The sequence below is a fragment of the Lygodium microphyllum genome, chromosome 21 (assembly GCF_053477565.2).
Source record: "Lygodium microphyllum isolate KBCC chromosome 21, Lygodium_microphyllum_v1.1.10, whole genome shotgun sequence".
Classification (NCBI taxonomy): domain Eukaryota; kingdom Viridiplantae; phylum Streptophyta; class Polypodiopsida; order Schizaeales; family Lygodiaceae; genus Lygodium; species Lygodium microphyllum.
The window spans coordinates 133269016-133413194 of NC_141155.1; the positions used below are offsets into that span (position 1 = coordinate 133269016).

Genomic DNA, 144179 nt, shown 5'->3' on the forward strand with positions numbered 1-144179 from the left:
AGCTTCGATCCTTCTCACCTTTCAACTGGTATCAGAGCTTGGCATTCTCTTGCTCGAGCTCGACTCGGTGCTTCCCGACCTTCGCATCGACTCGCTTCACGCATTGGGTCTCCATCCCGGCAGCCATAGCCGACCTCTTGAGCTCCCGACTCTCCCCGGCTTCCCGAGCTCCATCCTGGCCTTCTTGAGCTTCATCAGGGCCTTGCCCTTGAGGTATTGCTTCAACATTTGCAGGCATTTGAGTGTATTCTCAGATTGAAACAGGGCAGGAACAAAGGGCAGCCACTCTTCTTGAGCTCCATAGCTCATATCTTCCCTCCCCTTTGCATTGGGCCTTCATGGCTTGGTATGTGCCTACCTTGGGCCATCATTGAGCCCCCCATTACCCCCTTTTCAGCCCATGTGGAGCAACATCAAGTTCAGCACCAACAGGGCAGATTGCATCATTTTTTCCAGGCTGTGAGCACTCATCTACTTCAGCTTCACACTTGGCCATTGCTTCTTGCTCTCTACCTTGATCAAGAGGGCTATAGACTTCATGTTTGATGTCATTCAAGCTTTGGGTATTGGTCTTGATCTTTCGGGGCTGATTTCTTCAGATTTGGGACTGTCATAAACTGTCATAACAGGCTGAAAACAGGGCAGCACCATTGGCATTAGCATTTGTTGCTTATACTCCATTCCGGTTGTGCTATTTGATGCCCGTATGCGGTCTACATGATGCCTAGTGCCTTGGGAATGTATGCACATGATTATGCCATGATTTTGGCTTGAAATATTGGCTGATTTGGGACTGTTATTTACTGTTATACAGTGCTGGAAACAGGGCAGCCACACTTGGCATTGGCATTTAATGCTTATACTCTACTCCGGTTACCTTGTTTGATGCCCGTATGCGGTCTACTTCCTACCCGGATGTATTGGGGATGTATGCATTTGGTTTGACCATGATTTTGGCTTGAATTTGGGGCTGAAATCTACTGTTTAGAACAGTAAATACATGCTGGAATAACAGTGGGCTGAAGGTACTTTACATGCTTTGGCACTTACCTACCGATACCGGATGTATGCTTTGAGCTTTGGCATGATATCTCTACCATTTGGGGACGACTTGGAGCATATGTATGAGATTATGGGATGCTTTTGAGCTTCGCATTAGCTCCGTCTTCACTGGCATTTGGACCGACTCGGCATGCTCGTGGACCGCCTATGCCTCATGTCTCTGCTTGACAGTTAGGCTTTTGCATTACATGCTTTGGTTCGTGACATATGCTATTTGGTTCGTGTATGCCATACCGACATTTGGAGCTTGGATTTGGATGTATTTGAGCATTCCCGGCTTACTTAATCACTGATCTTGGTTGCTATTTGGATGTCATTGAGTTGACCGAGAGCTTATTTGGGCTTATGTATTGCTTCATGGTTAATACGACCGGTGCTTCATGTATGTCATGCTCTCTCGGATGCGCTTGATGCATTGACAGGGTCACTTATCACTGGTGCTTTCTCTTGGGTTGTTTGAGCTTCTGAGCTCGCTTTGTACGCCTTTTGTGCCAGTGGGAGCATTTTACATGCTTTCTTGACCTTTGACAGTTGCATGCTATTGGAGCACTTACATGTATTTGGAGCAGTTTATGTCTTGAGCAGCTACATACACATTGAGACTTTGGGATCATACTCCGATCTTTATGGATATGCATTGATGTACTCTTGGTTCACAGGATGCTTATGAGCTGAGTCTCATATTTGGATCTTTCTCTTTGAGCAGATACCTATTTGTGTCAGGTTTTGGCAGTTACAGGAACACTTTGCCTAGAGTGTCTGGGGGTGTGCCTTTCACTGGCAGATGTTATTTTGACATGCTTGGTGTTGAGCTCATGTTCTTTTCACTGTCATTGGCCTTGCTTATGTCCATTTCATGCCGGCTTTGGACCTAGCATTGTTTGCTTGACATTGGATCCTATTTTGGGACAGTTTGCTCTCTAGACTGCATACCTGCAATTTATTACAGCAAGCAGTTATTGGTGGACTGAGGTGTACTTTTCATGCTGAAATATCCTGATTTGGTGTACCGCACCTAGTACTAAGTGGGCAGCAACTTTTGGCACACTTTGCTCACCCTTTGGATCCCGTTTTGGTCATTTTTGGGCAGTTTCTGCAGTAAAACAGCAAGCAGTTTTGGACTGTTTGGGCATTTCCAGCCTGCATAATGGCGTCATCTTCGCATGATAGTGCCATCTTTAACATTACAAAGTTGGATGGTACCAACTACTCTTACTGGAAGAGTCAAATATGGCAGGTTTTGGTGCAGAAATCTCAGATTAAGCCACTTCGGTTGAGTGGGGAGCAGCCTGAAACTATGGACATTGACGACTGGCTTGAACTTGATGAGCTATGCAAGTCCAGGATTGTATTGTCTCTCACTGAACAGGTACATTATAATGTATTTGAGGAAGCACAGAGTGCATGGGATCTATGGAATAAGATCAAGAATCTTTATGATAAGAAAAGTCCGGCGAGTCAGATGTACTGGTTGAAGCAGCTTATGGATCTGCGCATGAAGGATAATGCGACTATGTCTGCTCACTTGAGCCAGTTCCATGCTATACTGAAGAACCTGACTTCGCAGGATATCACCTTTGGAGAGGAAGTAACTCCTCTTTTCTTGCTTGGAACTCTGAATGAGTCATGGGATGTATTCCGCACTGCTCTTTGTGCCTCTAGTGCTACTCTAAAATTGGCAGATGTTGAGAGTGCTCTTCTTCAGGAAGAGGTGAATCGCAAAAACTTGGATGCCTCTCGTGGTAGTCATGCTTTGACAGTTAGAGGCAGGAATGACAGGTATGACCGTGGTAATGGCCGAGGCCGTGACTCGCAGAAGGGTCGGTCTAAATCTCGTGGTGGCAAGTCGCGTAGTAAGTCGCGTGGACGCAATGCAAATGTCACTTGTCATCATTGTGGGAAAAAGGGCCATATTAGACCACAGTGTCATGAGTTGCGCAATGAGAAGCGCAAGGATAAGGGGAAAGATAAAGTGCAGGAGAAGTCCTCTGATCGCAGCATAGTACCTGCGAAGTCCAACGTCAAGATTGAGGAAATTAATGTCACGCAGACTGAAGAGTCCGATGGTGGTGATGAGTTTATACTTGCAGCTAGTTCTTCTGATGCTTCACACTTGACTGAGACACCTAGTATGTATGCACAGTGCTAGTTATTGGATTCAGGTGCGTCCTTCCATGTGACGCCTTACCGTGAGTGGTTTCACTCTTACCATACTGTATCTGGATCAGTCAAACTTGGAGATGACAGGTCTCTTGATATTGTGGGCTGTGGAGATATTCAGTTGCAGTTTTCCACTGGCAGTTCCTTTTTGCTCAGGGATGTACGTCATGTACCTGCGCTTACGCGTAGTCTTATGTCTGCAGGACAGTTGGATGATGCAGGATTTCATGTCTGTTTTGGGGATTCTACCTGGAAGATTACCAAAGGCAGACTTGTGCTTGCTAGAGGCGCCAAGGCTGGCAGCCTCTATCCTCTTGTTGTATCTGGGTCTTCTATAGACCATGTTTTGGCAGTGGGCTCTATCCCACATGTATCACTTTGGCATGCCCGTTTGGGGCATATGTCTTTGAAAGGAATGAAAATGTTATCTGGTTTGCAGTATCTTCCGCCTTTGGATTATGCATGTTTTGACTCGTGTGATCATTGTCTTTATGGTAAGCAGAATAGGTCTACGCATAAGAAATCGGGTAGGCCACGCATGAGTGAGCCCTTGGCATTGGTGCATTCCGATGTTTGTGGGCCTATGCCTTGCATGTCTATGGGTGGCGCGAAGTACTTCGTTACCTTCATTGATGATTTTTCTAGGAAAGTGTGGGCTTATCCCATAAAGCAGAAGTCCGATGTCTTGGCAGTTTTTCAGAGATGGCTTGCTCTTGTTGAGAACCAGACTGGGTATAGGCTGAAATGCCTTAGGACAGATAATGGGGGAGAATATGTCTCGCATGCTTTTGAGCAGTTTTGTGATGACAGGGGTATTAAGCGTCAGTTGACCGCCCCTTACACCCCACCCCAGAATGGTTTGGCTGAGCGCATGAACAGGACTATTCAGGAGCGTGTGCGCTCTATGCTTAGCCATGCAGGCCTACCCCCGAGTTTTTGGGCTGAGGCAGTTAGTACGTCAGTGCATGTCATAAACCGATCGCCTTCCAGTGGATTGGATTTCCAGGTTGCAGAGGAAGTTTGGGCTGGTAAGCCACCCTCTTATGCGCATCTCTGTGTCTTTGGATGTGAGGCATTCTGCCATGTGCCCAAGGACAAGAGGAGTAAATTGGATCCAAAGAGCATTAAATGCATATTCCTTGGCTATGGTGAGTCAGGAGAGATGGGCTATCGCCTATGGGATCCGCAGGCGCGGAAAATAGTACGCAGCCATGATGTCGTCTTCCATGAAGACAAGATGCACAGGCAGCCTGAGAAGGTGGTTGAGATCCGCAGAGTGATCTTTCAGGAGGAGCCTAAAGCTCCAGCACAGCCAGTAGTACAGCCTGCAGCAGTTCCTCCACAGGGCCAGGATGTTGGACAGGTAGTTAGACAGGCAGCAGAGCCTGCGGTGAGACGGTCTGCTAGAGATAGACGTCCACCCGACAGATTTCAGCCCTCTATGCATTATGTTTTGGTTACAGATGCAGGAGAGCCTTTCACTTATGATGAGGCTATGCGCAGGGGTGACAGTCACTCCTGGGAGAGGGCTATGCAGTCTGAGATAGACTCCCTGCATAAGAATGAGACTTGGGATTTGGTTGCCTTGCCTAAGGGCAAGAAGGCTTTGCCATGCAAGTGGGTGTACAAGCTGAAAAGTACCCCTGGACACCCCAAGCCGGCATACAAGGCTAGATTGGTAGCAAAGGGTTTTAAGCAGGAACATGGTGTGGACTTTGATGAGGTCTTCTCTCCTGTGGTTAAGATGACCACCCTGCGCTTAGTCTTGGCTTTGGTTGCACAGCTTGACTTAGATCTATATCAGATGGATGTCAAGACGGCTTTTCTACATGGGGACTTGCATGATGAGATCTATATGGATCAGCCTAAGGGCTTTGCAGAACCTGACAGGGAGCACCTAGTGTGCAAGTTGAAGAAGAGCTTGTATGGCTTGAAGCAGGCACCTAGGGAATGGTATCATAAGTTTGATGCCTTTATGCAGTCACAGGGCTACAGCAGGAGTGCTATGGATCCGTGTCTTTACACGAAGAAAGCCCGTGATGGCAGTTTGCTTATCTTGGTACTCTATGTTGATGATATGCTGATAGTAGGGAAAGCTCATGATGAGCTAGATGCTCTTAAATCTCAGCTAAAGAAGAGCTTTGAGATGAAGGATTTGGGACAGGGCTCACATATACTTGGGATGCGCATTAAGCGCGATAGGCATCAGGGACTTTTGTATCTCTCACAGCGGGAGTACATTCATAAAGTCCTTGAGCGCTTCCGCATGCAGGACGTAAAGCCTATTGGCTGTCCATTATCTTCTTATGTGAAGGTATCACAGGCCGATTGTCCGCAGACAGATGAGCAGAGGGCCGAGATGGCCAAGATCCCTTATGCCTCAGCCGTGGGCAGTTTGATGTATGCCATGATAGCCACTCGTCCAGATATTGCACATGCAGTTGATGTTGTGGCACGCTATATGGCTACACCTGGCAGCAGACATTGGGATGCCGTGAAGGGTATCATGAGGTACCTGAAGGGCACAACAGATATGTGTATTTGCTATGGCAGCCAGGATACAGGGGTCGTGGGGTACACTGACTCCGATTATGCAGGACATGCAGATAGTAGGAAGTCCACTTCTGGCTATGTATTCACCTATGCTGGAGGGGCTATCTCTTGGATGTCCAGGGTTCAGAAGTGTACGGCTTTGTCTACCACTGAGGCCGAGTATGTTGCAGCCACTGAGGCTTGCAAGGAGGCCATATGGTTAGGCCGTCTAGTTGCTGACCTTGGGATTGATGCTACACCTACACTGCATTCGGATTCTATGAGTGCCATTCAGTTGGCTAAGAATCCGGTCTTCCATGCGAAGACGAAACACTGCAGATTTGCTCACGAAGAGCCTCACTACTGAGCGCTTTGCCTTCCTCAGGAGGTTGATGGGCGTTGGATGAGATGTCACCTTTCCTCACCTATGTACATTTGTACTGTCTTTTCTTTTTCTTTTCTCTCTCACTAGGGCAGATTCGCCTTTAAGTGGGAGGTTGTTGGGGGTAAAGGCGCCTCCGCCGTGCCGCCCCGTGTATTACTACACTGACAGTACCCGCCACTGCACACTGCAGGTGGCGGGCGCCCGTCACGTCACTTTATTCTTTATTCTTTTAGTGACAGTTTGAATAAAGGAAGGCCCGGTCACACATTGTGACTGTTGGAGTTCCCATTTCTTGTCTCTCTCTTTCTTGCTCTTGCTCTCCCGCCATAGCTCGCGTGCAAGCTTCGATCCTTCTCACCTTTCATTGCTAATGAATATACGTTGGAAAAGAAAAAAACAAAATAGTAAGAACCACTTAATTTAATTGTTCTATTAAGAAGCTTGCTAATTTGAGAGAAAGTCATATGTCAAAGTCATAAATACATTATTACAATGATATGCTAATCCATATGCATACTCTATAGAACATGACAATTAGTACAAGAGCAAGAAAGCATAAGTGTGAAAAGAAGCTCCATAACCATCTTATACATTTAAATATTTGAGGGTTTGATACACAACTTATATTATGGACACTAATGAACAATTGTAATGGATAGTATTCAACCAGCTTTAAAAAAGCCATCAAGATCATGGTTTAAGAAGCAAGCATGTCTCCATTGAGGTGGGTCACATTAGAGTTCCACTAATTGCCATTTAATAGTGGAAAAACACAATGATCCGTTAGTAAGTGCCATGAGCCTGTGTTGGTACACTCTTATTGACCAAATTATAATGGTCCTTGGGTGGAGAGTCCATTTTGCTAAGTGGAGGAAAAGTGAGACGCATTTAGCATAGAAAATTCACCATCGGGTCCATCATAAGGATATCTATGCAAAGATTGTGGCAATACATGTGCATGTTTAACAAATGCACATCTTTCATGATGTTTACGCATTAGAGCAACAATTTGGTGGCATGGCTTCTTTGGTGTGCCTCCCATGAGAGAATTGTGAATGGAGGTTTGCACTTGCAACGATATGCATGCCCAAGATGCATCTCAATCACATTGGCTTGAATGCTTTGATTACTCCCCTTCATGAGCATATCAATTTATGTAGGTGAAATCAAACGACTCATGGTATTGCTATATTTATTGAGCTAGCACAAGCACATCTTTGCCATTGCCTTGTTAAGCAATGAAAATTTATGCTACGTGACAACATGTGCCTTGGCGACCAAGGGTACTCTTACTCAACAAGTTGGACTCATTCAAGATCTCTATAGAGAGAGTATATTGTACTTTGAAGGATATGCTCTCTTTGTGCCAAATATTGGCTTGGTCTCTGCTAACTCATGGACACTAAAATGCCTTGAATTATTTAATGAAAATTACTTTATCAAAGTAAGGTCCATATTTGGTTTGGATAAAAAATATGAATTCTAATGTAAATAACATTGATATCAGATTATTGTTTGAGGAGCTTCAATGTACTTCCTTTCATTCGAGTTCCAAATTGAATGTCTTTATTGAGGCAATTGCAATATATTTAAGATAGAATCATTGATTTGTCAACTCAGCAATGCATATGTTATGTACTTAGAGAGTCTCTCTACTAGATTGCTTGTATCCATATTACCATAATGTAAAAGATGACCACACTTGGGCCAACATCTTTTCCAAATGCAAGCTTCATAATATCCATTTGTGATGTATCTTTAGACATTTGGATTTTAGGAGTACTTGGAAACATGGCATCTAGTATTACATTTGTCCTTAGTGAGTGTATTGAGCTTGACACGAATGAATAGATAACATCATGAGACTATGCTAATGCATTTGTATTTGTGCAAAATTGAAAAAACTCATTTTGCTACCTCTTAAATGCTCAAGCAGCTTGCTCGATTAGCCTAAAGTATACACAGCAAAAGTTTCTCAATCCACATCTTTCTATGAAATCAATAGAATAAAGTGTGATATGCAACATAATATTGTACCAAGTGATAGTCTCAGAAACCTTTTTGAAGGATCATGTGTAGAGCCACTCTCTTAATCAAAGCCAAAATCACTTATATACATCATGAACCATAATTACTTCGAAAAAAAGCAAACCATAATGGGATATTGACCCCTAAGTGACTATAGGTATCCTTACTGTATAAGTGGAAGCATGTATATATTGGTTTTAAAAGGTGCTCTCTATGGTCATGCATCATTTGACAAGCACATTATACTCTCCTACATTCTCATATGGGATAATCAAGACAAATAATGGGATAATTAAGACAAATAGTCTCCGTCTCATTTTTGTTGTAGATTTGTGAGGTTGAAAATAGAAAATCATTGTTAAACAAGCGTGACTTCATAAATATTAAAATCCAACCATTGTCAAATGGTCACCTCGTGGATAAGATATATTAGATGTTGAGTATTTAATGCTTAAAAAGAAGAAAGATACATGTAACCAAGAAGAATACTTTGATTTGATACTTCGGATGACATCAATCGAATCTTATTAAAAATTATGAAGAACTTGAAAGGCACACAATCGAATCATAATGGTCAACTCAAATGAAATTTCTATTTTGAGATGTTCATTTTTCCAATGTGATGATATGTGCCCACGTCAAACAAATTATCCATGCAACATTGAATCATACTTGAGTGAATCAAGAGGTGATATGGTACGCTCTTCTACCATGATAATATCCATTATGAGCAATATGCATGTTCACATAGACAACTTTAGCTAAAAAATGAAAACCACATTTCTTTGAAGTCCTTTCACTTTGAATCTTTTTACCTTTAATGAGTACTTGGCCATTTTGATAATACAAATCCTCAACAATTGACTCTAATCATCCTAATATATGTTTAGGGGATTTCTTACACACAAGTCATGCCTTATGTTTTATCGTGATGTGTTCCATTGACTTCTGTCCAATTGGTGGGATAGACTTTGATTGCCTTGACTTTTTTGTCATTGTTCTTACCAAGAATTGGTTCAATAAGTATGGGTGATGCTTTGTTCAATCCTTTAAATCTACAAGCATCACCAAAGAAATTCCATAATCTAATGTCAAAACACCATCGCAATTTCAAGAATCGAATTGTTGCATTTGACATGCAATGAACTTTTCTTTCAACAACAATATGGCATGACTCCACAATATTCTTACAAACATGCAATCTCAAAGTTCCCTCTTGGTTGCATGTACATGTCTGATGGCCCATTTGGCCAATTGAATTACACATAATTCCTTTGTCCTTCACTTTTAAAGTCAAGACACCTAGTGCTAAAACTTTGAGCTATATAGCATAACAATTATGAACCCAATAAAACCTAACTTCATGAGAGAGCGAAATGCAAAGTAGTGCTCCAAGACATGTATGAAGGGTTGGTGTATGACATGGTGGTGTCTCACCTTATCAATTTTCTTAAACTTAAATGTTATGTCCTCACCAATGATGGAAACATCACTAGACTATGATTTATCATCACCATTAACCAAAGCACGTGTCTATGAAGTTGCAAGAACAACAAATACCGACAAGCTCCAAACCATATATAGAGCACTTGGCTTTGTAGCACTCTTGAGTTGATCAATTGGGAAGATTATTAATGGTGAAGGGCTATCCCTATTGCAATGGTCAATAGGCCAATGATTGCACCGATTGTGCCTTATTAGTATCACACTCTCCCTCATGCTAGTCTAGTTTACGACAGAGAATGTGGCTCTAGGCACACCGACTTCAAAGATATATAATGCCTTGCTATTCCTGGCCAGTTTGCTAGAGCACCATATGCAATCAACAATGACATCATAAGCTAGGTGTTGCGCTGTTTCGACTTCAATTACAAGGAAACGATGAGAGTTGAAGAGGAGAAGATATGATGCTATGAAAAAAAGAAACATGCAAAACATTACTCTCACCCTGCCATTAATGGGCTTGGCCTTGTAATATTTATTCAAGTCAAGCACGAGTCTCTGACATTCCATGGTGCTCCTTAGCAAATCCTGAACAATGGCAATTTGGCAAACTTGGTTTTGACTGGATTCATTCAGAGTCATGGTACAAGCAATAAATGTGCTAGATTGACAACCCACGGTACAATCTTGTCTGGGTTGCTACTACTTGAGCACCCCCCCTCAGTCGCTGATCCCCAAGTGAAGAGCTTGTATCAAAGTCCTCCTCCAGTACGGGACTGCTTAACATGTTAAGTTGTTTTCTTTGTACAGCTTTCTTCAAAATGAGACCACTGAGGCCCTGTTGCTGCATGATGATGACTGCCTCAGCAAGATGCGAGAGAAGTGGAGAAGCGTTCTGAAATCTCGATAATAGGCAAAGATGACAGGAGAAATGAAGCTCGAGATGACAGCACGAGGGCAGGAGAGTACTTTGCAACTTTTCACAAGACGGAAGCCTGGGAACGTTGATGAGACCAGAGCTTGTCAAAGACATGTCAACGTACTCCTACGGTTTTAAAAAAACACGCTCAAGTTTGAAGAGCAGGTTCAGCAAGTCGTGCAAGAAAGCTTGATAAAGGAGAATCTGCTTTGGAAAAGCAGTGCCCACAATCAGTGCAAGTCAGAGCACGAAAGCAGGCAGAACTATGCTGCATGAGCTTGATCCCCATCCCACATTAGTATAACCGCATCAATCTCACGTCATTGCTTATTCAGTGACTAAACAGCAAGAAAAAGCCAAAGATCAAAACTGAGACGGCTAGTTTGTCGCATGAAAGACAAAAGAGGGCGCAAAATAAAACATGCTGCCCTTACATCTCATGAACTGTTTCATCCTCATGAAAGATGAGAAGCTACTGCTGAATGGAAGACATGATGAAGAACATCTGAATTTCTGTATGGAAAATGTTAGGACTTACAAGCTCTTTTTCCCATTGTCCTTTATGGAGCCAAGTTACAATCAGTTCTAAGAAGTAGATTTAGGCCATTGGGAAGTTGTACTGCTATAGGTACCCAAGGGTAGTGGCCATAAAGCTCAGAATTGCTAGTGCAATGGTCATTGCCAGCTCTTATTGCCAGATACAGCATATACTGCATGGATCCTTTTAATCCAGGAATCACGTGCATGCAAGGATTGGATATAATTCTACTCTTAGGTAGTACTTGAGCTATAACTTGAAGTACTTATCCATCCTTTCTGCTTCAAACTGTTTATTTACATCGGTGAATCCATACCAGCTTAAGTTGAAATCATGCCCAAATAATCAGACCCTTTTCTTCCCCTTTTGACAGCTGAGACACCTCTGGTCCTTGCAGAAAATAAGTCACTAAAGACAATTTGTCAAGAGGGGAGGGTTTTACCATGTATTCAGCAGCAAACCTTGAACCATTTTACAAAAACATCAGCTTTGGAAGCAATTATGAGAGTACACATTCCATTAGGAATCAGAAGGCTTGCTATTAATGAACACAAGTCTATCACATAACTCAAAATAAAATGTTGATTCACAAATGAAGAACACACAGCATACTTGTGCATGGGCACTATGATTTCTTGGCAGTAAACTTTATCGGACAAATAGAAAAGGCCATTCGACGAGCTGCAAAAGCAAGAGTGAATCGCTCATCTTCTGTCAATGCCCGCTCGATCACTTTAACGCTAGTAACAGTCTGCAAAGAAAAGATCATAATCATAATGATGCATTAAAAATTATGCCATTTACACAAATAGATCTTCATAAATTTTCTGCCTTAAATAGTTTCCTTCGGTGAAAAGTTTACTCAGTTCCTGGTGTAACTTCATCCAAAAAGAGTTTTTTATTGGTAAACCAGGCTCTACAACATGAAGAAGAAAGTTATTTACAACCTTAAATACAGGTTCAGCAGCTTCACTAGACTTTTAAGGAAGAGCACATCCATGCCACAAAAATGTTAAAATTTATCCCCTTTTTGGATCCGTAATAAAGTAAATGTATACAATGTATACAAGGCAGCGTTGCCAATTGTACATGCTACATAACTTAGACATAGATGACCTGTGATTACAAAATTGTGTAGTTCTCAACACAAGTTACATAGATACAATTTTCTTGCTTAGATTGCAAGATAATAGCACCTTAATACCAATCCTTTAAAAGGTGCTCAACTTCCCTGTACAAAAGCTGGTTCTACATGCTGAGAGTTTCTTGTCGTTAGCATCATCACCCAAAGGGGGTGGCTTTCATCAACCCGATTGCAACTTGTAATGGTTTGTCTGCTATGTAGAATATCTTGGATACTGACAAAACTTATCTATCTCTGTTGTAACATCAATGTCTAGTATTGATATATTGACCAGTTTTCAAAAACATTTCACAGTTTCTTTTGCCACAATTGGCTCAAATGCTTGGTACAGTGGTCTGTCACCTTGTACATGGGTATAGCTATTTAACACCAGGAAAAGTTGGGACTAACACACAAAGGCAAGAAGTACAAAATCCAAGCAAAAGTAAACCCAGAAATCATACCAACAGGAAGCCATCTACTTAGAGAAACTAAGATTGTGTTCAATGTTGTTTGCTTTACGTAACTTATATGAAAGATATCATGAATGACAAAAACCAAGAATGATTTATACCCTTGGAAAAGTACAAATATTATTATCAAAAGGTTTTCCTTAAACCCCTTGAAAGGTCAGAAGACAATAAGTTAGATATCATTCCTCACAGCTCTGCTCCAAATATTGCACTGCACCGTGTGAACCGTCCTTAGCAAGAACTAAAGACAGCAAGTAGAAGACCTACATACTTGTGAGCTAATCAGGCTAAATTTCTCACCTTTTTGTTCCTGGGTGCTGATTGCGAAAAAGGATGGAACATTCAGGAGAGCATTGATTATTGGGCCCTCAAGAAAATTATAGTGAAGAAACATCATGCATTTCAGAGTTCAACAATGTTTTGGATAGTCTAGGAGGCTTAAAGATCTTCAACCAGTATTGATTTTGGATAGTCATTGACCAGGGTAAACAGAATTTTTGCACTTCATTTGGAAAGCCTATTGATTTACATTGGACAATCAATGTACCAACCGGTTTTGACTACATGATGTCAGTGCATCTTTAGAGATCACTGTCAATATACTGGCACCTTCTCTGATGATACTTTCATCTTTAACAACAACGAAGAGGAGAATCATCACCCTTTACAGATGATTCTAGCACTGTAAAAATTACATGGCACAGTGCACATAAACAAAAGGCATCCTTAAGGAAACTCAAAATATCCCGAACTTCTAGACTTACCATTAAGATTCCAGATTGGAAAGAACCAACAGTAGGAGTAGATATTTGTCTTTTAAATTGCTAAATCAGGCCAAACATAATGCTAATCAATGACAAATTAATTGCGAAATTTATTCCTTTGAAACCAACCAAAGGCCAAAGTTAATGAACTGTGGAAAGTTTTTGTTGGACAATTATACACTTGCTTGACTCTTTGAAAGGCAGCTAAGGGGGGAGCCATTCTTCATCCCACATTATTGATTTTCAGTGCCATTGTCATTCCCATTGCCCTACCTGCCATCTCCATACCCAGTCTTGTTGTCCATCATCCATGACTAATCTTGGTGTTGTCATGGCATCGTTTACGTCATCATAAATTGTTGTAGCTACTAGTGTCACCTTGTGTGAGGAAATGGTCAAGTTTGTAGAGAGAAAACAGAAGCATGTAAAGTAACAACTAGAAATGAGAAAACTTCAAAAACTCAAAGAACGAATAAATAGTGATGAGTGAAAATATAATGGGGGACCTCAAGGAAGTGGAGGCTGTCCAACAGCCAGTTTCTAGTGTGGGAGCAGGCTGTGGGAGAGTACCAGAGAGTGTCTTCCTTGGCAATCCACCAATGTGTATGAAGAAATCTGATGTAGAGAGCTGAAGACAGCAGCACAACAGGCTGGATGTCAAAAGACAGCAGTGTTTTGAGGCTGGAATGATGAAAGTGCAGCACTATTGCTTGATAACGGCCTTTGGATGAACAAGAGGGCAACTGGTCAGAAAATGCAGCAACCTGGAGCTGTACCTGGAAAAAACGCAGCCTAGAGAAGTGGAGTGGCTGTCCAGCAGGTCAGCCAGGTTGTAGGAGATGAAACACAGCTGTCCATGACACGTGATAGTCCTTTGGGGAGCAGGTGGCAGTCTAGTAGCAGAGTGGCAGCTTCCACAGCAGCACCTGTAGCAGGGGTGGAAACTTCCTTAGGAGGGCGGAAGCACGAGTGGCAAGGGCAGCACCACCAGCAGCAAGGGGGGCAGCCTGGATGAGTGGAAGGAGCTTGGGGAAGGGGGGTGGTAGCTGACTGAGTGAGGGCAGAAGCTGGTGGAGAAAAGAAGGCGATGAAGATAATAAAAGATGAGGAAGAGGATAGGGATGAAGGAGATTTTTAGGCATTTGTCCTACCATCAAATAAAATACATTTTTCTCTAGATAAGTCTTTTTGGGGTTGTTTTGGTTAAGTTAAATTAGGCCAAAACACATGATAATTTATTTGACATTAAGGCCTTCAATTTTACTTGCTCAAGACATCCTCTTAGGCCCAAAAAGGTGACCACAGGGGGGGAAGGGGAGAGAGTATAACTCTTCCCTGATGTACCAAGAAGATCCCACCTCAAAGAGACCAAGGCATTGGACTGAGGGTGTCACGACGGACGGCCTAAGTACCTACCAGGATCACAAAGGAAATGGATACGTTCTTTTGCATAGCCCAGGTGAATGGACACGTTTTTTTTTTTTTTTTTTTTTTTGGTTGGGGGCACAAATTATTGGTGGTAGGATCTTTCATAAGCAAGGTGTTAATGACAAAGATCTGATGAGATACAGCTACCAAGGAAGAGGGGACATATGAAGATAGCAAAAGAGAAAGAAACACCCTTACACCATCAAACTCATGACTAAAGAGGAGTCTGAATCAGCTTATAGTGCTGAGAACTCCAATGAAGCATGAAAGAGGCACACGTACCATAGTTGGAAACCTTAAGGGATAATAGTAGCCAAGGTGATATTTGGAAGAAAAGAAACCACTAGCTTCGTCTCATTGCCTTGTAGCGAAAGATCTTATTGCCTTGAGTAGAGAAATAAGTGGGAGAGGAAACATCTACAACTTGTTTTTATTTCCACGAGGGCTTAGTATTAGTGTCACAATGTGCTCGAGAGAACTTAGCACATGTTAGGCATCTTATTGCTTTATGCATGGTACTTCAATAGCTGATGTCGAATGGAAAGCGTTGCCCATCACAACGCATTGGTATAAGGAGTACCTTTGGGAAGCACATATACTCTGGTGGTGTAGGGTGCAATAGGTCGATAACGACAAGGTGTACTGTAGTGGCTTGGCTTGTAGCAATAGGTGCACCCAACAATCAAGGAACAAACCTGTGGCAATAAGAAAGCCATAGCATAGACTGGTGGTGCAAGAGTTGGACTTGAAAAATAAGAGGGTGGGATGGGAGAAGAGTATGGAGTTACCTGAAATGAGAATGTTGCATGGAAGAGGGACAATAAAGTGTAGGAATCTGAGATGCCAACAATTAGCTTGTATTACTCTTACAAAGCCCCCAATCCATAGCCGTTTCGATGTTTCCATTCCCATTTTTGTTTTTGCCTTTCTCATCCTATAGTTCTTGGAAACTCCTTAAAACTCCAAAATTTTGCCGTTTGTGTCCGTGTTTCTCCTTTCGTTTCCTTGTTTCCCACCTATGTTTCGATCTCTCATAGAAGATCTTGGATCTTTAGCTCAAGAGCACCTTTTTTTTAGATACCATGTGAGAAAACAATAAGGTTTATAGAGAGAAAACATAGACATATATGACAACTAATAATGACAAAAACTCAAAAACTTAGAATGAATGGAATACAATGGGGAACAAGAGTGGAGGTTGTGCAACCACCACCCCTCTCATGTGTGAGTAAGGGAGAGTCCCAAAGAGCGTTGTCCTTGGTGATTAATCTTGAGTGCAACAATCTAGAAATACGATGCTATGGGCTGAAGATTGCACGACAATAGGTTGGATGTCGAAATGCAGTAGTGTTTGGGGTTGGTGTCATGAGAACCTATATATTTAATGCTTAGCTTTGGCATAATTAAGTTGTGCAAATGTGAAGTGCACATGTGAAACGCAAGTCACTTAAGTGACAAGGAATACCTCAGTGACCCAAGTGATCATCAGAGGATGACATTGGCAAAAGTTGTACAAAGTTATACCAACTAGGTACTTGTGGGTGCCTAGTGTTAGTTTGGGTCTACACCATCAATTGGGCTAAGAGGTAGGAGGAGCCGTCGAATGAGCTCTGAGAGAGCAGACAGCTGATCACAGAGCGTGATAGGACAAGGGCAATAGGTTTCCTTCTCCACCTTGCTGAGAGGTGGTAGTAGAAGAGGGCCTCGTTAGTTGCATTGGGGGTTTTACCCCCTTTTGAAGTTGTTGGCACCATTAGAATTGCCATCAAAGCTATTGACAAAAAGATACACCTTTCAACTAATTTTCTCTCTTATCTACCAATCAATGCTCAGCAATTCTCAGCCCATTTTAGCTTGCCATGAAGAGCAATTATAGAAATTTCTGCTAAAACCCTAATTTACAGCAGATAAAGAAATACAAGATGAAGAAATACTGCAAGAGGTGGCAGTTGTTGGGGAAAATTGGGTGTTGGCTGTCTAAGATTAAGTGGTTAAGTGTGTATTTTCAGATTTGTGTATCTAATGCTGACTGTAATTTGAGTAAAATCAGGTTATCACCACCCTTGCCAAGAAGGAAGGCTAGTTTCAGTTGGAACAACAAAATCACATCAATGTATTGCCCGCCGACAACCTTTGGATAAAGGAGAGGGCAGCTGGTCAGAAAAACACAGTAACTTGGAGCTATAGCTGATCAAAACACAGCCTATCCAGAACTGGAGTGGTTGTCCAGCAGGTTGCTGAGCTTGGAGGAGAAGAAATGGAGCTTGCAACTTTCACAACAAGGCGGCAGCGCTAGTAATAGGGGTGGAAGCTTCCACTGGAGAGCAGTAATTGAGACCAGCCTTCCTCCTCGGATAGGGTGGTAACAACCTGATTCAACAATAATTACAACAAGTAATTACTTCACCAAAATTCAAATGCACAGTTAACCTCTTAAATCTTGGACAATGGATAGCCAATTGGCCTCTTTCCGTATTTCTTTATTTTTTATTGCAAATGGATGGAATACAAATAAGATTCACCAATCTCCTCCACTAATCCAAGTGCTACTTGCTGCCATTGATGACTAGCAAGCCTTCAAGCCAATTTTCCCCTTGGTTTGCTTTGGGGATTGGTCTTCACCTTGCTCCTTGCGAGACAAATTTAACCCCAAATTAAAATTGGCTAGCTGGCCTCTTGAATCTCCTTGAAATTATTCCATTTCAGCTACTAGAATTAAGTCTTAGGCCTTCAATTCTAAGCATGCATCTTGAAGTAGCTATCAAAATCCTAATTTTTGCTGAAAATTAGGGTCTACAACAAAGATTGATTGAAATGGATGGAGAATGAGATAGAATGCTATGGAGAGAGAAATTTTTGAGTTTCTTCATGGAAACTGTGAGAGTGTGCAATGAAAATAAACGGAAATACAGAGACAAAGGAACACAGAGAGACTGCAAGAAAAGAAAAATAAAATCTACACTAAACAAAAAAAAAATACTGATACAAATAGGAAAGCAGGAGAATAATGAGTGCTTGCATGCAGCCCACAACGTTAGTGAGGGCACCAGATCAGGTTGATGATGATGGTAGCACCAAAGATGGAGGAAGATGACAGAGTTGGAGTGTGCGCTTGCTAGGGAAGAAGGAAGATAAATAAATGAATGTGGAAGAGGCAAGGTATATATAACCAACTAGCCCCAAATCTCACCGATTGCAATTTAGGGCCAAAATAGGACCGAGTAGCATTTAATGTTGATAAAATGCTAGAAAATCTTAGAAAATTTTCGAGAAGGGTGGACAATGTCCGGCAAGTGAGGTAGATTGAGAAATGCAAAAACTACCCACGAAATGCACACAAAATCTCGACTAGAGGAGGAAATGCATTGTAAGGCAATAGACTGAGTACTCTAGAATGAGCTACCTCCTCTGTCAAAAGAAATGACAGATAGGCCAAAGGTCCTAGATTCCCCGTTTGACTTAGATTAAGAGGCTCATAGGTAGGAGATGACAAGTCATGACAACCATGATTGCTAATACCCTCTCTCAGATCCTGGATGTGGCAAAAGGCCAAGGAAAAAATGAATCCTTGGGTGGAAAGAGAAATGCCAAGGTCGATGAAGTCCGTCGATGTAGACTATCAATAAGCTCCTCATGATCCTAGGAAATCCCCTCTGAAACACTAGGGGCCAAGGAATCCACAACCACAGCATTGAGATCGTCTCTCTCTAAAAGGGATGAGGGGTACGAGAGAGCCACTAGAGGAGAGGGTGGGGGATGTGAAGGAACTTGTGGAAGAGATGGCACACAAGTAAGAGCAGGTGTAGCAATAGACAAGTGCCTCGGAGAACCCTACATAAGAGAAGGGGAATGGAGTGTGTAAAGCTTGCTCTCTTGCCACCCTAATGCGATAATAGCCCTTGTAGAAGCATCCTCAATACAAACATCTTGCTCAGTGAAGACACCTCAGGTACCAATCCTAGTAAGGCCATAAACGGAGAGGAGTGGAAAGCCCAAGTCCGAAACATAAAGGGCTTGTGAAAGGAAACTTGAAGCGTGATTGAGAAACAAAGGCAAACTGCCACCACTACTAATAGGCACCAATATAATGTCACCACAGTGACAGAACCCTCAAAAGAGCATAGATCTTGCAACAAATCATCTCGTGGAGTCGTATAACTAGAAGCTCTACTATCAACCAGCCAAGGCCTCTTAGAAGATGAGGCAACCATTGAAGAAGACTCCTCCAACTGAACAATATGAAGGAACATTGACTCATGGGTAACTGCTGGAGTAGAGGAAGAAGGCTCGGATGTTCTAGCTCCATCCTTTGCTTTAGACGAAGGTGAGGGTACTTCCAACATTTCTCTTTTGGATGTGTCTCCTTTCCACAATATGGGAATGTAGGCTTCTTCGATAGAGCCCGAAGAACTCTCCTATCTTATAGCATCTAACTTCCCTTTTGTCTACTTTTTCCATCCCAAACCTACAACAAAAGTTTGGTGGATCCTTGGTGGAGATGGATCCACTGGCAACCTCTCTAGCGCGCTCATCATGCTCCAAAACAAGCGGGGCAAGCTCCTCCTAGAGAAGCTTCTCATGAGTCCTTGATGTAAGGAGGAGGGTGTAGAAGACATCAAACCGGGGAGAAGGTAGTTGAGTCAAAGGAATCATTGCCATATCCTTTGAAGAGATCATCCTACGAATCATTGCCATATCCTCTAAAGAGATTATATTGCCAAGGGACGCAAGCTCATTCTTTATATCCTCCAACCTGTTAATATGATCCTTCATGTAAGGAGAATCATCAACAACGAGCATCCGCAATTTCTTCTCGAGAGTAATTCGATGGAAAAATGTCTTCTGATGATACAAAGAAGCAAGCTTTGTACATACTTTTGCTGCTTTCCGCAACCTGCCCATGTGCACTAGGACAGAATCTTGTAAGCTCATGAAGAGAAAAGATCAGACTCTAGAATTGAGTTGATCCCATAAGACTGCATGATCCATCGATGATCCAATGGTGGGATCCTCCACAGGATGGGGAATAATGTGGGTAACAAACTCCCAAAGATTGAAGATATCAAGGATACACTCCAACTTGCATGACCAAAGCGAGAAGTTTGAACCATCATGCCAATCCTCTTTGGGTAAAGAAGGGAGTATGAGCGCTTGAATAGAGGGTGCCATGGATGGTATATAGAGACTAGCAAAATGGGCCTTTTACGAGACATGGAAAGAACAGGAAGGAGAGGGGTCTAGAACAAATGGGCTAGATAACTTCCATTCTTCACAATCCACACGATAATCTCACTGCCATTCGGAGAAGTGCTAAGAAAGCTCCTCACATGTATTATCAAAGCTACGAAATGGATGGTAAGACATCCTTAAAATCCTGCAAGACACCCACTAGAAATTTATATTTTGGTGGTACATAGCCCTGAAACAAGAGGAAACAGCTACAAGATCACAAGGAAGTCAATGTAGAGGGTCTCCCCTAGGGAAGAAATATTGTTGCCTGCACAAAGAAGTTGCTACCTTCAAGAGAAAAGCTACATTGTTAGCAAAACACTGATGTGGCAAGGCCGCTTGGCAGTTTGGGGTGGTCTCCTCCACAAGAAATTAGCTCTTTGTCACACTTAGGCAATGATACCATGCTTTGATACCATCCAGGAGTGTGCAACGAAAAGAAATAGAAACATAGAGACAAAGGAATAGAGAGAGACTGCAAGAAAAGAAGAATGAAATCCACACTAAACAAGAAATAATGCTGATACAAACGGAAAAGCCGAAGAGACTGATTAGTCTTTGAATTTAGTCCACAGCATCAATGAGGACACCAGATCAGGTTGATGATGACAGTAGTACTGGAGATCGAGGAAGATGCTAGAGTCGGAACGTGCACGTGCCAGGAAAGGAGAAAGATGAATGAATCAGTGTGGGAGAGATGGGTTATATATAGCTAACTAACCCCAAATCTTGCCAACTGTAATTTGGGGCCAAAATATGGCCGACCAGCATTTAATGTTGTTAAAATTGCAAAAAATCTCCAAAAAATCCCGGAAAGGGTAGACAATGTTTGGCAGGTGAGACAGACTAACAAATGCAGAAACTACCCGAGAAATGCATACAAAATCCTGACTAGAGGAGAAAATGCATTGAAAGGCAATAAGCTGAGTGCTCTAGAATGAGCTACTGCCTCCGTCAAAACAAGCTCCTAAAGTCCTTGTTGGACTCAAATTGAAGCTCACAGGCAAGAGATGACAAGGCATGACAAACATGACTGCTAACAAAAATTAGCTTCAAGTTGCTGCTGTCCTCATGGCTATTGCCAGCCTCCAACTCTTGTCACCTACATATTTTGGTTCTTTTGGGGCTATCACCTCTTGCTATAGACCTTCAAATAACTGTTTCCAACTTTTGGGCATGTCTTCAATGCTGTAGAATAGTTCAAAAACCTACCTACTTTGGTCCTTTTGGGGTTGTCACCTCTTGCTATAGACCTTCAAACAGTTGTTATCAACTTTTGGGCATGTCTCCAATGTTGTAGAATAGTTCAATAACCTCTTCTCCCTCTCCAATAGTCTCCTCCTCTCTCACAATGGCTAGAATAGACTTCTATCAACCCCCAAAAACGTTTTTCCCACTTGTATGGACAAGTTTTGCCAATTGGTAACTTTCTAATCTCATTTTTCAGCATTATCCATCTTATTAAATTGATTTTTAGAATTAATATTTTAAAAATTAATTTAATTATTCTAGAGGTCAAAATTTTAATTTCACCAGCTAGTAATTAAATTGGCTAGGCCAATTTGTCTCCCAAGTATCCTTGAGAAGTAATTGACCCTTAGACTAGCATAAATTAATCAATTAATGCCTAGTCTCTAATATCATCGTTGATATTATAGCCAATAAATTGGTCTAGTCCCAAATCTAACATTGGGTACAACCTAGCACCTATCAACCATAACTTATTACAACTTTTGCCTTTGGCACCAATTGATATCTCAGGGTCTTGGGTCCCAGCTTATGAAATAACTGACTTGCACCTCACATGTGCAAGCTAAATTTGCACATTTGATTAAATTTTAATCAAATGCTAAGCAAAGCAATAGAATTTCAGATCCTCACGATAGATCACCCCCTTAAAGTCCTTGCAATCATCCTCAATTGGACTGCAATGTGCCAAAGCAAAACATGTTGCATTGGAATTTTTCAAAAAGCATCATAGTAAAATCAACATTGGCCATTGTTGTTGAACCATGTTAATTCCAAACACTTGCTGAAAATTTCCAGCCAGCATACATAAAATATAAAATTCATAAAGAATCCAATACCGATGGCAAAAACCCATAGAATGCATTTTTCATAAGCATATCTAAATTGTTTTGACCAAACAACCATAGCAAAGCAAAAACTATGCATAACCATGGTTGAACTATAAATGGCATTTACAAAATATGTTGTCCACAAAGCCAGCTGAATAACATTGAAAACTAATGATCATCCATTGAAAACCAACACTTGATAATCAATCTCTGATGATCATACATAATGATTATACACTGATGCAAATGTACAACATCCATTTGTATACCAATTGTAGTGACTAGTACATTGAATAGTGACCTCATGGAAGACATATTGTTAGCATAGTATCCTGGATGCACATTGAATACATCTCAAATCCACTATAGATGAGAGTTGTCCATCACTCAAGGAGTGGAAGTGCTGTTGTGCTAAGAAATGCACTTAGCCACTTAAACAGCCCCAAAACATGCTAAAACGGGGAGCGGATCGAGAAAGTTAAGTGGGAGAGGATCTAGAACCTTAATTTTCTATAAATTGGCAGCCAGCCCTCCACTCTTTCAAAATCTCGTTTTTGCAGGTTTCAGGTGTTACCAGCTTGCTGCCCACACCCTGATCACAGAGGATATCTCAGCCCTTGCTGTCCATTACCGTTCCCTATAGTCTGGCGCTTGTTTCCAGCCCTCCATATGCTGATTGCTGCTGTTTCTACTTGGCGACTGACTATTGTTCATCTCCACTGCTGTCGTACAACCTGTCACGCTAGCAAACTGCTGCGTTTGCAGGCTCCATCTGTTGCCCTGACAGTTTTCTCTCTCCTGTCTACAATCGCTACAGTCTTTCTCTCTCCTGCAAGCTATCCTGCCTGCGTTTTCAGTCTCTCTCCTACAAGCTCCGTTTTAGTCTTTCTCTCTCTTGCAAGCTGTCCTACCTACGTTTTCAGTCTTTTTCTCTCCTGCAAGCTCCGTTTTTAGTCTTTCTCTCTCTTGCAAGCTGTCTTGCATGTGTTTTTAGTTTTTCTCTCTCCTGCAGGCTCCGTTTTTAGACTTTCTCACTCCTCATTGCTATCTGCATTAGATCAAGCTTCTCACTGCTACGTTTGCCCGTGTTCGACATCCAGAGGCTGCCTTGCTGCGATTCAGGATCCGTTCGAAGTACGACACACTCTCCAGCTCATTACCCCTGCCCTGATCCTAGAGATACAGGAGTTCGAAGTTCAGTATTCATTCACTGCATAGTGTGTTTGCTGCATGAGCATTGTATTATTAGTAGTCATATCATTTCATTTATTTACTGTATTCATTGTCTCTGAGTTACTCTAACCCTAACCCTAACGGTGTTCTTTTTATCAGTCTGTGCTTTGTCGTACGGTTTCTATTTATGTTTCTGTGTTAGGGTATTTTTCTTTACATGGTATCAGAGCTTGGTACTCTCTGAGAAACCTAGGCCTTTGATCTGAAAGCTCTTCGTAAGAAGCAATAACAACAAAAGGTTCAAATGACTTTGAACACATCAACATCGATTCAGTCTCCAGATCATCCTATGCCGAGAACCGAGCGAGAGTGGGCCGATCAGCTTGCTCCACAAAGTTCTGACATGGTGGGAGAAACATTTGAGGACATGGAAGAAAAGATAGGCAAGCTGACCTCTAAGCAAAATAATCTAATCATAGCCTATCGACAAAAGAAGATTGAGAAGCTCGAACGAACGATTGCCCTTCAAGAAAAGCTTCTAAATAAAGGTATGCATCGATTTCACTCTTCAGATGTTGTGTGTAAGTCTGATGATGTTGCAGGGCTGTCGAGACCTCCATCAGGATGGGCCCCCCTCTTGGAGAGCAAGATTCGAAGTATGTTCCATTTTTTCCGACTCTTCCGTCCTCTCCGGTGTGAGGTACTTTTGATTCATCTTTTGTGCCTTCTTCTTTTACCTCTTCTGTTTTGTAATATACTGGTAGAGATCATGTGGAAGAAAGAGTCCAGTTTGTTGACTACGGAAAAGGTCCTCTAGAGGACCAATTCTTGTATGTTAACACACGTCGCGGGGATTATAAGAAAAAGCTAAGTAACTCTTCTTTTGTCCTTCTTTCTTTTCCGTCTACTTCACATAATCAGAATGAATTTGGTGTTCCTTTCACTTCATTACATGGTGTACCATCATCTTCACACTTTCATTTTCAATCTTTAAATGATAAAAATGAACAAAAAGAATCTGCATCTCATACACCTCACTTTCAAAACCCACCCATCCCACCACATTCTTCCGCTGCTTCATCACTTCCATTTACACCATTTACATTTCCATTTCAACACCTCGTGTCGCATCGCACATCACTCGGGAGGGTTATGGAAGCATAGGCACATCCTTTAGGACCTCATCCTTCCCTCATTTCAACACCTCGTGTCGCATCGCACATCACTCGGGAGGGTTATGGAAGCATAGGCACATCCTTTAGGACCTCATCCTTCCCTCAGCCGGGTGGTGTTCCACCTACCTTATACACACTTTCGGGATCATTGCAGCCTGGGTATCCCACTCAGTCTCTCCCGAGTGTGGATCAATTGTCTCCACAGTTTGCCTCCATGGCATTGCCTAGTAGACCTTCTGGTCATAATGCTGTGTCCAAGCCTTACTTTGGACAAGGCTACTATGTCCCAGTGCCTCCATCTACACCAGCACCTTATGGAAACATTTATATTCTAGTGCCTCCGCATCAATCAGCACTCATTGGACACTCACAGCCTACTTCTACCTACCCACCTCTTCCCCCTCCTTCTTACTCTTATCAGACACTCTCACCTCCACCATCTTTTCCAGCATCATCTTACTCCACCCACCCGACACCTCATGGTTCTAGCTCATCTTCTGCCAAGAATGCATTTAATGACAAGACTCGTTTTAACGGGTCAAACTTTACTACTTGGTCGAATTTGATGAGACATCTCCTTGATTCACAAAACCTATGGGATCTAGTGCAGAGATTGGAACCCCAACCCGATTCCGCATTTGTTCCAAACGAGGTCGTCTACTCATGGAAGGCTAGGAATGCCTCCGCTATTGTTGAGCTAATGCAGGGCTTATTGCCAGAGTTTCATTCTCAGCTTCAGCATTTTGACTTAGCGTCGGAGCGATGAGCACACTTGACTGACCGCTATGCGGCTCAAGATAGGACCCATCGTATTAATCTTGACCATGAACTTCAGCTTTGTTTCCTACAGTCTGGCACTTGTTTCCAGCCCTCCATATGCTGATTGTTGTTGTTCATGCCGGCGACTAACTGTTGTTCCTCTGCACTGCTGTTGTACAGCCTGCCACGCCAACAAACTGCTGCGTTTGCAAGCTCTATTTGCCACCCTAACAGTTTTCTCTCTCTTGTCTGCAGTCGCTGCAATCTTTCTCTCCTGTAGGCTGTCTTGCCTACGTTTTCAGTCTTTCTCTCTCCTGCAGGCTCCGTTTTAGTCTTTCTCTCTCTTGTAGGCTGTCTTGCTTGTGTTTTCAGTCTCTCTCTCTCCTGCAAGCTCCGTTTTTAGTCTTTCTCTCTCCTCACTGCTGTCTGCATCAGATCCAGCTTCTCACTACTGCGTTTGTTGGTGTTCGACATCTGGAGACTGTCTTGTTGCGATTCGGGATCCGTTCGAAGTATGACACACTCTCCAGCTCATTACCCCTGCCCTGATCCTAGAGATACAGGAGTTCAAGGTTCAGTATTCATTCACTGCATAGTGTGTTTGCTGCATGAGCATCGTATTATTAGTAGTCATATCATTTCATTTATTCACTGTGTTCATTGTCTCTGAGTTACTCTAACCCTAACCCTAATTGTGTTCTTTTTATCAGTTTGTGCTTCGTCGTACGGTTTCTGTTTATGTTTCTGTGTTAGGGTATTTTTCTTTACAAGTGCTACCTCCCCCTTAAGCATCGCACAATGCTCTAAACCCTTGCTTTGTTGAACCTGACTGAGCTTGATCCAAAGTCCGCTCTAATAGAAAAGCCTCAAGGTAAAACTACAATAACTGAGGATGGTTTGCCAAGTCATCCTCTTCCATCCACTCGGCATTCATTGGTAAATAGTTTTGAAGCTTCACCAAATACCTTGTTCTATAGCTGAAATTCAATAGATACATCCTCAAACACATCGCCATGAAAAGACCTCAACAATCTCAAATGAAAACCATTGTGTATCCGCCAGTGTGGAGACAATTTCAGCCTATAAGCAACGTTGTTGATCCTTTCCAATACCTCAAAGGGCCCATAGTATCTCATACTGAGCTTTGGATACAGTCTCTAGCTTTTATCTTTTTTAGCCTTGCCTTTCCAAAATGCAACAACACATAATCACCTATGCAAATTGTAAAGCATGTCTATGGCAATCAATTGCCTTCTTTTGCTTCTCAAGACCTCTAAAGAGCATCCTTAACCTTTGCATAGGCTGTATCCATGTTTTCTATATACTGATCAGCCTTAAAAGATCTTGTCCTTTGTGTGCAAAATAGGGGGCACTTTCTTACCATCTACCATAACTTGAAATGGAGCTTCACCAGTGGAACTATGCATCCTATTATTGTATGCAAACTCTACAAAAGGCAAATACTACAAAGAATCTTAAGAGATCAAACATTGTAGCGTCTTCTGATTGAACATCCATTTGTGGATTAGAACAGTCCCTCTGGTATTCCCACATGTATTACATGGAACAACAAATGACTTCCTTAGATTATGCAACACGAGCACGGGATCTGAAGTCATCTTTGCATTTAGCTTTTCAAAAGCTGAAATTTCCATTGTTGTCTACTTAAAAGGTACATCCTTCTTTTGTAAAGCATGCAATGAAGATGCAATTTCAGCAAAATTGCATATATACTTTCTGTAATAGCAGCATAGACCCGAAAAGCTATGGATCTCATGTACATTTCTCAAAGGTGGACATGAATCTATTGACTCAACCTTTGCAGGGCCTATACGAATACCATTAGCCGACACACTGTGTCCCAAAAAGTAGGGCCCACGCAAGAAAAATTCACTCTTCTTGTCATTAACGACTAGCCTATGCTTACGTAGCTCATTGAACACAATGTCCAAATGCTTTCTATGCTCTGCCTCATTCTTGGAGTAGACAATCATGCCATTAAAGACAGTACCCACAATGTCCAAATGCTTTCTATGCTCTGCCTCATTCTTGGAGTAGACAATCATGTCATTAAAGACAGTACCCATAATTCCCATGCAGCTTGAAGATACGATTCATCATCAGATTAAAACTGGTAGGACCATTCGTAAGTCTAAAAGGCATGAAAAGAAACTCATACAATCCAAAAGATGTCTTGAAAGCTAGTAAGCACATGCTCTCGTCTAATGCGAATCTACTGATACGTACTTTTCAAATCTATACAACAAAATATGGTTTTCCCCTGCAATCTATGCAATCATCGATCCGAGGAATCCGGAAACTCATTCTTTATCATGATTTTATTCAAAGCACGATACTCAATGCAAATACGGCATGAACTATACTTTTCTGTACCAAAAGCATTGGAGAACATAAGGGAGATGAGCTAGGTTGAATCAGCTCTTTTTCCAACAACTCATTCACTTGACTCATTATCTCTTTCTACTAGGCTACACTTACCCTTGTAGGGTGGCTTGTTAGATGGGCTACTTCTAAGGATAAGATCTATACCATGATCTTCATGTCTTTCAGATAGTAGTTGCCCTAGAAGTGGCTAAGAGAAGCAATCAGCATACATTTTTAGGTGGTAGCTACCACAGAAAAGACTTCAACATATTAACTAGAACCAATACTCACTCTTTTTCAATGTTTTTGACTCTAGTTGTGTTCACACTCAACATAGCTATCTTTGTATATTAATGTAATACAATACAATACTGTAGTTTCACAAAAAAAAGTGTGCATATGAAAAACCTTGGACACTACCATTTGGATACTTTTCTTTAGACTAGCTTCTTTGTAGACTTCTTGGAACTTGGTAGATTGGTCCTATGACTTGCCTCAAGAATTTCCCTATTAAAGGTTTTTTTCTCCAAAATTTTTGTTTGGAGACTTCTGAAGGCACATTGGACCTAACTACAAGCTCCGAACCTAGAGATTTTTTGGCCATCTCTAGATATTGATATTGTATTAAGATCTTTTGTCCTCCTCTCTCTTCAACTACGATAGAGAGGGGAGGAAACCAGCGTATCAAGTAATTTTTAATGCTAATAGAAGTGTGCTCTTACAAATTTGTGTACTTCTATCTCTTACCCTTCACCATAGACTTTACTTCTCTCTCCTCTTTCCTCTCAACTTCCTATATCTAGCCCTATCTCCAAACTTCTCCTCTTCCCAAACTTCTTTGTCTTGTCTTTGCCTCCAAACTTCTCCTCTTCCTCAGACTTCTCTGTCTTTGTATCTAGCCTTGTCTCCACACTTCCCTCTTTCCTAGACTTCTCTTTGTCTCCACCTCCAGACTTCTCCTCTTTCCCAAACTCTCTACCTCTCCTCTTTCCCAAGCTTCTCTATTCCTAGACTTCTCTGTCTCCAAACATCACCCCTTCCCAAACATCTCTATCTTCGAACTTCTTGCACCCAGACTTCTCTGTCTAACTTCTCTGCAGCATTGTCTCTCATTCCTCTAGACTCTCCTTTCCTCTTGGACTTCTCCCCCCCCCCCCCCCCCCCCCCTTTTGTAGACCTTCTTTCCCATTCCTCTTTGCATAATTGAGCAATGTCAATTTCAGAGGTGTATGCATTGATTGAAGAGCGAGCATACTACTTTGAGGAACCTTGTCTTGGTGCTGAAAAAGCAGATTAGGCCATTAAAAGCAAGTGACATAAAGCCATAAAATTGGGATAAAGGTCGGGATAAAATGCATGAGTTTTGCAAGTCTACTATCATACTCTCCTTTGTCTAAGTAGGTGTATTTCAGTATTATTTGTACTATTGGTGGTGAATATGATTTATAGAAGAACATATGTGATCTTTATGGCAAGCTGAGTTTTGCATTTCAATTATACTTGTTGAAGAATCTTGTGAAGCTTTGCACAAAGGAGAGCACCCTTATGTCTACTCATTTGAATGAGTTCCACTCTATTTTTAGCCAACTTATCTCGTGCCTTAAGGTTACTATCTCTACAAAAAGCTGATAATGCATCCAAGTGTCTATTTAGTCCCTCAAGTGAGTCACATATAAGTACAATATCATCTACATAAAGTAGTATTGATATCAGCACTCCAACCGAGTTGGCTCCGGCCCTGTTGGAAATGCAATCGACACTTGCTAGAGAAAACTAGCTCACTATCGGAGCAGTGGCAATGAGTTGAGACTAGGTTTGAATCCTAGGCCAAATGGAGGAAGATTTCCATAATTGGATAGACTAGAGGTCATCCATCACCTTAAGGTTTTGGGGGGCTAGATGGCTAGCCCAATTATGGGAAGCTTTCAGTTAAGCACGCACTGACATGAACAATACTGGAATGGGTGACCCCCCAAGAAGGGGAGATACAAGGGTCCCCACCCTGTTTGCTATTAGAGCTCAGGTTGATGAGCTTGGGTAGTATTAAAACCTCAACCAAGGTGTGGCTTGAGGGGGGGTGCTGGAAATGCATTCCACACTTGCTAGAGAAAACTAGCTCACTATCGGTATAGTGGCAATGAGTTGAATCCTAGGCCAAATGAAGGAAGATTTCCGTAATTGGATAGACTAGAGGTCACCATCCATCACCTCAAGTTTTGGGGGCTAGATGGCTAGCCCAATTATGGAAACTTCCAATTAAGCATGCACTAGCATGAACAATACTAGAATGGGTGACCTCTCGCGGAGGAAAGATTCAAGGACCCCCACCCAATTTCTAACTGGCCCCACTAGTTCTGTCCACATATTCAAAAATTTCATCTATGTATAGCCCAAATAGTGTCGGTAAAAGTGGGCAGCCCTATTTTATCCCAATGGTGCTATTGACTATATTTGAGATGCTCTCTTAGGTGTCCAATGTCACTATCTCATACAAGGCATAGATACTCTACTGTATCTCTACGGGCACATCACATCAATATCTTGCATTCTTCTCATGAGCCTAGCATGTGGCACTATGTCAAAGGCCTTGCAAAAGTCCACAAAATAGCAATAGATCTTTTTCTTGAAAGCCGTGCCTTCTTCGATGATTGCCCTCAATGAAAAGATATGGTCTAGACTTGTATATCCCCTCCCGAAGCTAGCCTGGCCTTTTGATCTCGGACCATGAATCTCGGCTCATTCACTCAACCCTTGTTCCACAATAAAGCCATCTATTTTGGCCAGCTAATCATGATAGTCCAATAGTTACTAAGTAGCATGTTTTCTCCACTCTTAAAGAGCGATACAATAGTATGGTCTGACCAACTAGTTGGAAATCCTCACGAATTGTTGTATTAAAGATGTGAGCCACCGCTGGTACAAAGATATCACAAGCATGTGTGAAGTGTTCTGCTTACTAAACCATCATGATCTTGGGCTTTCCCATTTTTCAATTTCCACATTGCATTCCTCACTTTTTTTTCTATGAAAAATCTGCAATTTGTTGGTCTTGAGGTTAAGGGGAGTGGCATAGGCTCTTGGCCAGTAACATCATAAAGTGTGCAAGCATATTTATGCCAATCATCTGGTCTAGTAATTTGTATAGGTGGCTGGCTCTCATGCATCCTTTTCCATGCTCTCTTGCTGTCCTATCCCAAGAATGGAATACATTTCTGTTTCTAGTTTGCTGAGGTATTCCTGCTTCCTTTTGCATACCAATTGTCCAAAGAGTGTTCAAGCATGCTTGTGTATACATATGCCAAGTGTCACCTCTCATTGAAAACATGCTTGTGTCTCCCTGTACTCATCATCATACCAACCATTCCATGGGGCATTACCTCGTGGAGGCTTATCTAACAGTGTGGTGTATGCGAAACCATAGGCTGCTGAAGTATGCATTATCACTACTAGCTGTCCTCTAAACTCATCTAGAGACACTTGTGTGTCTACCTCCCCCGATGTATCTTGCATAGCAATGCTATATATGTGTGAGGTCGCTTCCACAAAATCGTAGCGTGGTAATTTTGGTGTGTGTGACTGTGCCTTGTGTATATGCCCATGTTGTATTGTGAATGCCAGAATAGCATGGTCTGTTGCTAATCCAATTGGTATGTCTAAGATTTCAAAGTTTTATATGTCAGGTAGCAAGTTGGGTGATCCAATCAAGTAGTCCACTATGCTTGACCCTTTCTTGTTATTCCAACACGTGAAACCATTAGATCCTAGCCATTGTGGTAACCCATTAAGGATGGCCAAACCATGTGCATTTCCCAATGCCAGTAGGTGTATTCCATATTCTCTAATCTCTCTATCTTGGGCTGATCTATCTAATCCCACTTCATCTAATGCAATATCTCTAAACATCTCATTGCTAGTGTCAAAGAAAGCAAATTGGTTGCTTCCTACGCATGCATTAAAGTCTCCTCCTAGTAAAACATCCCCAATACTCATAAATCTATCCTCATATAGTGGTGTATATGGGGACGCCTCTTTAGGGGAAAACCTAGAGTATGTAGGGGGAAAGTAGCATATGGCAATATATATGTCTCGAGTTCCATTTGCACGTAACCTGATCCACATGTTTCTTGCCTTTGCATCTATGTACCACTTGGACTATATCTTGGAGCTCTTCTCTAAATAGAATTGCTACAACTCCTAATCTCCTCGTCCCTCTAGGCCTAAGCTAAGGGCAATATGTACTTTTCAATCTATATCCATATACATCAGGTAGATGGCTGTCTTTATACTCGTATGTCTTAGTACACATAGCAATGTCCATCCCTTTGAAAGTATCCTCAAAATAAATTGCATCAATCTTAAGGGAGCCATTGCAATTCCACTGTCATGCTAATTTTTTCTCTGTGATGATGACTCCGTGTCTCTAGAACACATGGCATGTTTTTCTCCTATAGGCTATCTGGGCTGGGGTAAGGTCTTCATCTAGGTAGATCTTTTCTCCTTTGAGAGTGATGCTCTTGGAGAGGAAGGCTCTCTTCTTTTTAGAGTCTCCAAACTTCAAGATGAGAACTTTTGTTTTTGTGTCATCTTTCCCAACTCACTAGGCCCAATGATGGATACATTTCTAGCCCCAATTTTGGTGGCAAGAGTTGTAGCATCTTCAATTGGGGAGCTTTTCTCATCTAGTCCAACCACTCTTACATGGAGTACATGTACCTATCTTTTTGCCTCTTCTTCCAAGGTGGCATTGATAACTTCCATTTTGTTGCCATGCATTCCTTGTTCTTCTTTGCCACACCTACCATTCTGCAATTTCTTTGACAGCAAGATAACATTCACCATTTTCTTCTAAGTGTCTTCCACCACACTTGCATATGTATGCATATCCTTTTTTAAAACATCCATTTCTTTTTGCAGCTCTGATGTGATTTGTGGTTCCTTTTCTATGTCCAATTTCTTTTTGCATTCCTTTAGGTCTTCTTTTGCGCGCGCGCACGAGAGAGAGAGATATGAGAGCGAGAATTTTATGGCTCGTGGAGATGCTTCTTTACCCATGACCCATTTACCAGGGTTAGGGACGTGTCGTCGACTGTTTTTAGTGCCACTACTGCATCAGAAAGTATATCAATGACTTTGTATGAAACTTCCCACCTTGGAACTAACTTAGGCTTCTTAGCAACGTAGTTAGCATTGTAAACAAGGACTAGGTTGTTGATGTGAAAGCTTAGCTTTTGGAGATGGCGATCATGCCATGCGTTCTCTTGTTGCTGGACGGCATTTAAGGGCTTGGTCAGCATGGATGCAAGTCGGGGTTTCTTCCAAAAGGTGCAAACGTAGCAAGGGCTTGGAGAAGAGTGTCACGACATTGGGATGTTGAAGGAGGTGAGGTGTGAGGGTGGCAAACTTGAATGGCATGACTCCTTCCATGCCAAATGTGAGCTGATAGAATGTGTGGGCCATCATTGCTTTGTGTGTCGTGAGACAGGGCATAAGTACCCAAGCAAAGCCTCGTCCCAATGTTGGGGATGTAAGTGACATGTGCAGAGGAGGAGAAGACACAATGTTTTGTCGGTGCTCTCTACTTGGACGTTGGCACATGGATAGTAAGCACAAGATCATTGATAATAGCATTATTAAAGTGTGTGCCCTAGTTTGTCACAATACTAAGGAGGAACCATAGCAAAGGAACACCTTGGAGTAGAGGAAGGTTGCAACTGTGGAGACGGTGGTGTCTTTAGAGGAAATGGCTTTGGCCCACTTGGTAGCAAAGACAATGGCAACCAACATGTACATGTTACCACACCTAATGGAGACATGAAGTGATAAGTAGTTACGTCTTGTAGGCCTGGGTCCATATCTTTGACAAGCATCACAACTTTTAACATATCGCTTACAATCCTTGAACAAATTGGGCCACCAAAGACCAAACTGTAAGATTTTAAAAGCGATATCATGAGCTAAGTAGCAGTTACAAACGGGATTAGAATGGGTAGATGACACAAGATCTTCGACTTCATGGGGTGTCAAACGATGATGTACCAGTGAGACAGTAGGGTTTGCAGGGAGGAACACGGAGTGAACTCGGCAAACATGGAAAAGAGAAGAGAAGAGAGAAGAAACTCTGATGAATGGAATGATGAAGTTCCGAATCATGGAGTGAATGTGATACAAGGAACCAAGGGTACTGTAGCACAAGGAAGATGATGACAGCCACGAACCACGAACCACGAACCACAACGTCCTCCTGAAGGGGTGTGAGGATAGTGGAGTGGCTGAAGAGAAGAGGTGACGGACTGAATGAATCAGCCATAAGGAATGAATGAGAGAGTGGTCTATAAATAGGCACAATCAGTAGTCTAGGATGGCACCCCTTTTTGGGGCTGCAAACCCTAAACGCAAAACACAGAAATGTAGAAACGCAAAAACGCAAACTGCAGGTGAAGGGTGAAAGGTTTCTCAACACCTCCTCTTAGGCCCAAAAAGGGGAACAAGAGAAGAGTGAGGTTGAGATGCAATGCTACATGCTAAAGAATGCTCATGCAGCAGGTGCCACTTGGACAGTGTCCCTCGTGGGAAAATTGTTCACTTGCCCAAGCGTCCTAGTATAAAGATGATGAAAACATGCAATGCATAGGAGGAATGTCGGACTTTGCGTGGTGCCAAGAACCATAAGGATATGCACATACTCAATCTCGGGAGGTGGCTCCATGCTAACCAAGTGACCAAGGCAAGAAGATGTAGAGGATTTCTCAAATCCAAGAGTTTCACCTGAAAGGTAACCTGCAGTAAAGACCAGTAGACAGAGTGACCTGGGGAACCTGAAACACAACCGCGGAAGAGAAGCCACTAACTTTGTGCATCCATGCTGAAAGGAATACGAAGGCCTCGTTACCAAGTCGTGGCTGAACCTCCGAGGTCCCAATCTAGGTGGTACCTAAAGATCCTGGGTATCACTAGAAGAGATGACTGGTCACTGAAGTCGAAGAAGAAGTAGATGCCCCCTCCGAGGGCAAAGAAATAACATCCCCCTCTAAAGTAGATAGGGAATCCAACAACTCATGGATCATGGGTGCCGAAATGTCTGATGACGAAGGAAGTGCTGTCTGTCGTACAGAAGAAGGTATCTGGGCTACCGAAGAGCTCCCAAAGGTAGCCTCTCGAACCTCAGTAGTTGAGGGGTGGAAAAGGGTGGAGCTCAGAATGAGCAAGAGGTGGGCAACAGTCGCTGTCTCTTAGTGGAGCACACTGGGTAGCCGAAGAAGAGAAAGGAGTCGAGTAGCCATTGTCTCTCGAAGGAGCGGACTGACGAGGAGACGATATCAAACAATCATTGTCTCTCGATGGAGCAGACTGCAGATCCGTAGGTTGTGGAAGCCACTGTACTTGAAAATAAGTGGGAGAAGATTGCCGCTAGCATTACGACGATCTCCAAGAGATCGTAGCACCAATCGATTCTCCATGTGCTCAAAAGGACTTAGTGCACATCGGATGCGTCTTATTGCCTTGGGCATAGTACTCTGATAGTCAATGTAGAATGATCTCTGTGGCCCAGAAAGGAGAGGTGGCACAGGGAGTTCTTGGTTGAAGATGCATATACTCCGTAGGGGTGGGGAGCAAGGGTCGAAGTCGGCAAGCATCGGTGGTGTGTCCGGTGATGCTACAGTAGGAGCACCCAGTAGTCTGGACATCTGTAGATAAAGAAGCCATGGATACCAGTGTGCCTTGCTAAAGAAGGAAAAGGTCAACCACCATGAACCACGAACCGCAATGTCCGCCTCAAGGGATGTGAGGGCGGTATGAAGCACAAACCGCAATGTCTGCCTCAAGGGGTGGGAGGGTAGTGGAAGGGCTAGAAGTAAGCTGCCAGTGGAAGGAGGATGTGACCAGCTGGTAAGAAAGTGCAACCAGTAGAAAAACGCAGGTGAGGAGAGAGAAAGACTAAGAACGCAGGAAAATCCAGTAGCAACAGTCAATATGCTAAAATCAGCTCCGAATAGTGTGTGGTAGGTTGGAAGCAGGCACCAAATAGTTGTAGATAGCAATGGACAGCTGAGACTGCGATGTCCTCCGCAAAAGGGGTGTGGGCAGCAAGCTAAAAACACTTGAAACTTGAAAAAACGAGATTTAGATGTAGCGAAAGAAGAAGAGAAGTGGATGCCAAACCCACCACCGGTCTTTGCCTTCTGGAGTGGAGGATCTTCGCTGCTAGGTGAGCAGATTGAGCTCTGATATCATGTCAAAAGATGACGTACCAGCGAGATAGTAGGGTTTGCAGGGAGAAGCACGGTGTGAACTCGGCAAACATGGAGAAGAGAAGAGAAGAGAGAAGAAACTCTAATGAAAGGAATGATGAAGTTACGAATCATGGAGTGAATGTGATACAAGGGACCAAGGGTGCCGTAGCACAAGGAAGATGATGATGACAACCACGAACCACGAACCGCAATGTCCTCCTGAAGGAGTGTGAGGGTAGTGGAGAGGCTAGAGAGAAGAGGTGACGGACTGAATGAATCAGCCGTAAGGAATGAATGAGAGAGTGGCCTATAAATAGGCACAGTCAGCAGTCTAGAATAGCACCCATTTTTGGGGCTGCAAACCCTGAACGCAAAACGTAGAAACGCAAAAATGCAAACTGCAGGTGAAGGGTGAAGGGTTTCTCAACATGGGGGTGTATACATCGTCGAAGAACCATGTTTGTGCCTTGGCGATAAAGTTGTCCTCCACATAATTGATATGGGCAACTTTTGAGTAGAATATGACACTTGTCCCTTGCGAATGCTTGGTGCGGAAATGAGCCATGTGTCAATAAGTTTATGATATCCTCGTACCAGGACAATACTACTTCCATGTGGAAAAGTGAGCAAGTAATCTTGAAGAGCTTGCTTTTTGGAAAATCTATGTTGAGACCTTCGAACGATGGTGCTTCTCTGCTTGTGATGACATGACTCAAATGGTCAACCATGTTATGGTGTTTTTCTAGACGGATCCATAACTCAAAATCGAATTCCAACAAAAGTAGCAACCATATCCAAACACGACCAACAAGTTGAGATTTGTTAAGTAAATATTTTAAAGCCTAATGATTTGAAAAAATGACAAAGTGGGTTTCTAAAAGATAATGTCGAAATTTCATCCAAGCCTAAACATTAGCCAATGCTTCTCGCTGAATTGTGGAGTAATTGCATTATGCCTTGTTTAGCAAATGACTAGCATAATAGATAGAGCGATCAATGTTGGCCGAGAAATCAGGTTGTGTGAGGGTGGCTCCTATTGCTATAAGGCTTGCATACTTGCGGACATGAAAGGTCTTGGTCCAATTGGAGTGATTAAGATGGGTGCTTGAGTAAGGTATTGTCTAAGATACTTGCAGGAATTGATGGTGATATCTAGTGTGACCTACAAATGAGTGGACTGCCTTGGTTGATATTGGGATAGGTATATTTAATATGGCAATTATTTTATTTGGATCAAGGGCTAGGCCATCGGTTGAAACAATGTGGCCAAGCAAGGTTCCTTTGGTTACAAGGAAATGACACTTGGATTGAGTCTTAGTCTCGTTTCTCTGCATCGCTCAAATACTTTTTCATGTTGCTGAAGATGTAACTCCAAGTTTTCAAGCGGCTTTATTCCCTTGTCACCTGAGAAAACAGAAAAATCATCTAGAAAGTATTCAAAGGAAATTATTAAGGAATGGCTAGAAGATTACCGTCGTGTCCCGTTGAAATATGTTGGGTGATGTTTTTAGCCCAAAAGCACACTTCTATTAACATTAAAATGATTGCTTGATACATTGGTTGCTTCCTCTCTCTTTTTATAGCTGAAGAGACAGGAAAATGGACAGCAAGAGTTGAGATGTCCTCCGCGGACAGGGTGTGGGCAGCAAGCTGATAACACCTAAAACCTGCAAAAACGAGATTTTGATGCAGCAGAAGAAGAAGAGAAGTGGATGCCGAACCCGCCACCGGTCTTTGCCTTCACTGGAGTGGAGGATCTTTGCTGTTGTTTGAGCAGTTCCAACTCTGATACCATGTCAAAAGATGGCGTACCAGCGAGACAGTAGGTTGGCGGAGAGGAACACGGAGTGAACTCGGCAAACATGGAGAAGAGAAGAGAAGAGAGAAGAAACTCTGATGAATGGAATGATGAAGTTCCGAATCATGGAGTGAATGTCATATAAGGAAACAAGGGTGCCGTAGCACAAGGAAGATGATGAAGACAGCCACGAACCACGAACCGCAATGTCCTCTTGAAGGGTTTGAGGGTAGTGGAGAGGCTGGAGAGAAGTGATGACAGACTGAATGAATCAGCCATAAGGAATGAATGAGAGTGGCCTATAAATAGACACAGTCAATCTAGGATGGCGCCCCTTTTTGGGGCTGCAAACCCTAAATGCAAAACGCAAAAACACAAACTGCAGGTGAAGGATTTCTCAACACACACTTCTCTTATTTGTATGATCATGCATGTATGATGTATCCACTCCCATCTATGTAGTTATAAGTTCTAGGTAGCAGTAGCACATGTTGCGCATGCAGCATTAGGTTTTGGCATGTTACCCTAAACCCTCAAGTACTCATCTTATATACTTTAATAGCATTGCTATTTAGACTTGAAATATCTATTCTATTATCTTTAGTCCAAAATAATCAAGTTATTTTTTTTCATACTAATATCGTACCGTACCTTATAAAATCTTAAGGTACCATTTAGTACCGTATTTTATCGTACCGTACCGTATCCTACCTTTCGTACTTGACAACTATGTATTCATCAACTAGGGATTCTTCTTCACCTATTTGCCTTTAGGCCCTAACTCATCAATAGCATTGCTTCTTTTAGGGTTGCACCTTTACATGATGCAATGGCTTCTTTCCCTCTTGTTCAAGCCATCTTTCCTTGCTGCTAACATTGCCCATCTCATGCTATTCTCTCCTTGATGTCTTTATTTCACAAGGATGCTCTACAATGCCATTGATAGCTCCTCATTATTGCCTTCTAGTTGGATCAAGGATGTGGTTCATCCATTCCCGCCCCGATACATCTTGTGTGACTCATTCAAGGCCTCTCAAGTCTTGGCTTGATTTATCCACCCCTTGTAATATGTTTTTAATTGGAGAGCAGGTCATGCTGCTTGGCTGGACTTCATTGATGGACACCATCCAGTTCACCTATTTGCCTTTAGAGAGGCCCTAACTCATCAATAGCATTGCTTCTTTTAGGGTTGCACCTTTACATGATGCAATGGCTTCTTTCCCTCTTGTTCAAGCCATCTTTCCTTGCTGCTAACATTGCCCATCTCGTGCTATTCTCTCCTTGATGTCTTTATTTCACAAGGATGCTCTACAATGCCATTGATAGCTCCTCATTATTGCCTTCTAGTTGGATCAAGGATGTGGTTCATCCATTCCCGCCCCAATACATCTTGTGTGACTCATTCAAGGCCTCTCAAGTCTTGGCTTGATTTATCCACCCCTTGTAATATGTTTTTAATTGGAGAGCAGGTCATGCTGCTTGGCTGGACTTCATTGATGGACACCATCCACATGCACATGGTCCAATTTTTCATTGGATTCTCTGCTTGTTCCTCCTTCAGACACACTGAGAATTCAAGAGGGGGTACAAAATTCATTACAGGCACATTAGGTGGATGTTAGTGTGCATTTGCACGTGTCCACTCCATCTTGTTCACATTGGCTCAGTCCCAGCCAGATTTGGAGGTGCTTTACCACCTGTTCATGGACAGTTGCAGCCACATCTGCAGGTGCATCAATTGTTGTGCCATATGGAAAATCAGCTGCTTTTCATCTTGGATGGCAGTTTTACAGCTTGGATGGAAGCATTTCAGACAGGTAGGACAACAGCGTTAATGGGCATTTACAATAGGTTAGACAGATAAGCCTGCCACTTTCCTCATCTCAGCCTGCCATTTTCATCTGGGTCTGCCACACTCCAGTGCCCTCACTGACACAGACCAGCAGGTGCAGTAGCAGCCTTGTATTCAGCATTTTTTAAGAGATCAGTGTCGATTTGTTGCTTCTTTCCCTACATTCACTCTGTCTCTCTCATTCCTTCTCCCTCCATGTTCCTGATCTTTCGTTGTGCACTCTCTCAGCATCATTTGTCTAATCTCTCCCAGGAGTTTGTAAAAGAATTGTGATGAAAAGTGTGGCCAACAACCCCTACTTGGAAGATTTTTTACAAGGTCATTGCATTCAATACATCAATTGCATTATTCCATTTTTGCGATTTCAGAGCAACATATGCAAGTGATGTGTGGTATTGCCATCAGAATGTGGTGAATGTGAAATCGTCACACAATTGCATTTTGTCACAAAGACTACTCTGCAATGGATTCCAACATTTGCATGTGAATACCAGATTATTGTGAAGCATAAGCAGTAGGAATCTCATACATTTCTCCTCACAGCATACATCATACCACCAACAATTTTGACCATGTTGGTTATCATTTTCCATTGTTGGTTGTAAGTCATGTCTGAGTAACATGCAAACGCCAAAAAAATGTCTAGATCCAGCATAGAATATTTCATGACCAGCAAAGAAAGCATGCTGCTTAGCCAAACTATGTTGGTTATGCTCTGGCAAACATAACACAACAGAATGCAAGGTATATACATAGTGCCAGAAAACTTAAAAGCCTCCATTTATTGCATTAGAAATGTTCTGTATTTTATAAGTGGCACACTTTTTCGGGGCAAACATTTTACCTAATACAAAGAGAAGAAAAAGTTGATCAAACAACTGCCATGGCATCGATATCGTCTTGGTCCTTATGTCCCTGACCTATCTCAGCCATTTCCATGGTAATCCTTTCTTAAGCACATCAATCCACAACTTAGTTGCAGGATCTTCAGTAGAAGGAGAAGTTTGACCTTGAGTTGGAGAGAAGGCGTTCCCATTTTGAGATTGTAGAGACCTTTGTCTGAATGTGATAACCTTTTTAGGTCTTCCATCTGTTTTGAGATGTGACTTCTTGGTCTCTTGCTTTTTCATTTCCTTTATCTCTTGCCATTACAACACCATCTGGCTGCAGTACTGTCTGATTGGATGATATTTATAACCTTGTCATGGCTTTTAACAGCTTAAGTCTTTTGTTGGGCCACATCATGAGGTGTTCTGAACAGTATTTTGAGGAACAGAGTGCCTGAAGGTTCACACAAAACTGTTGGACATTCCATTACTAAATGTTCAAATCTAGCTGGTGCAAACACCCCCCCCCCCCCCCCCCCCCCCCCCCCCCGCGGGTCAGATCAATATATATCTCTTCCAACTGAATATCCTGTGCCTCCATATCTGTGGATGGCGGAGTAGGTTTTTCCATATCCAATAATATATAAAATCTGTCCTGACTGCCAGTTTCTATGAGGGAGACATGACCTATCCCAAAGAAGCTGCCAACCCTAGGAGTTCATCTGTTATGTAATCAGGAAAGTTGACCACTTCCACCCAGACCAAGCATTGATGGCAAATCAAACTTTGGTAATCTTTAGTAGGAAGCTATGGCAAAACATGCACCATCTGTCTCCCATAAAAGAGGAGAAAGCTCCAAACGTTTCTGCTTGCAAGAAGCTTCTGTGAGGTGAGCCTCATAAAATCCTCAAGCAAAGTAAACACCTCCAATGAAGTAGCCACCTAACAAAGACTTTACCACTGAGCTAGCTGAGGCATCATTCACAGTTTTGCCACGAAAAAAATGATCACTGCCACTTATGATATTTTTTCAGTGGGTCCATCAATGATAGTAATTTCAGTTTGCATGTAACAGTAAGAGCTGGTTATCCCATGCCTGTCTATTTTGCTGGAATTCCTCACTCAAACTGTCAAAAACACATTTTGCATCAGCAACTTTGGTTGTGTGTACCATTTGATCCATCAATCTGTCTTCTTTTGAGCTTCATTGTTTTATCTTAGCATTCATAGGAAATTGGATTCTGTGATGTCGCCATTTCTGTAAATTGGTAGGTTGCTGAACTGTACTGCTGCTGTACACACACACACATTCACAGTAAGAAATAGAGGAGAGGAAGATGATGATGTATGGAACTAAATAAAGAGCTTGCAGCAGGAACTCTGGCAGTTTCCAGCAGCATGTAGGATGAGGGATAGCAACAGGAAGACACGTGTGCTCAGGGCAGCACACAGACCTGGAAGAGCTCTGCAAGATACAGATCCTAAAGGGGCTGCATGATCAGCTTCAAGGCACAGGGTGCCTTACAGGAGGTCCGGCAATGAAAGAAACTTCAGAAGGTACACGCAGGCAGGGTTAGGGAGCAAGCAGCTAGCTTTCTCATTTTTGGACCATTGCTCTCACACACATGCATGCACATTTTTGTGTGAAACCCCTGTTCAACACCTCAGTAAGTCAATAGTGTACAGGGAAAATACAATTCATAGGAAAGTACATTCCAAAAATTATAATAATTGTTTTACCACAACAAAACCATCCACACACACACACACGTATGCATGCAGGTGCTATGCGCACACACTGACATTATAAATACATATATAAGCAGCTTGTGTTCCATTTAATCCACAACCAGCAAAGAGACAATGACTGCTAGGGAAAATGACACTTGCAATAACCTAGAGATCAAGAAATCTTGTCCAAATAGAAAGGGATCACCATAGTTAGAAGCAAGACTCATTCCACACATTGGCTAGGATTTCACAACGTTCTTGCATCAAAGTGCAACCATAATCAAATAACTTGAAGATCCTAAGATACATGACATTTTAACTTTTCAAAAACCATCTTAGCTGTGGTTGACTGTAGTTTGATTGAAATTACCTTCATGTTTGGATGAACTGAGGATGTGAAATTGACACTTGCTACACCTCCAACTTGAACCACATTATTCACATTGCCCCACCTATCTACTTCTGTTGGAAGATTATGTGAATGCCTCCATTGACCACCAACAATAAACTTGAAGTAGTATCTGCCATTGTACATCCCATATATGTTTTCTCTCTCTCTCTCTCTCTCTCTCTCTCTCTCTCTCTCTGTGTGCATGTTATCCTTGTGCAGGGGCCATGCTAATCTTCTCTATATCATTCCAATTTTATCACATGTCTCTCTCTCTCTCTCTCTCTCTCTCTCTCTCTCTGTGCCATTATTCAATGTGGTAGATTGATTATTATACTTTCATTCAATCATCCAGCACATTCTATCTTCCAAAATTACATTTGTGTTAGACCCTCCTTTTCTAATTATGATTTCCTTTTAGCCTTTTACTCTATCATTCCTTAAATGCAATCACAAGCACTCAGGTTGTCCAAGAACCTACAAAGGCTACAGAGGTAGTGGATATCTTACCTCAAGTGTCCAAAGGGCCTCCCTAGAGAGGCCATGCCATCAAACAGTGGGTCCTTAATGTAACAAATTCCATGGGGGGGAAGAGGGATGGTTTGCTCACAAATCACAAAGCAGAGAACATGTACAAAGTCTCCCACAAGGGTGTCGACGATGAAGGAACGGTGAAGAAGAATATGAAAGTATGGTGGTAACAAAACCGTAGGTGGGACTGCTCGGGATCCAATGTGAGCAAGGTGCTTAAGGGTACTCTACTCCATAAGATACATAGAGCAATGCTCCATGATGAGGATGCATATGCAGCAAGGTGTGACTTGATAGTGTCCCAAATGGGGAGATGGTTCACTTGCCCAGGTGCCATTTTACGAAGATGAAAATGACCATGCAATGCAAAGGATAGGTATAACAAAGAATGGTTGTCAATGTTGAAGACAAGCGACAACGCCAAAAACTTGAAGCTCCTCTCAACCATGGATGTCAATACCAAAGGTATTGTGCCAATTAAAAAGGAGAGAATACGTATCTAATTAATGAATGAGAGAAGAAGATAGCACAAATGTAGCTACTGTTTATTGCTATATCTCTAATCAAATATCATTCTCTAGAGCAATAACAAGTTGGTTTTCTTCATTATGTTTCTTGTAACAGATAGCCCTTTTCCATCTGCATACCATTGCTTTACTAGATTAGATCTAAGGAGTTGTAGTGCGATAACTATTGCTCTCTAACTTCCCTTTCCTATTGATCTCACACCCCCTAGGTAGAGGAACCAAAGGAGAAGTGGCCCTCTGGTATGCAGAACATGACCGTACTCGATCTCAGGAACATGTGCTGACCAAGAACCCTAGGCACGCCTGAGTCTCAACCTTAGGAGAGGGTTCCAATGCCAGCTAAGACTCGCCAAGATAGTAGTCCACCATGCAAATGGACATAGTGGATGAGAAAGGAAACCTAACACTCCCCATTGGAAAAACGAGGAAAGAATTGGCCACTAGGCAATCAGCATGGGCCCATACTGGATCTCAAGAGATGGCTCCAATGCTAACTCCTAAGAAACTGGCCTAATGAAAGATAATGAAAGAACTAGCAAAATATGCCATAAGGTATTGATTGAGGGGGAGATCCATGATCCACTGCACCAATGGCCAGCCATTGCTAAACATGGATAGCAAGGGGTGGAGGGATACTACCTCCTTGGGCAAGTCTCTCTCTAAACTGCCTTGGAAGTGGCATTAGCACTATCTAAAGGGTTTGAGGTTGGTTTGGAAATGGATATTGGAGATGCAACATTTGAAGACTACTTGCCAAAAATATTGCAAGTGCAGGGAAGAATGTGAGAATGACAATACTTTAAACTTAATCAACTTGATAAATTATCACCATGAAAAAACTAGGAGAGAGAGAGAGAGAGAGAGAGAGAGAGAGGAGTCGACAACACGTTGAGAGAGGAACCGGCCCCTCCCTCTTTTTAGGAATTCACTAAAACAAAACTACGGGCACCAAGTGCTTGAACCATATACAAAAGGGCTGGTTTATTGCAATTCTACAAACAACCCTAATTTCAACAAACTCCGAGTAGCAAGTTAATTCTCTTCTTTAGTGCTTGAATTAGATCAAGCTAAGTAGAAAGTGTTTCTTGGATGAGAGATAGATAGGAGAGTACAAAGCATATGGCTGAAATTTCAGTACGAGAGCTTGTTTCAAATGAAGAGAGAAACCTCTAATACATAGGTGTGGGGCTTGGGTGCTCAAAACTGGAAAGTAGAGGCTGACAAGTGTTTGCTGAAAATGACAAGTGTAGGGATACTTGTCTCTTCAAAATGACTTGTCCTCTTGTAGATGCCACATGTCACTTTTTGTGAGAGCAAATAGAGATCCAAGCTCAGTTGAGAGTAGAGTAGATAGTGTAGAGTGTGAGAGCACAACAGCCAATGCAATAATTTGAAGTGTAAGGTTGTAAGGGGTATTCACACCCGAAGTGTATGAAACACAATAAGTGCCTAAAACTATGTGATATAGGCACATAAAACAAAAGGAATAAATCTGGGGGAAAAAACCTCTTGTAGAGAGAGTAAAAAGTTCCACAGTGTCCTGCTGAAGATCACCGACACTCCTCTGTGAGCGTAGACGTGAGTCAAACCCAACAAACCCCCCTGGATTGAAAAGTGATCAAGATACAAGGGTCATCCACCAAAGGAGATCAAATTAAAGCATTGCAAAATGCTTCAAATTTGTTACGAGGAAGAGCTTTGGCGAAGGTGCCTGCCACATTACTGCTGGTAGGACAGTAGACAATGCTAATATCACTTGCATATAGCCTCTCTCTAACAAAGTGATAATGGATCTCAATGTGTTTAAACAAAGGAGTAGGCTTTGTAACAGATACATCCAAATCAACTAACAAGCGTCTAAGCCATACGCATTTAACTGTGATAGTGAAAGCTCCCTTGTATTTAGCTTCACATGATGATGTGGCAATAGTGGATTGTTTCTTTCTAAGCCAAGAGATGCAAGATGAGCCAAGAAAGAAACAATTGCCACTAGTGGAGTGATGAGAATCATAACCACCAACCCAATCAGAATCACTATAAGCATGTAAGTGCACTGGTTCCCCCTTGGCATAAAGTAATCCAAGAGTCCTAGTACCTTGCAAATAATGGAAAATACGCTTGACAACTTGCCAATGTGACATGTGCGGCTGATGCATATATCTGCTCAAGGCTGAAATTGCAAACTATATGTCCGGCCTAGTGTTGAATAGGTAGATAAGACATCCAACTACCGGAGCATATGTATGGATATCAAACAAGTCACTGTCATCATGCAATGACAACTTCAATCCAAGTTCCATTAGTGTACAAACTAGCTTACAATCCTATAAGCCAAACCTCTCAAGAAGTTTACCAGTGTATCTCAACTATGACAATCCAATGCCTCTAGCATCATAAATGAACTGAATGCCCAAGTAATACTACAAAGGCCCCAAATCTGACATCTCAAAAGTTTGCTACAAATTCTGTTTAAAAGCTGAAATCTGATTAGCACGTGTCCATGTAAGCAAAAGATCATCAACATATAGACATATGACTAGCAAGGATCCCCCCTCTTTACATACATAAAGGGTAGACTCTGATGAGCTATTTATGAATCCTTGGCTGAGTAAAAATGCATCAATCTTTGCATACCAAGCTTGAGGAGCTTGTTTCAAACCATATAAAGTCTTTTTCAGGTTACAGACCAAGTGTTCAAATCCCTCAACTGCCAAACCAATGGACTGCCGTACATACACTTCTTCTTGAAGTTTCCCATGTGAAAATGCAATTTTCATATCTAGCCGATGCACTGTCCATTCATAATAGGCAGCCAAAGCAACCATACACCTGATGGTAGTCATCCAAGAGGTAGGAGAAAATGTCTCCTCATAGTCAATGCCTTTCTTCTGTGCGTAGCCCTTGGCCACAAGCTTGGCCTTATATTTGTCAATGGATCCATCTGCATTCCTTTTCAGCTTATAGACCCATTTTGTACCAATGGCTTTCTTCCCAATAGGCAAAGACACTAAATCCCATATTTGATTATTTATGATGGAATCAAACTCAACTTGCATTGCTGCCATCCAATGCACACTATGTTGTGCATCCTCAAAACGTTCAGGCTCATCATCAAATGTATTTGCTGCCTTAACAAACTCCATGGTATGTGCACCATCATGCATACGAGCTTGCCTTCTAATACAGCCAGCAATAGGAGCATCCAAATGACTATCTTTCACAATCTACAAATACCATCTAGGCATTTGTCTAGCCTCCTGACTATGTACAAGCTCTTGTTGAATTTCAGATTCAACATCTTGCTGAATATTCAGATCACCCATGGGCTAATTTTCTGCATTACCCAATGGAGCAACTGGATGAACATTAAGTTAACTTGCTGAAGCTTCAGCTATATCACCAAAAGAAAAGGGCAGCAGCCCTTCGAATACATCATTGGCAGCTTGATATATGTCAAAACCAGCAAGGGATAATTCTGATGTTTCATCGAAAACCACATCCCTGTTGACAAATACCTTTTTAGAGACAAGATCATATAATCTATATCCTTTGATCTCACTGCTGTACCCCATAAAAATGCATTTGACGGCCTTGTTATCCAACTTCTTCCTGAGTACCTTAAGAAGATGTGCATATGCAAGACACCCAAAAGTACGAAAATGCCCAACAAATAGTTTCCGGATGTTCCAAGCCTCAAAAGGCATGATATTCTTTAATGCCTTCGTGGGGCACCTATTCAAGACATGGCAAGCACACATAACTACTTCCATCCAAAAACTATATGGCAAGCTCTTTGCTTTCAGCATATATCTCGCCATCTCCATGAGTGACCAATTCTTCCTCTCTACAACCCCATTCTCCATGAGTGGCTGATTCTTCCTCTCTACAACCCCATTCTGTTGTGGAGTATAAGCAGTAGTGTACTGATGAACAATGTCCTTCTGCCTCAAAAAAGAATTCAGCATAGAGGACATGTATACCCTTGGTCCGAACGAAGAGTCTTCGCCCTACAACCAGATTGATTTTCAATAAGTGCTACAAAAGCCAAAAATGCATCATGCACTTCTGACTTTTTCACCAAAGAATAGATCTAGCAAAAGGGAGTAAAGTCATCAATAAAAGTGACAAAATAGTAACACCCACCCAATGACTTTGTCTGCATAGGGCCATATATATCTGAGTGCACAATCTGTAACCTAGCAGTGGCTCTAAAAGCAACATCACGGGGAAACAAAAAACGATGCATTTTCCCAAAATACATCCCTCGCATAAGTGCTTAGGAGGTCTCTCCAAGAGAGGTAAACCATCAAGCATTGTGTACGCTGCAAAAGCATCAAGCTACCATACTTTACATGCCCCATGCGAGCATGCCATAACTCTACTGGTAACATAGCAAGAGTAAGAGTGAATGCTAAATGACTAATTAACTAAAAAAGCATCCAACTCATATAACCCATGACATAGAGCGTCAGTCAAAACCAAAGTCATGCATTCCTTATCTCCCACCTTGCATCTGTCATCATCAAAGGTGACCTACAAACCACACCTTGCCAAAGAAGAAACAAATAACAAATTCTTCTTTATACTTGACACAAACAAGGCATCCTGCAACCGGAGAATAGAGCCAGGCTGTTAACACAATCTCCCTAGTACCACTAATAGGGTATGATGCATTGTTGGCACACTGTATGCACTTGCCAACCAGGGCTGCAATAACAGAAGAAAACAAATCTCTGCAAGATGTGATGTGCTTGGAAGCACCACTGTCAAAAAACCATGTGCATGCATCCTCATTAGAGCTAAATGCTCTATCAGCCCAAGAAGAGTCATAACTACATGTGTAAAAACAATAGTCCCTATCTGCAACAAAGAACACTGACTCAGTAGCAACGGAAGGTGTATCAAAAACAGACATCCCTGACTCCTTCTCCTTGGCTATGCACTTTCTGCACTTAGTGATGTAGTGGTCTGGCTACTTGCAATAGTGGCACTTCCTCTTCTTGGCTTGCGTGCCCCCTGTTTCTTATTGCCCTGTGAAGTACCTGAAGTCCCAGAGCTCCATGGAGCATTCTTTGTTTGGCTGCCTTGCCCTTTCTGACCTGCCATAAAAGCTTGCTCACAGGCTATAACATCCACACCACTGTTCTTTCATGTCTACTCTTCCTCTAAGAGCAAACTAACCAGCTGAATGAAAGTAAATGGCTGTGGGGCAATCTTCATGGTGAGGTTCAAGGCCATATCAAAGGCCAAGTACGAGGGCGGCAATGAATTCAAGGTGGTAAATATCATCTATGCATCTGAGTAATACTCATCTACATTCATAAGCTGCTCGCGCAAGTCCTGAATTTTATTTAGATAATCCTGTATAGAATCACCCTCATCCATCTTCACTATGTCAAGCTCTTTCTTCAAGAAAGAGATGTGTGTCTCATTCTTTCCAATAAACATCTGCTCTAAGGTCAGCTAGACTTTTCGTGAAGAAGCTGCAGACCAAATGTGAGGGATGATAGACTACTAAACTGCTAATGCAATCAGCATGTGCATCCCGTGTATCCCATGCCTCTTGTACTGCTGATCTCTTGGGAAGTGACTGAGCTGGAGCAAGTCGAATAGGTTGAGCCACCTGTTGTCCACGTTTTCTTAGAGGAGTAGCAAGAGCCACAACTCCAAGCCTAACTTCTTCACCACTGACATAATCCCAAAGATCCTTCGCAATCAGCGCATTCTTAATCATGAAGAACGAGAGGGAACAGTTGTTACCATCCAACCTATCCTCCTTGGATACATATGTAAATACATCACCTCCTTGATTTGCCATGATAAATGATGCTGATCAGAGAAGAAAAGAGCAATGTGTCAAGCTAGACTAACCTGGAAATCTCAAAATTTCCAAAAATTACAGCAAGTACTTTGCTGTAATTAGCAAATTGAAGCACACTCTATAAAAACTGTCTGAAATGCACACTATCCAAGGTGCAATTAATGTTCAGCAACACTGAAAATGCAAAAGCCCAAAAATTTATTGTGCCAAAATGTACAAAATCTGTCTATTTCAGACTGTCACAAATGTACATGTGTCAACCATTGAGCTAACTGCAAAAGCCCCAAATGTCTGACCCAAAATGCATGAAATATCTACTATAATCATGTCCCAAACACGTATTGATACTGAGAATGCCTACCCGGGAAAAAGGCTCCTTCCAAAGAAGTGAATCTATATTAAAATTTTGATTTTTTTGTTTAGAGAAAAACGTTTTACCTCCGATTGCTGGACTAGTGGCCGGGCACAACTCAAACAGATTTGGCAGGAGAAGGGGTAGCGCTCAACCACAATGGGTGAATGCTGGTCGTGCAAGTTGAGGCCAAACAGGCGGCACACTGTGGCAGGAAGCAGCAGGCCTGGAGCTGATGGGCAGCACATCGGAGCTGGCGGGCGGTAGGTCAAAGCTGGCAGGCTACAGGTCAGAGCTGGTGAGCGGCATGTCAAAGCTGCAGCAGGGCAAGCGTAGCTAGTGGTTCTGCAACAGGTCTTCAGTGGCATCTAGGTGCAGGGAGCAGCATTGCTCAAGCGGGGCTATACAAGCGGTGTGAGGTAGGCGGCAAGTCAGGCCGGCAGCTCCTTTGATGGTGGGCGACTTCTCTGGTGGCAGTGGGACTACCTACAGGCTACGCTTAAGACTGGCAAGTGGAGTTGCTGGCCTCTAGCGGACTTCTGGTGCAGGCTATTGAAGTTACATGCTGACATGGGGCTAAATGCCAAGGGGATCAATTGGCCACAGTCTGAGCTAAGCTAAGGGGCAGCTTTGATACCAAATGTGGGAGCAAGAAGAGATCGAAGCTCAACTGAGAGTGAAGTAGACAGTGTAGAGTATGAGAGCACGACACCCAATGCAATAATCTGAAGTGTAAGGTGCAAGTACAAAGTACAACCCTTAAACCTTAGGGTGTTTACACCCGAAGTGTGTGAAACACGATAAGTACCTAAAACCGTGTAACATAGGCATATAAAATAAAAGGAATAAATCTGGGGGAAAAAACCTCTCCTACGGAGAGTAAAAAGTACCCTAGTGTCCTACTGAAGATCACGGACACTCCTCTGTGAGTGTAGGCGTGAGTCAAACCCAACACTTTTCTAGAGAAAGAAGCTTCCAAACCTTCTACTCTAAAAGTCTCTCAAATGCTTAAGAATTTGAGATAGTTATTGAAGACAAAATTGTTCCTTGCAGAATTCCGAAGCTTTTTACGTGAACAAAATTTTCATTTGAGAAACCTTCAAAAATAGTAGCCTCTTACATTTTAGGAGTTCCAAATTTAACTTTTGGAGAGCTTCATTACATAGGTTCACTGGTTCATGGTTTGTTTCTTCAATCATGAGCATCTGGTTTCACTTTCTGAAACCACTCATTCTATAGGCTTCTAGTCAACGCGACTATCTGAGTGTAAAAGTCTTAGTCATATAGCTTTTTGGTCAATCTGACCGCCCGACTAAAACTTTTAATTTCTCTTGGGCATCTTGTCAATGACGACCCAAGTATAATTATAGGGTGTTCTGGCAATTGGCCACCCTTCAATAGAAAGATGAACATTTAATCATATCTTGAAATGCTAAAATAATACAAATCCCCTTTCAAAGTACGTGAGCATCAAATTGATTTGGAATCATTAAGCCAATATGTCTTGCTAATAATTGATATACAAAAGGTTTGTTACACGCCTCTCTCTTGAAATCCATCTCATCCTCAAGACGTTGCTTGAAGTATTTCTGATCCTATAGTTTTTTCATAAGCTGGAAGTATTTCTGGATAGCCTTTAAAACACTCTTCCGACGTCCATTTAGAATCTAAATGAGAGTAATTTTTATTTTTTCAAAAGAAATATTTCTTTCTCGTTTTTTTTATCATATGAAAGACTATTTACTCTAGTTAAAGTATCTCCTCTTGTTCATCTACTTCAGGTGGATCCTCTATTATAGATTCCAATGGTGGAGGCCCTTCATAAGGCTTCAGAATATGGATATAAAAAGCATTGTGAATTCTCCAATGCTCTAAAAGTTGTAACCTGTAACAAATATCATTAATCTTTTCAATGACTTAAAATTATCGATAATTTCTTGTTATGAGCTTAGTGACTTGGAATGAAGGCTTGTAAGAGCTTTTAAGATGAGCTCTGTCAAATTTCAGTCACACCCAATCTCCTTTTTGTAAAATCAATTGCCTTCGATGCTTAACTACTGGCTCTAATTTGTTTTTCCTGAGATCTTTGGATAGCTCATCTAACTTGGGCAAATGTTGTGTCCATATTACACATAAACTCATCGGCATGAAATATCTCTTTCTTTGTTTTAAGAATAGGTAATAAAAGTGATTTTCTATGTATGATCTCAAATGGTACTTTACCTATAGAAGTATGAACTATGTTGTTATAGGCATATTCTACCAAAGCTAAATATTTTTCCCATTGTTGGTTGGCTTCATAGCAATAGCACTTCAACATATCCAATATTGTGAGATTGGCTATCTCACTTTGACTATCTGTTTGAGAATAATAAGAAGAAAAAAATTTAAGCTTTGTATCCAAATTTTCAAAAAAAACTCGCCAAAAGAAACTAGTGGTTCATGGATCTCTATCAATTCACAATGGATTGTCGCAACCCATGATACTTAAAGATTTGTTGAACAAATATTCTAGCCATATGTTGAGACTTGATAGTCTTCTTGACTAGAATAAAATGAGCGTGTTTGCTAAACCTATCAATAATAGTCCATATGCCATCATTGCCGTTTGCTAATTTTAGCAAGCCAAAAATAAAATCCATAGCAATGCTTTCCCAAGGTTGGCTCGGAATTGGTAATGGTTACAAAAGCCCTGTAGGCTTTTGGTGATCAAACTTAACCTTTTGGCACACAATACATTCTTTGATAAATTGCTAAATGTCTCGTCAAAGACTTGGCCAAAAGAAATATATTTCAAGTGCCTTGGTTGTGGCTAGAATACCACGATAAACCATGTAAGGTATTGCATGATATTCTTCCATTACTTTAGGCTTGAAACATAAGAGTTTACCCTTTTACCAAGTTGTAAAATCTCCTAGATGATTTTAAAATCTTCATCAAAAGCATACATGTCCCTCATACTAGGATAATCTATATGGTAAATCATGAACACTACATGAATCTGAGGTCTTCTTGACAGGGCATCAACTACCTTGTTTTGCTTTCCAAGAATATGCAGTATTTGAAAGTTAAATTGAGCTAAATAATTGGCCCATTACATATGCTTTTCAAAAAACTTTGGTTGGTTAAGAAAATGTCTCAAACTGTCATAGTCTGTCTTGATGAGAAATTCTCCACCTAAAAGATAGTGTCTCCAATCTTTTAAAGCTTGAATGATGGCCATTAACTCCTTTTCATGGATAGTAGTGTTTCTTTCTGCATTTTGCAGCCTTCCGCTTACATAAGCAACTACATACCCTTCTTGGTTTAAGACTACACCAATGCAAACTCCTAAAGCATCACATTTCATAAAGAAAGGTCTCGACAAATTAGGTATAATCAAAACATATCTTTTGCTGATATAAAACTTTAGAGCTTCAAAAGCTTCATTCTCTAGTTTGGTCCATCAGAATGCCACTACTTTCTTGGTTAAATCATGTAATGGTCTAGTAACCATTGCAAAACATTTAATGAATCTATTATAATAAGAGCATAATCCTAAGAAACTTCAAACTTCATGAACACTAGTCAATTCTGTCCATTCTACAATAACCTTGACTTTTTCTGATTCCATCTAAATTCCATCTTTGATTACAATATGGCCCAAATAGTGAATCTCTTCTAGAAAAACTCACTCTTTTTGCCATTGACATAAAGTTTATGTTTGCAGAGTTCTTTAAACACTATTTTCAAGTATTGCTTATGCTCTTCTTCATCTTTTGAATGAACCAATATATCATCAAAGAAAGTATATGTAAACTTCCAATATGCACTAAAGATTCTTTTCATCATTCTACTAAAGGTTGCAAGAGCATTGGTGAGACGAAATGGCAGCACAAGAAACTCATACATACCTAATGTTATCCTGAATGTTGTTTTATGAATATCTTGAGGAGCAATTCTTATCTGATGGTAGCTACTCTTTAAGTCAATCTGGCTGAATACTTTGGATTCATCCAATCTATCCAAGATATCATCAATTCTTGAAATGGAAAACCTATTCCAAATTGTAATTTTGTTGAGGGTCTTGTAGTTCACACACATGCGCTAAGATCCAACTTTCTTTTGCACTAAGAGAATTGGAGAGCAAAAAGGTGAGGAGTTGGGTCTTATTAGAATCTTCTTGTTTATTTGCCTTCTTTTGGTCAAACATCTTGATATTCTTCCTTTGTGGTTTTTCTTTTGAGGCTTTACCAAGCATCCGTGGCGTATACAATCCTTGAGCTTCTTAGGCTGCATCTTGGGCTCCTTCCAAAGTATCACGCTTTGTTATCTTGACAGCTCATTGTACCATCAGATGTAATCCAGGGATAAACTTTCTCATCTCCATATTGAAAAGAACTTCATTAAGATATGTAAACTTAAAAAAAACGGTTACAAACCTGTTGATATATGTTTCAGCATTGTCTCCATGGCTTTGCTTTAGCTTATCCCATTCTTATTGCACATCAGCTTCAAAGGATAAAGGCAAAAACTTCTTGTTGAACATCTCCTTAAATTGTTTCCAAGACTTGGATTCCTTTTCCTCTTGAACAACTTTGAGCCACCAATTCAAAGCAACATTCTTTACATACATTTTGATCATTCTAATTTTTTATTTGTTTGTATAATCTTAACCACCAAAAGCAGCATCAAACTATCTAGTAAAAGACAGCTTTTTGAGAATCTCTCTTACCATGGAAAACATCAAACTTAATGCTCTTCTATCTAGGCTTGAAATCTCTTTTAGTATCATTTTCCCTTGCTAAAAGCATCTTTGGAGATTCAGCTACCATGGAAATAGCCAGTTCTTTGATATGCTCTTCTCTATGGAGAGATTCTTCAAACAAGAGAAGGTAGCTTGTGTGTTATGAGACTTTGAAGTCATGGCTTGGATGGATCCTCGAACGATAGGTGATATGTTACCTTTCATAGACTTAGTTGCATCAATAACATTGATACCTTTCATGCTAAGAGAGGCCTTCGCAGCCATAATACCATCTATCTCAAGAGTCTTCTCAATAAGGAAATCTTCAAAGACCTTTGCCTCAGCCCATGCTTTAGCCCTTCTCTCTATCAAAGCTTGAATTTCTGGATCAGTTTCCATCTCCTTGTATCTTTGTATCTTTACTCGGAGAAGCATACAAATAGAAAGTGTCGAGAACCTTACGGTTGTTCACCAAAATTCTCCTCTTCGCCTATTGAGATGGTGAGGAAATTGGGTCCAAAGATCCTGTCACCCATAAAAGTTCTTGCAAAGAATAAGTCCTTGCTTTGACACCAATGTAAGTATGGGAAAGATCGTGAGAATAACAATACTTTGAACTTAACCAGCTTGATCAATTATCACCATGAAAAATTGAGAAAGAGAGAGAGAGGAGAGTCAACATCACATTGAGAGAGGAGCTGGCCCCTTCCCCTTTTCAAGAATTTACTGAAACAAAACCACAAGCACCAAGTGTCTGAACCATATACAAAAGGACTAGTTTGTTGCAATTTTGAAAACTAGGATTTTAAAACCCTAATTTCTACAAACTTCGGGCTGCAAGTTGATTCTCTTCTTTAGTGCTTAAATTAGATCAAGCTGAGTAGAAAGTGTTTCTTGGATGAGAGATAGATAGGAGGGTACAAAGCATGTGGCTGAAATTTCAGCACGAGAGCTTGTTTCAAACGAAGGGAGAGACCTCCAATATATAAGTGTGGGACTTGGGTGCTCAAAAGTAAAAAGTAGAGGCTACAAATGACAAGTGTTTGCTGAAAATGACAAGTATAGGAACACTTGTCCCTTCAAAATGACACGTCTTGTCCTAGATTCCACGTCACTTTTCTAAAAAAAGAAACTTTCAAACCTTCTACTCTAAAAATCTTTCAAATGGTTAAGAATTTGAGATAGTTGCTAAAGACAAAATTGTTTCTTTCAGGATTCCGAAGCCTTTGACGCGAATAGAATTTCCATTTGAGGAACTTTCAAAAATAGTAACCTCTTAAATTTTAGGAGTTGCCAAATCTAGCTTTTGGAGAGCTTCATTACATAGGTTCACCGCTTCATGGTTTACTAGGCGCTCCACACCTAGGCTCGCCCCGGTACTTTGCGCTGGGGCGGGCGCGATTTTTTTTTTTTGGGGGGGGGGGGGGAGGGCAGGAGGGAGGGGGAGGGGACGCGAGGCACCCGCCCCCGCCCCCGCATTCTCTTTCTTCTTTGTAGGGAAGGTAGGGGGCTGCCACGTGGCACACGCACCCCACCTCTCCTTAACTAATAGTATAGATTTCTTCAATCATAAGCATTTGGTTTCACTTTCTAAACCCACTCATTATATAGACTTCTAGTCTATGTGGCTATCTGAGTGTAAAAGTCTTAGTCATCTGAGCTTTCTGATCAATCTAACCGCCCGACTAAAACTTTTAATTTCTCTTAGGCATTTCGTCAATGACAACCCAAGTATAATTATAAAGCGTCTTGACCATTGGCCACCCTTAAATAGAAAGATGAACATTTAATCATATCTTAAAATACTTAAATGCAAATCACCTTTCAAAGTACATGAGCATTAAATTGATTTGGAATCATTGAGTCAATATGTCTTGGTAATAATTGATATACAAAAGATTTGTTACAAATATAGCTACACTATCTCATGAGATGGATAGACAGATGTGAGGAGGAGAAATGTGTGTAACATCTGTCAGAGTGCAGCAATGCGGAAGCGTGGGACCAAGACTGAGAGAGAGAGAGAGAGAGAACCCAGAGAGAAGAGAGAGAGAGAGAAAGAGACAGTGGAAGATGAAGATCTGCTATATAAAGTGTGTTGTATACAAAGATATGTAGATATGTACACGGGCGCAGTGCGCGGGACTGCGTGTCTCCACCTCGAGGATGCAACCTGCTGTTCACCTCGAAGTCCGCTGCAGTCTGCACAATCTCCAGCCTGTAATCTGCAAACAGAAAAGTGTAGAAAACTGTGCAGAACATCGGCCAGCCAGAATGCGCCCAGAATAGGCAGGTCGGCTGCATTAAATGCAGCCGACTGACCAGTACAGGTCGAACTGCCACGTGGCAGTCCTACTGGTCAGTCCGACCAGTCTGCCTGTACGGCCAGGCCAGGACCTGATATCGCTAACACCCCCTCTCAGAGCCTGGACGGGGCAGAAGCCTGAGGGATCTGGCATGTCTCCGAAGTAGAGCTTGGGGAAGCACCTTCATAAACAAATCTGCAAGATTGTCCTCCGTCTTGCAGTACTCCACAGCGATGGTCTCATCCAGAAGCTTCTCTCTGATGAAGTGGTACTCGATCTCTATGTGCTTCGTTTGGGCATGGAAAACAAGATTCCGTGCCAAGGCAATGCAACTCTCATTGTCGCATTGCAACAAAGTAGGACAAGTCTGGGGGCAGCCAAGCTTCTCCAACAATCTCCGAAGCCACACAGCCTCACATGTAGTGGAAGACGCAGCCCGATACTCCGCCTCAGTAGACGAAAGAGCTACCGTGGGCTGCTTCTTGCTACTCCAAGAGATAACACTTGCACCCAAGGTAAAACAGTAGCCTGTAGTAGACCGTCTGTGGTCCACATCACCAGCCCAATCCGAGTCACTCCAACCTGCAAGTACAAGATCTGAACCACCTGTGCCTGTTGGATAATAAATCCCTAAGTCAGAGGTCCCCCTCAAATACCGAAGTATCCTCTTGGCAGCCTGCCAATGCACCATCTGAGGTTCACTCATGAACCCCGCCAAGAGACCAACAGCAAAACAAAGATCAACACGAGTGTTGAGGAGCCAAATCAATGATCCAATCAACTGACGGTAGCGGGAAGCATCCGCCAAGGGAAAATCTGAATGTGAAGTGGCCTTCCAATTCGGATCCATAGGAGTAGAAATGGTCCGACAATCCTCCATCGCAAAAGAAACCAAGAGCTTCTGTACATATCTCTGCTGAGAGATGAAAATCCCCCTCTGAGACTGATAAATCTCATGGCCCAAGAAGAAATGGAGTAGACCCAAGTCCGTCATCTCGAACGCCTAATATAAAGCTGCCTTCGTCTCTTTGACCTTCTGTGCATAATCACCTATGACAATCAAATCGTTAACACACAACACAAAAAGCACACAACCAGCCTCGGAAGTGTGGACATAAAGCTGCGTATCGGCCTTGGAACGCCGATATCCCAACTATGACTGAAGGAACAAGTCAATCTTCTCGTTCCATGCACGCGGAGCCTGCTTGAGGCCATACAAGGCCTTCTTCAACCTGTAGACTTACCCATCTGAAGATCCAAAGCCAAGAGGCTGCTCGATTTAGATCTCCTCCTTCAAATCACCATTAAGGAAGGCCGACTTCACATGCAACTGGTAGACAGGCCATCTCCTATGGCCAGCCAAGGCAAGAACAGCTCGAATAGTCGCCATACGAGCAGTGGGGGGAAAAGTATCATGACAATCAATCCTTGGGCGCTGTGCAAAACCTTTAGCAACAAGACGAGCCTTGTGCTTGTCCAAAGAACCATCACTAAGATACTTGGTCTTGAAGACCCATTTGACGCCAATCACCTTCTTATTCGAGGGGCGAGGCACGAGATACCAAGTGCCATTCCGCTCAATAGCCTCCAACTCGGCTTCCATAGCTTTCTTCCATGGTGCGGACTGTAAAGCCTCCTTCACGGAGGTGGGCTCTCGATCCTGCAAAACACAGGTCATCAAACAATAGTTAGAGCAAACAAGCTCCGTAGAATGTGCCTGGTGCCTCCGTGACCGCCGCGGACCATCCTACGGTCGCCACTCCTCAGGGACCCCCTCGATCCCTGAATCTCGGAGTGTGTCACGGGCCCAACGAGGAGAAGGCTGGACCTCTCCTCATTGCTCTCCATCAGCTAAAGACTCTGGGATATCCACCGGTGGTAACTCCTCGGGGGTGACCGGTGGAACAGTAGACTCTGTATCGGAAACAGAATCGGAATCAAAAGGCGCTGACTCCAAAGGAACTGTCTCGGGAGCCCAACTCTCCCCTGGATCTCCAAGAACGGGATGCTTCTCACCCGCTGCTATGGCCGGAACCTCCACGAACCGCACATCTCGACTAGTGTACACATCCCGCTTAACGGGATCATACAAATGATAGCCTTGGGACTGAGAGTTGTAGCCAACAAACACCTGTCTTCGGAAAGCCGCTTCAAATTTATCACGATGAGTCTTGGGAATGTGAACATAAGCATCACACTCAAAAACCCTGAAATAAGAAACATCGGGCTTAGTCCCAAAGTAAGCCTCAAATCGCAAGGTCTTCAAGCGCCGGCCTGATCAGTTCTCCTCAAAGAGAAGCCAATCCTTGAAGTGGGAGAAAGCCTCCGACTTCAACGCCAAGAAGTAGGCCCAAGTCATCTTGCTGTAGTCATCTACGATCAACATGAAGTAGGAGCTCCCTTTCAATGACTCGTTCCTCATAGGGCCACAAAGATCCATAGATACAAGCTCCATCGGTGAAGTAGACCGCCGCAAAGCTTTGTTGGAAATCGCATCCCTATGCTGCTTCCCACGAATGCAGGAGACGCATGGCTGCTGGCTCACCACTATGTCTGGCAACCCTCGAACAAGCTGTCCACGTGACGCCCTCCGAAGATAATCATAGTTGAGGTGACCAAACCGAGCATGCCATAGCTCTGACTGTGCCTGAGAGGTAAGAAGAAGAGTAGGGAGAGCAATAGAAGACGTCAATTTGTAGATGCCGTTCTCCTCATATCCTGATGAGAGAACCTTCCTTGACCCACGATCAAGGACTCGCACCGAATCACTGTCAAACTCCACCAAAAGTCCAAGAGAGAATGCAGAGAGGAGAGAGAGAGAGAGAGAGAGACAATGGAAGATGAAGATCTGCTCTATAAAGTGTGCTGTATACAAAGATATGCAGATATGTACACGGGCGCAGTGCGCGGGACTGCGTGTCTCCACCTCGACGATGCAACCTGTTGTTCACCTCAAAGTCCGCTGCAGTCTGCACGATCTCCAGCCTGTAATCTGCAAACAGAAAAGTGTGGAAAACTGTGCAAAACATCGGCTATAAATAGCTAGCCAGAATGCGCCCAGAATAGGCAGGTCGCCTGCATTAAATGCAGCCTACTGACCAGTACAGGTCGGACTGCCACGTGGCAGTTCCGACTGGTCAGTCCGACCAGTCTGCCTGTACGGCCAGGCCAGGACCTGATATCGCTAATAACATCTTGGTATCCTATTGCAAGGGGACCATCTTTTTATGTGCCATAGATACATCAGCCAACACGGACAGTGATTATGGGTAATTGAATCTATAAGCACATTAGGGCTGCCATTTTGGAGATTGGTATAGAAAATGTAGTGCAGGTTATCACTAACAATGGTAGTAACTATTTGGCTATGGATGCTTTGTTAGAGAGAGAGTTCTCTAAGACCATGTGAACTCCATGTGTGTCACATTATTTGGATCTACTCTTGGAGGATTTGAGAAGATTGGATGGATGGATGACCTCTTCAAGAAAGGCAGAAGCATGGTAAAATGTGTTGTGCTAAGATTTGCTCTTAGCCACTTAAACAACCCCAAAACATGCTTATTTTAGGGTTATTTTAGCCAAAATCCTAAAACAAAGAGCGGTTCGAGAGAGTTAAGTGGGAGAGAATCTAGAACCCTAATTTTCTATAAATTGGCAGCCAGCCCTCCACTCTACCCTCAATCTCGTTTTTGCAGATTTCAGGTGTTTCAGCTTGCTGCCCACACCCCGTTCGCGGAGAACATCTCAGCTGAAGCTATCCATTGCTGTCTCCATCAGTTGGCGCCTGATTTCCAGCCCTCTTCACGCAGTTTGGAGTTGATTCTAGCCAAGCGACAGCTGTTCCTGCGCAAACCTACTGTCGTACAATCTGCCACGTCATCACAGCCCTAAGTTTGCTTCCTGAAGGCTGTCCTGCCTGCATTTTTAGTCTTTCTCTCTCCTACAAGCTCCGCTTTTACCCTTTCTCTCTCTTGTAAGCTGTCTTGCCTGCGTTTTTAGTCTTTCTCTCACTTGTTGCCTACGTTTTTAGTTTCTCTCTCCTCACTGCCGTCTGCATTAGATCCAACTTCTTATTGCCGCATTTGTTGGTGTTTGACATCTGAAGGCTGTCTTGCTGCAATTCGGGATCCGTTCGGAGTACGACACACTCTCCTGCTCATTAACCCTGCCCTGATCCTTGAGATACAGGAATTCGAGGTTCAATATTCATTCACTGCATAGTCTGTTTGCTACATGAGCATCGTATTATTAATAGTCATATCATTTCATTTATTCATTGTGTTCATTGTCTCTTAGTCACCCTAACCCTAACCCTAACTGTGTTCTTTTATCAGTCTGTGCTTTGTACAGTTTTTGTTTATGCTTCTATATTAGGGTATTTTCTTTGTCACAAAGAGGCCTAGAGAGCATGCTATATTTAGGGAAAATAGTGATTTGGATCTCTTGAAGCCATTAGCCACTTGTTTTGCTTATATGTTTCTTTTTAAAGTCCATTAAGGCCTCATGAGGACGGTTCTCTCTAGAGAGTAGGTTGCACAGGATTAGAGGCATCAGCCAAAGGCTTTGACATTTATCAAAAATGTCATGGATGAGGCTTATTCGCAAGATACAACTACATTGGTGGAATCTCTGACTCCCATATACATAGTGTTGAGGATCACTGACATGAAGGAAAGCACTCTAGGCCTCTTATACAAGTATATGGATGAGATTGAAGAGGCTAGAGAAATACATCTTCTTCTCTGAAGATAAGTAAGTATATCAATGACCATTTATTCAATTTTTTCCTTTTTAATCGTATCTATAATCTATCGTAATTCATCATTTATATCAATATGTCGGTTAACTTTCATAAGTGCCATAGGATGCAAGACATTCGTGCAGTGTGGAACAAGAGATAGAATTGGTTTCACAAACTAATCCATATTGTTGCACATTGCTTACATTTCCTTTGGGCATAGCAAGGATTAGTATGCAAGTGAGGAGCTTGAAGAGAGGCTACTAGATCACTTTAATAAGTGGGTTGATGCAAATGTTTCGTCATTACGTAACTTAAGGATAATAATCTCAAGTTTCGTAATCATATTCTTTCATTTGCATGCCCCACAATAGAGTTACGTGAGACACAACTCCAGCTTGTGCCTTGATGGGAGAAATACGCAAATTGTGCTCCAACTTTGGTAAGTAAACAAATTCAATGAGCACAAATAAGTATGCTGAATTTCTTCTAATTCTTTGTTTTAGGGCTTGAACTTAGCTAATACTTCTTGAATCCTAAATTCTAATTCTAATTTCAAATCTTCTTGAAATTTGGTAAAAAATGATAGCTGTCTGTATTCTCTCACAAGAGTGTGATAGTGATCCTATTGAGAGAAATTTCAGTACATGAGGTTTGTTTGACACCAAAAAGAGAAACAAGTTTAAGACTGTGCAGCTTGGGAGATTGGTTTTTTGCCATTGTAACTTGAGCTTGATTGAAAATTGAAGTTACACACTTGAGCCAAAGCAAGTGAATGGAGATCAGATTGATATAGAAAAGATGAAGCACGTTCCCACCATTCCAGAGGAGAAGATAAACATCTACAATATGCTTTATGAGGAGATGTCTGCACCTACGCATTGGACACAGTCTAGCTATGCGTCATCTAAAGTGAGAGAAGCTCGCCTTTGACATGCCTCCACAGCTCCAGTGGTAGATGATGATGATGATGATGATACCTCCTCTTCCTCTAGCAATAGTACTAGTACTCTTACTACTAGCCCTAAGGAGGATGAGGCAAAGGACATGCTTTTGGATGATGTTGTCTAACTCTCATTAGATGATGGGTCATCATTCATAGACTTGTACTTTGTAGACTTGTTATTAGTTGATTATGTTTATGGTTCATTGGCATTTTGATGAGATATTGTGATCACTTAAATCTTGACACTTGTCACTAGTGACTGATACATGATCATTGATACATGTACATCATAGTTATATTTATTTTTCATACACTGTAGTCTGTTTATCTAGTACTCTATTTTTTAAGTCTATATAACATAATATCAGTCTATGGTTGTTCACTATTGAGTCTTCAATCTTGACATATGTCATCATCGTTCATGGGCCATGGCAATGGACATATTGAAGTCTTTTATATTAGGTTCCAAGTTCTAACTTCTAAATCTTGAGCTTTAAGGTTTTTTAAACTCATGAATTATGATTTTACAATCTTACTATCTTAAATATTTGGTAGAATCATGTATACTTATCAAATCTCTTCTTAAGTCATATATGTGCTCTATATTATTGAGGAATTTAAGTGGTTTGGTGTAGATGTTAAACATATAACTAGTATTATCCATTTGTATATGTCTAATATTAAAATATTCCTAGAAATAGACATAAAAACCATTTTTTTTCCTTGTTTAGTATTTCCAAGGCCACTTCTATCTTCTCAAATCCTATTTCTTTCAACTTGCTTATGAGATGCAAATTGATGTGTATAAAAACAAGCTTCTTTGTATTCTTTGGCTTAAGCTTGTTCCTTTTCTTTGTATGAATGAGAGAAAAAGTGCTCCAATTTCTCTCACATGGTGAAGCACAAGTGCCTTGAGACAATATCCAAAGTGCCAAGCACTACAAATTTGGTGTCTCTGCCCCAAAAGTTTCCCACCATTTCACACCTTCGTATATACTTTTCTCGTCCTTTATAGTAGGACACACAAATGCACCTAACTCAGACTTATACTTATCCAATTTGTCATATAACTCCCCTTGAGCACTTACATCATAGTTTGAAACACGATCAACTACATCCATCCAACCCTTACCTCCCTATCATTGTCAAGATTCTTTGTTCTTGAAATAGATTGAAGCACAAAATCAACAACATGCAATGGAGAGTGCATCATGTTCCATCAATCTACACAAAGTGCCTTGACTTGCTATAGCTTGGAAGCATAAAAAACCTCGAGACTTTCAATCTTTTCTATCATGTGATCAATGAGATCATACACCAACCCCATGGTGGCACCCTCTCTATCAGCAAGACGCAAAAACTTTAAAACTGGAGCACATAGCTTCACAATCATCTTGGCATAGATTCAAAATGAAAAACCCAAGAAAATAGATGAAACCTGCAAAGCCTTGGCACTTCTGCTCACTTTCTTTCGATAATACTCATCGCTAACAACCATGTAGTGAAATTGAAGACTCTCTCATCCAACATGTTTGCCAAAATGACAAACATATATGCAAATCAAGCTTGTGATGGTTCAAGCAATTCTTTTTGAGCTGAACTTTCTGCACAAAGCCAAAACCATATTTTTTCATGTGACAAAAGTCACAACCCACACAGCCTCTTCTAAAACAAGCATCACCCAAGAAAGTTCTCCAATATCCTCAAACAACAAATAAAGGCAATGGCATGTGCAACGGGTGTAAAAAATGGTTGGCCACTCTTGCTCAACCAAGTGACCAATACAAACACAACTGGCTGCATTATCCATGCACACTTGGACTATATTTTCAGGCTCCACTTCAAGAATGGCACTCTTAAGAATTTCAAAGATGTACTCTCCTAACTTATACTCACCACTTGTATCAACTGATCGCAAGAATGTGAAACCATTACATTGATAATGGGGCAACGACGTGTATCAGACCATCCATCACAAACAATGCTACAGCCATTTCTTTTCCATTTTTCCTGTGAGGTCAAGCAAATCTCTTTGCACACACGTGACCTCATCATCCAATTTTTTTGTGCCCAAGTGATGGTATGAAAGAGCCTTGAAGCTTGGGCCAACAATTCCAATTGCCTTCACCATGTCAAGAACATTAGGACTCCTCACCTTCCAATGAGGAATGTCCTTTGCATAAAAGAACCAACGAAGGGCAATTGATACCTCTTTGCTTGCTTGTATGTCCCAACTTTGAAACAAGGGACATTCCCTAGCATTAGCTTTGTGCTTTTTAGGCATCATTCCATAAGCATCACTAGCTTGAAAGGAACAAGCAGCCACATTGGCACTAGCACTTCCTGATGCATCTCCCAAATGTGAAACCTTTGCATCCAATCCATCATGTGGACTCAAGGGAGCACCTGCATGTAATCTACGAACTGCATCTTTTATATCTTGGGGTGCACTAGAGCATTTATCAACCCCAAAACCCTTCAGCCCCAAGATGTGGGCACAAATACGAGCAGGGCCACAATTCCATGTGTGGGAACAATATTTGCATTGCATAATACAATGTCAATTCTTCAATTTCTGCAATTCAGTTACAAATTGCCACTCTTTTCCTTCCTTTTGAACCGTGCTGACCTAGAAAATTGAGATCTGAGAGAGATCAAACTGATGGTCGGTGCTAAGCAGATCCCTCCCCAAGAGGAGTGCCATTACTCCTCTACTTTGTTACCATTCTTGTGTCTCTTGGGCATGTCTCCTCTCCTACATGGTTGCCATTCCCCTACCCCACACTTTGGAACTCTTTGATGGTGCCCTTTTGGCAGCATTGGGTCCTCGAGGTCCAAAAGAGGAGAGGCTTGAAACTATTACAAGGGCAAGCTCTAAGCAAGTGGCCTGTGGCTGTGGAAATAAAGCACCAGCCCAGTAAGTTGGTGTACTCCACCCTCTATACAAGGCCAAAATGTACCAGAAGTGGAAGATCTAGCTTAGTAACCCATGCCTTCATAAACAAAGAATTAGCCAAAAGAGTTGGATACTGCACCCTCTATGAAATTAAAGCTTCTATACCAAGGTAGATCTATCTCCTTTAAAAGTGTACCTAACCAATTTGCTAAATGGCACACAGCTTGGCAACAAAGATAACAAAATCAAATCATATTCACACAAGAAGAGGAAGAGGCTGGGAAAGGGAAAGGGGGAAGCAGGTAGGGCAGCCATCAGTAGGGGAGGGGGTAGGAGGGTCACTGAAAGAGACGGAGGCAAGGAGGGGCGGAGGGGAATGAGAAGGCATGGGAAAGCAAGAAAATGGGGACATAAAGCACAAGGAAATGGGCACGTATGGATGCACAAATATGGGAATACGATAATGAGGAAGAGAAGGAAAAGCTCACCAACTATAATTGAGTTTCTCACATTAAACACTGAACAGAATTTCTATGCAATTCAGCATACATACATGGCTTCCTTTTTTAAGCTAACTCCAGAATCATAAATCATTTAGGTAAAAACACAATAAGTCATTTTACCTTCACCAATATATTATCGCGCAGATGATGAAAGGAAAGACACTACACAATAAAAGATATGAAGAACAAAGCAGACAAACTGCCACTAAATGCCTCTGATACATTGGAAAATATCAAGTAGCTGATGAGATTGGCTAAAAAGCATTACAATGATCTTAAAAAATGAAGCAGCCATCAAATTCCTCTCAGGGGGTGGAGCATATAAGTGATTGACAAGAGCATTCAATCATCATGATTTGACTTACTTGCCCTGAGGAAGACGAAGATCCACCACATACTTTGGGCCGCTGGCATGTACGGCCTTAATGGGCTCATTCCATTCTCCCTTGAAGTCCCCAACCAAAAGTACCTCCTCTCCCTTGTATAGAAAACACAAACAATAGTTTGAAAAAACGTCTCGTATCTCATTAGTTCACACCAGTTGTGGAAGAAAACCTATTTTACCCAATAGGATAGTTGCAAAAAATAGATCAAGAATTTTATTGGAAAGGAGAATGAACCATTAGACTTTATGGAGGAAGTTTTTGACCAGACAAAATGGAATAGAGCACATGGCTAATCCTGAATGATGATCTGGAAGGACAATACCTCCCTGCAGCCATGATTCCAAACAAACTGAACTGTATGAGTTGGTGGCCCTTTATGATTGCCATTTTCAACCATTGCAATAAGATCCCAAGTTGCCCACACCAATGCTGGCCTGCTCAAGTTGCTCATGCTTAGCTCAAACAAATACTTCAAGTTCTCTCTCTTTTATAAACCACATAACCACCAATAATCATTGCTGAAGCACAGCTGAAATCTTTCAAACAAAGGTAATTAGGTAGTGAGTCTGAACTCTCGTTATATAAGATCAACCATTTCCTCCCGAGAGAAGGCAGCCCAAAGAAAATCACATCAGTTTGAGTCAGTTGAATAAGCTAAGCTACAATCTTCTGTTGCACCCTAAACAGTTATATAGTTATACCCACACCAATGACAGTCTAAGAGGAAAGGTGGCAACATGAGCTGTGTGGCAAAGACTGAAGAAAAAATAACAGATAAAAGGGTTGAAAAAGATTATGGGCATTCAAAACCAGGTCTATGTGCATAGAAACAAGGAAGTGTCTTCTAATCTTTAAGCTAAAAGATTAAGGGTGTTTGGTGCAACATAAATGTAATTCAGGTAGTGCAAAAAAACAACTTCAAATCAATCCCTTGCAAGTTCCACCATTATCATGGATGAATAGTCCTAGTGGAGAATGGATATTGCCAGCTATCAAGCCTTCTAAAATCTATGATGAACACTCTCGGTTCAAGTTTAGGGGATCCACTGTCTATGTAGAAGACCATGGCTCAATTTCCATTGGCAACTCTTTACAAGCATACACACACACACACAAGACCGGTATACATCTCTCATTGCAATACCATATGAAAAAGTAAAAAGGGATTTCCCTTATGTGCGCCTAGGATATGTAGTTGTTGGAATTATGCCTTTATTTAGAAGAGGACTGCATGTATCATCCATCACTATAGTATTAGATATCTGCCTTGCATACATTCCCACAATCTTCCCCTAAGATCAAACAACAAGTCTACTCTCAAGCATTTCATGCCATGTTCCGTTTTTTCTGAAAGTAGAAATAGAAATAGTAGGAGGACTACTTGCCTATTATCGAGCATGCCCTAAACTTCACAGTTTAAGGGATCGCCAAGAGGACCGCTTTTGAGATTGTGTATGGACTTTCCATGAGTAATTCTCTCACTAGACCACATTTGAGTATGTGACCTATCTGTTGAGAAACCACTTCTTCAGTTTACACACTTCATTTAGGGTTTCGTATTGACAACCCCAAAAAGGGCTGTTGTCCATATTTTGGTCAACTTTTTAGTAGGGGCTCACAGTGGTACACCACCCTAGACAGCTTATGCCAATAAATAGGCAATCACTTCATTCATTCTATATCCACTTCAGTCATTCTTCACCCCTCTTCCTTTGTCATTCCGACACTCTTTCCTTCTTCCTCCTGCCTCTCCACTGCCCTGACACCCCTTCATGTAGGTATTGTGATTCGTGGTGGGCATCTATCTCTCTCCTCTAGCATAGCAACCTTCTCTCTCATCCTAGTGCTAACTTAGGCCAGCCTCCATCTTCGTTTGGCTGCCTAGAGGATTCCCCACATCCTTGGCGTAAGTCTCTGAAACCAGCCTTCCTTCCGTGGTGGATGGGTGGTAATTCCCTAATAACAACCTAGTTAAAGCAACAACATTTATTACAAAATTGAGAAATGCAACTTAACTTACAATCTTGGACAATGGACACCCTCTTTGCCCCAAAACTGGCGGCCCTTTTTGTATTTTTTAACTTAATTGAAGAAAAAGTTCATGTACAAAGGGATTTTCCCAATCCCTTTCCGTATTCCAACTCCCCTTGCTGTCCAAAATGACCAGCAAACCTTCAATCTGATTTACCCCTTCCTTCGAGCCATCAATTGGCCTTCACCCACTTTGACGAAGATGGAAAATACCCCAAATTCATTGATTTGCTGCTCCCTCCACTTGAATTTGACTGAAAACAACTTCAACTTTACTAAATCCAAGTCTTGGAGCTTCCAATTTTTGGCAGAGTTCCCGAGATTGCTACTAAACCTGCAAATTAGGGTTTACAACAAAGAAATCTAAAATTTCTCGACCTTTGGTGATCTCAATGCTATAATCTTTGGAGCAAAGCTGTAGAAAGGCTGGGAGATAAGAGAGAATGCTGAGGAGAGAGAAAATCCAAACTTTCTTCGCAAAGACCTAAAGAAAATCAGTCATTTACTGCTGCTGCTACCCTATCTCAACAGTCTGTAGATGTTATCACCTGCTGTTGATTGGTCTTCTCCTTGGCTGTGGGCTATCTCAAAAGATCCTCCAATGGCTGCAAATCAAACCAACACCATCTCCTCCCTCTCTCTTGCAGGCTAAATGCACTAAAATGCCTCTCTCTAGTCTCTAAAGACGTTTTTCAGTCTGGTATGGGCATTTTTGACAAGTGACAATCTTTCCAAATGGTTTTCAACATTATTCATAATTAAATATTAATTTTCGAACTTTAAATATTGAAAATTAATCTAATAATTATTTCGGTTGCCCAGAAAAATAATCTGACTGGCTAATACTTAAATTGGCTAGGTAATTTCCATTCTCGAGTGTCTCTATGCCATCCCTCACCATCAAATTGACGTTGGTTACCATTTAATGTTACTTCTCTAGTCTCACCAAGTGATACTTATGGCCAAATGAATGACCTAGGCCAACAACTAGCACCAAATACCATAAACTACCTACGCGTCATAACTTATAACAACTTTTGCCTTTGATATCCCGTGATTTCCTAGAGTCTTGGGCTCATAAATTTACTCTAACCCCAGTTACACCTCATACGTGCAACATGTACTGAACCATGTGATTAAAAATCAATCCACATGTTAAGTGAGATTTCAAAAATACATGCCCTCATGACAGTCCTCTCATTTAAAATCCTTGCAATCGTCCTCACTTGCATTATCAAATGCATCAAAAGTAAAATAGTGGACTCGAATTTCCACAAGGCATCATAGTTAACACAACATCGCGCACTGCTGCTCAACCATTCCATATGCCCAATACATGCCAAAAAGTACCAACTAATCATAACGTAAGACTCACAAAGAATTTCAAAAACATTGTCAAGTTATCATGTGACATATCTATTTCTCATAAGCTCAACTCATCTGGCAAAACTAAACCATAGCATAGCATAACCAAGTATAAACCATGGCTAAAACATCAATGGCATCATAACATATGTTGTTGTCCATGGAACCAAATGTACACAATTGAAAACTGAGCATAATCTGATTTTAAACTGCTACATAATCTGAGAACTGTTCTCAAACGACTGCAAATGTGACTCCAAATTGATCACAAACTCATTGCAAAAATTGATCAACAATCAACGCAAAAACTAATACAAAACTGATCCCAAAAGTGACCATGAACAATTCTTAAGTTGATTAAAAACTAAGCTGACACTGATTAGAATTTTTGTCTCAAACTTAAGGCAAAATTCATGCCAATTTGATCATAAGCTAATGCAAAAGTATAGTTTCAATCCTCGAGTGAAACTCATACTCATTTGTATACATCTCATAGTGACTAGTACACTAAGTAATGACCTCATGGCAAACATACTATCAACACAATACCTTGGATGCATGCTGAATACATCCAAGATTCACTACATACAAGAGCTGTCCATAGTTGGAGGAGTGGAAGTGCTACCTCCCCCTTGAGCATCAAGCAATACTCTAAACCTCTGCTCTGTTGAACCTAACAGAGCCTGAACTTGAAGTCAGCTCTAACTAAAAGGCATCTAAATAAGTTACAACAACTAAGGATAGTCTAACAAGTCATCCTCTTCCATTCATTTGGCATCCATTGGTGAATAATTCTGAAATTTCACCAAGTATCTCCTAGAAACTTTACCTTTGACATTTCTTTTCTTATGTATCAAAATCTACTCCGATACCAAAATCTCGTCCAACTCCTCAACCTCAGGCTAAATTTCAATAGACATATCCTCTCGCACATCACCATGAAAAGGCCTTAACAAACTGATATGAAAGGCATTGTGTATCCACCAATGTGGAGGTAATTTCAGCCAATATGCCACATCATTGATCTTCTCCAACACTTGGAAGGGACCATAATATCTCATACTCAACTTCGGATACAATCTTTCTCTTCCATTCATCTCTTTCAGCCCTGTCTTTTCAAAACTAGCAATACATAATTGCCCTCTACAAACTAAAAGCACATTTGTGGCAATCAACCGCCCTCTTTTGCTTTTTTTGTGATCTCAAAAGTGTATACTTTATCTTTGTATAGGTTACATCCAATTTTTGTAACCATCAACCTCAAAGATCTTATTATTAGTTTGCAAAATAGGTGGTATCTTCTTGCCACCCTCAACCACCTCACATAGAGCATTGCTAGTGGAACTATGAACTATGTTATTGTAAGTAAACTCAACCAAGGGTAGATATTGCTCCCACTGTGTCTTTGCCGAAAGATAGCACCTCAAAAGATCTAACACTGCAGAATTTGCTTCCTCAATGACAACTACTTATTTTGAGCTATTTTTACACTGCTTTTCATACAAACTAAAGAACTCTAGCTCTATATTATGTAAAATTTCTCATAAAATTTTAATAAAAATAAGATCGCAAAGCCGTATTTGATCATGCTGAGATGGACTTAGAAATAGAGAGTTTGGATATTTTAGAAGGGGAATTTTAGGAAGTGGAAAAATAGTAAGTGATAGAAGACGAATATGATGAGAAATTTTTAGTAGAAGCGGTGGATATTTTGGAGACGGAAAGAAATGTGGATATAATTTAGCATGCATGCATAGAATTTGGATTGAGAAGCTGTGGACGGGATCAAAAATAGACCGAAGATGTAGAAGGGTGTCAAAAAGATCCGGTTCAAGTGGAGAAACCTTAAAATTTGAAAAGGGAATAATCAAGAAATTGAAGAAGGATGTAATGGAAAGAAGGTGGAGAAAGAAAAGGAAAAAAGTCATAAAAAACTGAGTGCCATATTTTAGGAGTATGTTAATGGATTCTCTGCAAGATTTGGAATCATTCTTAGCATCATTTGAAAACTGAGCGCCATCTTTTAGGAGTGTGTTAATGGATTCTCTGTAGAATTCAACATCATTCTCAACATTATTTGGCTGCAAACAATCACTACTCTCATCTCCTTCCTTATCATTTTATTCTTGAAGATTATTCTTCGGTATAGAGAGAGAGAGAGAGAGAGAGAGAGAGAATTACAGCAAGATTAAGAAAGAATTAAAAGATATTAGTGAAAAACGAGGGAAATTAGAAGACTTCGAGATTGTTGAGCATAAAGAGAGAGAAGGAGCAAGCACCAACATTATCAAATATGGCCAAAGATCTTTCTCTTCTTCATTAATTGGATATGTCAATTTCTATTCAAAATTGAAGAAAAATGCATAGTTTGAATAGATTTGACATTGAATGTATTGAACTTATAATCTCTGAGTTTTAAGTGGATGGAAAGGAATTGAATTTTTGTATTGTATGAATTGAAATGATAAAAAAATAAGCTAAAAACAAGATTTTTAGACCCTAATTGAAAAATATTAAAAATTTTAAGTAGTATTAATGAAAAGTGAGTTGAAACAAAGTCTAGCAGTAACTGCGTCTGTAATGGTCTTGGTGGTAGGAATGAAATATACCATTTTTGTGAACCTATCTACCACAACAAAAATAGGGTCATATTTGTCTGATTTGGAAAGATCTGTTATGAAATCCATGGACAGATAGTATCAAGGTCACGCTGGAATGAACAAGGGTTGCAAGAGGCCATGTAGTTTGTGATGAGGTACCTTGGCCCTGTTGCAGATATCACATGATTTTATATATTTCTTAACTTCTTTCCACATGTGGGGCCGCCAAAAATCTCTTGAAATAAGCTCTAAGATCTTATTAACTTCAAAGTGTCTTGTTGCTGGGATGTCATGGCAGTGTTGGAGTCGCTCTCTTGGAGGGATGTAAAGTAGATCCTTATAGTATAAGGATCCATTAGTTTCCCGAAACTCACAAACTTCATTTTCTTTTCTCTCTTGATTTTTTTTCTCTTGACATTGTTGGCCAAATCATCATGTGGTAGGGCTTCATGAATTGATTGGATCAAGGCAGGGTCGTATTGGTGACAACTGGAAGGGGTGCTAGCTCGGGGTGCTCTAGCTTATGTAGTATTGCTCATTGTTAATCAAAAGCTTATTCTCCCTCCTTAGATGCCAAGTAGGATCTTCTTAATAAAGCATCTAATTGGCATTGTTGGCATCCTAGGCGATAGGTGATGTTACTCCTACGAGATTTGTCACACGCATACCATGATCAAGTGTACGGATTAATTCGTGCTCATGCCATCTAAATCCATATCCCATGTGAACGCACCCTTACCAAGATATCCTCGAGCCAACCATGCGAACACACCCTTGTCATGACATCATAGAACCTTCTAGAATATATGCCATGTCATCACCTACATTATCGATGATATCATCATAGAACCTTCTAGAAGATATACCATGTCATCACATGCATCATCGATGATGTCATCATGGAACATTCTAAAAGATCTTTAGTCGCCCTCCAACACCTATAACAGGAGAGGCTCGCCATAGAGCTTCTCAGCCTTCGCATTGACTAGAGATGGCTGCTAGCTGGAGGTGTTCTGGCTTGAGTAGTATTGCTTCTTGTTGATCAAAAGCTTCTTCTCCCTTCTTAGCTGCCAAGTAGGATCTTCTTGATAAAGCATCTGATTGGCATTATTAGTGTCCTAGGCGATAGAAGCATCTAATTGGCATTATTAGCATCCTAGGCAATAGATGATGACAAAGTCAAACCTAGATAAAAAGTTACTCCAGCAGGATTTGTCACGGACATACCATGATCAAGTGTACCGATTAATTCTTACTCATGCCATATGAATCCACACCGCATGCAAACACACCCTTAAGAAGACATCCTCGAGCCAACCATGAGAACCCACCCTTGCTATGTCATCATGGAACCTTCTAGAAATATGTCACGTCGTCACCTAAATCATCGATGATGTCATCATAAAACCTTCTAAAAGATATATGTCATGTCATCACCTGCATCATCAATGATGTCATCATGGAACATTTCAAAAGATCTTTAGCCGACCTCCAACACCTATTAAAGAAGAAGCCCGCTATAGGGCTCCTTAGTCTTGCCAATGCCAATCTTGGGAGCTCAAGGAGTTGAGACCTCCAAGTAAGTAACTTCGAGTTCCAACTCTAGTTCTTGTCTAGTCATGGTATCTAGTCTTATATTGTCTTCCAATATACTCCTGTTATCTTGTCACCATGTAATCTCATAGTACGAGATCTTGTCAAGTACTGTCTTGTATCTTGTTCATCCCCGTCGAGGAAGATCTTGTAATTCTAATATCTTATATCCATACCTACGATCCCGGGTTGTGGGATCCTTTATATCCTTGTGCCCCTACGTGGAATTATCTTGTAATCAAAATTCTTGTAACAAATCTTGCATCTAGTCTAGTCTCTCGAGCACAGTCTTGTGCTCCTATGACAAAATTGTCTTCGATTGAGGATAGGGTTGCCATAAGGTATTCTAGATTTTTGTGATCTGTATAGACGATAACTTTATGGGGTGCACTCTCTAGATGATGACGCCAAGTATCAAAGGCATCTACAATGGCAAGGAGTTCTTTGTCATGAATCTCATTGTTTATACCTCTGGAGGGGAAAACTTCCTTGAGCGGAATGCCACTGGATGCATACGACCATTATCTCCATGCTAGGACAAGATGGCTCCTAAGACATAGTCTGATGCATCCATCTCCAAGAAAAATGGCTTGGTAGGATCTGAGTGGACGAGAATTGGGGCAGCGGTGAAAGCAATCTTCAAGGTCTGGAAGGCTTGCTCGGCTTCTAGGGTCCATGAGAACTTTGAGTTTCATATGAATCTGGTGAGTGGTGTGACTATCTTTGAGTAATCCTTGATAAATATCAAGTAGAAGTTTGCAAAGCCAAGACAACATTGGACATCAAGGACACATGTGGATGTCTGCCAGTCAAAAATAGTTTTGATCTTCTTGGGGTCCATGAAGATTCCTCTCTGGGAGACATTGTACCCCAAGAATTCCCCTTCTGTCTAATGGAAAAAACACTTCTCAAGTTTTGCACATAGTCCTTTTTCTCTTAGCTTTTCCAAAACTAATTTTACATGGTGCTCATGCTCCTTTGGATCTTTTGAGAATATCAAGATATCATCCAAGTATATAACTACAAAATCATCTACATGCTCTCGAAAGATATCATTCATCATATATTGAAACACTGCAGGAACATTGGTGAGACCCAATGGCATAACGACATACTCGAAGTGACTATACCTTGTGCGAAAGGTTGTCTTCCATCCGTCTCCTTCTCTGATCCATACAAGATTGTAAGCCCCTCATAGATCAATCTTTGTGAAGATCTTGGCTTTTCCAAGGTGTTCCAAGAGCTCTGGTATCAACCGCAAAGGTTATCGATTCTTGACTGCTAACTTGTTGAGTCCTTCATAATCCACACACATTCGAAGTGACCCGTCTTTCTTCTTTCCAAACAAAATCGGGGCTCCAGCTCGAGTGCCTAATGAACCCCTTGGCTAAGTTTTCATCAATATTCTTGCATAGTTCAGCTAGTTCATTAGGGGAATAGTCTGTAGATGGGTCCAAAAGGTGGTTGAACCTTCTCATGGAATTCAATAGCACAATCATATGGTTTGTGCTCGGGCAAGAGATCTGTATTCTTTTTTTCAAAGACATCTTGGAATTCTTGATACTGTCTTGGTAGCTTGACTGACTCATCCTTACTAGATTTTTGAGCTGGTATATGATACATCATGTAGGTCGGTTCATGCCTTACTATGTGCATAAAGGATTTGGCTCCTAGATGCATAAAGGATTTGGCTCCTAGATATACCAATTTTCCTTGATTTTCACGACGTATAATCTTTTGCTTAACCCAATCAATTTCTGGGTTGTGTTTCTTTAGCCAAGGCATCCCAAGGATGATTGGATTTGTGGGATTGGATATAGCATTAAAGCATACATGAGTTTTATGATCGCTAAGAGTTACCGTGAGTGGTTGGGTTTCCTTGGTAATATCTCCAAATGCTAGAGGTCTTCCATCCACGACTTCAGCTCGTGCAAGATTGGACTTTTGGAGTATTGGAATCTGATAGCTATTCACAAAGCCATCATCAATGAAATATACGAAGGCCCCAGAGTCAAGCAAGGCTTTGAGGAAAAGGGTCTTTATCGGCAGGATCAACTGGACTGTGACAAGGAAAGTCTCCATGGGTGTGGCTGAGATCAAGAGACCCTTTCTTATATCAAGGTCCGGTCATACGATCTCATTTAAAATCGGACATCCTCATTTTCCTGCTCAAGGATGGTTGTAGCAACTCTTGGGATTCTTGCCCTCTTATTTGGGCAATTTAGGGAGATGTGTCGAGAGTTTCCGCAATATAGGCAAAGATGATTATCTCTTCATCTTTGCCTTCCTTGTGGCTTCAAGGGCTAGAATTTGGTATTATCTATTTGCATCGGTTCGCGCTTGGTTTCTTCTTTGGTTGGGTCTCTAACTGGGGCTAGGTTGTAGTAGCGAGGCCTTAATTCCTCTCGCTTTTCTTGCTTCCTCTCAAACAATCTATTATCACACTGGATGGCTTACATGATATAATCGTTGAGTGTTTTTGCCTCAAGCATAGTGAGCATGACGTCCTTAATGTCATCTTGAAGACCCCATCTGAATTGGTTGATAAAATACTCCTTATGTCAAGTGAGGTCACAAATTAATTACCTAAATTCAGATGCATAAGCAGAGGCAGTGTGGTTACCTTATTGTAGCTTTTGAAGTTCTATTTCTGCTACTCGATCTGCATCTCCAAATGTGAAAGTGAGCTCGCAAAGAAAAGCCTCATAGTTATGAAGTACAAGCATATTCTTTTCCAAGATTGGGGCGAACCATGATAAAGCTTGACCCCAAAGCAAAGTCCCAATGAATCCCACCTTGGAAGCATCGTCTGGATATCTATCTGGTTGCATGCGAATATAGACCTTTACTTGTTGCAGGAATCCCTTGAACTTCGAACGGTCACCATTGAACTTCTCTGGCATACTGATCTTGGGTTCTCTTATTGGGGGTTGATAGACACGCAGAAGCATCTGATCACTTCCTCTATTGTTTTGCAAACCTCGAATCTAGTCTTGCAGATCTTGAAGGGCAAGGCCTAGTTGCATAGGGTGTTCTATTTAAAGTTGCGCTTGTCGTTTATTCAAGACTTGAATTTGTTGTTGGAGGTTTTGAAGGGAGGCCACGATTCTTTCAAGGGTTGCCTCCATGGTGCTCAGTAAGCCTAGAAAGTAGTCTTGTCAAACTGTGGTGGGAGCACTAGACTGTGCTCAAGAGTCTAGACTAGATGAAAGATTTGTTACAAGAATTCTGATTACAAGATAGGCCCACATAGGGGTACAAGGTACAATGAGAACTTAACAAGATACGGAAAATCCCACAATCTGAGACCGTAGGTATGGATACAAGATATCAGAATTGCAAGATCTCCCTCGACGAGGACGAACAAGATACAAGACAGAACTAGACAAGATCCTGTACTACAAGATTACAAGGTGACAAGACAACAGGAGTATAATGAAAGACAAGACAAGACTAGATACAATGACTAGACAAGAACTAGAACTAGAACTCTAAGTTACTTACTTGGAGGTCTTGATTCCTTGAGCTCCTAAGACTAGCATTGATAAGACCGATGAGCTCTATGGCAAGCCCCTCCTTTTATAGCTGTTGAAGGGCGGCTAAAGATCTTCTAGAATGTTTCATGATGACATCATCAATGATGCAAGCAATGATATGGCATATCTTCTAAAAGAGAGATCTTCAATCATGGATGCTATTATATCCAACCCCTGTTGTGATTATTTATCTTAATACATAGCATATGTGTGCATGCTTGCTACGTCATCCACTTGACTCTAGCCCTTGTTCACATGTTTTAATTGGTTTGATTTTTTTTCTTGTAAATGTTATATTAACTATTTACCACATTTATTTATGTGAGAATATGGATCAAGGAAAGGTGGATGTGTTGGGACTTGAGAATGTGATGCACCGTAAGCATGCTTATGTAGAGTGTAAACTTTGAGATATACCTGGCTGAGATCTTTTGTCTCTTCATTTAAATTTGGTAGGAGTCTAGATCTCCCAAGTGACTTACAGCCTATGCCTACACATCAAGAGCCTACACATCAAGAGGAAGGATGTGACTCACTCAAACGAAAAGCCATATAGGAACTTGCTACCAAGCTTGGTTGAGACGAAGATGTGGATTGCCAATCATCCCGAAAGTGGTTTGTCCTCCCCAGTTGAGATATTCAAATTATCGTCAATTCATTACCTCAAAATAAGAGCGTATCCCTCCATCCTTCTACCAAATGGATGGATGACGCTAGCATTAAGGGGTTCGGCCAAAGTAGTTGGAGCAATATGTGAAGTTGGACTTCTTGGTGAAGCAATATGAGTCATAGGTGAGGTTGGTTATGCAGTTGCTGACAGCAATCTCTTATGGCACAATCTCTGTTCCTCGTTGGCTGTGTTTTCAGGTTCGAGGCTGCTGTCCAACATTGACATCATCTATTGCAGCAATCGCCCACTCACAATTCATCTCTAGGAGGTTTGTGCATTGGGTGCCAACTTTTCCACAATATCATCAAGTACATCGATTGGCCCTCAGCTACTGTATTTTCATCATGCTCAGCTCTAGTCCATTGCTTTGATATCTTCATTTGTGGTTTTGTTGCACTCAGGATTCATTCACGCAGGAGTACTTTCTTTGGCCCTCCCTCTCAGTCCATCCTCACAAGAGAGAGTGATTGTTGGATAGTCTCCGCACCTTGAGCTCCCTATATCTATATCACATTATCAGCATCCATCCATTCATTTAGCATTCATTCATTACTGTCTTGTACTACTTTCCTTTGGCATTCTTGTCTGGGTTCACAATGTTTTACTAGTGTTTGTACACTCTGTTAGGATATCTTCACAAGTGCTGCTCCTACAGATTGTTGATAACCTATGCAATGTTCTTCTTCGTCTTTCTTCACTTGTTCTCCTTTATCTTCTATTTATCACTTGCCTCTTTTTGTCTCAATGCAAGACTTGCTGTGGCAGAGGTAAAGAGAGAGAGCATTGTTGAATGTGATGGGATGTTGGGTGAGCTTCAATGCACATGAAATTGGTACATATCTTTGCTGCTCCAATACCACAATTGGGTTTTATGCAAATCATGAACATACACACACGCACGACTGTGTGTGTGTGTGTGTGTGTGTGTGTGTGTGTGTGTGTGTGTGATCAGGTGGAACATTATCAAACGCTAATGAATTGAAATGCGAGTACACAATATCTTTAAAGTACTAAAGTACCACCACCAAGAGGGCCATCACAAAGGGGGATAACCCTTCCCAGAATGAAGGTAAAAAGTGCCCATGTGTAAGAGAATATTCACACTAGAATGACCAAGAGGAACATGTTAGGTGTAACACCTGCTAGCACCCAAATCAAGAAGTAGCATTTACACAAGCATCAACAGCTATAGAAGTTTTCGGTCTGCAAGAATGCTCCTCATCTTCAAAGGCATCCACATCTATTTCATTCAGATCAATCACAACATGCTATCCAGCTGTGTGAGAGACTATTTGCCCATTGTTTTAATCCATTTGAAGATGCATTTGTTGTCCCTCTTGAGGCATATCCATAGCTGTCTTTGACTGCATTTTCCAATACAACACATGGACATTTACGGCCACGCAATTTTCTGTTTTGTGCTGCATATCAGTAGCAAACATTACTTAGGATGGTAATTCACAGCACAGCAGAGACCATGGTGGCTACCTGGGGGGCTGTGGCATGGGTGGCAGATAGAGGCCCAGCATGTGACTCAGGATTTACAGGGCAGCTACTCTTTTCTCATTATTGGACAACATTTGAGCGGGACTCTGGCTCCAGATTACTCACAGGCACAATGGACTCAAGGATACTGCCACAGATGGGAGTTGCTTGCCAATATCATAGCCCGGTATATTTGGACTGCGAGATGCAGCCATGCCATAGACCTTTTGGATGTATTCACAACAGAGACTATATCAAGGATTTGGACAAAGATCATTCACACTCTCCGAGAGAGATGGGAGAGGATGCAAGGCAACTCCGAGAGGATGAGGAAGAAAAGAGTGGACTGTCACACTAAAGAGTGACTCAGCTATAGTATAACACTTGTCTTGACCACTGCTGGCGGTGTCCTACTTAGAAGTATCTTGAGTGGCGTACCCCTGCTGTTTTTGCCCATGATCTCAATCTTCTTGCATTCTTTTCCATAATGACCAGGTTGTCCAATCCCATTTTCAGAGGTAGATTTCCCAACTCTTCTTGAGCCTAAAGCATGAGAAGAGGATTCCAAACCTCCTATCCGCAAAGATGGCAAAGGATAGGAATGGGCACCACCTCCTCTACCATGAAACCAAGCTCCCCAAACCTGTGGTCCTGTGGAAAATGTCTATCCCTACATCTTCCATGTCCCCAGGAGTAGAAAGCAACCACCTGGTTCAAAGCAAGACATTCTATCCCATTGAGCTATCAATTCTAAAAAAATGTTAACTTGACATGGCTTTTTCCTAGCATCTGCTCCTCTTGGTAAAGCATCCCAATCAATTCGTCCAGTGTAGACATGATGAATCAAGCTGTCATATTAAAGCTTCTTTTGAAATTGTGGTATGATGGAAAAAAGGAGTTAAGAATTTAGGAATTGAGAATTGAGGCTGGACCGGGGTCAAAGTTGGGAAGGGCCCAATTAGTTTTCACATTCTGGATTAAAATTGACTGGACAAATGCCATCATGGCAATTGGGAACTGCATGAGTGCCACGTGCCTGGGACTGACCTGCCACATGGCAACCAGCCTTTTATACAGCCATGCAATGTGGGAAAAGGCCCTCCACAGTTAGCGTGGAGGGTAGATCCAGCTGTTGGGCACCGGTGGAGGACCATCCTGGGCAAGGAAATCAGAAATCTCTCTCCTACTACTGCTTGTCTCTCCTACACCTGTTTGGCAATCTGGTCACAGAAACTGATGTCTCTAGCCTCACCATTGAGCCTAAAGTAATGCTGATGTGATTTTACTGATCCTGGGTCTGTGCCTGGCAGGAAATAGGGGCTGCAGATCTGACTTGGCATGTGTGCATTCATATTTTGGTAATCTACGAGTGTTTGCTGCCGTAATTCAGTCGATTGGCAGTAGATTGGAGGACAATCTGTGGTTTAAAGGAGGGCTGAATTGCGTCAAGAAGGAGAAGACTCAAATTGGCCTCCCATAACTTTCAAATCAAGGGGCAAATTGAGGATTGGGGTGGCTGGTTGCAGAAGGCAGCAGATTGCTCTAGACTTATCAGAGATTGAGCCTTGATTCGCTGGAATTTAATTAGAATTCAATTGACGGATCTCAAATGGGCTTCAGGTCCTCAACCTAGGCCCGTACATCCAGAGCTTCAGCCTTTCTTTGTTGTAATTCTTCATCTTCTGGAATAAACCAAAAAGAAATACCATGCCACAAGGTTTGAGGCCAATTGGTATCAGATTGTCTCTTCAAATTTTGGCAATTGAGCCCATACTCAGTTTATGGCTTAAGAGATTTACCACCCTTTTCTTTAAGGATCATTGGTCACATGGTTTCATTGCCAGGAGATATCAACTCTCTTAAATAGGTGGGTTTATGGCATCTTATTCCTAGCCAGATTGCAAGCAAATTGTTGGAATTGCTTTCAGCTTTGGTAAAATTCAGCAAGGATGTCTTTGAGCACCAATGAATCTCATTATGATCATGCCTCTTTGTCTGAGGAATCAAAAGATGATGGAAGGAATGTACTACCTGACACTCGAATAGGTATTCAGGATGGGCAACAAGCAGAAAATGCAGGGTTGGTCCATCAAACAGGTACTTCAAGGCCTCAAGAAGCTGAAAATCAGAACAAAATGAGGATTCTTATGCCAAATTCAGAAGCTCAACTCATGATTACAATCGATACGTTGTCTTAGCTCACTTTGCAGAATTTATGCAATCACAAAAGATGGGCAGCAAGGATGAAATGGGGAAAAGACCCCTTGGAACTTCAAGGCAGCATGTAATTCAGAATCACTAAATGGAGCTGCTGCAAAAATGCAAATATGTGCCTTAGACACAGTCCAGAAATGCATGGGAACAGCAGAAATGCATACTCTATGCCTTAAGGACATCAAGCTGTCTCAACAAGCAGGACACCCAGGATACTTTGGTGGCAGTTATTTGTTTCATGCTAGGGCTGGACATGATACTGGTTCTCTTGTAATTCATAGCACTAATATATTTGGTTCTCCATGAGGAATACATGGAATGCCTTCACAGATGTATCCCAATATGGCAACTGGTATGCAAAATTCCATGTAAAGTCACATTAGTGTAGTACTTGGCATGCCAATTGGGATGCTTGGCAATGTTTCTAAAGTGATTGTTTACTTCTTGCCCATGGGATTGGAGCTAGTCCACAAAAATGCTATGTCAGAGTGGCATAGCAATCAATGCACTATTTTTGTTGCTACATATTTATGCTAATTTGGCACCAAAGGGTGAAGTTAAAGACTTCTAACAAAGGGCCCGCCAAAGCTGTAAATTTTGATACTGTCAATGGTACTCATGATAAGTTGAAAGCATTGATTTGCATTCAACACCTCAATACAGCTTATTTTGGGGGTAGCTTCACCAAGTCATCTAAAGTGTGAAAGGCTGTAAATTCTTTTGAAGGTAATGTTTTGCGATGGTGGACTTTTCTTCTTATGTGGTAACACACCATCCATTTTGCTTCAGGTCAACTGTTTGCTTAAGCTTCATAAAGAATATCGCAATGTAAAATGTGAAGGGGAGAGGTCACTTGTAACTATGATTGACAAGCACTTTTGAGGTGGATGTCATGACTACTTGGAATAGATTGGGTGCTTCACAATGTAATGCTTTAAAAGAGTATAATAAGAAATTATAGGAAGCATTGTTGCCAGCCACTTCATATATAAGTGCGCTTCTGAGAAAATTGAGAACACCTATTGTGGTTTGCCAAAGGATATCAGAAATTTTTGCATAAAGACAATTGTAACTAGCATGACTTAGCTGACGGAAACAACATGTACAGCAAATGCCTTTCTGGGTGGTAAGTCTTCTAGCTTTAAGAATGCAAAGGGGGATTCAGAGAAAAAGACCAGAAGGTTTGAGATACCTGCGCAGGTATCGTCTGCTGAAGTGGAGGAATCGGCCATCTAAACCTTGGAAAAATGAGGTTAAATGCAAAGAACTGATTGCTGCAAATAAATGTTTTACGTGCAGACAAGAAAGACATATGGCAAGGGATTGTCCTGAAATGAAGCAACTTGGAAACTCTGAGAAGAAGGTGTAGACCTAGTGTTAGTTTGGTTCAATATGGGGTGAGCAGCCAAATAATGATAGAATTGAGTTATGTAGAGCATAGGGCAAAGTTAGAGACCAAACAGCATTGATATTCTTTGATAATGGAGCCCATGCAAACTTTATTTCTATAGACTCAGTTGCTAGACTTGATAGTAGAGAGGATAAGATGGGGCCTATGGGTGAAGTTGGTATGGCATATCGTGGTCATGCAAAGCCTATGACACCAATGATTGGAAAGCTCCATTTGCACATCTAGAATTATGTGGACAAAGAAGGATTCTTTATTGCTCCTCATCATAGATGTGATGTTTTACTTGGAATGCCATAGTGTCATAGGGTACATACATATGTTTTTCAGTGTAAGGGACAAACCCATAATTGGAAGCTCCAAGACTTGGATTCAAAGGCTGAAGCTATTTTTAGCCTATTCAAGTGGAGGAAGCAGCAAATAATTGAATTTGGGGCATTTTCCATCTCCATCAAAGCGGGTGAAGGCCAATTGATTGCCCGAATCAAGGGGCAATCAGATTAAAGACTTGTTGGTGATTCATCACAACAAGGGGAGTTGGAATACCGAAAGGGATTGGAAGAATCCCATTGTAAATGAACTTTTTCTTCAATAAGGCTAAAGAAATACCGGAAGGGGCGCCAATTTTGGAGCCAATCGGGTGTGCATTGTACAAAATCAGTAGGTAAATTTGTATTTTTAGATTTGCACTAATTGTTTGCTGCTATAATTAAGTTGTAATCAGGGATTTACCACCCATCCACGGAAGAAAGGTTGGTTACACCGAGGATGCAATGGCTACCACAAGTAAAAGTTGTAATAAGTTATCTCTAACAAGTACAAGGTGGTACCTAGTGTCACATTTGGACCTACTAAAAATTTAGGGCCTATGACTTGAATTCCAATTGCTGAATTGAGGAATTTCAAGGAGATTCAAGGGGTGAAGGCCAATCCCCAAGCAAACCAAGGGACAAATCAATTTGGTGGCTTGCTCATCAGCTTTGATAGCAAGAGGAACTTGGATTAGCAAAGGAGGTCAAAGGATCTCTATTATATTCCATCCATTTGCAATAAAAGTTAAAAAAATACTGCAAGGGCCGCCAATTTTGGGGCCAACATGGTATCCAATGTCCAAGATTGTATGGTAAAGTGTGCATTTCAGTTTTGTGAATTTTTTAATTGCTGTAATTACTGCTTAATCAGGTTATGTACCACCCTATCCAAGGAGAAAGGCTGGTTTTAAGGTCCTATCGCCAAGATACCATCAATTGTGTTGACTTGGTGGGCCCAAGACACCTAATTGAAGGTCAAAAGCTTTGCTCTAGTGCTGAAATTGTATTCAGCTGAGCATTACAATAAGAATGTCTGTAAATAGTGAGATGGGCTTAAGCAAGGATGATGCTTCTCGATCTGAAATTTCACAAAGTATCGGGAAAAATGCAATGTCTGATCTCCTATAAGGCATGAAACATGGACAGCAAGTCGATAATGTTGGTTTAGACCAAAATGTGGATCCTTCTAGGCTTTTAAAAGCTTATGATCAACAAGAGGAAGAGAAATTTGATGACCAATTTAAGATCAGCTAAGGATAGCAACTAAAATGTCTATGCAATTGGTAAATGATCCTTAGTTCATATGCTTTTTAAACCCTTGAAAGCAGGGCAGCAAAGGCAAGAAGAGAAAATCATCTTGAGAGCTTCTAGACAACAAAATGCACCAAAGCAAGAGCCAATACAATAGCATAATATTTCAAATGTGGGTAGTGGGCATGAGCAATTAATGCCAGTGGGGCAATTACTAATGTTTTTGCATTAGTTACTGATCTGTTTTTGCAATCAATTTGTGACCAATTTGGGATCACATTTGCAACAATTTGTGATCAGTTCTTAGATCAGCAAATAATCAATTTATGATCACATTATGCTTAGTTTTCAATGGTTTACAGCAGGTTCCATGGACAACAGCATGTTAGTAAATGCTATGGATAGTTTCAGCCGTGGTTTATGCTGAGAATATGCTTTACTATGGTTGTGAAGTCAAAACAGTTGAGAAACATGAGTTATGGATACATCTAATGGGTTTCTAGCAACGATTCTGGACTATATTTTAGATTTATATCATGTTTATACTGGTTGGAAATTTTCAGCAAGTTTGGGGCCTATGGCATGATTGGACAACAGTGGCCAATGTTGTGACTGTGGTGCCTTATGAAAATTCCAATGCAATATATTTTTCCTTTGACATAATGCAGTGCAATCGAGGACGATTGCAGGGATTTCAAGGGGGAGGTTTGTCATGGAGACATGAAATTTTGACATGCGCTAAAATACAAGGTTGTTAGCACATGTGATGCACATGGCAATTACTTCATGGTGACAGGCTAAGGACCCCGAGGATACAATGGGTGCCAAAGGCAAAAGTTATAATAAGTTATGTCTGACATAAATGAGGTGCTATCTGGGGTCAAATTTGGGCCTAGACCAATTTATTGGCCACTAATGTCAATGATGATATTAAAAACTAGACACTAATTAATTAAGTAATGCCAATCTAAGGGTCAATAATTGCTCAAGGATACTTGAAAGACAAATTGGCCTACCCAATAAAATTATTGGCTAGTTATATTAATTTTTTAAGGACTATAGTAATTATTAAATTAATTTTCAAAATTAATATTTTAACAATTAATTGAATAAGCTAGAAATGATGGACAATGGAATTAGAAGGCTGCCACTTGGCGAAAATGCCCATGAAAACTGAGAAAACGTTTTTAAGGGCTAGTGGAATCTATTGCAACCATTGTGAGAGAGAAGGAGGCTGATAGAGAGCAAGAAGATGCCGCTGATGTGATTTGCAACCACCACAGACCAAACCTACAACAAGTGACAAAATTTTGGAGCCTCCAAGGAGCTGCTAACAATAGCCTAAGATCCTTCTAGTGCAAATGATAGCATATAGGATGGGGCAGTAATCTTTCTGGTAGTCCTAAGGTATAGGTGACAACTTTCATGGTTGTTTAATCAAGGCAACAGTAGTTTTTCACTATTTCTCGCGATTAAGACTCTAAAATTTCACTATTTCATGCTGGCATGAGCGACTGGCGTATCTGGCGTGAGCGACGGGATACTGGCATGTCTGGCGTGAGCGACGGGATGCTGGCGTGACAAGACGTGTCTAGCGTGACGGACGTACCTGGTGTGATGCTGGCATGACGAGACGTACCTGCTGTGATGGACGTGTCTAGCGTGAGCGACGGGATGCTGGCGTGACGGACGTGTCTGGCACGAGTGATAAGAGCTAACGTGACTGTCATGTCCCCGTCCTACAAGAGGCGGCAGTCTAGTGGGAGCAACAGTAGTGACAATAGTCTGGCGGGATTGTCATGAGTGCTGACCCGAAGAAGCTGCTCTACAAGGTCACGTCTCTGCACAGGGAGACAACCACTGTCCTATAGGGACACGAATGTACTTAGAATGACATGAATGCTGGCCTGTCTGTTGTGTCCTGGGTGAATGTACTGTGGCAGCAGTGACGAATGCAGACACTCTCAGATTGCACTTACTCTCTCAGACTGACATAAATGCAGGCACTGTGAATGTACTGTGGCAGTAGTGACGAATGCAAACACTCTCTCAGATTGCAGACACTCTCTCAGACTGACATGAATGCAAACTGACATGAATGTAGACACTGTGAATGCACTGAGATTGCAGATGTACTCAGACTTATGTGAACCTTGCATGCTATGTGGACTGGAAACCTGCGTGATCTCAGACTGACACACATTAACATTTCATGCTACAATCATATCTTATGATGCAGTCACATTGATAGTCTATGATATACTATCTCTAGTTCATGCTAGAGTGATAGTTTATGTCACTGGTTTACTACTCTACTCAGACTGTAAACAGTTTTATGCTATAGCGCATACTATAATTACGATGGAAGAAACTGACAATGAAGGAATCACAAAACCAACCATGGAGACAATGTTTCATACACCGCCAAAGAATATGAGATACAAACCTATGGGCGTAAAACCCGAGATTGGAATGTCTCTCCAGGGTCGAGTAGATATGGGAAGACATCCCGCAAAATTAATGAAACACTATATGAGGAGATGTTGACCATACTCCGTGCTGAAATACGTACCATGAGGAAGGAAATGAAAAAGGACATACAAGAGCAGGTTCGAGCTCAAATGATGGAAGAACTAAAAAAGGAGATGCAACAAACATTGGATGCACGCATGGCAAAGAAAGACTCATTGATCTCTAATCTACAAGAAGAACTAGAGGAATGCAAAAAGAAATTGGACGCACAAAAGGAACCACAAACCACACCGGAACTACAAAAAGAAATGGATGTTTTAAAAAAGGACATGCACACCTATGCAAGCGTGGTGGAAGGCACCCAAAAGAAAATGGAGAATGTTGAGAATACCATCAAAGAAAATGCAGAATGGATAGATGTGGCAAAAAAGAACAAAGGAATGCATGGCAACAAAGTGGAAGTCATGAATGCCACCTTGGAAGAAGAGGCAAAAAGACGGGCACGCGCACTCCACGTAAGAGTGGTTGGACTAGACCAAAAAAGCTCCCCAATTGAAGATGCTACAGCTCTTGCCACCAAAATTGGAGCTACAAATGTACCCATCATTGGGGCTTGGTGAGTCGGGAAGGCTAACACAAAAACAAAAGTCCTCATCTTGAAGTTTGGAGACCTGGAAGAGAGCCTTCCTCTCTAAGAGGATGGCTCTCAAGGGAGAAAAGATCTACCTAGATGAAGACCTCACCCCAACCCAATTAGCCCACAGGAGGGAAAATAAGCCACATGTTCTAGAGGCACGGAAAGCAAGTAAATGGGCTGTATACAGAGATGGAAGAGTCATCATCACAGAGAAAAGGACGGCATGACGGTGCGCGGCCTATGAGACCTTGAAGTTCACACTGTGAAATTGCAATGGCTCCCTTAAGACAGATGTAGGTTATTTTGAGAATACTTTCAAAGGTATAGACATTGCTATGTATACTGAGACACATCAATGTAAAGACAGCCGTTTACCTGATGTATATGGATATAGATGGGAAAGTGTATATCGCCCTCAGCCTAGATGGCCTGGAGGGACGAGGGGATCAGGAGGTGTGGCAATTCTATTTAGAGAAGAGCTCCGAGATACAGTCCAAGTGGTACATAGAGATGCAGAGGCAAGATACATGTGAATCAGGTTACGTACAAGCAGAACTCGAGACATGTATATTGCCATATGCTATTTTCCCCCTGCATACTCTAAGTTTGCCCCTAAAGAGGCATCCCCGTATACACCACTATATGAGGACATAATGGGATACATGAGAATTGGGGATGTTCTACTAGCAGGAGACTTTAATGCACGCACAGGAAACAACCAATCTGCTTTCTTTGACACTAGTGATGAGATGTTCAAAGACATTGCATTAGATGAAGTGGGATTAGTTAGATCAGCCCAAGATAGAGAGATAACAGAATATGGAACACACCTACTGGCACTGGGAAGTGCACATGGTTTGGCCATCCTTAATGGGCTACCACAGTGGCCAAGATCTAATGGCTTCACATGTTGGAATAACAAGAAAGGGTCAAGCACAGTGGACTATTTGATTAGATCACCCAACTTGCTACCTGACATAAAAAGTTTTGAGATCTCAGACAGACCAATTGGATTAGTAGCAGACCATGCTATTCTAGCTTTCACAATGCAATATGGGCATATACACGAAGCACAGTCACACATACCAAAATTACCACGCTATGATTTTGTGGAAGCGACCTCACACATATACAGCATTACTATGCGAGATGCATTGAGGGAGCTAGACACACAGGCCTCTCTAGATGAGTTTACAAGACAGTTGGCCGAGATAATACACACTTCAGTAGCATACGCTTTCCCACACACTACACCGTCAGACAAACCTCCACGAGGTAATGCTCCACAGAATGGCTGGTATGATGATGAGTGCAGAGAGACACGAGCACGTTTTCAGCGAGAGCTGGCACTTGGCATATGTATACATAAGCATGCTTGAACACTCTTTAGACGATTGGTACGCAAAAAGAAGCGGGAATACCTGAGCAGACTAGAAACAGAAATGTATTCCATGTTCTTAGGGCAAGACAGCAAGAGAGCATGGAAAAAGATGCATGAGAACCAGCCACCCCTACAAATTACTAGACCGGATGATTGGCATGGATATGCTTGCACACTCTATGATACTCCTGGCCAAGAGCCTATGCCACTCCCCTCAACCTCAAGACCAGCAAATTGCAGATTTTTCACAGAAAAAAAAGTGAGGAATGCCATATGGAAACTTAAAAATGGAAGAGCCCAAGACCATGAGGGTTTAGTGGCTGAACACTTCACGCATGCCTGTGATATTCTGGCACCAACGCTGGCTCACATCTTTAATAGGGCAGTTTGTGAGGGATTTCCAACCTGTTGGTCAGACCATATTATTGTGTGCCGCTCTTTAAAAGTGGAGACCCCGCGCTACCTAGTAACTACCGAACTATCATGATTGGACACATGCTGGCCAAGATATATGGCTCTATCGTGGAACAAGCGTTGAGTGAATGGGCCGAGATGCATGGCCTGAGGTCAAAAGGCCAGGCTGGCTTCAGGAGGGGATATACAACTCTAGACCATATCTTTACGTTGAGGGCAATCATTGAAGAAGGCAAGGCATTCAAGAAAAAGATCTATTGCTGTTTTGTGGACTTTCGCAAGGCCTTTGACACAGTGCCACATGCTAGACTCATGAAAAGAATGCAAAACATTGATGTGCCCGTAGAGATACAGTGGAGTATCTATGCCCTGTATGAGACAGTGACGAACACCTGAGGGCATCTCAGATACAGTCAATAGCACCATGGGGGTGAAACAAGGCTGTCCACTTTCACCGACACTTTTTGGGTTGTATATAGATGAAATTTCAGAATATGTGGATAGGATGGGTGGGGCCGGAGCCAACCTAGCTGGAGTACTGATACCATTACTGCTTTATGCCGATGATATTGTACTTATATTTGACTCACCTGAGGGACTAAATAGACACTTGGATGCATTATCAGCTTTTTGCAGAGATAGAGATCTTAAGGTGAACCTTGGGAAAACTTAAGTTATGGTATTTAACACTTCAGCTGCTTGGGTGACAAGAGCTGAGCACCAGTTTACTTTTGACGGAGAGCCAGTGGAGATGGTTAGGCAATATGTTTATTTGGGGGTCACATTGAAGGGACCACAATTCTCTTGGAGAGAGACATCAGAGGCTTGTTTGGCAAAGCATATGCAGCCTTAGGTGCATTGGAGAGGCAATGTGCTCACATACAATTTCATGAGCCGCGCACCAAACTCTGGCTTTTTGACACCCTGGTTACACCCCCACTCCTATATAGGGCAGCTATTTGGGGTCCGAGTCTCTTTCACACGAGGAGACAGCCTTTGGAAGACCAGGATGGACTAGAGAAGGAATACTATGACGGATGGGAGCATATGGAAAGACCACTGGTCCTGATGATCTCACGCATGATACGAGCGAAGAGCTCGACCCCACATGAGATTATCAGAGCTGAGTTGGGAGCATCACCCATGGTGGCTGAGGCCTTGGTTCAAGCAGTGACTTTCATACATAGACTATGGGAGCTCCCCCAAGATAGATACCCACGGCTAGCCCTGGCCTCTTCTAGACAACTAGCAGCAGACGGTGACAGACACTGTTGGTATGCTTAGATGAGTACATGGATGAGTCTACATGGGCTGCAGATTGACAGACTACCCCCCTTTGACTATAGCCTAGATTGCCCTACACTTGACCTAAGCCAATTAGAGCTAAACCATGTGATCAGAGCAGACATACTGAAGTTAGATACGGAGAAGACCTAGATCGACCCCCCCCCCCCCCCCCATGGCACGAGGATGGCACACTACCAGACCCACTTCCTTCAGGTATCTGAGGATGGTTTCATCACCCGACCCAATTACATGGACACACAGCTGCCTCATGGACTACGCACAGTTATTGGTCAAATCCGCACCTCATCCCACCACCTGAGAATTGAGAAAGCCAGATGGGAGGGTATACAGACAAAAGAACGCATATGCCCACTATGCGACAGACAGCCAGAGACAGAGAAACACTACATCTGCCGATGCGCTGTATATTATGACATACGAGGTAGATACCACTGTCTGTTTCGAGAGGGTTTTGGACCCCTGAGACAGATCATGCAGTTTGAGGATCAGAGATGCTTGGGATTTTTCCTCTTGGAGCTCCAAAGGCGCAGAGCGACAATTCTACAGAGTAGGAGGCCCCCACAGCTCGGCTCACATAGACAAAGAGCAGTCACTGACTTTTTCACTGATACACGACAGAGTATGGTAGATACCACTACTACTACCACACAGCCTACAGGGGTACATCATCATTGGACCTCATCTTTTGTAGGTGTCCCTTTGGATAGAGCAGTGGCACTTAGCCGGTCTAGGTGCCCACGTCCACCCGGACAAAGGCCTAAACATCCACACCACAGACAAATGAAAGCCATCATTGAGCGCCACAGGAGACAGATGCCGAGACGCCTCAGCCATGCAGAGATACACCTCCCTAGAGAACAGACATATCATTGATGGAGAGTTTTCCTTTCTCTACTCTCACTTTCAGATCACTAACATGTTTCCCTTTTATAGGACACTATTTCATTTCCTTTTCAGTCTTATAGGCATGTTTTTCATCTTTTTTCTCGTTCCAGATGAGAAACACACCATCATTGTATGTACTACTTTGGTCTCATGGGTCACATTGGCCTTTTAGAGACGTTAATACACACACACTCTCTCTCTCTCTCTCTCTCTCAACCATCTCTCAAAGTTATCTCAACGTTTTCCATCAATTTGAGCCATCAGAGGAAGAGATTTCGATAAATCTTTATTGTAGACCCTAATTTACAGCAAAAATTGGAGTTTTGACAGCCACCTCAAGATGTGTACTCAAAATTGAGGGCCTAGGGCTTGAATTCCAATTGCTGAAATTGAGGAATTTTAGGGAGATTCAAGAGGCCAGCCAACCAATATCAGATTTGGAATTGAATTTGTCTTTCAAGGAGCAAGGTAAAGGCCAATCCCCAAGCAAACCAAGAGGCAAATTGGTTTGGAGGCTTGCTCATTAACTTTGACAACAAGAGACACTTGGATTAGTGGAGGAGGTCAAAGCATCTCTATTGTACTCCATCCATTTGCAATAAAAGTTAAAGAAATACTGCAAGGGGCGTCATTTTTTGGGGCCAACAAGGTGTCCAATGTTCAAGATTGTATGGTAAAGTGTGCGTTTCAGTTTGTGAATTTGTTAATTGCTGTAAGTAGTGCTTAATCAAGTTATTTACCACCCTATCCAAGAAGGAAGGCCAGTTTCACTATGCATCTCATTGTGCAAAGCATCCCTCAACAGATCCTAAGTTGTCTCCATTGACGGTTCTTTACCACCTTACCACCACCTCACTATTCTTCATCACCCATTTCCTCATTATCAACGCCCATGAGTGGTTGGGTTTGCTTATTTGTTTTGTGATGTGTTGGATCTAACCATCCCTTTTAATTCTTTCCATGGGACACAATTACTTGATAGGCCACAAACCATAAATATTCCCCCACTCAAAACAAAAATAAACAAACAAACAATGTGATTCCATCCGCCTTTGCAAGTCCTCATAGGCCATTGGGAGACTAACAAGCACCCTTTGTCCGATGCCTTGGCCTCTCTAGATGATCACTTGGGCTCCCTTGGTAAGATAACCATTGTCTATGTAGTCTTGGCCATTAGGCAACCGACATGCACCTTTTGTCCGATGCCCTGATTGCTTTGGAGTTGGACACCTTGGGGGAAAAATGGGCCTAAGCTTTTTTTCCAATCTCTTTTTTGTTCTAGTTTTCAGCTTGAGAGGTGGTCTTGAGCTAAAAATTTATTTCATACTGAGTAGCTCTTTAAAATAACCCCAAAACATGTAGATTACCAAAAGTTTCATTAAATGGGGAGCAATTCTAAGGAGTTTCCATGTCCCACATGCAAAACCCTAATTTTGGAGGATCCTTCTACATCTATAAATAGATCAGCTACCCACCATTCAGCCCCATCCTTGTGTGCAAGTTTCTCACTCCCACATGCAGATTTCAACCATTAGCCATCTTCCCTCTATTATCCAACCCTTGCCAATTGTAGCACCATCCTCTCCGACACTTGGCATCTCCATCCCTGGTGCCACTTTGCTCCTTAAAGGCCTCATACTACTGCATTTTCAAGTGTTAGTTTTTGCCTACAATTTCCTTATCATCGACACCGAGATCAACTTGCTCCACACTTAGTGACAGACTGATCTCCACACGATTTCATTTGCCTACGTTTTTGCAGCTAGCACAGCCACTTGCATCGTCACCCACTTTCTCTATTGTCGCCTCGGTCTTCTACTACCCTGATGATCAGCATTTTACAATTTCTCACACTTCAACGTCTCCGACTGATCTCCACACGATTGCATTTGCCTACGTTTTTGCAACTAGCATAGCCACTTGCATCATCACCCACTTTCTCTATTGTCGCCTCGGTCTTCTACTACCTTGGTGATCAACATTTTACAGTTTCTCACACTTCAACGTCTCCAACTTGTGATTACAACACTCGTGATTCATCTCCGATGGTGGACATCACACTCCAACACTCTTCAACTCTACCCTTGAGCATTCTGTACACTCTTACATTCATTTAAAGCATTCATTCACTTCAAAGTTCTTCGCTCTCTTTCTCTATTTACGTTTGTTTCTCTGTTTGAGTTTTGAGTTTTGCATTTAGGGTTTGAGTTTTGCATGCCGCTGTCTAAGTCTTTGTGTTTCAATCATAATCTTACTTTTTGTGTTTCCTTAGTGCAAACCCTAGCATATCTTCACGAGGATATTATCAGCATGTATTATATGCATCATGGCTGATTATCCAAAATCCAAACAAAGGCCAATTGATAGAGAGGGAGAGTACTTGGTGGAGAAGATTGACAAACAGATGATTAAGAGAATGATGAAAAGAGATTGGGATGCCCACAACATGTCCTTTTGTAGGGAATTTCTAGGCAACTAACAAAAATAGAATCCTTATACAAAATAAATATTTCTAGGGTGATTTTAAAGTTGTAAAATTAATCATTAATGCATTTAAATTTAATGTCGATGCATGCCTTAATTCTAGTGGCTCAACATGCCATGTTGCTAGACATCATTATTCTCATCATCACTACTGATGGTGAGTGGGGATAGTGACAAGGACGGGAATGTGGTAGGGACGGCCAAACATAGGGGATGGGGATGGGGATGGGGATGGGGGACCACAACAGCATCTAAAAATTCAAAATATAATTAAAAGATAAGGCAATTTTTTGAAATGCAGAATGTGCATCAATAAAAGTACCCTATAAAGGTGTAACTCTGACAATTGCAGCCAAGATGGAACCAACTTAATACAATATGCAAAGAACTATGTCCAAGAACTAGTGGACCAAGGTACAGCACTCAAAGACACCAAATGAACACCAGCTCCTAGAGGGCAAAGAATCAATCTCAATAGACAAGGCCCTACCAGCCTTGAAAGGGACCATGGAAGCCATTATTGAAGAAGAGTAGCATGATGAGGAAGAGGGTAAGGATTATGAAGGTGAAGACAGAAGTGACAAGGGGGAAGATGATCATGATGATAATTTTTCCGTCACAAATGCCATCCTGGATCTGTCACAAACAAGAATCATGTCACATTTTTCATCCCCATTCCGTCACTCTGTGATGGATGCTGAAGTGACATCACTTTTTGTATGTGACGTGTCCCATCACAAGGACGTGTCTCAATGTCCCAAGGGTCCGATTATTTTTCTGCTGGCCACCCTCTACACTCTTGTGATTGGCTGCCTCAGGATCTGTCAAAGTACTTCACACTTGGCTTCTTCCTCAGAGTACTCCACTCCACCCCTAATTACTGCCTCAGATTCTTCATCAGATTCCCGCATACAGAATTGCTGGTTTGCTGCACTCAGGATCCGTCAGAGTACTTCACACTCCATCATCCCTCAGCCCTCTCCTGGGAGGCTGGCTGCTGGACAGCCCTCTGCTCCTTGAGTGTCCATTTGTTTGACACCTTGCACACTCAGTTCGCTCATTAAGTTTCCTTCAGCATTCATTATTATTTATCTTTCTTTCCACTTGCATGTCTAAGTTCATTTGTTAGTCATGTTTATACACTCTTTGTATTATCCTTGCAAGCCCTAGTGAATCCTCGCATCTCTTCCTACTCCAACTACCATGGTCTCAAACAAGGCCTCTTCACAAGAATGGCACATCTAGTGCCCAAGCCTCATCAACACATGAACAACATTTGCATGAACAGAAGCATGGGTGCATCACAAACGGACTTTCAAACTTACCAAAAGGCTGCTTTTCCAGCCATTGTGAAGGACTCTCAAGAGTTCATTCTGATTCAACCTTCTAGAGAGTCTCTCTACATTCCCATTTCACATGATGGAGGTTTCCTGCTCAACTCTTCTTCAGCTCTAGAATTGGAGATGTATCTAGGATCATCCTGGAATACACGCATCCAGAACATCATCCCATGGGCATCTACACTAACAGCTTGAGTACCATTGCACTAGTTTAGCCTTGGGTATTTGCAGCAAATGTCTTCACCAAGGCTTTACCCATCAGCAGGCTTCACACTCTTGTCTACAAGTTGGCATAGGATATGTGTCAGCTCTTTCAGTATTCCTTTCTCCCCAATATAGGCATTGGGCATAGCTACCAGGAAGAGGGAATAAGGAATGAGGAATGCTTAGTCACAAGAAGGCCCCATTAGGGAACAAGACATTAAAAAATAGTTAAAACTAGGCAATTTTCATAATTCTAGGGTAAATATCTCACAAGTACTCAAATGACAAAGGCACTCTAATAGAATCACTTTAAAGATCATATTGCACTAGCAAAAATCAAATGAATAGTGCACCATAAATGCAGACCACTTGATGCTGCAAAATGAGTATATACTACGTAAACAAGAGCTAAATAACGCAGGCCTTGAGCCATATGTGTAGGCAAAGCCTGAAGTACGTAAGAAAAAAAGGCCCAAGGCCAACACAAGTGCCCATATAAAGAATCAAGGCTCAAGAGAGTTGCATATGAGAGAGAGAGGGAGGGAGTAAAATGTTGCAAGAAAATCAAGCCATAAGTTTCGGGGAAGAGCACAAGCAAAGAATGATCCACTCTAAGGTACCAAAAAAAAAAATCTTAAACCCTTTTTTCTGTTCTTGCCAGCCCTTTTCCTACAAGTCATAAGTATCAGGGAAGAGCACAAGCAAAAGATGATCCACTCGAAGGTCCCAAAAAAAAAGATTTTAAAGCCTTTTTTCTGTCCTTGCTAGCCCTTTTCCTACAAGGGGGACAGAGCTGGAACATTCCAACTAGAGAATAGCCATTGGGAATGGAGACTGGAAAGTTCCTGTCTTGGAATACATTCCCCATTCTTGACCATCAGAGAACAGTGTTTCTCCATTCGAAGCCAGTGTTCCCTCTGTTCCATGTCACTATGGCATTGGTAAAAGCACACGAGCAAGCAGGACAGAAAATGACCAGATTGAGGACAAGGAAATTGTGGCACTCACATCATGTTACAACATAGCACTCTTCTATAGCGCGCTTTCTTTTCCCCTCATTCTAATGACTGAGGGACACACACTATGCCTCAATTTGGACTACATTGTGGAGTAACTTCTTGGATTGAATTTTGATTTTTAAGTGTTAGCTCTCATCTTTAGTGCCTTTTAAGTCTAATAGAACATAGTGAGTGCTCTGTCAGGCATCATGTTTAGTGCATTGCTTTTAAGGCTAATATTTGTTCATGTAATTTCAATTTTTCAAGGAAGAAAACGAATCCCATAAGTTGATGTAGAAATGATTCGACCATGCAAGTAGCATTTCCTCCCTCTTCCACTTGCCCCTTCCATTCCACACTTCGCCTCCCCATGAGCCACTGCCTCTCTTCTGCTTACAACTGAAGCTCTTCACTGATCTAACTAGGTCTGTATATGGTCTATGAGCTAGGCTAAGCCAACCTTAATCCTACCACATTCTATGGCCACAAGGGGCAGCCATACAGGAAGACACACCCTTTGTGTCGGTAGCCTCAGCAGCAAAACAACATGAGGCAGCAGCTATATTGTCATGTGTGGAAGGCACTTTCCATTTGCCAGCATTTTCTGTATGTGTTGTACATGAAGCCTACAAGGATAAGCTGTTGTCAATTCATGCAAGACTATACCAAAACAATTCCATAAAGTTACTTGTAAAGCACAGTAATGTTGCCTGAAAGATTTGGGAGCCAAAGCCTTTTGAAACCTTGCTTCATGTCTTCTAGTTTCAAACAAGGTAACGATCCAGAACTGAAGACTTGTGGATCAAAGACTTTTGAAACCTTAACAGAACTCACTGCAAGATGTCTTCTAGTTTCAAAACAGGTGACGAGTATTCCAAAGCTAAATAAGTGCTTGATTGTCATGATGGTTTTGCGGAGTATGAACTTCAGTAAATGTGTTATATGATAAAACTTTGCTTTGCATTCGGCGGATTTTATATGCATTTCTATAATGACAACTATGAATGTAGAGGCTAGCCAGGTTTCCCATATACAGCAATTCGTAGATCACATAAACAAGAACAATATAGATCACCACATACCTGTCAGGACCACAAGGATGCATGCTGTGCACAAAATTGAATGCTTCCTGCAGTGCTACGTCACGGATCCAATGTAGATAAGCTATTACACATGCAGGTGAACGATCCAGTCCAGTTGTACAAGTTACAAATACACGATGCTCCTGTCGCAGTAGTCGATATAAGACTGCAACTGCAAAAGGCAGCTTTCTTCGAAGATCTACTGAATCCACTTCTCTACAAATGAATTAGCAGCTGCTTAGTAAAACTACATCTAAAGATCTTCATACAATGGTTCACATTTTGGATACACTCTACAAACTTTTAGAATAATCTCTGAATTTCTTCTTACCTTATAGGGCAATGGATGTATTGCACACCTTGTTCCTTCAGACCTTTCTCTAAAGAATTACCATCAATGCCCCAGTTGACTTGTTCACTTTTGCACTGGAAATTTATTACTGCAGTAATTCCCTGAAAAGTAGTTACCATTGGCCTCAATTCCCTGAGGCTCAGCTAAATTACCCAAGCAGAAATTGTTCATATTGCCACTTAGCATTGCATGTTATTTTAGTGATTAACCATTGACTTTAAATCAAATTGCTGAAATAGATATTGATTAATGTTATCTCTGTGACAATCACAATTTATATGTGAAATTTTTCTAATGGCAATCACCAACCTACTGCATGAGCTCCATAACATGATAGTACGATGCCTCATTGAAGAGATAAAAGCATGAGATGAATGGCTAAATTAAAACAAGGCCCCATCAGTGCACAGAAACATCATTACTAGATAGTTTTATGATCACATAGGCTGCTATGTTAACAAGCTAAGATCCTCTGCACCTTCAATAAAACCAAGATAACCACCACAAAATTAGTATAACATAGCAACTTCAAATACACAAATAAATGAATACTAGCAACCAGCAACCTCTCCAATGATCAGCAATTTGCATAGAGAGGAACAATGTGAAAAAAGGAAACTACTCCCAAGTATGGGACAAGTGGTATAAAAATAGCAAATAAGAATTAGATTCAAAGGAACTCAAAGACAAAAACACACACCTCTCTCACTCAAACTCAAACATAGTTGATCAAAACAATGACCATCCAAATGATAGTCATCCTAGTTGTTGGGGCAAAGGTCTTTGTAACAAACTCTTTGGCAACGTGTGTGTGTGTGTGTGTGTGTGTGTGTCTGTGCACATACATTCTTATACATATATATGTGTCCACACACACATATATGTGCCTATATGCAAGTGTGTGTGTGTGTGTGTGTGTGTGTGTGTGTGTGTGTGTGTGTGTGTGTGTGTGTGTGTGTGTGGACACCTATATATGTATAAGAATGTATGTACACACATACACAACAAAAAAAAACAGCAAAGGAGGAGAAGAAATTGCCATATGCCAAACAACTAAATCCTCCCTACGAGAGAGGGCCAACATGTTGGATAATGTCCAACTGCTGATGGAGACCCGAGCTTAGCATCACGACTTTGAACCCCGGAGGCCGAATCGAAGACGCATGCATCCCAGGTGACCTAGTTGTGCCAACAACCCCAGAATCTAAGAAAATGAAACAAGATCTTCATATGTGGCTGCAAAGCAGAGGGATATTTCGTCTTGCCAAAGGCCCAATCAGATAATGATGGGCACATCAAAGGCCCAACCACAGCTCTTCAAATGTGATATATTTATGTTTATATTTGTGTGTGTGTGTGCATATATATCAACAAGTCATGTCATCGATCTAGAATCAACTTGCAGTCTCTTCCATCTTCCACAGAATCTCTTTCCAGACCCTAGAGGGAGTCTACAGTAGAAACGTCCCTGGATTTACAGCCTGCTGAAATGGCTGTTTGCTTGGCCCTTATATTTGCAGTATACTTTTAGTCCTTTACAGGCTCATTGTTCACTTAGTAGTTTAAGTAGTTTACCTAGAGGAAAGATTTCCTAAAGTGTCAGTAACAAAATTTCCTGGTCTTTGAAACTTCACTCAAGCACAGGGATTACTTTTCACGGTCCTCTTCCTCTGCTCCCTTAGATTCACTCGATGTTTTCCTCCCAGTTTCCATTTTAAACTCCACAGGTCACACACAAAATAGCATTTTGATAGAAAACAAGTTACTTGACTATCAAGTTTCTGTTTTAAAGATCCACACATCACACACAAAATAGCATTTTGATAGAAAACAAATCACTTGACTAAACAAACTAAATCCCAGGTTCATCTTCCTCTGCGTAAATCTGCAGTCACATGCTGCCTCCAACACTTGCAAGGTATATAAGGATGTGCAAGCTCATAAGCAGCACGAGATGTAAAAGGATATTTCATTGTGCCTGACTAGATTTGAGTATTAACCAACATGTAATCATATAACAAGGCAGATACCAACGCTGGAAAGTGATCCCTTGCTCTTTTTCTCCAAATAAAAGTGATCTTTTGCTTTTTCAAGTATTATCTATGATGGCAGTTCAAAAAGAACAGATTAACCAGAGCAGCAATACAGATCAACAGTTATAACGTAGTGGTAAGATGAGAAAACGATTCTCGGTCAAGTCCAGAATGAAAAGCATTTGAAGTAGGGCCAACTAACCAGATCTTTTGTTAAAGTCACCACATCAGTGACAGTTTGTAAGCATGAACCAACAAATATGTCTCCTGTTATCTGTCAAAAATTGCAGAATATGAAACATCTCCTGAGGATCACTTATAACAGAGCCAAAAAGAGTACCAGCAGCAAACTAATGATTAGTCAAAGATGGTATACTTAATATATTATCCAAAAATGTAATACTGAAAATATCACCTTAGTAACCTGCATTCCGAGAGAGTGATTGTAGCATAAGTCTTTTTCCGATCGCCTAAATGCAAGTGTATAATCCTCCAAAGAAAAGTTACCATGGTTCCATTTGGCTTCCCCATCAATTTCCTCGTCACTGAAATATGTTACAATTTCAGAAGGACGTGCACTCGCACTGTAACCATTTGCTATGCTTTCATCTGATCCATTTTCTCGTTTACCCCTGACCTTGGACTTTGCAATAGCTTTCAATCCTTTTGCCCTGAGGAACTTTGCAGAGAACACAGAGAAGCCTACTCTCCCCTTACTTGATACATCTGACCCAAACGACTCTGGATCTGCAACTACGTTCTCTTCGTTCCATGTGGCAAATGCAACATGACCACAGTTGAATGAGACCTCTCCATTACCTAACAGGCGATGAATATCAACAGGTGATGCAGGTCTTTCAAGAACAAGATTTACTGACCCATTCCGCTTCTTGATTGCATGCCTGTAAAAACCACATAGACTCTGTTTATGTGAGTTACCTTTAAATGCTACCACAAAACTATCACTGCAAACAAGTGATTACAACAAATCCGGCTATCCTAACAAGAGTAGCAGTATTATTTTAAGTGTTGCTTTGACCAGCTTGTTCACTGGTCAATGTGTTACCAGCATACACAATGGCTAAGGTGCCATGTTAGCAGCAGGCCCAACAGCAAGCCAGCAGAAGACCCCTAACAGGTTGACCTATACCATTGTATTGCCTACGAAAGTAGTCACTCAAACTCAAACTTAGGGATGTGCTCTACATGTGATTCCCAATGCTCAGTGGTGAACCCTCACATATGCAGCGTCACAAGGGTGTAATCCTAAGATATGCCTACATGTTGTATCTTTCTATTTCATGAATACAAGGATTTCTTTATCAATATATTTTGTCCCTTTTTGATGTGCCATTTCTATGCTTCATGACAGGCTACCACTTGAAGTCCCATAAAGGTGACCACTTAAAGTCCCATGAAGGTCCATAGCAAGGGTGGAGGAGGGCTGGGTTCGAAAGAGGCCATGACCGCTCTGATCTTTCAGACCAGTTAGATTGCCAATCTCTATTGGATTGGGGCTCCAATCTTCAATCTTCTTTGTGTCGATCTCGAAGGCTCTTCTAGGTAGTCTATCTGGATGCATGTCACACACTCTATACATAAAGCTCATGATCTGAAAAAGAGTCTCCATCATCATGGTGGGGTGCAGCAAACTCGGCTCTAATGATCTCATGTGGTAGTGATGGTTTGATGCTGATCATTCGTGAAAGTATGATTACCTGTGGTCTCCCAGTATATGTCCACAAGTATGTAGCCAAGCTAGGGGTCCAAACAAGTGCACCATACATCATGGCTGGTGTGACCAATGTGTCGAATACCCATCTTCATATTCGGGGCTCCTGGAAGTGTGCATGGTGGCACTCTCTCTCCATCATTGCCAATATTGTGTATCCTCTTATGAGTTGGTTTATATTCACTGGTGCCAAGGTGAATTTCTCAACAGATAGTGAACGTCACCCCTAAGTCGATATATGAGTCCACAACCTTTACATGTCTTGCTACTAGGGTAAAGAGTGAGGTAGGTGACTCTATACTCATCCCTCTTCCCTAAGGAAGTTGCAAAAGGTGCACTAGGGTGGCCTATAGTGCATGTAATAAGCAAGTATCAAAAGTTTTGATCCCTTCAAGCTCTACCCATGCAGGTTACAGTGGTTGAATGATGAGCACTAGGCTATTGCGAGTTCCTACACTATGACCTGCACTTGACTCGGAATCCTCATGAGTGCTAATGTGTGGAAGATCAAGATCTTGGTTTTCCTACTATGTTGTAGATTGTCGTGACTCAGAGACCAAAACAATATGTGCAAAAGTCATGAAGGGCATGGAGATGTTGTAGATTGTCGTGACTCAGAGACCAAAACAATATCGTCAGCATAAAGCATAATAGAGAGACCAATATACTTGCTATCTGGACCCCATCACCTCCTCCTCATGTGATGTGGTCTTCTATCTTGTCAATGTAAAGTCCGGAGTGTAGGGGATAGGGGTTATCCCTACTTCACTCCAATGGTGCTAGAGACTGTCTAAAAGTCCTCCTAGGCATGTCCCCCAACCTACCACCCTCTCGTACAGTGCATAGATGCCCCAAATCACAAGGACCGAAGACCAGAAGTCTACAGGGAAGAGGAGAGAGAAAGAGAAGGCTGGAGACTGAGAAGCTTGGAGTGAGGTGGTAAGGTGAAGTGGAGTGGAGAGTTGGGTGTTGCAGTCTGTGCACAGTGCATACGCAGTGTAGTGGAGTGGAGACTCGAGAGAGAAGGAGAATACACAAGAGGTACACACAAAAATAGCATACTTTTATTAGCTCAAAATGATTGGTTTACAATGGTTGTCCCCTCTTTTCATAGTTGAAGAGGGGAGGCAAAAGATCTACATGCAATATAAAGAGGCACCCTACATAGACGAAGATATTCTTGAGACATGCCAACCCCAATTAATCTCTGGGAAGGGGTGGCCCTTGCAGGTTGGGCCAAAACATCTCTGGGACGGGGTGGCCCTTGCAGACTCTGCCTCAGACTTTCTCAGTCCAGGACCGGAAAGCCTGGGAACAAAAAGTCTGGAGGAAAGTCCAAGAAGGTTTTGGGTCCACACTCGGCCTCAGACTTGCTCAGTCTAGATCCAGAAAGTCTCTAAACTTTTTAGTCTGGAGGAGAGTCCAAAGTCTCCAGACAAAAAAATATATATTTAGAAAAATCTGAAGCCACTCAAGTGACAGCAGTGAAAAGTAAACAGTAAACTGCCTTGTACATGATAAAAGATTGTTTCTATGCTATATACAAAAGTGACCATAACTTGAACACTATATACATCTGTTTACAAGTGTGAAAGACAGTGTTCCCATGCAGCATAAAGATATCCTTGAAGGCAGTTTGTCTAGTGAATCAATTTACTTCACCCTCGCACTGCATCTGCACCTTGCAAAGGATATCCTTGGAATCAGTTTGTCTAGAAAATCAATTCTCTTTAACCTCACAGTACACCTCAATGCAGGAACTGTGTGTAAAGGTTAATGAAGGCCTGATATTGAGGTAAGTATATGGCTTTTGATGTTTGTCTCCAAGATTGTTACAGTTTATTGAACAGCTACTCAAGCATCTAACACCCCCTTCTTAGTGTACGGTGTATCCTTCAGCAAACATAAGAGAGATCAATCATACAAGTATTGTTTTTGTGTAATGTTGCCTTCGCTCAAGGTTACTTAAATACAGATTAGAGAATCTTTCAGTTGTGAGATACCATGCAGCTTGATTCTTATGATATGACAACTTACAAGAAAAGCTTCAATTGACACCAAAAGCACATACATAGTGCGGCTGAAATCTTCAACATCCCACATGGCCTCCCCAAATACAGCACTAGTCTTCTTAAGGATATCTCCAACCATTACCATTCTTGAAGTCTCTGCATTTCCCTGTAAGACAATATGTGGGCCATATGTGAATAGCAATCATTTACAAGGTCACAAGTTAATTCCAAATTTTTTTAAAACAATGGTGTGATGTATTAACCACACATCATCTCATATCAGTTGCTTATCTAGTCATTGATGTGGCAAGCTCCTCTCTACTTATAAGAAAAGCAGAAAAAGGAATGATGTATCATTTTCCTTATCTTCCAAACACTTGTCTGTAAGCAGCTACTCATCCATAAACCCAGCAAAGACAACTGTTCCACAAGTCTCCAATCCTACCCACAGCCTCAACTTGTTCAGGATCACTACCAAAAACTGATCCATTCCCCACTTTTTGATCCCCCTGACCACTTTTTGTGCAATTTCTAGTCTAGGGTCACTCTAAGTCATTTTGCCGACTTTATGGCAGCCTACCACTGTGGGAACCACATTCCTTGTTGCAGTTTAGCCAACCATCCTTCCAGTCTTTGCCCCCATGGCCAACTTGCCAGTGCAGATGGCATATTGTGCAGGGGCTGCCATTGTATTCAGGCATTTGCATCACTTCATGCAGTCTTGTTCATCACCTTCATCTCTTTCTTCCCTTTCCAGCCTTCATTTTGCTTCATCCTGCTTCCCTGTGCATTCTTACAAAAGAATGCAGCCTTAGGAGATTCTACTTCACATGTGTTCCCTGGCTCTAAAACCAAACATAACACTTGATCCACAGTTTGGCAAAAAGTCAGCACACAAACTCAAGCTGCTGAAGGGAGGATGAAAGCTGAAAATTGAACTCGGTATCTTGCATAGGGACAGAGCTACCTAAAATGACCAAAACAAGGTTGGGGCTTCAAACAGCCAATGTAAGTACTGTAAGGCTAGAGAAATAAAGAGAGCTTGGACCAAGAGAAAGCAATAACAAGCTAGTGTGAAATGTAACTGTGGCATTAAAGAGCCAAAAACTCCTAAAGAACTCAGAAGGTCAGCCGAACCAATAAATCAACTTCTTTAACCGTTAAAACAAGTGTCAGAGCAACTTTTTATGTCCAGAACTTTCAGCCAATCATGTGCGCCCATGACTTGGAGGCCTTTTGACAATGTTCATATTGTAGCATGTCTTCCATTGCTATTCTAATCATCATGATTCTCAAAACAGACATGAGAGGATTCAAAGGCAGAAATGGTCCTCCTACTTTAATATATTAGCATAGCATGCTAAGAGAATATATGGGAATCCCAATTGCCTTGCTTTGCAATTCTCCATTCAGATGAGGTCCATATCCAAAAATCTTCCCCTCCTCTGGATCAAATTGAAAGTTTCTCTAGTTCTAAGGAAGAAAGTTGTACTACAGGATCTAGAGAAGGTCCAAGTTATTGCTATTGGCAGATAAACAACACCAATGCGGCATGTTCAATGAAACTTCAATGCTATTTTGAAGAAGTGGTGAAGACGATGGGTTCATCAACGTTGGGGAATGCAACAGTGCAAATTAGAGATGGGCTATAGCAATGTTGGTTGTACTCCAGTTAGGGTACCAGTTTCTGAATCAAGTATAGTCATATGCTGCATAAGTCAACAGCAGTTGTTATTCTGTATTGCAAGGAGTGGCTATCAGCAGCAAATCCATGCTATACTCCAGCCCCTGTAAAAAGCTGCACACTCCTGCACTACAAATACACAGACTGAACCTGCTGCCATGGTCATATGTTGCACAAGTCAACAGCAGTAATCCATTAAGGTATATAAGGGGGAATGGCTAACAGCAGCAGATCCACAGTACACCTCAGCCCCTGTAGAAAGCTCCACACTCCCGCCTGCACTCCAAATGTACAGAGTGCACTGCTGCTCATCTTGGACGAATTTCCAATCAGCCATTATCAATCCAGAACCATGGACTTCAGAAGCCCAAAGTCATAAGCCACAGTCTCAGCACTGACCAACACTAGTTGAACACTGACTAAAAATGTCTGGGAGAGAATGACCAAGACTGATGCTCCATAACCTAGGGACACTTTCATAGATGGGAGTTGATTGCCAGTATCATAGCCTGGTACATCAGGACCGCGAGATGCAGCCATGTTACAGACCTTTCAGATGTATCAGACTCTATCAAGAATTTGGATAGAGATCATTCACACTATCCACAACAGATAGGAGAGGTTGCAGGACAGCTCTGAGAGGATGAGGAAGAGAAGAGAGGCCTTCTTGCGGATCTAGGACTCCAGCACTTTTTTCCATACTACCCCTCAAATGGTTTGGCATTATAGCCCACCTGATCGGTTGTTCACACAACCGATGTATTTGTGATGTACTTAGCTACTCTTTAAATAATTCCCCGTCCTTTGTATTTTGCTTCAGGTTTTTCTCGAAGGTGTTATTAATAGAATTTTCTTTTCTCAAAAAAGTAAGGGACAGAAGTAATGCTCCATAGAGGAGAAGAGATTGTATAAAATAGGCTGCTGCAATAATGCAACCGGTCCATCTAACCAACCTAAATGATTCGACCAACCGGCCATCTAACAAGCTCAAAATCCGACCTATCCACCCATGTGCCCATGCCTCAACTGCCTTGGGAAGCCCCTAGCATATGGCATTCTCCCCCACTAGAACTAGAACTATACATTTCAATCCATGGACGTGCAACCAGCATGTTGTAGGTTGCCACAAGACTCTCACCCATGGTTGCCAAACCCATGCTCACTCGGCTCTAGAAGTATCCATGTTCTGCGGTACGTATACTGCCCCCATAAGTGTCCACCATGACAAAATCACCTGCTAAAATTCCCAATCACTTTAAGTAAGCAACTCATGTGCTCACACTTATACCAAGAGTCTTATAAAACCTCAATATCCATCCATGTCCAACTGCTAATGACACTTGCAATTTTTGTGACCTTCTATTTTCCCTTGAGACACTTGCTTTCCTCCTGCAGCAATGTCTCTCCTCGTGCAATCACTTTTGGAACCAAAGCCTTGCTCCACTCGATACTTGGACCTGCAACTAGCCTTTGCCCTTGGTATTTGTTGCACTGCCTCCCTTCTTTGCATGTCCCTGTTCTCATAAGTGGTAACCAACTTTGTCACCTAGTTGATCATAGACAACATCTGTACCTCCACATCAGCCTCCACATCAGCAACAATGGAAGCATCCAAACTGGAAAGTGATAAATTCCTAAATCTAGAGAAGCATGTGTCCATCCTCATCTTGCTTCCCCTTGAAGGAGTCTCACTCCTTGTGTTGTTGCAGTGTGTAGGCCATCGACAACAGGAAATATTGGAGAATAGCTGATGTACAATGCCCACCAAAGACCCACTCTAGTACACCTCTTGGCATGGTAGCATTTCCCTTGTATAACACACAGTTTCAAAAGACAAAATGAGATGAATAACTGTTAAAAATGTTCCCAAACCATGGATACATGATTCCCAAAGTGTTGGACATTGAAAAATAGCCTTTGGCAATCATCTTAGTGGTCAGCTTTGTCCAACTTTGTAACTATTTATAAACCAAGACTACTTTGCAATTTACTACAAGAGTTTTGAGCTATTTCTTGGTTCTCAATTAGTGCTTAGTTGATTGGGGATTGAGAATCGTAAATCAAGGTCTTTCTCATGCAACCACAACAAGGGTGTGCATAGCACAATGTGCAATGGATCAAAGAGCATGGGCAAGAGAGTGTGTGTGCCATTTACATGACTGTGCGGTTCCTACGCTCTACAACTCCATTCTGAGAGGGGGAATTGGTAGAGGTGAGCTAGCGAGAAATGGCATGCTTCTGTAGAAACTCGAAAAACTCATGGGAGATAAACTCACCACCGCTATCACTCCTCATGCACCCAACACGATGACCAATCTGGTTATGAACAAGCAGCACCTAAGCAGAAAAATATGTGAAAGCATCTGACTTATGCTTGAGGAAGTACACCCACATGTATCGAGAATGATCATCCACTATCAAAAAGAAGTACAACACGCCATTCAAAGCAGCAGTGGATGTTGGCCCACAAAGATCAACATGAATCAATCTAAGAGGATCCTCAGCTCTATGTGTAGACTACTGAGGAAATGGGGTACAGTGCTGCTTCCCGAGCTAACCGGCTTTATAGACATCTTGAGCTAGCTTCAGGTGTGGAAGCTTGAAGGCCCTCAACCAGCTCACAGCGTGACAACTCATAAAGTGAGTGATAACCAAGATGCCCTAAGTGAAAATGCCAGAGAAGCTCATTTTGCATAGACTCCCGAGATATGGCTAAGGCCTGGAAGCTATGGAACATGGAGCCTTCGGCGATCGGCTCAATCAGAAAGTGTGTCATGTGTTATAGGCCATTAGGCTATGCTTCACCACAAGCAATCACTAAACCAGTCAGAAAGTCACGGACCTCGACTGTGGTCGCTGTAAAGAGAACTGCTCGCCCCAACTGACAAAGCTACTGAACATATAACAAGTTCACCCCAAGCTGAGCAACATGATATACATTGTCCAGCGAAGCCAGATCCAGACCCTTATCAGTGGCAAAACTGACGCAACCTTGCGCCTGAATCTTGACCAAGGAATTGTTTCCTACACGGACCCGCCCGGCTGCAGGGGCTCGGGTACGGAAAATGTCCTCTATAGGAGTCATGTGATGTGTAGCTCCACTGTCCACAATCCAAACTGGAGCTGAAGTGCTCGGCTGTGACAAGTGGGCCTCTGCAGTAACCTCGTCGGGAGGCAACTCACAGATGTGGACAAGACTCGCATCTGATGTCTCTATGGAGACAATATGGGCCTCTGCAGACCAATCAGACAAGCCCTCTGGAGTTGAGAACGTTGTCGACTGAGATGACTGTGCGGTGGCAGTGTGAGTTTGACCTTTAAACTGCCCCTTACCATCACCCTGCCTCCCCTGCTGGGGGTTGCCCGACTAAGGGGCGGGGGTCTAAGACTTAGGTTGTGGTGTTGTGCCTCGTGCCTTTGATCGACACTCATCGTCAAAATGGCCAGCCTTTTAACAATGTTGACAATACCTATTCTTTTTAGGCACATTCTGCCACCCAGGTTTGAGTTGTGACTGGGAGTTTCCTTGAGGATCCCCAAATTGATTTAGCTTTTGAGTTTGATTTTGATTTTGAGTGGAGGTTTGGTTTGGTTTGTCCTTCTCTTGTTGCCATTTCTGAGAATGAGCAAGAAGAGTCCCCCTCTGAAGAGAAATTCATATGAAACTGATCAAACAACCGTGCATAACGCAAAACCTGACACTCAAATTCATAGAATGTAGGCATGATAGACTTTGAAACTATTCCTTCCACAAAATTGAAGTATTTCTTGGGGAGTTTATTTAGGAACAATGTGACCTGATCGTCAGAGGACTTGGGAGTCCCCGTAGTGGAGAATTCAGCGAGGAGACGCCGATACTCAGTCAACTTGACTTTCAAGTCATCCCGGTCAGTGATTTTGAAAAGCTGAAGCTCATGGTCAAGATTAATACGACGGGTCCTATCTCGAGCAGCATAGCGGTTAGTCAAGTGTGCCTATCGCTCTGACACTAAGTCAAAATGCTGAAGCCGAGAATGAAACTCTGGCAATAAACCCTGCATCAACTCGACAATAGCGGAGGCATTCCTAGCCTTCCATGAGCGGACGACCTCGTATGGAACAAATGCGGGATCAGGTTGGGGTTCCAACCCCTGCACTAGATCCCATAGGTTCTGTGAATCAATGACATGTCTTATCAAATTCGACCAAGTAGTAAAGTTTGACCCGTTGAAACGAGTCTTCTCATTAAATGCATTATTGGCAGAAGATGAGCTAGAACCATGAGGTGTCGAGTGGGTGGAGTAAGATGATGGTGGGAAAGATGGTGGAGGTGAGAATGTCTAATAAGAGTAAGAAGGAGGGGGAAGAGGTGGGTAGGCAAAAGTAGGCTGTGAGTATCCAATGAGTGCCGATTGATGCGGAGGCACTGGAACATGAATGTTTCCATAAGATGCCGGTGTAGGTGGAGGCACTGGGACACGGTAGCCTTGTCCAAAGTAAGGCTGAGACACAGCATTATGACCAGAAGGTCCACTAGGCAATGCCATGGAGGCAAAATGTGGAGGCAACTGATCCACACTCGGAAGAGACTGAGTGGGATACCCACGCTGCAATGATCCCGAAAGTGTATGAGATAGGTGAAACACAACCCGGCTAAGGGAAGAATGAGGTCCTAAAGGATGTGCCTATGTTTTCATAACCCCCCGGAGTGATGTGCGGTGCGACATGAGGTATCGGAAATGGAAATGTAATTTGTGTAAATGGAAGTGGTGAAGCAGCGAAATAATGTGGTGGGATGGGTGGGTTTTGAAAGTGAGATGTATGAGGTGCAGATTCTTTTTGTTCATTTTAATCATTTAGAGACTGAAAATGAAACTGTGAAGATGATGATACACCATGTAATGAAGTGAGAGGAACATCAAATTCATTCTGATTATGTAAAGTAGACGAAAAAGAAGGAAGGACAGAAGAAGAGTTACCCAGCTTTTTCTTATAATCCCCGTGACGTGTGTTAATATACAAGAATTGATCCTCTAGAGGACCTTTTCTGTAGTCAACAGACTGGACTCTTTCTTCCACATGATCTCTACCAGTATATTGCAAAACAGAAGAGGTAAAAGAAGGCACAAAAGACGAATCAAAAGTATCTTGCACCAGAGAGGACGGAAGAGTCCAAAAAAAATGGAACATACTCCGGATCTTACTCTCCAAGAGGGAGGCCCATCCCTGATGGAGGTCTCGACGGCCCTGCAACATCATCAGACTTACGCGCAACATCTGAAGTATGAAATCCATGCATACCTTCATTTGGAAGCTTTTCTTGAAGGGCAATCCTTCAGTCGAGCTCCTCAATCTTCTTTTGTCAATCGGCTATGATCAGTTTATATTCCTCAAAGGTCAACTTGCCTATCTTTTCTTCCATGTGCCCAGATGTTTCTCCCTCCATGTCGGAACTTTGTGGAGCAAGCTGATCAACCCCCTCTTGCTCGATTCTCGGCATAGGCTGATCTGGAGACTGAATCAGTGTTGATATGTTCAAAGTCATTTGAACCTACTATTGTTCTTGCTTCTTGCGAAGAGCTTTCAGATCAAAGGCCTAGGTTTCTCAAAGAGTACCAAGCTCTGATACCGTGTAAAGAAAAATACCCTAACATAGAAACATAAACAAAAACCGTACGACAAAGCACAGATTGATAAAAAGAACACAGTTAGGGTTAGGGTTAGAGTAACTCAGAGACAATGAACACAGTGAATAAATGAAATGATATGACTACTAATAATACGATGCTCATGCAACAAACACACTATGTAGTGAATGAATACTGAACCTCGAACTCCTGTATCTCTAGAATCAGGGCAAGGGTAATGAGCTGGAGAGTGTGTCGTGCTCCGAACGGATCCCAATCGTAGCAAGGCAACCTCTGGATGTCAAACACCAGGAAACGCGGCAGTGAGAAGCTGGATCTGATGCAAACAACAGTGAGGAGAGAGAGACTAAAAACGGAGTTTGTAGGAGAGAGAAAGACTGAAAACGGAGCCTGCAGAAGAGAGAGACTGAAAACGCAAGTAAAACAGCCTGCAAGAGAGAGAAAGACTAAAAACGAAGCCTGTAGGAGAGAGAAAGACTGAAAACGCAGACAGAACAACCTAAGGAGAGAGAAAGACTGTAGTGACTGCAAACAAGAGAGAGAAAACTGTCAAGGCGGCAGCTAGAACCTGCAAACACAGCAGTTTGCTAGCGTGGCAAACTGTACGATAGCAGTGCAGATGAACAACAGTCAATCGCCAGGCAGAAACAACAACAATAAGCATGTGGAGGGCTGGAAACAGGCGCCAGACTGTAGGGAACAATGATGGACAGCAAGGGCTGAGATTTCCTCCGTGACCGGGATGTGGCCAGCAAGCTGGTAACACCTGAAACCTACAAAAACGAGATTGTGAAAGAGTGAAGGGCTGGCTGCCAATTTATAGAAAATTAGGGTTCTAGATCCTCTCCCACTTAACTTTCTCAATGCACTCCCCGTTTTAGGGTTTTGGCTAAAATAAGCCTAAAATAAGCATGTTTTGGGGCTGTTTAAGTGGCTAAGTGCATTTCTTAGCACAACAGGGGGACACACAGAGAGAGAGAGAGAGAGAGAGAGAGAGAGAGAGAGAAGGCTGCCATTGTTGGTGCAACAATTGACATGCCATTTCCAGCCAACAAGAGACCCTCCAAGAGTTGGTGATATGCCCAAAAGAGACTACAACAATAGGTGACAAGTGTTTAAGGCTATTGTAGCCAAGGGTGAATGTGTGAATGGATGAATGCAGCAAAAGGCAAAAGAAAAAAATCCTGAAGCTAAAGTACCCTAAGGGCAGAGTAACCTATGGCCCAAATTCATTAGCCTGAGAGCTAAAAGTGCTAAGTAATGCTGAACTAGTCTAGAGTATCCTAAGAGTGGAGGACATTCAGCCACTTCTCACACCTAGATTGATCTCTTCTCTAGAGGGAACATCCTCCTTGGATCATTGCAACAAGCTGAGATAGGATATTCAATTTCACTGTGGAGAAGGATAGTTGCCTCCAACAAGAGGACATCAAGCAAAGTTCACACAATGTTCTAGATAAAGTAGTGGCACACTATGACAGGAGCCGATACATTGATTGGAACCCAACCACCTACTTGTTAGATGGATAGAGACATTAGGCTTATCCAAGGAGATCCCTTCCAACGATTATAGGAGAGCTAGGAGAGCTAGGAGAGTTGATTTGGAGGGATCCGTTTCTTGATAGGCCATGCGATGTGGCCTTCTTTGGCTACATCGCATGGCCTATCAAGAAAGGAGGATTAAGATGAGCAAAATCGAAGCACAACTAGCAACTACTTCCCATTAGCACAAACAAGGTATTTGATATCCTTGCTTGTTGGACTTTTGGAGATGGCTAAATGATAGATTTAGGCCTAGGAAGATATCCCAACCACCTACTTGTTAGATGGATAGAGACACTAGGCTTATCCAAGAAGGCCCCTTCAATGATTATAAGAGAGCTAGGAGAGCTAATTTGGAGGGATTCACCCCTAGATAGGCTATGCGATGTGACCTTCTTTGGCTACACTATGAAGCTAGGAAGGAGGATTAAGATGAGCATGATCAAAGCACAACCAGAACCTCCTTCCCATTGGCACAAACAAGATATTTGATATCCTTGCTTGTTGGACTTTTGGAGGTCGCTAAATGATGGATTTAGGGCTAGGAAGATATCCCTCTTCCTATGGCTATTAGCTCACAAGAGCTTAGCAATTGGTACTTGGCTTGGATATAGCCAGGCCCTAGTGGCATGTGCCAGATGTGGTAAGCTCGAGGAGACCCAGAGACACTACTTATGGGCAATTGTAGAGCCAAAGTAGTATAAAGGAGAGCACTCAAGATGTTCACAACAAAACATACTAGAGACAATGGTTGCAACTTGTGGGACTATAGCTTGGCTTATGGACAAAGGAGCACCATGACCATATGGATTTCCATGGAAACCGCTCCTTTGTTATCATTGGGCAACATCTGAGCAGGATTCTCTCTGTAGATTACTCACAAGCATAGTGGATCTAAGGACACTACCACAAATGGGGGTGGATTGCTAGAATTATTGCTTGATACCTATGGATTACAAGGTGCAGCTGTCAGCCATGATACAGATCTCTAGGACGTCTCCGTTGTAGAGACTCTTTGGAGGCTTTGGATAGAGATCATCCACACACTTCACAAGAGATGGGAGAGGCTGCAAGGTGGCTTTAAGAGGATGAGGACTTGAGATGCCTTCTTGTGGACTTGGAACTCCAACACCTTTTTACACAACCCCTCAAATGGTCTCACATTATTATCCACTAGATTGGTTATTCACACAATCTTTATATTTATGATATCCTTAACTTACCTTTACAAGGTTTCTTGTACCTTTTACTTTATACCAAGGGGATTTTCTCCGAGGTGTTATTAATAGAATTTTATTTTCTTTGGAAATAGAAAGCCAGGTAGGAAAAACATATGCTAGATAGGCTTGCAACATTCCAACAACATGCATATTGCAATGAAGCTATCTTAGGGTGTATATGGGTGAAATCCTAAACTTAAATCACTTCTCTCATATGAGAGTGTTGTATAACACTACATTCAGATAGTTATATGTTTTGGGCCTTATCTCATCTTATGCTACAAAACTTGTCAACACATCACAGTAATGAGATGTTCCTAGATATATCTAGTGCCATCATTTCCATTTCAAAAAGAAGCATTATTCCATCTATACATTCCTATTTCATGTGACTATTCCCGCATCCCAAGGGCCCAGGATAGCTATCTCGTGTTACTGCCAATTTATCTATCCTTCAAAGCCCGAACATTCTTGGAACTCAATCCACATCTTTGGAACTATTGCAATTCTTGAAATGGACCCTCCAGTTTCATGATGTGTAGACTCTTTTTGACAAGTAGAAAAAGTGAGCCCTTCCATAGGGTGGCATGGCGGGTTCCACTTGAGCCTTCGATGGTCAACAATTATTTAAACTTGATAGGATTATCAAGGAGCCCCCTACATAGTCTCATATATCCAAGGGACACTAATTGATCAATTAATTTAGCTAAATTGATCAATCAATTTAGCTTGGCTAATTTAGGCATCCTAGAGCTTGACAGATATATCGATAATATATGCATAGGAGGATATACTGGATTATTGCTCAAACCACCCAAGTTCTTCTCTACATGGGAGGAGATTGAAACTATGCTCCAACAACCAATGAGGGATTTTCTGAGATAATGTGTACCTTCATAGTACCAGGTAGCTTTTTTTGTTATCGGCATTTAGATTTAGGTTTCTTTTGTTGTATTGTTTATCTCCAAACACTTATATCATTCTACAAATAATTTTAACTTGTGGTCTCATAGATCATTTTGCCTCTTGCATTTCATTTCATTTCTTCTTCTTCTTTTTTCATGAAGAAGTTTGAATTAATAATTTGAAATCTTTACAAAGGGCCTTCTAACTAAGCAAGCACACTCAAAGACTGGTAAAAAATGACACAGGGAGCCAAAAGGCTACACAAAACACAAGGCCACAAGAATAGAAGGCGGCAATCATAAAGGGGACACAACTAGGGTGGTGCGAATGATATCCATCTACGGAGTATCCACCTATCCAAGGATCACACCAACCAGAACAATGGAAGTAATTTGCCATAATAACAATCCTCAAACACAACCCACATGACCACAAATACCTAAGGCCAAATCAAAAATAAAAGCATTATATGTCCGCCAAATGTACCAACAAAGACTAGTCCAATAGAGAAAATGAAAAAGACACGGATATTGTGGGTATAAACTGGCCGTGGAGAGTATCTTTCCCAAATCCAAGAATGGATGATTGTACGCTCACATACCACTAAAGTCCATAGTTAGACAACAAAAATCCAGATGTTACGTCCTTGGACATCCAGATGGGCGCTAGTAGCATTGGTCACAGTGGTCATGAAGTGACTCACTGCGAATGCACAAACACTTCAAGGTTAGGGTAGCTAAGTCCTATATAAATAGGATTCAACTAGGATGATGAGGATGATATCCATCTATTGAGTAGCCATCTCTCTGAGGATCACACCAACCAAAATGATGGAAGTAATTTGCCATGATAACAATCCTCGAGCACAGCCCACATGACCACATATACCTAAGGCGGAATCAAAACAAAAGCATTGTGTGTCCACCAAATGTGCCAAAGACCGGTCCAATGCTCAAAATGAGAAAGACAAGGATGCTACGGTTGTACAGTGGTCATGGACAATAACTTGCCCAAAACCCAAGAACAAATGATTGTACATTGACAAACCACCAAAGTCCACAATCAGAAAATGAAACCCCAGATCTATTTAGCAACTAGGCAAGAAATGAAAAGATGAATTGGAGTCTCATCACATGTGGTATAGAAGATGCATCTAGCACTAGAGACATTGTGACCATGCAGCATATCCCTTGTGGAGAGACCCCGATTAAGAAGCCTCCATATAAAAACTTTACCTCGGCAAGGAAGCTTAGACCTCCACAATTGAAGCAACTAATCATGCCACTTAGCTTTAGTATCCCGAGCAAACCAAACTTTATTTGACTTCCCAATCACCCATCTCTTATACTCAACCATTTTGTGATAAACTTGATGGGCTAATCATTTCAAAAAATCGTCCCATTTTACAAAAAGCCGAGTCCAACCAATTTGTCATCTCTCTCTCTCTCTCTCTCTCTCTCTCTCTCTCTCTCTCTCTCTCTCTCTCTTTCGAAAGAGCCAAGAGGAGGAGTATGAGCAATAATTTTTCCCTTTAGATGAAACGGCAAGGAATGAAAAGCATGTGATGACATATAGAATATTCTCGTTCTCTCTTGTAGCACCAAGAGCTAACGCTAGCGTAGAAATAAATGCAGGTCATGAAACTTCTCCTCCGTGAAGACATTGTTATGGTGGATCAAGTTGAGTAAGCTTACCATTTGCTAAGCTAAAGAAGAGGAGGAAGTGCGTGCTAACCTGCTTCGCCAGAGCTTCGACGTACACGTTTCCGTCCAGAGTTTGGGCAAATCTGATCCCGAGAGGCTTGTCGAGAGTAATCATGTACTCGTTCACATTCATTTTGTAGGTATTGCCGGCACCTAAATCGGGGCCTGGCGCATCGTCTTGGCGAGCAGCTCTCACTATCACGGCACTGCCTCGCGTGGCAGCCAGGCTGGGGCTGCTGCGCCTGTGCCGAAGGAGACTCCGATGGAGCTGGTGAAATACGGCGTGATGGTGATCCCATGATTGCCGTTCGCCGGGTCCCTTTGCTGTTGGCAGAAGGGCACAGAGAGAGAGAGATGGAGATTGCGGCAGCACCACCACCTTCATCGCGATTGTCTCTCTCTTCAACTCAGGATCCCCGCACAACTACACGTGATGATGAACTCTTACTAGACTTTTTGGAAGCCGTGATAAGTAAAGTGAACATGCGGTGTCTCCCTTTTAAATTTTCAAAAATAAACTACCCATCACATTTTGCGCTTGGACAAACAACATGTCCGGTTAAAGATGACTGTCATTTTCCATTAATGTTATGTTAACCTTCATGTTAATATCAACGTCTAGATACTTCTGAGGCTTATTCCATTAATATTACTTTAATATTAATTTTAATGTTAACATACCTAAATATCTAGATACTTGTGAAGCTTATTCCCGATAAATGAATGGTAATTCAAGAAACTTAGCTATCATGTAAAAAATTAGGCATCCTATCAAATTTAGGCCTTCCAAGTATACATCACAGATAAAGGAGGCAAATTGCATATGTTTTGCAAGAAACTCTCTTTTTTCCAACCAATCTCCCTTCCTATAGGTGCTTAAGGCCCTTCTCAATACTCTCTCCCCCTGCAAAGGAGACCCCTAAAGCACAATGAAAGCAATGACTTCTTGCATGCAAAATGTCCCTTCGTCTTGTGCCTCAAATCTTCCTATCATCTCCCACTAGTTTGGAATTGCACATTGAAATCATGCATACTACAGAGCTTGCTTGCTCTCTCTCGGACAAGAAGGTCCAAGCATTGTTCTAAAAGCTAGTTACAACTCTATTATGGGTAAACGTCTGTTCAATAGCATTGTCTCCACAATGGGTTATGCTCCTTATAGAGAAAGAGTGAGACTCCCAACCATCTTGGAGGAGGAGATTGGCTTTCAAAGTTAGAAATCCCTAATGTTGGCAGAAGCCAATATGCTAGAAACAAGCCAACAAAGGATGAAAATGGAAAACAAAAGGTTGATCATGCGCCAAGAACATCGACAAACCTTGATGAAGAACTAGGAAAGCCAATTATAGTCAATACACTTGTTCCCTCTATTGGTTATGCCTATTGGAATGAAGCCTATCAATCTAGGGCTTTAGTTAGTCTTTATCATGGGTCTAATCCACCAACCAACTTTTTAAGATCTTGGGTTACAAATAAGTAGGTTCTAAATATATTCTAAGGTAGAAATAATGTAGTGTCTTCAAATGACTTATTTCTTCTTCCTTATCTGAGACCAAACAAATTGTGCTCAATGTTTTGGACTTTCAACAATGTATGCTTACAAACTCACCTTAACTCTCTCCAAGTGATCATAAGAATTTGACTTGATTGGTCTCAAACCTACAAAACTGATTGATCATGATTGAATATATTTATGCAATTTCTCTCAATACAAAGGGGCTAACTAAACCTAGTAGAGCAATAGTTATTAATGAGTGAATGAAAGACTCACAAGCAACCCTTTGCTTACAAAGAACTAGACGCAACTAATGATGTCTTCAACAAAAGTTTGAATTTTGTTTCTAAGATTTTACTTGGTAATACACTAATCATGATAATAGGAGTGTAGAGTAGCTAGGGGTGGAGAACAAAACCTCACCTCTTGTTTTCCATTTTTCCAAATATCTTAAAAAGAATCAAGCCATTCTATTGCACATTAACTCAAAATAAAAATCTGCAGTGATCTTTGTATAAATTCTTGGTATTCCTAATAATAGGTGCTATTTTTGGAACTCGATTTTAAACCTCCAATGCCCAATCATCTTAGGTAGGCAATTCAACATGGTTGAATTTATCAATGACAAATTATTAAATAAAGGGTATTGGTTTTAGTAGGGGGGAGGGAGGGGTTTTGAAAAAACTCCAACGTGTTCCATGGCTAGATTTATGTTACCAACAATAGTGGGTATACTTGGACCAATAATCAGTAAGACAAAATTTGAGTAGAAATATATCCTCTAGTTTTCTCTCAATTGTTATATGTTTTGTCAAACCATTTTTCAAAATCTCTCTCTCTCTCTCTCTCTCTCTCTCTCTCTCTCTCTCTCTCTCTCTCTCTCTCTCTCTCTCTCTCTCTCTCTCTCTCTCTCTCTCTCTCTCTCTCTCTCTCTCTCTCTCTCTCTCTCTCTCTCTCTCTCTCTCTCTCTCTCTCTCTCTCTCTCTCTCTCTCTCTCTCTCTATCTATCTATCTATCTATATATATGTATATATATATATATATATATATATATATATATATATATATATATATATATATATATATATATAATAACGATAGTTTATTCAGTCTTTTGTAGGGAATCTCTAGCTTGCATAGGGTTGATCCTAAGCTATAAAATATACCCATGAGTTTTTTAGGAAAGCAAAAACTTATTATGTGGTTAAGAGGAAGAAAGAAATTCCAAGTATGGTTTTTGCCTCTAGCTTGAAATAGGATAGAGCTGGGGAAATTTCATCTACAAAAAGACCTTAGACAAGCTAAGATGAAACTTAAACATGTTGAAGAGTTGGAAGCTAAGAATATCCATCTTTCTATGAGGAACCAGTGGAGGGCTAGTGGGTAGGACATATAGATGAACCTATAAAAGAGATGTTTGTTCTCATCCGTAAGAATAAAGAGAATGACTTAATCCCTCGCCTCCTTAAAGTAGATGGTATTCGAGCAAATGATAAGTCTGAGAATCTCCCATTGTTTAATAATTTATTTGCTTTATATTCACTTTCCCTACCTATCTTAACTTAGATGATACTTAAGCTAGAGTCCAAGTAGTTAGAATTAGGAAAAAGGTAGTGTCTAATTCCCTTACAAACATTGAAGATGGAGATCTCACTAAATCAGAGATCAATGACACTATACGCCAAAGGCCAAAGGCCACAGGCCTAGCCTTGATGGCCTCTCCAATCAAATTTCACAAAAAAAATTCAAGGAGTATCTATCAATCCCTTACTCTTAGTTTAGAAAGAAGCTACGAGGTTTAGTGCCCTCCTCGTTAACATGAACAGAATTATCAAGCTAATGCATAAAGAGATGAGATGACAACCTAGCTAATTGGGGATGTATAGCCTATCTTACTTCTACCTATAAGATTTGTGCCAAATCCTAGCTTAGAAGGCTCCTCCCCCACCTATATGGCTAAGTTGAAAATGCACAAAAAGGATTCATCAATGGAAGATACGTACTTGATTCTATCATGTCCCTTTGGAATGGAAAATAGCATGTTCAAATGTCCCACCAAGATTTCATACTTTTCATATTAAACATTTGATAGACTAGATTTGAACTTAATCTTCTAGTCTTTGCATGATATATGTTGTTTATCATATTAGAGTTATGGTTGATAATGCCAATATTACAGTAGCAATTCATGGGGAAATCTTTGGCTCCTACCCCTTAAGGAGCTCCCTTCTTTGTGCCATAGCTCCTCATGCTCTTAACTAGCTAGTTCAAGATTGAAATGGAAATGGAAAGTATTTGATGCATTTCACAATGGTAATAAAGATATGGCTCGCAACCAATTTGATTGTGAATACTAATGGAACTATCAAGAATGATCATTAGTCTATCTCCAAACCTTATGTATAACTAGTTTAGTGAATCAATGTCGCTCAAGATGGCTAATTGAGACCTATTCTTAAAACATAGAACATGGATAAGCCTTTAGACTTTTAGATTGTGGGTTTTGGGATAAAGCTAAAGCAAAAGTGGGATTAGGTGCTCAACAAGGTCAAGGGATTTTGGATTACCTCAAATGACTTTCACTAGGCCAAGATATAGATGAATCCTTCAAAGATTGAAATAATGATAATGTTTTAATGGATGTTCATACCTCAACAACAAGGGTTTGTAAGAGAGGATGAAGTTCAAATTTGAAGCAAAAGAAAGCTCCAATGCTTGCCAAATCTGGCTCTAATAATAGCAAGGCCAAATATTTGAATCTCTCCCACACAAGAAGCATGGAGATTTTTGGATTTGTTTGCTACTATCCAAGATAGTAGGGTAGCATAGATTTTGGGCCCTTCTATTGAACATGTGGCTATCCAAGACTCATCATATTGGTGCTTTCCAGGGAGCCAATGAAGCAAGGAAGCCAAGAGTGACAAGCTTTGATGCTCAAATATGATGTCTTGTGAGATATGGAAGATTTTCCACCATGGGGGCTTCAAGAGAGCTTGAAAGAAAAATAGGAAAGACTCTTTCTCAAAAAGTGACTGTAACTTGAACCTTTAAAAAGTCATGTAACCTCCCTTTTTTTAAATTTACTTTCAAAATGGCATGAAATTTGATGAACAAATTACTATTTTAATGAATTCACCTCCAACTTTGGTGGTATCTCCTATAGAAGTCTTCAGTAAGGTATATCTTCATCATATGAAGGACCATGGGTCATTACAATGCTCCCAATAAGGTTTATACTTGCTATACCTCAATGGTCATGGATTTTGTAACTGAGAAATGGAAGAAATATGGTTGAAATGTGGGAAGTGAAAGAATAGAGAAGACTATAGAGAAGAGAGAAAGAGGTGAGATAAAGCTTGGACAAGGACAGAGAGAGAGAGAGAGAGAGAGAGAGAGAAAGAGAGAGAGAGAGAGAGAGAGAGAGAGAGAGAGAGAGAGAGAGAGAGAGAGAGTGTGTGTGTGTGTGTGTGTGTGTGTAGAAATGGAGAGAGAAAAAAAGAGAAGCCATGGAAGCTACAAGAGAAGGTGAGATGAAAGAAATTGCCTTTGCTATTACTAAATGATGGAAATTTTGAAAGTCACTTACATCTTATACCTATCCAATATAGCTAGTATTTTATTTTTCCCAAATTATCAATATATTCTGAGTCCTTTACACAAAGAGCCATTGTTTGTAAGTCTAATTTAAATGGTACATTTGTTTAACTTGTTGGGTACAATTGGAAGGGGAGGGAGAGGGGATCGTGGAGGGAAAGGAGACGCTTGTTTTGCATGCTTCTCATGCCTCTAAGGTTGATTTCGGCTTTGAGATTCACATGAATTTATTATGAGGCCCCTAGAGATTGGTCCTCTCTTTGATAAGAATTGATAATGTTCCTTTACATTGAATATATGTTTCAACTTTGTTTTTGTCATCTCATCTCTAATCTCCTCAATCCAAACGTCTTTCTACTTAATAATGCATTTCCTATAAATAGCTTATATGCCTAGTTATGGAGCTAGGGATCGATGCCATTGTGGAAAATACTAAACCAAATGGAGTCTTAGTGTAGAGTTGTGATTGTGATTAATAGAGATAGCAAGTTTGTATGAGAGCCAATTTTCCCAAAGGCTTTAGTCATCACTAGAAATTAGCCCTTGGTCTTGACCCAGACATCAATGAATGCAACATTAGGGGCATTGTGGTTCTTCTACTTAGGGTAGCCTATAGTTTGAAATCTTAGGAGACTTGCATGAAGCAAGATAGACCAATCTTCCTCCACCATGTAGAAATTTTTGGTTACCCACTTTGTAGCCATCTTAGTAGCAAAAGAGATCTAAGTTTAGGGAGAAACCAACCTCCTTCCCTTTCAGGATTAATAGAACTTTTTCAAGAAACTTTAGGTGTCTTAAAATTGTCTCCATATTTTGATTCTTCTATAGCTTTGGTACTCTAACATTGGTAAAGATTACAAGGAATTAAGCTCGTTTACCATCAAGAAGCTATTATGGGATGAAATTTTGGGGACTCTTGATTTCAAGGTTCCGCTATTTGTATGTGAATATTCAAGAATGCTAGAGGCTCTTCAACATTGAAGTTCCATTGATCTCCAATCAACCACGGTTGATCATTATATGACATTGAAGCTTATTGAGCATTTCAGAGCTATTTTTGGACCTATACAACCAATGATCGGTTCTACTTGATTTTCCAAGATTCAAGCTTCTATTGAAGAGGTAATCTACTACATCTTTCTCACAAAATCTCTCTAATTCCATTTGCTATAGGCAGCATCCACTTGTTGATGAGAGATTAGTCCATTCTTAGATCTAATTTCAATTCTTTATAAGAGAAATGCCTCATCAATGAAAGCTGAAAATTCCATAGAGTAGTGGTTAAGGATCATTTTTCTAAAATCAAGCTTTTGTTCAAAATGTTACTTATGGATTGCATAACCCTTGATTTTGTGCTTGAGTCGTTTATGATTCCCAAAGGAAATTTGTAAAGGGTAAGTTAGCAATTAGTGAGTCACTAATTTGCTAAGGTAATCCCTCATCTTGATTCCTTATTTTCATTTAATCCCCACACATCATTAAAGCTGAAAGCTTTGATTTGGGTAGTGCATTTCATCCCTGATTTCTTAGAATAGTATGCCCCTACCATGCTTAGATATCCACAAGGAAAAGTGGATGTCGAGGGAGGTATGGAACAAAAGAGAGATGGCCCTCCCTCATATTGAAGTTCTCAAACGAGAGATGTCTTTTGGTGTGAAAATTCAAAAATACAAGATTTTGCAATTTTCAAGAGAATAAGACTGAAAAGGTGACACTTAACGTCTATTAAAGATTGAAGATATTTAATACCTGACCTCTTAAATGAATCATATATTCTCTCATTAATCACGTCCAGGCAGCCAAATTTGGAGGGTTTTTCTTTTATAAACCTCTTCTAATTAGCAACTTAATCATTTTCTTACGAGTACCATTTTGAAACGTTTTTGGCCCTAATGGAACGGTTTGTTATATCTACTTGAAATATAGACACGACTCAATTATAAGTAGCCCATATAACCATATTATTAATCATATAGAGATTAAGAAAAGAATATAATGATCAAATATTGAACACAAACAAGAGATGTCTTTTGGTGTGAAAATTCAAAAATACAAGATTTTGCAAATTTCAAGAGAATAAGACTGAAAAGGTGACACTTAACGTCTATTAAAGATTGAAGATATTTAATACCTGACCTCTTAAATGAATCATATATTCTCTCATTAATCACGTCCAGGCAGCCAAATTTGGAGGGTTTTTCTTTTATAAACCTCTTCTAATTAGCAACTTAATCATTTTCTTACGAGTACCGTTTTGAAACGTTTTTGGCCCTAATGGAACGGTTTGTTATATCTACTTGAAATATAGACACGACTCAATTATAAGTAGCCCATGTAACCATATTATTAATCATATAGAGATTAAGAAAAGAATATAATGATCAAATGTGTGTCTATTGCGCGTCTGTTTGTGCGTGTAAATTCGTTGATACATGCGATTATAGACGCGAAATGGTAGACGCGCAAATAGACGGGCTGATAGACGCACCCGTAAGAATTTCTCTATATTCAAAAATCGCATCTAAATGTGCGTCTATGAGGCCTTTTTGTTGTAGTGCAAGGAAATGCAACATGTGGGAGATTTATCTTTAGCTACTAAGACAAAGCCTTCGATCCAAGATAAGGTGGCCCAATGTCGCCATCCCCACCTAAGAGCTTCTTCCCTAGCCTCATGGTGACAACTTCCTAGTTAATCTGAGCAATGGGGGGACTATATTAAGAGGTGGTATTTGAGGAGGCGAAACTAGTGCCTTCCTAGGAAATATCAGATCGTTCACCTTGAGGAGCGTTTTTCGATTGGTACTTCTTGGGTGTACTTTTGTTTTACTCTCTTACATAAAATCCGATAGAAATTTTCGGGATGTGATTTTTGGGATCTGACAGTCTTATTGTTTGGGGTGCACAACCCAACTTGAGGAGAAAATTTGCACACCCCTCAAGTCTTAAAGCCCATGTAGGGAGCCATGAACACTGCTTTATCTTTCACATAGGTACACATGTGGAACATTGAAGAAATAAGCTTGGATAAAGAATCAGGGCATTTGTTGCTTGCTCTACAAGGATCTTACATGTTGCCAAAAGCTTTCGATAACATCTTATAGGTGAAAGATGAAAATTTAGACCATTTCTAGATGCTCCTATGTATTGCAACATATTTCAAGGTATTACTAAGCCCATATAGTTGAATTACATGTCCTATCAGGTTTCATTCACTATTTACACATCCTACAATGTTTGGTACAGGGTTTGGAGACCTTAAATAGGGCTTACAAGTAGTTCTACTGCTAAAATAGAGCACTTGAACAATTTTGTATAGCCATAAAAAATTAATTCCAAAATATTTTGATCCAATTCTAACAATAACTTTGATAGAGCATCTCAAAGAATACATCCTTGCCTTTGATTTGAATTAGAAAATATGTCATTTGGATGTTGGCATTAAAAGATACAGCTATTTTTGTGATAGTAGGTCTAAAGGTTAAAATAAGGCTAATGATTATATATAGCAACAAATGAAGGATTCTATGGGACGAGTACTCTCAAGAGAACCATCATGAGGAGTCACAAGAGCACAGGGGTCATAGTACTCTTAATGCAACTTTGTGCAATCGTGAGACTAGATGTTTGATTAGATATCTCGAATTGGTATGAAAGATTAACCAAATGGTTGAATAAATGGCTCATTTAAGTGAATAGACCAAGGAAACAATTGATCATATGGTCCAATCCACTAAAGACTTTTTGGATAATCTAATAGCTCAAATATCTTAGTTGATGGTAACGCAAATAGTTGATAAGGAAAGTAGGGACAAATATGAAGCAAGATAGTCATTTCAGCCTATAACTTTGAACTCTCGCCATGTATAATTGGAGGAACTGGATTCCTAATAGTAGCTACGAGGTTAATGAACTTATCGTGGAAATGAGGAGTCCATTGCAAGTATCGTGCAACAAATTCTCAAGGGATAAGAGTACAACGAGCTTTGAGCCTGCATATTGAAGGTGTTTGTCAAATAATTTGGGTCCCAATTGAAGTTATTTGGACTATCATCACCAAACTTCTAATGGATAGCAAGCATTCATTAAGAGAGATCTTGTGATAAGATTATCATGATCAAATACATTGGGCATTCACCTTCCCTATCTAATCAAATATAGTGAGCTCCATGATAAGATTGTCATAAATACAATGGACATTCATCTTCCCCATTTGGTATAGAGGAATGGACCTCAAAACTTGAGTCTTAATTTGACATTTATCCAAGGTTAAATGAACAAAAAAATCATTTTACTAATAGCCCAAGTATTTTTACCCCCTATTGAGAAAGAAAAGCCAGCTAGAAGATCATAGCAACTTGATAAAAAATGTATAATAGTAAGAGAGTATACCAAACCTGACAATGTATGCAAAGAGTGTTGGTCATGATGCAAAGTTACATATATATAGTTATAGGCTAAAGCCTAGTTTTTCAGCAAATAGTGTGGCTCAAAAAACCTTCCACTCTCTTCTAGGCAATAGAATTGGCAAAGAGGTATGCTCATAAATGTAGAACACATGTGAATAGTCTGTAATCATTTGGACAAACCAAAGCTACCAACAAATAAGGACAATTTGGGGGAAATGTCATATAGTAGCCCCAAAGTCCCAATATACCCATCTTTCAATGCAATGATGTAGCAATAGAGTTTTAAAGTAGCAATCAGCCCCAAAAATGAGAGCAAGTAATGTGACAATAGGCCACAAAATACTTTAGCTACTAGTGGGTAGAAATTCATTTCCATGGATCTCTTTAAACATAGGAAAGAAAAAGGCCTATCATGCAAATAAGTGGATTTGCATGACAGGGACAACACTTAAAAATGGCAGGGAAATGAATTTCTACCCACTAGTCACTAAAGTATTTTGTGGCCTATATATTACTTGCTCTAATTTGGGGCTAAATCTCTATTGTTACATCATACCATGAGATATACAAAGTTTTGGGGCTACATTACATGCAACAACCCCAAATTGTATTAATTTTATGACCATCATGAGGCATTTTTTTAAATCCAAGTGGCCATATTTGTTTTGATCTAGGTGGACAAAAGAGTAATGAGCCATTGCATACTTCCACTTTAGCCTATTTGATCTCCATGGATGCATGAATAGCTTCTAAGAGTCTACATACACTAAGGATACATGGAAATATCCATGAAAACACTGTGTATATTTTGGTGGATAGTGGTAGTATGCATAGTTTTGTAAATAAGCAAGCAATGGATTGTGTGCACTATCTTTCCATTGAATTACGATAGCCCATAAGCTTTAGGTAGCTAATGGAGATGATGAAATCAATATCCAAATGTGCTCAAAAGTCCCCTTGAACTTGCCTAAAATTTATAACTCATAGGCGAGCTTAATTACTTTAGAGATGGACCCTATAGATGTGGTATTAGATTGTGATTGGTTGATGTGATTGGGAAAGATACTATGGATTTTTCATAGCTTTATATTTAGTTTGTCAATGAGGGACAACTCATTCATTTGTAAGGAATCCCTAATAAATCACATTTCTAGCTTTTCATCACTAAGAAGCTCAAAAACGAGTTTAAAAAGCATTCCTAAATATTTGTCTTACACTTAAATAAATAGATAATAAATCAATCAAAAGAATCACCAAATAATTTGGCATTAAAATCTCTTCTTGAGGAGTAGAAAGACTTATTGCAGGTGCCTATAACTTTACATCCTAATAGAGTAGTTCATCACCCTATAGACTTGGAGCCTCACTCAAAACTAGTGAATAAGCCACCTTAGAGATTATCCAAATGTGAACTTGAAGAAGTTGCCAAGCAAAATAAATATTTATTAGAGAAGGGATTTATTGAACCTAGTTTTTCACCCTACGCATCCATGATCTTGTTGGTTAAGAAGAAGGGTGGTGCCTTTAGGATGTGCATTGATTACAACAACCTCCATAAGATCGCAGTAAAGAATAAGTATCCCATCCCTAAAGAAGATGATTTACTGGATGAGTTTAGGGAGGCAAAGTATTTTACAAAGATAGATTTGAGATCAAGCTACCAACAAATTTATATGAGAGAGGGTGATGAAGTAAAAACAATATTCAGAATTGATCGAGGGCTCTATCGTTGCTTGGTTATGCCATTTGATTATATTAACACCCCAACCACTTTTTAGAGCCTCATGAAAAAGATATTGTAGACATTCCTCTCTTCAAGTTTGTCTTGGTATTCTTTGATGATATCCTTATTTGCATCAATCATTGGAGAATCATCAACTAGATATGAGGAAGGTATTTGATGTATTACGGCACACACACACACACACACACCACAGACTATTTGCTAAGGAGACCAAGTGTTCATTCACACAAACAAGGTAGAATACTTGGGATATATTATTAGTAAGGAGGAAATTAGTCCTAAGAAGGTGCAGTTGTTAGTGATTGCTCAACACCTATAAATACATCTTCCCTTCTTGTGGATTTCTTGGTTTATCATCATTTTATCATAGGTTCATAAGACATTATGCAACTATTGTATCTCCTTTAGCTAATAGGCTCAAGAAATAAGCTTTCTTTTGGGATGCCATTACCGGTCAGAGTTTCAATCAATTAAATCACTTGCTTACTTCTATTCCTATTTTAGTTTGTGTAGAATTCTCTAAGCCAACGAATGTTATCTATATTCTATGCAATAACAAAATGGAACCATTATTTGTATGAGGCCGATTCAAAGTTAAAAGTGATTAGAGGGTCCCCAAGTATTTTCTTTCTCAATCAAATGTTAGTTCTAAGCAACACAAGTGAGTGGCTACACTACAAACCTATGGTTCTAACATCACTCATATATGCATCAAAGATAATATAGTGACTAATTCTATGTTTAGAATGTGGGCATGTAAAGTTTCAGCTATTATTGAGCTTCATAGTGATTGGATTGAAGAGTTGCAAGAAGCATATCTATTGGATGAGGAAATCAACCAACAAGGAATCATGGAGGAAAACTATCACTTTTAATTTAGAAATGTTCTCATTTGGTTTAACAATAGGATTGTTATCCCCTATTCTTGCCCATAGCTGGACACTTAGGTGTTTTCAAGATCTATAACAAGATTTCCAAGAGCTTTCACTTGAAGGGCTTATGGAAGGATGTAAAAGATTATGTTTCTAGGTGTGTGCTATATTAGCAAAATAAGGATGGCACTCATAAGATAGGTGGTTTGCTACAACCATTACCTATTCCTGAAGACAAATAGATGCACATAACCATGGATTTCATTATTGGCTTATTTACAACCAAGAAGGGGTGAAATAGTATACGTGGAGTGAAATCTACAACCAATAAGGGGTGTAATAATATGCATGTGGTGGTAGATAAACTCACCAAGGCAACCCATTTTATTCCCACCAAGACTCAATTTACTGCATTATAAGCGAATCTTTAAATTGCATACATTATCACAGGTCATTGTTCATGACAAGGATGCCAAATTTACAAGTGATTTTTTACAAACAATTTTTAGATCAATGGACACCGAGTTAGCTCCATCTACATCATATTGTCTTTAGACTAATGGTCAAATAGAAAGAATTAACAAGTGGCTAGAAACTTATCTTGGACATTTCTATCATGACATGTAGTGTGTGTGGAGCTCATGGCTGAGTTTTCCTATACTAATTTTGTCCATTCCAACATCATTGTTTCTCCCTTTGAGGCCTTGTATGGTTATAAGGTGCCAGTTTCTATAGTCTTATTCAATGAAAAGATTAATTCTTAGGGAAATAGGAGTTGGATCGCATGTGGATGCCCTTCTTCAGCTATGCAAGTTGAATCTTAAGAAAGCCCAAAAATACATGAAGTTGTATGCTAATGAGAAAAGACATCCCATGGAGTTTCAAGATAGAGAGTTGGTACTTTTGAAAGTGTCCCAAGTCTCAGTACTCTACTTTGAAGGATGGCTTGATTAGTAAGGTTACTGATCAATTATATGGGCTATACAAGATTCTCAAGCATTCAGGAGACTTGATTTATTGTCTTGAACTTCTTTTCTCCATGAAGATTTATAGTGTCTTCCATGTAAGCCAACTTAAGCCTTTTTGTGACACTCAAGTTGATTATGTGGAAGAGTTGCCCCCCATAGATGAAGAGGGTTTAATATAGTAGAACTTTGAGATAGTCACAAGGTAGCAAGAAAAGAAGCTTTGATCCCGATCAATTATTGAGCATTTGATCAAATGGAAGTCTTATCACTTGAGAAAGCTTCTTAGAGGCCAACAATCATTCTATAAGAGTTTCCATGTCTTTAAGATGTTCTTTTAGCTAAAGAGCTAGCTAAAGTTGGGCTTCTTTTGCTATATAGACAACTCATAAACAACATTTTATTTTCGAATGATAACAAAGTGCAATCTATAGGTTGAAAGTGCCTCAAAAGAGCTTCCCAATCTGTATTATTAGACATCAAAATGTCTACTAGCTACATGCATCTTTTCAAGCACACTTAGTAACCAAAACTTTAAGACATCTAGATGTTGTGCATAAACGAGGTTCACTCTTCAATCTTCAATTCTATGCCCAAGATCTTTGTATTTTTGTAATGTTGAAACAAAGTAGTACTTTGTTGTTCCCATCATTCCAACTATTGTAATAAGTCCCTATTTTAATTTTTAGGAAAAAAACATATGGGTGGGGATGGAATGTAAAAGACTGGGAAGGTATTAATAAATTGGAAAAAAATAAAATACCAGCTACACTACCTAGGTGCAAGATATAAGATACTTTCAAATTTTTAATCATTCAGTAATAACAAAAATAGTCTCTTTCATCTCACCTTCTCTTGTAGCTTCCATAGCTTCTCTCTCTTTCTCTCTCCATTTCTAGTCTTTCTCCTAGTCTAGACTTTCTTTCTTTGTAGTCTTCTCTCTCTTCATGGTCCCCTTCTTAGCACTACATGTTTGGGAAAACACAAGAATCCCTATTCAACAAAAATGACTTGCTCGATGTGATTAATCTTAAACGAATCTCTTTACACTAATTGAGAAACAACATATAAAATAGACATTAGAACATAAAAATGCCCAATATGTAGGTTGGAAGTGGAGACAAGGCCTCATTTGTTAGTTAAGATTTAGGTCTTACCATTTTTACAATAACTCTTACACCCCTATCACCCTTCCAGTCTCAATTGGAAAGTGATTCTCCTTGGAAAAAGCTATTAGCTAACATTTATGTCTCACAATTCTTATAATAACTCACACACCCCTATCACCCTTCTAGTCTAAAATATGCATTAGCACATAAAAATTCCCAACATATAGGTTGGAAGTGGAGACAGTCCCTCATTTGTTAGTTGGGATTTAGGTTTTATAACTTTTACAATAACTCTCGAACCCCTATTACCTTCCATTCCCAAATGGAAAGTGATTTTGCTTAGAAAAAACTATTAGCTAACATAAGTGTTACAATTTTTTCAATAACTCCCATACCCTTATCACCCTTCCAATCTTAACTGGAAATTGATTCTACTTGGAAAAAGTTACCCCTACAATCATATTGAATTAGCATACAAGGTTTTATATTTGGTAGATATGGTTAAGTAGAAATGACAATGTTTTCAACAAATTTTATTATCTTCATTACTTAAAAGTAGATTTGTTGGTGCATGTGGATACTAATCTTAAGCTAATGGAGCATCAATGTCACATAAGAATTAAGTTGCATGCTAGAAGCACAAGAAGCCAAGAAATTAATAAACTAGCTCAAAATGTGATGGAATGACCATCTTACTTGACATTAGAAACCGTATTTAGCAAAGGGCTACTCAAAATTGGATGAAAATGCCATTTTACTTCATTAGAAACCCTATTCGCCAAAGAAAAAAGAGAAAGTTTTCTCATTCCATACAAACATGGCACTATATGACAAGGGCATGCCAAAAGTAAGCATGATCATAGAAACAATACAAGGGTTATGGGGGTGTTTATTGTTTACCTTCAATCTTTCATTTTCTAAATAGTCATTGTATAAATCCAAAAGCTTCCAACACTACAAGATATAGGCCTTATACTAACGTTAAAAGCGACGAAAATGCAAATAACAAAATTTGCCCCCGTCGTCGCAAAAAGCGTCGTTATTGGTGATACCATAGAACAGTCGATACCACCGTCGCTATCAGCGTCGGTATTGGCGTCGGTATGTGTGACACTGATATTGATGCTGATAGAAATGGTTTGCGACGTAAATAACGACACCAATAACGACGCGAGCAGTAAAATTTGCGATGCTAATAGCGACGGTAACAGGGAAAAAAATTTGTGGCAGGGCAGCTGTGTGCTTTATTAGAGCCATATAAAATAATTTCTGCACTGTGTACAATACGCTTGCAAACAAAAACAATGTATACTGAAATCATAACACTGATACATGAAATAAATACATGATCGCATAATAAGTGATTGGTACAATCATGACAAGATATCACTAATACATAGAAAATGTCTACATAGATCAGGCGACTCAAAAATAAAGGTGTGTGAGCTCCAGGGATCCAAGGGCGAGCTACATATCCTCACCCTCCGAAAGCTCGTCCTGCCACAAAGGAGCATCAAACGGACTCTGCAGAAAAAGAAACAACACATCAGTCCACCATACAATAATGCATTCTAATTAAACATGGTAACTACGGACGAGAAAGATAAGTAACTTACAGGGCCGCCGCGTCTATACAATCGGTCGATCAATGAAGTGAGACTGTGCCTCTCTGCATATTGAGTCTCAAGGCCAGTCGGATCGCGATTTGTAATGGAATGCTACAAAGAAAACAATATGCTAACTGTTAGAAACATGATTGTCAATACAAAGGATATTGCAAAAAATAAAGAAGCAAAACAAAAGAAAAACTTACAAAGTCCTCCGAATATGTCCTATGGCCGCCACTCCCAAGATGATGGACCACTCCGGCCTCAAGTCGTGCCCTCGCCGCCTCGCGCTACTGACTCCAACGTCCTGGAGAATCTGTAGCCTCCTCCCTCAGTCGGCGCCAGTTGTTTGCATCTAACCACTTGGGCTTTGCAGCCCCACTCTTGATTGCCTTGTGTGCGTCGGATCATTTGTGTGACATATATGCATGCATGCAATCCATCATCCAACCCGTAGAGAATCTATCTACTGAGGCTGGAACCGGAAACCCCTCGTGCAAGGATGCTACTATGTAGTCCTTGCTCCCCTCCGGTATATTCTTCCAATGATCTAAGACGTTGTGCCAAAAAACTTTTTGGCACAACTCTCTCATGCAAGCCATCACCCTCCTCCCCTCATCATTCATGATGACGGCTCCTGACCTACCATCGACTAGATATCCATATCCCCCTGGAGTCTACCTAAGATGGGTCCGATTTACTTTTCTCTCTTTCTCTCCCTCCCTCTTTCTCTCTCCCTCTCATTTCCTCTCCCTCCCTCACCCTGACCCTCTCTTTCTCTCTTTCCCTATTAGGTTTAATGTTTTTTATATATTTTTCTCTCTCCTCTCTCTCTCATATTTCTTTTTCTCTCTCTTCTCCATCTCTCATTTCCCTTTCTCTCTTTCTCCCTCTCTCATTTCCTCTCCCTCTCTCACCCTCACCCTCTCTTTCTCTCTTTCTCTATTAGGTTTAATGATTTTTTCTCTTTTTCTCTCTCCTCTCCCTATCTCATTTTTTTCTCTCTCCTCTCCCTCTCTCATTTCCCTTTCTCTCTTTCTCTCCCTCTCTCATTTCCTCTCCCTCCCTCACCCTAACCCTCTCTTTCTCTCTTTCCCTATTAGGTTTAATGATTTTTCTCTTTTTCTCTCTCCTCTCCCTCTCTCATTTCCTGTCCCTCCCTCACCCTGACCCTCTCTTTCTCTCTTTCTCTATTAGATTTAATGATATTTTTCTCTTTTTCTCTCTCCTCTCCCTCTCTCATTTTCCTTTCTCTCTTTCTCCCCCTCTCTCATTTCCTCTCCCTCCCTCTCCCTCCCTCACCCTAACCCTCTCTTTCTCTATTTTCCTATTAGGTTTAATGATTTTTTCTCTCTCCTCTCTCTCTCTCTCTCATTCCTTTTTCTCTCTCCTCTCCCTCTCTCATTTCCCTTTCTCTCTTTCTCTCCCTCTCATTTCCTGTCCCTCCCTCACCCTGACTCTCTCTTTCTCTCTTTCTCTATTAGATTTAATGATTTTTTCTATTTTTCTCTCTCCTCTCACTCTCTCACTTGCAAATATAAATACATACGGGTTTCCCCTATTAGTATAATTGCTATAAATTGCATTTCACTTTAACATATTACCCCATCATTTTGAATTCAACATGTTAAGGTTGAGAGAAAATGGCAAATTAGAACAAGGAGTAATGTTAACCCCAAATCGAGATGGCCCCAGGTCGAGATGGCGGAAAGAGGAAGAAAAAAAGCAGATAAACATGGAAAAAGAGCAAAGACACGCAGGCGACCTCCAAAACCAAGCCAGGGTAAAAAAGCGCAATTTTAAATGAAGGGCGCCTCAAAAAACTCGAAAAACTCTTGTAAAAGAGTGCCAGGCTCCCTCTTGTGCCAATTGTAAAATATTAAACGGGTGTAGGCTAGAGGCATAAGGCTAGAAGAGGGAAATGGAAAAAATGACCTTGCCACAATGGCCGGTCATGTAAAAAAGGGATGGGTGCCCATGGGATTTTAGGGTTTGTATATATAAAGTTCAAAAAGTGAATAAGAGCTCATTCTTTGGTGTGTGGCAACAAGAGTCTTCTTCTTCTACTCTCCTTCTCATCTTCTTACTTGTGTGTGCTCTTGAGAGAGGGAGTGTGAGAGTGTGAGGGAGTGAGTGTGTGAGAGTGAGGGATCAAGAGGGTGAAGCTCTTCACCATCTCATCTTCTCTTCTTCTCTTCTCATCTTCTCTTCTCTTCTCTCTTCTTGCGCGCGCGGCTATGGAGGATGGAGCTTGGAGGTGGAGGAGGCTTGAGGATGCTTGAGCTTGTATCTAGGATCGTGGAGCTACCGGCATGTGTGAGAGAGGAGGCAACTCATATCGGCACTAAGGTAAGCTCACTACACTCGTAGGATCAACGGCGCGTCGGCTAGGTGAGAGATAGCCATTACTGCTCGGCTTGGAATGCTTGAAATAATAAGCGGTCCGTGTGTCTTGGCGGTTGAGCGAAAGCTCCCACATTTTGGTTCCGTTTGCCGAGACCAACGGATTCAAGCTTGAGCACTTGCGCACCTCATATCGAGCATCGAAGTAAGGGATTCATCCCCGAAACGGAGCTTGAGATAGGTAGAAAGTTTGGGTGTTTTTGATCTTCAAAACAAGTAAGTATTTTGGGTTATTTTGTTTGTTTGATGATTAGGAAACGTGGAGAAATCATTTCAGTGTTTTGCTTTTGATTCTTGTTACATTTAGAGTAGGTTAGGATTAGGAAATCGCACCGGAGAAGGGTAGGGTTTACTGTTGCAAAACAGGGCAAAACAGATAAAAAATCGTTCTAAAAATGGCAAAAAGCTCGCCAAGAGGCCAAGGGAGAGCTCATTTGTGACCATTTCATAGAGAGAGAGAGAGAGAGAGAGAGAGCTATTGCCCGATTCGATCCGATCGCACCAACGACGAGCCCACCACTCTATCCAAGTATATGAATCCCTTTCCTTATCCCCTTAGGTAGGATCTGGAGGTTTGTGCCTAATACAATTGAGTAAATCACAAGGAACGATCAAAATCAAACTCGCACTGCCCTCGGCCCGTCCGAACGGTCACTTCTGGGCAGAGTCCTAGAATCGGCCCTCGGACCCTTACCATTCGGCCCACTCAGTCCAAACCCTAATCGGCCTGTTCGAGTGGACCATTCGGACCGTGGACCAGTTCGGCCCTCTGCCACGTGTCAAACTCGACCCTCGGCCCACTTCCCTCGGCCCAATTGCCTCGGCCCGTCCGAGCGACCTCGTCTGAATTGACCACTCGGCCCGTCCGAGCCAATCTGTCCGAGTGACTTCGTCCGAGCCCGCTCCTCGGCCCGTCCGAGCCCACCCTGTCCAAGTCCCAAATTTGGCCTTCGGCCCATGCGCCTCGGCCCGTCCAAGTGACCCACTCGGACCTTGCAATTCGGACGAGTTGAGCCGAGTGTAGATTTTTACCAAATTCTCAGAAATTTGACCTGACCCGGCTATTAGAACTCAGCAGTGCAAACTGTCGAAGGCCCTTGGGATGCTCAGAACTTGATTTTGGCACACGGAATAGGCAAAATCGTAGGGCACAGCCGCTTAGCAGCTAGAAGTAGGCAGTTGCTAGACCAAGAGACCTAGACGAAAATCGATGAGTTGTAAAGCCTGATTGAACAAAAAACGAACGAGGCAACATATTAGAGAAACCCTAAACCCTGCCAAGATGGCCAGAAAATTGACCAACAAGCCTATTAGGCCCGAAACAACGCGAGAGTGTGTAAGACGCCTAGAAATTGGTTGCTGCACTCACCCTGAATTTCCGCACTTGAAGTACACTTAAGGAAACTGAAAGCCTGATTGAGCACAAGTGCATAGGAAAAGACACACACATTGAGTGGCCTTAAATTGAGGATTGTAGTTAATAACTGAAGGAACTCACCCAGATAAACCACTCAAGGAACCCACCAGTATAGGAGAGGACCCAAGACATAGACAAACCATCAACGCATAAAAGTAGGACCAAGCAAGAGGCACCGATGAGGTGGATTTGAAAAGTCTACTGAACCTGATCGATAGCTTGGTGGAGCATGATAACTCGACAATGGCAGAAGAAAGTTCAGACCGCAGATCTAATGAGGAATTCGACTTAGGAGTCTTTCCACATGCTACTTAGCAACTGTTCAGCAGTTACGACACTCATGCCCGATATGAGCACCGCGGTAGGACAGCAGACGTTATCATCGCAGATCTAGAAGATGAGAGAAAGCTGGCCCGCAAAGCATTGCAAAGCATGGCTGAATACAATAGGGATCAGCAGGCTAGGAGCCAAAGGCAAAGCATGGAGTTGCGAGAGGTGCAACAGGTGCTGAACCTAGCTGGCAAAAATCGAACGGACCATGAGAGAGCACTAGAAGGAGACTTAACGCTGAGTGAGCTTCTCATGAAGCGGCTGCTTGATAACACGACTGTAGAGCAAAGTGCCACAGCTCTAGCGACATCGCTGCTTGCAGGATTAGGAGCAAACCAGGGCTCAAAGAGCCAGTCTAAAATCCCTATTGTTGCCAAATAACTCGATAAGTACCAACCCCATGACGATCCATACAGCTTTGTTGAGCAGTTCGAGCAAGTCTGCAAAGCCAACGGCCTCAACGACCTAACTCAATGCTCTCAAGTGTTTAGGCTTTGCTTGGGCGACAAGGGTAGGACGTGGTATACGAGCTTAGATACCGCAGAGCGAGCCAACTTCAATGGCCTCAAGGATCTCTTCATTAAGAGATTTGCCGAGCCTGAATACTCCGATAATCTACTAGTACACTTGATGAACGTCAAGTAGAAAGAGAAGGAGGACTACGATAATCTACTAGTACTCTGATAATCTACTAGTATCAATGGTATTCATCAGCGGGATTCAGAACGAGGAACTATATAAGGCTTTGGCAGGCAACTCGAGCTTGCAGCGAGATGCGCTAGCTAGGGTCTTTGAGGAAGCCATTCGAGTTGACGATCAGTTGAAGGAGCGGAGCTCCAGAAGCGCGAACCTAGAAGAGACCAACTCGCGAAGCTCAGAGAGAGCGTCAGCCTCGAGTGAGCGATCAGTCCCATCATCCCAGGATAAGGGGAAAACCATCGAGACGAACCAAGACTTGGCTGACGTTAAGATGAAACTAGCCAAGTTGCAAGACATATTGAGACGACCAACGCGCCCACATATCCAATGCGTGTACTGTGGTAGAAACCACTTGCCAGCCGAGTGTCAAGACCTTGGGTCAAGACCTTGCGCTAACTGCGGTAGGTTCGGTCATAACGTCGCGCATTGTAGATTGCCAAGAAGACTTCCATACTCACAGCCATATGGCCACTCTTACCTAGCGAACAGGCCGCAGCCATTTTTTGGAAGGAGAGCCCCATTGGCCCTCCCTGCACCTAATGACATTAAGCCGGTGTTCCTAGGATGGAAATAAATCCTACAGGCATTCCTAGACCGCCTGGTCCTTACGTAACCCATCTATCGAGTGACGCTCCTGTCCACTATGTGGAAGAACCAAACCAGAAAGAAGCTTACATATGCCCTTACGTCTCACATGACGATGAGGGCAACGCTGTCCTCATGGATTATCACCCCGTACCGGTGATGGCATTAGGAAGAGGACAAGGTAAAGGCCTAGAAGGGCAGACGCATGATCCAATCACCTGTTGGACTTGTGGTCACCCAGGTCATGTCTCATCACGCTGCCCTGAAAGGGAGCAGCAAAATAGAGACAAGGCTAACCAAAGGTGTGCTGAGTGCGGAATCACCCATCTCTTCGTCGATTTCCCAAAGCGAAAGCCGTCTTCTAGCTTAGCCAACATGCTATCTATCCCATTGGGGTTGTTTGGTGTCGAGAATCTCGATGGGGAGGCCACACCTATCCCATTGCGGGTCGTGACCCATGCCCAAATGAAGCAGGCCGGCATCTCTCAACCAGGACCTAGCAATCTCGATGCAGCCTCGATAGGAAAGAAGAGCCGTAGACGGAGGAGGAAGAGGTCGAAAGCTAAAATCGCACTAAAAACGGAGAGTGCTACAACTCGGCCTGCTGGAAAGAAGGTCTCTGACGCAGAGGCAGAGACGCTAGCCCCTAAGATAGCCGAAAAGGGAAGCGCTAAGGTAGGGGAATGCCTGTATTTGAAGCGACAGTTAGAGGCCATAGAAAAGGTGAAGGAAGCCCAAGAGCATCTAAAAGACGTTGAGCCCATCATAGAGGATGAGATCGATGATCTCTCCAACATAAGTACGCCAACCTCACCTCCACAACCAAAGTCGGGAGAAGCAACTGCACCACAAGCAGTGCCACTGAGGCCAAGCCTCAGCACTACAGGGCTGCGGTTCAGTCACGGCCACTGGTCAGGACGATCCAGGTTAGGAGAAAGACGAACACCCAACGATCTCCTGACCACGTTGGTGACTACCCCTGTAACACTTAGCTTGGGAGATCTACTTAGGCAGCACCCCACCCTATGGCAAGATCTTAAGCAGTGGATTGAAGGGCCATAAGAGCAGGTCACGGCAAACCCTCATGACCATGATGTAGAGACACAAATACCGAGTTTGATGCTGCACTCTATGCCTAAATCCTTACACGTCAATGCCTTCTGGGAAGGTTTTGAGATGCATGCGGTCTTATCGGTTTTAGCCCTAGGTGATACAACGAGGAAAGGGATCGTGGACACGGGGGCTAGGGTTAGTGTGCTTAGCCACGCAGTGCTTCAGACTTGGGAAAACCCACTTGTTGAGACTGCTAGGTTTAATGTCACACTAGCAAACGATATGAGAGTCAAGCCATTCGGGGTGCTTAAGAATTGGCCAGTGAAGATCGCAGGTGTCCAGTTCTCCATTGACTTTATAGTCATGAAGGGAGTGGACTATGACATCCTATTAGGCCGACCCTAGATGCACAACGCTAGAGTCATTGAAGATTTTGGGGTAACGGCTTGATCTTCCTTGACAATAGGACGGATGCCGTGAGAGTAGAGATGGACACCTGGAAGACCTCACCAGTCGACTTAGATGCCATCTCTGCTATGCTCAAGGGTAATGCTCAGGTCAAGAAGTCCTATGGGCCCTTGACCAAGTATATCCCATGCCCAGAGGACGAGCGGGATTGGATGCATTTCCTTCCTACAATCGACCTACCGTTCTCTGATCACGAGGCATATGAGCAAGCCATCAAAACAATCGGCAAGGCTAACGACACACCCTCCGTACCAGTCTGCATGATGGCAGGAAGCCTTCATGGGAAACTGAAGCCCGTCAACTTCCAAGTCCCAACCAACAAAAGGGAACTCCAAGAGATACTGGAATATCTAACGGACAAGCTAGCTGGCAATCTAGCTGCTGCAAATTTCAAACCACTCCAGGAACTCTTAGATGAATCCAAGTGGCAATGGACCAGAGTGCATGACTTAAACCTCATGTATAACTGGGCCCTGGCTCCTGACCAACAACCAGAGATATACCAAGCCCTAGGAGACGATGAGCAGTCTAATGAAGAGAATTCTAACGACGAATACGAAGACTGTCAATCCTTCAGTGATGAAAGTGAGGGTGAGGTAGATACCGTGGAATACAACACTGAAGGACAAGAAATAGAGCAAATACGCGCAGACTCCAAGCCACAGAAAAAGAGTATCTTCAGGATGAAGTGAGGAGTCATGCGTATGGAATGTGATCGCGCCTGGTTGGAACATATAGGAGCCATAGACCTTGAGCAAGCAGGCCTAGCCCAGCCAGGAATGACATCAGTGCTTAGGACTGAATCACCATCTGAACTGCGTCCACCAGGGGAGACCACCCCTTCTAGCGAAGATGGAGGGTTCGACTCGAAATCGGAGGTTAGTTCGAATAGTGATCCAGAAATCCCTAGGCTGCCCACAACCAGACGCACCAAGGGGGATCTACCCATCCACCTGAGGCGCAGACGATTAAGGCAGGAAAAGGCAAAACAACCTAGGGATACACGAGCAGAAGAACAACGAAAACCGCAGGACCTCCTTAAACGATTTACAAAATTCAAAAAAGGGGATAGGGTAGTAGTCCTGTTAGGTGCCAAACGTCAAGCACATACGAGCGAACCACCAGCCAAGGTCAAGGAGGTGGACCTAGCCCAGGAAGGGGAAACACCCCGACGAGTCTTCATTGCCGATGACTTGACTAATGAAAAAGAAAGGAGTCTTGTCGCTCTCTTGCGAGAGTACATAGACATTCTCGCTTGGTCCTTAGAAGAGCTTAAGGGGGTAGATCCGAGTGTCGTGACTCACAACATACCCATGATGCTAGATGCAATGCTGGTCAAGCAGCGACCGTACCCTATGAATCCAAAACACGCTCATGCTGTCAAAGAAGAGATTGATACACTGATGAGAGTGGGATTCATTTACGAAATTGAGCACACAGACTGGGTATCACCCATAGTCATCGTGATGAAGAAGAATGGAAAAATCCGAGTGTGCATCAATTACAAGAAGGTGAACATTGCTACCAAGAGGGACAACTATCTGTTGCCATACACTAAGCACATGCTTGAGAGAGTGGCATGCAAGGAAGCCTACAGTTTTCTAGACGGCTTCTCAAGGTACAACCAGGTGCAAGTGCATCCTGCGGACAGGCATAAGACCAGGCATAAGACTGCCTTCACTATACTGAGTGGGGCGTCTTTGCTTAATAGTCATGCCCTTCGAGTTGACTAATGCCCCCGCCACTTTCCAACGCCTCATGTGCACCATCTTTAAGGACATGCTTCGCAAGGAGTTAGAGGTCTTTGTCGATGACCTCTGTGTCCACTCGACCTGGATCAAACACCTAGATAAACTTCGAGCAGTGTCGCTTATATTGTCTCTCCTTGAACCCCTTAAAGTGCCAGTTTTGGATGAAGCATGGATGCATCCTAGGGCATGTGGTGTCGAAGAACGGCATTGCCATTGACTTCTCGAAGGTCAATGTCATTGTTGACCTTCCACCCCTAAACAACTACAAGGGAGTTCAATGCTTCCTAGGCCATACTGGATACTATTGGCAGTTTGTACTGAATTATGAGTTGATCGCCAGACCCTTGTACAAGCTGCTTATTGTCTTCGAATGGACCGAAGCATGTCAACGGGCATACGAAGAGTTGAAGAAGGCTCTAACCACAACACCAATCCTACGAGCCCCAGATTGGACCATTACCTTCCACGTGCATATCGATGCTTCTAAGTTTGCCATGGGGCAGTGTTGTGCCAACCTGGCGAACACAATTTAGACTATCCAGTGAGCTTTGCTAGCAGATAACTCACTGAGACGGAAATGAACTACCGACGACGAAAAGAGAGGGATTAGCCATGGTATTCGCTGTGAAGAAATTTCAGCATTGTCTTTTGGCCACGCCCTTTACCTTCTTCGTGGACCATCAAGCCGTGCTCTATCTAGTAAACAAACCTTGCGCTACAGGATGCATAGCTCGATGGCTCCTTCTGCTTTTAGAGTTTGACTTCTCCGTGGTGGTACGGAAGGGAAAACAACATTACATGGCTAATCACATGTCACGCATTCCCACTGGAGAAGCTGCTGGACAAGGTGTTGTTGATGAATTACCCGACGCCCATCTGTTTAACCTTTCCAGCAAGAGAGATCTATTCAAGGCTGACCTAACGCCATATTGGGCAGATGACATAGTCTAAGTGCTTGAGCACGAACTGCTTGACCGACCGATAGAAAAAGCCCGACTTAGGCGATTAATCCTTAAGATCCAGCCCTATCAGCTGATTGTTGCAGGCCAACTCTATAGGCTGGGGCAAGACGGATTGTGGCACAGATGCGTATGCGAATATGAGATGCACGATGTGCTCTCAGAAGCACACGGTGGCATTGCCGGAGGGCACTTTAGCGGAGACATGGCAGCAAGAAAAGTATTGCAGTCTCAACTGTGGTGGCCCACACTTTTCCGCGACGTAGCACGATTTGTCAAGCACTACGACGAGTGCCAGTGGGGATGAAGGCTCCAATTCGCAAGGATCAAATGGAATTAACCCCAGTTATTGCTCGATAACCCTTTGAAAAATGGAGAATTGATTTCATTGGACCCATTAGTCTTGCGGCACAGTATTCACAGGCCAAGTACATCATTGTGGCTACGAATTACCTCATTAAATGGGTAGAATCGAGAGCAACCCGAAAAAACGACGCTAGAACGACTGCTAAGTTCTTGTGGGAGCAAGTGATCTCACAATTCAGTTGCTCCATCAAACTGGTCAGCGACCAAGGCACGCACTTCATCAATGAAGTGATCGCGCATCTCCTGTCCACCTTCCTCATCATCCATCGCAAATCCTTGCCATACTACCTTAGGCAAACGGTCAAGCCAAATCAACGAATAAGATTCTTGTCAATGTTCTAACCAAGGCTGTCTCTGCTTCACGCAACGACTAGGACAACAAGCTGATGGCAGCTTTGTGGGCTTACCGCACAGCTTATAAAACGGCTGTTGGTCAAACCCCCTTTAGGCTGATATATGGAACAAAAGCGATTCTACCATTAGAATTCTTCGTTCCTAGACTGAGAATAGCACTTCAAGAACAATGGGAAGGGAAGGAGGCATGGACACAATGCCTAGTTGAACTCGAACGCCTCTCGGAGACTCCTCTTCTAGCCACACATGTGCTGATCTGTGAGAAAGCCCGGTGCAAGAGCTGGTTTGACCAGCACATCAAGCAGCGCGAGTTCGAACAGGGTGACTTAGTGCTCCTCTACTCAGTTAAGGGGCATAAGAAAAAAATGGAATTTAGAGGTCTTGGACCCTTCAAAGTTCGTGCAATCAGCCGAACAGGCAATGTCGAACTTGAGACCCTCGACGATGAAGGAATAGGCTTCTTTAATGGTAGTCATGTCAATAAGTACTACCCTCCTACGCATCCTTTGCATGAGCCACTGATGTTAGAACCGCCTGTCAAAGTACGAGTAGCCACAATCACTGAAATCGACGATGAGGATGAGGAAGCCGTAGAGCCCGCATACCTCCATATCACGGTCACTGCCAACCAAACATGCACTTTTAATGCCCTGATCGACGAGGGAGCAGACTACAATGTCTTAACTCATGATCATTGGACCCAACTTGGCAAACCACAACTTCAACCCACCACTGCCAAAGTAAGCCCATATGGGACCCACTCATACGCACTTCTGGCCAAGTGTAGAGCTGCCATCTCTATGGAGTCTGCGACTGTACCATTGACTTTTTACATGTTGCCAAACACTAAAGACGCGGGCACGGTCGCTGCTGCTGGGGCGAACTTTCAAAAAGCAGGCTCACTGCAATGTTGATTACGCGTCACAACACATCCACCTCGCAATAGGCAATGTTCGCATTGTTACAGCTTTCAGCAAGGGCTGCCCGACCTCATCCCGAGCCACAAAGCCACCGATAGAAACATATGTAGTTAAGTCTAAGGAGGGGGGTAGTGCGCGGCCGCCACTCCCCGAATTTCATAGACCGCAACCCATATCAACCAAAGCTAAGGATCCACAGCCTCGCCTTCAATGGATGCCTAAACCGTCGCAATAGCTGCCTCGGAGTCGACGCTTCTACCCTTATAAGACCAGAAACTCTAAACCTAGGAGGCCCAAACGCAATTACAAGAATAGATGCGTAATCAGTCAAAGATGGGTCCCCAAAGCCCTCTTGCACGCACAAGGCTACTATGAGGGCAATGCTTGGC

At 41.7% G+C, this 144179-nt stretch overlaps 1 protein-coding gene and 1 pseudogene across 8 annotated transcripts; both read right to left on the reverse strand.

The window, feature by feature from the left end:
- Positions 1-9074: 9074 nt before the first annotated feature.
- Positions 9075-117157, reverse strand: LOC148018580 (phosphoglucan phosphatase LSF1, chloroplastic). Of its 8 annotated transcripts, none has more exons than XM_087661299.1 (12): positions 116725-117157; positions 104037-104177; positions 100683-101189; positions 100470-100541; positions 100269-100334; positions 98214-98335; positions 97883-98098; positions 66536-66647; positions 66193-66305; positions 42464-42614; positions 11680-11818; positions 9075-9222 (listed from the first exon to the last, which is right to left on the reverse strand). In XM_087661299.1, exons 1-11 carry the CDS (start codon positions 117076-117078, stop codon positions 11693-11695), a joined length of 1980 nt encoding a protein of 659 aa, XP_087517425.1. In that variant the 5' UTR covers positions 117079-117157; the 3' UTR covers positions 9075-9222; positions 11680-11692. The 8 variants fall into 8 exon arrangements, with proteins under 8 accessions (XP_087517425.1, XP_087517421.1, XP_087517424.1 ...); XM_087661298.1 differs by lacking the exon at positions 9075-9222 and adding an exon at positions 10938-11457; XM_087661297.1 differs by lacking the exon at positions 9075-9222 and adding an exon at positions 10938-11475.
- On the reverse strand, positions 42658-42749 carry LOC148018581 (U6 spliceosomal RNA; annotated as a pseudogene).
- Positions 117158-144179: the final 27022 nt, after the last annotated feature.

Excerpts from the sequence above, each read along its gene's own strand:
- LOC148018580 (XM_087661299.1), bottom strand. The coding sequence starts at position 117,078 with ATGAAGGTGGTGGTGCTGCCGCAATCTCCATCTCTCTCTCTCTGTGCC. Across the intron at positions 104,178-116,724 it reads TCGAAGCTCTGGCGAAGCAG|GGAAATGCAGAGACTTCAAG; the intron begins GTTAGCACGCAC and ends ATTGTCTTACAG. Across the intron at positions 101,190-104,036 it reads TGTCAATTGAAGCTTTTCTT|AGTCTATGTGGTTTTTACAG; the intron begins GTAAGTTGTCAT and ends TCACATAAACAG.